At 47.2% G+C, this 141304-nt stretch overlaps 6 protein-coding genes and 1 long non-coding RNA gene across 13 annotated transcripts in view; 2 read left to right on the top strand and 5 right to left on the bottom strand.

The window, feature by feature from the left end:
• Positions 1-52566, bottom strand: part of LOC306806351 (schwannomin-interacting protein 1) — a 64379-nt gene extending 11813 nt beyond the window's left edge. The window contains exons 1-2 of one of the 5 annotated variants that reach the window (XM_079315016.1): positions 52504-52566; positions 23022-23483 (exon numbers count right to left, since the gene is read on the bottom strand). In XM_079315016.1, the coding sequence (XP_079171142.1) occupies positions 23022-23483; positions 52504-52551 (510 nt within the window). In that variant the 5' untranslated portion in view covers positions 52552-52566. Of the gene's footprint in view, positions 1-6703; positions 6858-23021; positions 23577-31967; positions 32461-52503 lie in introns of those variants that run through there. The other 4 variants (XM_079315017.1, XM_079315021.1, XM_079315018.1 and 1 more) reach the window with 4 other exon arrangements.
• A 657-nt stretch (positions 52567-53223) lies between these two features.
• IQCJ (IQ motif containing J) lies at positions 53224-67642 on the bottom strand (the record flags this gene model as incomplete). The annotated part of the gene is made up of 4 exons (XM_079315291.1): positions 67594-67642; positions 55357-55421; positions 54454-54534; positions 53224-53362 (listed from the first exon to the last, which is right to left on the bottom strand). Coding segments are annotated over exons 1-4 (294 nt in total), but the record flags the coding sequence as incomplete, so codon positions are not given.
• Positions 67643-82445: 14803 nt separating this feature from the next.
• Positions 82446-95474, bottom strand: MFSD1 (major facilitator superfamily domain containing 1). 2 transcript variants are annotated; one of them, XM_079314685.1, is made up of 17 exons: positions 95308-95474; positions 94526-94578; positions 93752-93864; positions 93331-93373; positions 92937-93004; positions 92236-92344; positions 90923-91025; positions 90072-90170; positions 89582-89693; positions 89076-89132; positions 88372-88528; positions 87310-87407; positions 85970-86082; positions 85588-85635; positions 85379-85439; positions 82877-82991; positions 82446-82659 (listed from the first exon to the last, which is right to left on the bottom strand). In XM_079314685.1, exons 1-17 carry the CDS (start codon positions 95459-95461, stop codon positions 82600-82602), a joined length of 1563 nt encoding a protein of 520 aa, XP_079170811.1. In that variant the 5' UTR covers positions 95462-95474; the 3' UTR covers positions 82446-82599. The 2 variants fall into 2 exon arrangements, with proteins under 2 accessions (XP_079170811.1, XP_079170812.1); XM_079314686.1 differs by lacking the exons at positions 82446-82659; positions 82877-82991 and adding an exon at positions 83159-83794.
• Positions 95475-108580: 13106 nt separating this feature from the next.
• Positions 108581-111565, bottom strand: LOC306806425. Its single transcript, XR_013775468.1, has 3 exons — positions 111029-111565; positions 110829-110882; positions 108581-108910 (listed from the first exon to the last, which is right to left on the bottom strand). It is a non-coding gene; the product is annotated as an uncharacterized lncRNA (long non-coding RNA).
• A 739-nt stretch (positions 111566-112304) lies between these two features.
• RARRES1 (retinoic acid receptor responder 1) lies at positions 112305-119177 on the top strand. The gene is made up of 6 exons (XM_079315161.1): positions 112305-112562; positions 116475-116537; positions 117136-117310; positions 117827-117963; positions 118309-118371; positions 118606-119177. The coding sequence occupies exons 1-6, from the start codon at positions 112332-112334 to the stop codon at positions 118762-118764; spliced, it is 828 nt and encodes a 275-aa protein (XP_079171287.1). The 5' UTR covers positions 112305-112331; the 3' UTR covers positions 118765-119177.
• A 2125-nt stretch (positions 119178-121302) lies between these two features.
• GFM1 (G elongation factor mitochondrial 1) lies at positions 121303-141030 on the bottom strand. The gene is made up of 18 exons (XM_079315143.1): positions 140872-141030; positions 140140-140292; positions 139746-139878; positions 139173-139377; positions 138381-138497; positions 136594-136744; positions 136154-136308; positions 135358-135442; positions 134654-134791; positions 133481-133582; positions 133321-133377; positions 132909-133046; positions 132174-132256; positions 126679-126841; positions 125819-125963; positions 124089-124249; positions 121901-121954; positions 121303-121681 (listed from the first exon to the last, which is right to left on the bottom strand). Exons 1-18 carry the CDS (start codon positions 140923-140925, stop codon positions 121550-121552), a joined length of 2226 nt encoding a protein of 741 aa, XP_079171269.1. The 5' UTR covers positions 140926-141030; the 3' UTR covers positions 121303-121549.
• LXN (latexin) lies at positions 127367-132868 on the top strand. 2 transcript variants are annotated; one of them, XM_079315163.1, is made up of 6 exons: positions 127367-127546; positions 129160-129222; positions 129643-129817; positions 130311-130447; positions 131369-131431; positions 132774-132868. In XM_079315163.1, the coding sequence occupies exons 1-6, from the start codon at positions 127418-127420 to the stop codon at positions 132819-132821; spliced, it is 615 nt and encodes a 204-aa protein (XP_079171289.1). In that variant the 5' UTR covers positions 127367-127417; the 3' UTR covers positions 132822-132868. The 2 variants fall into 2 exon arrangements, with proteins under 2 accessions (XP_079171289.1, XP_079171288.1); XM_079315162.1 differs by lacking the exon at positions 132774-132868 and adding an exon at positions 131967-132483.
• Positions 141031-141304: the final 274 nt, after the last annotated feature.

Here is a 141304-nt window from a genome sequence, read left to right as displayed (position 1 = left end):
AATCCCAGTGACTGATATCACAATCCCAGTTTCTGATACCACAATCCCAGTGTCTGATATCAAATTCCCAGTGTCTGATATCACAATCCCAGTGTCTGATACCACAATCCCAGTGACTGATATCACAATCCCAGTGTCTGATATCACAAACCCAGTGTCTGATACCACAATCCCAGTGACTGATATCACAATCCCAGTGTCTGATATCAAAGTCCCAGTGTCTGATATCACAATCCCAGTGTCTGATATCACAATCCCAGTGTCTGATACCACAAACCCAGTGACTGATATCACAATCCCAGTGTCTGATATCAAAGTCCCAGTGTCTGATATCACAATCCCAGTGTCTGATATCACAATCCCAGCCTGGCAGTGCTGCCTGCTGGAGTTTTCTCCTTCCTGGGACTTTTCCCAGGGAATTATTCCAGTGAATTCCCAGCTGTGGCTGCAATGGGAATCACCTCATGGAATTTTCACTCCATGTAAAACCCATCAGCAAGGACCCCACAGAGCTGTTCCCTGCCTAAATCAGCTTTTCCAGCTGCAAAAATCCAAAATTTCTTGGGATTAAGCAACAGAGGCACCTAGCCTAACCCTGCTCCCCATCCTGGGGGTGTGGAGAGCCTGGGGATCCCCAAAATTCCATCCCAGCAGGGAGAGGCAGAGCTTGTGCTCAGAGCAGGAATTCCCAAAAGGAATCCTTAGGAAAATGGAATTATGCCACAGTTTCTCCCCCAAACCTGGCACAGCAGTGAGAAAAAAATCCTGATTTTTGGTGCAACACGACTACAGATAAATAGTTTTCCATAATTTTAATTAAAATAAATAAACTAAAACAATTATTACTAAATATATTAATAATTACTATTTTAATATTTAAATATTACTAAAGAATTATTGCTAAAATATTCAACTAAAACAATTTTAATTGTGCTGTGATGTTTAATGTGATGTCATTCCACCCCAAATGCCAATTCCAGGTAAATTCCCAGCTCCAACAACACATCCCAGCATGAATCCACTCTGAATTTTCAGGGCAAAACCAGCAATAGTAAATTTAATTCCATTCTTGTCCCTTGCAACTGTAATTCCCAAGTGAAACAAAGTCATTCTCAGGATATTTCCTTATTTTTAGTTCCCCTCTGCCACTGACTCATCGTGTCCTTTCCTGCTGTTGCTAAATCCATTTCCTCTCCCAGCTGGGGATGGGTCCTGACAGATAAATCCCAAATAAATAAATAAATCCTGTGGAAGGATGTGGTGGCTGGGATTTGTCACCTCAGGATTTGTGACAATCCTGCATCACCCATCAGGGATGTCCCAAAGCCACCCTAAGGAGAGGAAGTGGTACAACCCTAAAAACAGAAATATAAATGAATATATCCTACCCTTGCCAACTAGTTTTTAGGATATTTTTTATCCCCCATCCCAGCTCTCAACTCTCCCCTCCTGGGATGCCCCAGGGGAATTCCCTGAGTTGATCCCACTGAGTCTCCAGGGAAAACCCCACACCCTATTCCAGGGCATGGAAAAAACCCCAAACCCGGCTCAGAAACCCCTGGAACATCTGGGGCACATCTGGGGCCCTCCTCAGAGCCAGGACCTGCTCCTTGGGATGGGAGAAAAAGGGTGGAAAATCCCCATTTCAATCTGGGATATCAAAAGGGAAATGAATTTTGGGATTCTCTCAGCACAGGGACCAAACCCTTTGGTGTTCAACCCCTTCCCCATTGTCCCTCTGCTTGGAACATCCCAAAAAAAAAGGGACCAGAGCCCCAGGAATGCAGATCCCACTCCCTCTCCCCAGCAGGCAGAGGGGGAAGAGCCTGATTTCCTTTTTCCAGCAGAAAGGGAAACCCCAGAGCAGCAAAACCTGGAGCTGGGTGTTAAAATCCTCCCTGAGCCAGGTGAGGAAATAGGGCAGAACAATTTGGGGTTCTTGGAACACACCCCAAGAACAAGAAAGCAGCAAAATTCCCTTTTTCTGGAGTCAGTGAAATCCCCCCAGGGCTGGGCTGGGCTCCAGAGGGGCAGGAATTCCCCTTTTCTGCTGGATCAGCTCCCAGACATCCCAAGGGAGGAGAAGAACCCCCTGAATTCCCAGCAGAGTTCAAGGAGAGCCCTCCAAGCTCCAAAATCATGGGCATGGAGCACCAGGGAAATTCCAGGATCCTGGAATCTCAAATTGCCAGAACTGTCAGGGAGAGAATCCTTACAAGAGGAGTGGGTGGCAGGACAAGGGGAAATGGTTTATCCTGGATGAGATTTTGGGGATTTTGGGATTTTGGGAAGGAATTCCTGGCTGGGATGGAATTCTCAGAGAAACTGTGGCTGCCCCTGGATCCCTGGAGTGTCCAAGGCCAGGCTGATGGGGCTTGGAGGAACCTGGGGTGGGTTTTAAGGCCCCTTCCCATCCAAATTATCCTGTCATTGTGTGTTTCCATCCCACAAAATCTTGTTTTTATGGCAAGTGTTGGAACAAACCTTCCCACCAATCCCTTCCCAGCTCAGGGCACTTGCAAGTCCATAAAATTCAAGTGAAATTCATCCCTCTGGTGATGCTTCCCTGAGCTTGCAGCACACTCCAAGAGCTTTCCCAGCCCTTGGCAGAGAATTTTTTGGGGATCTGTGTCTGATCTGTGTGATTGTCAGGGCTGGGGACGTGGGGCAGTGGCAGCTGTGCCAGCCTGGAGCATTCTCCATGGGCAGGAGGCCAGGCCAGCAGCTTTTCCACACTGGGTTTTCATGGAATTTCAGCTTTTCCCCAAGGCCTGCCCATTGGAGTTCTATTTTGCCACCAGAATTTGCACTGACTTTAATAAAAAAGCTGATTTCTGGCACCTCCAAATTCCTTCCTGAGATCAAACCAAAGAAATCTCACAAAGTCGCCAATTCTTTTAATTGATTAAATGATCACTTTGCATTGCAAGCTTGTGAATTTTATGGATTGATCCTGGGAGGACATCCAGCATTGCCTGGTTCACCCCTGGGGGTTCCAGCCTGATCCAAAGTGGCACCAGCACCTTTCTGACACTGAGTTTACCAAAAACAGCCAAAAAAAAAAAAAATCAATCCCAACACCTGGGCACATCCCACATCCCAGAAAAACCCACCATACTCCCTGCCCCACCTCAGACATGATTTCCAGGCAATAAAATCTCTTTTCTGCTCAGATCTCTTTTTTCTTTTTAATTTTCCTGGCACATGTGGAGCATCTCCCTGGTGCCAGCAGATAGCTCAGCCCTGCCTGCTGCCAGAACATGCAGCCAAATCCTGTTCCCAGGGGCAACTGGGCACTGGGTGCCCCTGAATTCCCTGCTTTTCATCAGAAATTTAAAAATCCACCATTTAGACACATCACCCACTTGTATAAGGATGGTAAAAAACATGGATTAAACCAGGAACAGGCTGAGGAGCCCAGCAGTGCTCCACAGATCTGTCTTTTCCTGCTGAAAATACAGATTTACAAAACAAACTAAAGGCCTGGATGGGGCTGAGGGCCAGCAAAGCCCAGCTGAACCACACAGCAGAATAAAACCTTTACTTCTGGACTAAAGCCTGGATTTGCACGCTGGATTTTTATTCCATGTGGGCTCAGGAGCTCACAAAGCATCACCCAGTGGGCACCAGCCAAGGTTTTTCCTGGTCAGAATGCAGGAGGAATTATGGAGCCCTAAATAAAATGTTTGATACAGGGAAAAAAATTGGAATAAAAAAGAAAAGAAGCAGAATTAAGAGATAAATGCACAGTACAGAGAGTGGCAGCACCCAGCCTGATTCCAGGATGCATCCATGGAAAAGATGGCAGATGCTGCATGGAAAATCCAGCCCAAATTCAAGGAATTCACCTGACTCAGCCACATGCAAAGGCCAGCAGAGCCCAGGGCCACCTGCACTGGCAGCTCAGCTCTGGGGAATTCAGGGATTTGAGCAGGGAATGGAACATGACAGGAATATCCCATTCCCAGCTCCCTCCCTGCCATGGCCTTGCTGGCCCAGCCATGACCTGGGCACGTCAGAATTTTTCTGCTGGAATTCTTCAAAACAACCCCTTTTTTTTTTTTTTTTAAGTTTTGCCAAGTGCTGGCTTGTTCCTCTCTTTGATTTCTTTTTAGTTGCTTTATCAGCTCCCCAAAAAAAAAAAAGGGGCGTGAGGAGGGAGCAGAGCAGATTAAACACTTGCACCCCTTCCCCTGGCAGCCAAAATCCCATAATGGCAGTTTCCAGTGTGATCCCATAGCCCGGGATTGCCATCCACAAAAGGATTAAAACTCTTGGGTTCCTGGGCTTGGGAGGGGGCTGGGGCTGATCTTAATCTCTGCAGTGCCCTAGGAAGGTTTGGAAACAGATTTAAATTAAAAAGATGTTTCCCTGGAGGTTTTTTTCTCTAGGATTTGCGAGGTTTCTGGCTGGTTCCCCTCTAATATTTAGAGGTTTGGAGGAGAGGAATGGAGCCATAAACAAGCAGGCAAAGGCAGCAGCGCTGTCGCAGCAACACCCAGGGATTTTGGCCAGGCTTGTGCTGCAGCATCATCACCATCATCATCACCATCATCATCATCATCATCATCCCACCCCCCGGAGCTGCTCCAGCCGGGAAACAATGCCCAACCTTTAACCCCTGCGTGCCTGAGTGTGCTGGGAAAACATCCGCTGCTCCCAAACAATGGCACCATTTATCCCAGAGCAACAGGCTCGGAGCTGCAGGGAAATCAAAAGGCTGGAGGGGAAAAAAAAAAAAAAGCAAACCATCCACAAAAAAAAAAAACAACACAAAAAAGCGCCCGGTTTTTTTTTTTTCCTAAGAGATTAAAAATGGAAATTTACTCCCAGAATTGCTAGACTGAAAATACTCTGTGAAAAATCATTTCAGCTCCTCTCTGTTTCGTGTCTTTCCCCCCCCCCCCCCCCGTGAATTATTTTGCATCTGAGATGTTTTGCTGGAAAACAAGGCCTGAAGTTGGAATTAAACACGGGAATGGAGGAAGAACAAGGATGGGGAGCTGGTCTGGACCAGGCCCTGCTTGCTGAGGGTCCTGTTCTGGGAATGTTTGGGAATTGGGATTTTCCAAAACACCCTCACTGCACGTAGGCAAAGGCATCTCAGCATCGCCGTGCCAGAGGGACAGATGCTGGTGCATTTAATAATCCACCGGTGCCATCGAGCCCCTAAATGAGCCATCGAGACCCTAAAAGTGCCATCGAGTCCCTAGATAAGCCATTGAGCCCCTAATCGTGCTATGCAATCCTTGAAAGTACCACCGAGTCCCTAATTGTGCCATCGAGCTCCTAATTGTGCCATTGGGCCCCTAATCGTGCCATTGAGCCCCTAATCGTGCCATTGAGCCCCTAATTGTGCCATCGAGACCCTAATCGTGCCATCCAGTCCCTAAAAGAGCCATCGAGCCCCTAAAAGTGCCATCGACGCCCCGTGAGCCGCTCCCCGTGCAGGTGCACCCCCAGCACCCATCCTGTCTCCAGAAGGGAATCAAACCACAAACCAAGCCCAGCTCAGCTCTCCAGCTCCCCCCTACAATAATCCCCAAACACGGGGACCCCCAGGGATGGGATGCACGCTCACAAACAACCCCCCATCCCTGCGGAGCCAGAGCAGAGCCGCAGCCTGTGAATCACCACCCTGCGCTCGCAGAAATGTGGGAAGCGCAGGAAACGCTCTGAAAAACACATCCCCGAAAAACACAGTGAAAAAAACCCATCCCAGCGCTGCGGCGGCTGCGGGGCGGCGATCCCGAGGATCTCCCGGTTCCAGGGAGAGGTTTTATCCCGGCAGGAAGGCCCTGGGATGCGGGATGGGGGCGGTGGGATGGGGGCAGCGCATCCCCGGCCCCGCTGCGCCTCCGAGCATCGCACGGCGAGCACAAAAGCCCCGGGGCTGCTCTGCCTGCCGAGCGCCGGGGGGCTCGGTGTGAACCCCGGGGGGCTCGGTGTGAACCCCGGGATGCTCGGTGTGAACCCCGGGATGCTCGGTGAGAACCCCGGGATGCTCGGTGTGAACTCCGGGATGCTCAGTGGGAATCCCGGGGTGCTCGGTGTGAACCCCTTGATGCTCGGTGTGAACCCCGGGATGCTCAGTGGGAATCCCGGGGTGCTCGGTGTGAACCCCGGGATGCTCGGTGAGAACCCTGGGGTGCTCGGAGCAATTATCGGGGTGGCTCGGAGCAAATCCCGGCGTGCTCAGAGCAATCACCAGGATGCTCGGTGCAAACCTCGGGATGCTCGGTGCGGGCCGATGATGCTCGGAGTGAATCCGGAGATGCTCGGAGCGAACCCCAGGATGCTCGGATTGAATCCGGGGATGCTCGGAGCAATCACCAGGATGCTCGGAGCGAACCCCAGGATGCTCGGATTGAATCCGGGGATGCTCGGTCCGAACCCCCCGATGCTCAGAGCGAACCCCAGGATGCTCAGAGCGAACCCCGCGATGCTCGGTCCGAACCCCCCGATGCTCGGTCCGAACCCCGCGATGCTCGGTCCGAACCCCCCGATGCTCGGTCCGAACCCCCCGATGCTCGGTCCGAACCCCCCGATGCTCGGTCCGAACCCCGCGATGCTCGGTCCGAACCCGAAGCGGCGGCCCCGCGCTGTCGCAGCCCCGGGGGTGGCACAGACAGACCGGGGGTGGCCCGGGACTGCGAGGAGCTGCCCGGGGCTGGGGGCCAGGCCGCGCTCGCCCCCCCCTCACCTGGTAGGAGCAGTTTTCCTGGTGAACCATCTCGCCGCATCATCCGCCCCGCCGGCAGCGCCCGCAGCCGCCGCGGCCCCGGCGGGGGAGGAGGAGGAGGATGAGGATGGGGGGAGGAGGAGGATGGTGAGAAGGCAGCAGCAGCAGCAACAGCGGCGGCAGGAGGAGGAGGAGGAGGAGGAGGGAAGATGGATGCGGCCGCGCTGCTCCGCCTGCGCGGCCCCGGGAGCCGCCTCCTCCCGCTCCGGGCGGGGCCGCGGCGGCCTCACTCCGCTCCAGGAGCGGGGAAAAACCCCTCAACCCCCCCTGGACACCGGGAGAACCCCCTGGACACCGGGAGCAACCCCCTGGACACCGGGAGCATCCCCCAGACCCGGCGATGCTCGGTCCAACCCCACCCGAGCCCCCCGGGAGCCGCCCGGCCGGGGATGGAGCGCGGCCCCGGGGCACCCCAAAACCAGCCAGCCCTAAAAGAACAGCTCCAGCCAGCTTCCCTGTGCCTGCTGCCGCGGGAATCCCGCCCGGGAATCTGCCAGAGGCTCTGCCCTACATTCCCGGCTATTTTTACCTCCCGCAGCCGGCAGGGAGGGAGCGGAGCCCGGACTGGGCACGGGGAAAAGCCCAGGCTGGGTACCAGGCACTGAAGGGTGGGTTCGGCACGGGGAGGAGATGCCCAGGACAGTGGTGGAGTCACATCCCCGGAAAGGTTCAAAAATGAGTGGAGGGAGCTCTTGGGAATGTGCTTCAGTGAGAACTTAGGGGTTTTTCCAACCTCAACACGAACCCCAAAAGCCTCATTTCCAAGAGTCTGGCTCTGCAGGTGAGGACACACAAAATGTCATCATGAATCCTCGTTTTGTATGGACACAGCTCATCCAAGGGACACTAAAACAAGTGGGGTCACACTGGGCTCACACCATGCCCTGGGCAGGGAACAGCAGAAATTCCCTTTCCTTTGGCAAACAGGGATTTATTCTGCCCCTAGGCCCAGCTGTTCAGGGATTCACATGACTGGAATCCAGCAACACTTGCTCAGGGCAGCTCGGATTTGATTCCCCCACACCAGATGTGCCTCTAGGAAAAAAAAAAAAAAAGAAAAAAAAAAGGCCTTTGTAGGATCATCACCCTGGCCCAGCTTTCCCAGCTTCCCACCAGCACAGACAGGCTGGAGCAGCTGTGGGAGGATGGATGGAGAATCCCTGGAGTCCCTGTGCAGCTGGGGCATGGATGGAAAAACCCCCAGACCTTCCTCCCCAGTGCTCTCTCTCCCCTGCAGCAGTAGAGCTTTCAAAAACAAAAAAAAAAAAACAAAAAAAAAAAAAAAAAAAAAAAAAAAAAAAAAAAAAAAAAATACAAGACACTTCATTTAAAAAGAAAAAAATTAATATATTCTGCATAAATTTTTAAAAGAGGGTGAAGTCATCCTTGGTTTTTCCTGAATCTACAGAGAATCCCATTCAAGCAGACATCAAAATAAAAACTCATCTAAATAAACCATCCCCACTCTGCAATTTGCTGCCTAACCTTGGCCTTGTTGGGAGGAGGATCTGTGGCAAGCTAAAAGCAGCTCCATGCATTACATAAACTCCAATTCCATTTATTCTGTGCATCACCAGGAAAACTCCCAATTCCCCCCTTAACTCCAGTGCCAACCACCCCATTCCCAGTGCTGGAGTGGGTCCCCCCAGGAATCAACAGCTTTTCCCTTGGAAAAACAATCCCAGAGAGAGCCAGGGTCACCTGCTGTTCCCAGAAAAAATAGAAATTATCCTGGACCTCTGGATGTGCTGCTGTGCTCCAGCTCCATTTGCATCCCCAGCAGGAAGGAGGTGGGCAGGCAGGTAATGACTAAAGCTGAGAGGGATTAAACTGAGGGAAAGGCTGCTGGCAGAATTCCAGCTGGGTCAGTGGGAGGTGATGCTCTGGGAGGAAGGAGGAGCACAGGCTGGTTTTCCCTGGAGCCACAATCCAGGGGGAAGCTCCTGGGAAAGAAACCCAGGGGTGCCTGCCCTGCCTGGTTTGAATTTATTGATGAGGCATCCCCTAATTGAAGGTGTCTGATTGCACTTGTGAGATTATCCAGACAAATTTTACCAAAGTTTTTTTTTCCCAAAACCAGCTTTGGATTAGGAATGTGCAGCTCAGAAATCCCTGGAGAAATCTCCAGAGGTTCTAAAACAACATTGGGGTGAAACTTTTCCCTTCAAACCTGGGGAAAGAAACCCAGGGGTGCCTGCCCTGCCTGGTTTGAAATTATTAATGAGGCATCCCCTAATTGAAGGTGTCACTTGTACAAGTTTTCCTGAAGCTTTCCCCAAAACCAGTTTTGGATTTAGGAATGTGCAGCTCAGAAATCCCTGGAGAAATCTCCAGAATTCTGACACAACACTGGGCTGAAACCTTTCCCTTCCAACCCCTCCTGTGGCATTGGGAAGATGCTGCTCCTGTCCTGGGGCACCAGGGATGAGCCAGGCCTGATTCCTGCATGTCCACAGGGAATTCAATCCCATGGCACAGGGACACAAAGAGGAAGAAAACTCAGCTTTGCCAGACACTCCAATTCTTCTGGTGAAACAATGGAATTTCCTTAAACACCTGGTATAACAAAATCTGGGGGAAAAGAGAGAATTTCTGCTTCTGTATTTGTATTTTTAGGATTATTTTTTTTCCCCCATTCTTAAACTCCATCCCAAGTCAGGGGTGAGGTGGCAAAGACAAGCAGGGAATTCCCAAGAATTCTGCATTCCCTGGCTGCCCCACTCCAAGGAAATCATTAACAGGGCAGAGGGAGGAGCACAGAGAGGTTATCACCTCTCCCATCCTCATTCCCACCGGGAAAAACACCCTCCAAAGGGATCCCTCCCATCCCAGTGTGGGAGGGAGGGAAGGATCCTGGATTATTGCTCACAGCAAAGCCACATCCCGAGCTTTTTGGCATTTCCCACTGTCCCACACGTTTATTTTTACACTCTGTGCCTGATCCCCACCAGCTGCAAGGGCTCCATCCACAAACCTTTGGAATGGGAATGAAAAAACAGCAGGAGGGAGCCCAGCCATGGAATTCCTGCTGGAATATTTTCCTGCCCACAGGCATTCCCAGAGGGGCCTTATCAGCTGGGGAGGTTTATTTTCCAGGCTGGTGTTGGCCAACCCACTGATACAAAAGCCACACTCAAATAGAGTTTTTTGTTTGGTTTTTTGGTGTTGGTTTTATATATTTTTTTTTTTCAAATCCCAAAATAAATATGCAGCTGGAGCGTGGAGCAGGTGAAAATCAGGGAGGAGTTCAAGACCTGGGGATGTTCTGAAAACTGCAGGATGGTGGGATGGTTTGGTTTGGAAGGAATTTAAATCTTTCCCCTATCCCAGATTGCTCCAAGCCCTGTCCAGCACATTTCCAGGGATCCAGGGGTGACGAATCCTTGGGAAAATCCATTGCAGTGCCTCCTCTCATCCAAGAATTCCCTCCTGATATCCCATCTAACCCTGGCAGTGAATCCCATTCCCTGTGTCCTGTCCCTCCACCCTTGCCCCCAATCCTCCCCCAGCTCTCCTTCAGGCTCTTCAAGGAGCTCTGAGCTCTTTTTGGAGTTTTCCCTTCTCCAGGTGAACATTCCCAGCTCTCCCAGCCTGGAGCAGCTCCAAGAACCCTGTGGGATGATGATCCTGAGGGAAAACACTCAGGGATGCTCCTGCTGGGCTCCCAGAGGCTCCCCAAGCACAGCAAGCTTGGATGGAAGCAGGAATTACATCCAGCATCCCAGGATTTCAGCTCTATTTGCTGATGATTTCCTGGGACTGAGGGATTTAGCTCCTCTTTAAGCCCAGCTAAAGCTTTCCCTGGGTTTAAATCCAGCAAGAAAAATAAAGGAAAAAGCGATTATTTTTAATCAGTTAATACTCGACATCTGCTTGGAAAGGGGAGTATTTGTTTGGATTACATCCATGGATAATGCTCTGCACTCTTCCCTTTTTATTGAAGGAAGATGATGCTCAGGGGTTTTCCCTTTTTTTGGATGCTCCAGGTGGGAATAAACCTCCAACAGGTTAAGAATCCAATATCCTTCCCTTTTCCATGACTTTTTTTACTTCCCTGCAATTTTCTGGAGTCCTTTACAACCTCAAGCACCAGGGATGGATTTGGGATAAAAACACAAAACCAAACCAGGATTTTTCCCTTCCCTAAAAACCTGGAGCAGAAGGAAGCAGCAATTCTCCCCCCTGATTCCTCCCATGTCCAACACTTCACAGGGAATTGCAGGGATTCAATTCAGCCACCCAAGTATTTATAACTCCCCAGTGATATAAAATCCACCAAACATATGGAAAACAAGCAGATTTTTCCATGGAAGCCATCCAGGAAGGCTCAATGGTACCACACAGGCTATTTTTTTTTTGACTTGGACAATTTCTAAAGCAGGATCAGAAATGCTATAAAGGGAATTTTGAGGAGCTCTGATGGTGAGGTCTGAGCCCACCAGCACAGAAAAGCTCCAGCTGCCTCCTTGCAACTTGATTTATTTCTATTGTTAGGAATCAACAGTTCTTCTGGAAATGCAGCATTCCCAGTGTGCAGAATCTATGGAGAACAACACCAGCTCTTCAGCAGGAAAAATCAGTTTTTATCTGAGCATCAATAAATTCACATATTCCTCACTCTGCAGCACAATCTGGGAGAGGATTTGTGGCAAATCCCATCAGCTCCAAATAATTCTTCCCCAAACCCACTGGGAAAGATTCCCAAAATTTCCTTATTGATCCAGAATAAACCAAAATAATTAAAAGTGACCCATAAGTAACACCCTCACCTGATTCTCTGATAACAAATTTAGGAGGAGTTTTTATCAGCCCTGCTCAAATCCAGATTTCCCTGTCCCTCCTTTCCCATTTATTTGGTTCATTTTCATTTTTTCAATATAAATTTGCTTTATTTGAAAAGAATTTTGAAAAATAGAAAATTGTTCCCCCAGCCACATTAAAACAGCAGCAGGGAGAGGAATTAATTGATTTTTCCAGGAGGGGATTCATTAATTAATTAGCCCTGAGTGTGGAGTGTCCAGTGTGCTGCACCTGCATTCAGCCAACAACAAAAATCAAGTTATTAATTATAAATAAAGCACTGAGCCAGAGGGCAAAATCTGGGAATAAATTTGGGATTATCCCACTATCACTTCCAGCCCATCCATCCTTTTCTATTCCCTTTGTGCTTCCTGCTGGGAGCTCTCATTTCTTTATGGCTTTATTTTGTAATTTTAATTGCAAAATTGGTGGCCAAAGCCCAGGCTGAAAAAAAAATAAACACAGCACGCCACAAAGTAGATGTGGAATGAAAAATTGTCTTTTTTTAAACAGAGCCAAACACCAAAAATAGGAATATCCTGAGCCAAGCAGGTGACAGCAGTGGCCTTTAAATGCCTCCTCAAAAAAAGGAGTGACTTTGCAGGGACAAATCTTCCTCTGAGTCATGGTCAGGACAAAAATAGAAGGGGATTTTTCCCTCAGCTCCAAAGGTTGATGCCCATAATTCCAAAATTTTTGGCAGAAATCCACATTTTTTGAGATGCCTCCTTAAAATATGCACCCAAATGTCCCCAAACCCTGCTGGGATCAGGGATTTTGGGAAGGGTGGAGCAAACCCAGGTTGATTTTTTTGGTTGGATAAATGCAGCACACTGGACATGCCACACTCAGGAATTATTAATTAATTAATGAATTAATTAATTACTCCAGGTTTCAATCAGCTCAGCTCCCTCTGCCTGCATGGCCAGCCTGCAATTCCAGGGATTTTGCCACAATTCCATCCAGAAATTGTTTTTTGGCCCCAGCCCAGGAATTTAATGGTTGCTAAGGAGAGGATGTGGGATTTCTGTACCTGCTCCCACCCCAGTGACATCCCATAAAATCCCAGGCTGAATAAATCCCTGCTCTTGCATCAGGATCATTTCCAACTTCCAGCCTTTAAAAAGTGAATGTAAAGATGATTTTTGGAGTTTGTGTGCCAAACCCAGGCTCACTGGGAAAAAGGAATAAAAATGAATCCTCTTCTCTGGAGCTGCCTGGGTCACAGAGGTGATTCCTCTTCAGCTGCCAGCTCCAAAAATTCCCTCAGGGATGAGAAATCCCATTCCTGCCTGCTCTGGAGGGTGCAGAGTCAGGATTTCAAACGAGCAGGAGGCAGGAGAAAGCTAAAAATAACAGGATAAGCAAGGGTGGATCCCAGCTGAGCCTCATTAGTCACAGAGCCAGGGAGCTGCTGGTGCCACAGCAGCACCATATAAGAGCAAGAAAACAACTCTGCTGCCTTAAATCTCCTTTTTTTCCCTCTCCTGTTCTACCTCAGGCATTCTTGTTTTCCTGGAATTTTTCCAGAGGGTGGAGAGGCTGTGTGGTTCATTTTCAGGTGTCTGCTGGAGTGGGGCCAGTTTTGGCAGACAGGCACGTGAGGGGTGGTAGAGGTTGGATTTGGGTTTTTTTTTTTTTTGTATTTACACCATCAGATTGAGCCTTTGAGTCAGGATGGAGTTCTTGGTGGCAGGAAAGGATTCACTGGATCAGCACCAAGGTGCAAGCTGCAGTTTTGTTTTGGGATGGAGCCACAGGACAGCAGGGGGTTAGGAAAGGGAGGGAGCTGAGGTTGGCTCTGGAACCACTGGCACAGCTGGATTTTTAGGGAAAAGCAGAGATGGGAAGGGGGGCACCCAGACCCTGAGGCAGAGGATTTCAACTTGAGGGACAAAATGAATCTCCCTGCTGTGCTGGGGGCACAGGAGAGCTCAGCTGCTCCAAGGAATTCTTGGGGTGTCCAAGGCACAGGGATGCTCTGCTGACTTTCCTTTGGGAAAGTTTATTTTTCAGGAAATCTCATTTCCCCACAGATTTCCCTCCACACCCATTCCTGTAAAAATCAAAATTCCTCCTCTGAAGCTGCAGCTGCTGCTTTGCTGGCACCTCATCCCTGGGATTCCCTGGGAATCAGGGCTACTCCAGTTTGCTTCTGGCTTATTTGATTCAACACAAACCCTCCCAAAAAATTCCATTAACAGAGCAGAGAGTGGATCCTCCAGGCAGAACTGGCTCAGAGCCCCAGAATTCCCAAAGTCAAGACCCCAAAACCCCCAAAGGCTTTCAGAATTCCCAAAAACCTCCAGGATTATCAAGTTTCCCAGAACCCCCAAAGGCTTTCCAGAGTTCCCAAATGTCTCCAGAACTCTGAAAACCTCCAGAGTTCCCAAAACATCCAGAGTTCCCAAAAGCCTCCAGGATTCAAAAAAGCTTCCAGAATTCTCAAAGGTCTCCAGAATTCCAAAAACCTCCAGAATTCCAAAAAGCCTCCAGTGTTCCCAAAGTCTCCCAGAGTTCCCAAAGACCTCCAGAGTTCCCAAAAGCCTCCAGAGCTCCCCTGCCCAGCTGTGGAAACTCCTGGAATTCTTTCTGGAGCTCTCCAGCATCTCTCCTGAGTGGAAACCATTCCAATTCCACATCCCAGTCATTCCAGGATAACAAGGAAGGAGGGGTTGGAAATGGAGAACTGGAGTTATCCCAAACCAGCAGCACAGTTTTTTTGGGATTAACACACATTCCTGCTCCATCCCAGAGGGATGGGATGGGAACAGCCCAGGATCAGCAGTGCCAAACCCATCTTGCAAAATAAATTTATTTCTGTGGAATATGGCCCATGGGGACAGGTGTGAAATGTGGGAAATCCTCATCCCTGGGATTTATGGAGAGCCTGGATTGGGTTTTCTGGGAACAGGAATAATTCCTGCAGGCCCTGAGCAGGGAGAAGGGCTGGCTGAGCTCTGAGCATCTCTTTTGAGCCATTTAAATATTATTAATATCTGGAAATATCAGCCAGTTTGGGCACTGAGGATGGAGCCAAAGGAATTCCAGGAGAACAAGGGGTCAAGGCAGCAGCCAAGGTTTTCAGGAGCACACCCTGATTTTCACCTGCTCTGCCCTTCCCAAAAACAGCCCCTTGGAAAAGCTCCTGGAGGTGTTTTCCAGCTCCCAGGCCAGCCCAAAAGTGGGAATCTTCCTCTCAGGAAAAGGACTCTCGGATCTGTGCAAAAAGCAAAAGTTGCCTTTGTGCTTTTAAGCTAAGCAATAATAGATGAGAAAGCAGCAGAAGGAAGGAAAGGGCAGCTGGAATGTGTCAGGAAAAATGCCAAGAGCTTGGATATTATGGATTCATGCAAATGCAAAAAAACACAGAGAATTCCCTGTGAAAAAAATGATTCCCATAATTATTTCTTTTCTGACCTCCTAAGAACAGCTGATGATCAAACACCTGCCAGGCCAAGGAGAAGAGGATGACCCTGGTCCAAAATGCTGCTATTTCCCCAAATCCCTCTTTAATAAATCCAATCTAGGAATTACACAGAATAAAAAGTTTAGATTCAATTTTTAATAACTCACTAAAAGCATTTGGATTCCCCACGGGCCACACACAGCAGCAGCTTTTGTGTGCATAAAGAAATCCAGCACTTTAATAGAGTTCTCTTTTATTTATTATTTTTTATTTTTTTAACATTGCCTCTACCATGGAGAGGATTAAATCTCAGCCTGGCACTTCTCTTTCCTTGGAAATCCCATTTCCTCTGGGATTTCCAGAGGAAGCAGCAGGGATGGATGGCCCTGGGTGGGATTTTCTCATTAAAGGAGATCCATAGATCACCGAGCTGCACTCCCAGATGGATTTATAAATAAAATCTCCCACTCCTGGTGACACAAACGACTCCACAGGAGAAGATGAGGTGCCCCAAAAAATGAGCTGAGGGCTTGGAAAAGCTGGAAAACCTCCAGGGAAAAAGGGATTATGGAGCACCTCGTGTGAGAGGATAATTGGAAGAGGGAAAATCATTTTGCACTGAATCCATGGGTGCTCTGCTGGAGCAGGATTGATTTCAGAGCCAGAGCTGCAAGTGAGATTTTTTAAAATCTTTTTAGTTCTAACTAAAGACATTGCTACACAAAAGCAGAATTATTTGAGATTGAGGAGCCTGAAAACACAAAATTGTGTTTCTCCTCAGCCCCCTCAGCAGAGTCACTGCCCAGAATGTCCAGCCTGGGAAAACACTGCACTGAGCAGATGATGGCATTATTTCCAACAGCTTCATTTTTATAAAATTAAATTACTACCCACAGGGAGACATTGGGAGAAGCTGGGAAATCACATTTCCTCCCAGTGGGGATTACACCCAACTTTGGTGAATTACACTGGGATTTTATTTATCCTTTCAAGAGGTTTTCTCCTCAAAAATGTCCAATTTTTCCCACCAAATCTGAACTCCCTTAAAGCTCCTTTGGGCTGTAGCACATCCTGAGGAGATGGGGACACACATTTATGTCACTGAAATTGATTTTCCTGATTTTTGTTGCTGTTAGGAGTAGGAGTAATGATACTTTGAGCAATTCCTTCATAGTTTCTACACAAACTTTATAAAATAATCAAGTTTTGCACCTGCTTTTCCAATCACTGAGATCCAAACCACCTTAAATCCAGGCAGAGAGGAAGAAGGAAATAAATCCCAATTCCTGCTGTTCTTATCACAGCTTAGGCAAAAGCTCACAGAAACAAACTCTGCAAGGGTGTGGGGGATATCTGGAGCATTATTTAGAATATTTGAACAAGGCTTTTAATATTTAAACAATATTTAAATCATTTAGAATAATTAGGACATCCCTGAGTGCCTGGAGCCAGGACAATCCTGGCTCCTCAGCAAATCTTCAATGTGGTTGGGGTTGCACTGAATAAAACACTTTTCCTCTGATTTTTAAAATTCCTCTGCCTGTAATTTCTCCCTCCACATGCACCTGGATTTTCCACAATTCCAGGTGTTCCAGACACTCCATCCCACAGGGAGAGCACATCCATCCCATAGGGAAAATCCATCCATGGGGAAAAGAACAGGATTTGCACAGCAAGGGGCAGTTGTGAGAATTAAACCCTCCCTGCCTTGCACTTATCCCACTTAATAAGCAAGGAATATTTGCCTAAGCACATAATTATTATCCTGGGAAATCAAAATTCCTGCTGCCTGCTGCTGTTCCAACCTGAGGGTTCAAGTGGGAATTTGAGGGATTATAGGGAAGGGGTGCAAGGGTCCAGAATCTCCCTATTAAAAAACCAAAAAACACTGTTGTGGGATATTCCAAATTTTGCTTGCCATAAATGCTCATTCCTGTCCTTGGAAATCTTTTGGGTTTCCTACTTGTGATTCCCAAACACCAAAAATACTCATTTATAATAAATGTGCTGCTTTTCCAGAGCCAGATCTCACAACAGTGATCCCTCAGCATCACATTAAAGGGAGATTTCCTGCTGCCTGCATCACCATCAGTGCTAAAACAATCCAACTTTTCCAACTTTTCCTCATCCCACAGGAAACATCCACTCACCAACCGACTGGGCTCCATCACCTGGAGGAATTCACATCCTGGGATGAAGGAGAATCATCCATCCACACTGAATCCATGGGCTCTGGATCCTTGTGTGGGCACTTCCCTTACGGAAAGCCTCAGCAGTGATGGGAATCCAATTTTTCCTCAGTTTTTTTTTAATCCTGGGAGTTTTGCCCGGCCCAGTTTGGGAAGCAGCAATCCCTGCAATGTGTGGAATTCCCAGCAAGCAGCTGGAAAATCCCTGGGGGTGTTTTCCCAAGGGATTGGCACTTGGGCAGGATCAGAAGTGCCCCAGCCAACCTTTGAGCTGGGTGGGAAGTCCCAAAGTCCAGAGCTCTGCTGATCCAGCAGGAGCAGGGATGGATCCTTCCTGCAGCTCATCCCACCTCCAGGACAACACAGAATTGCAGCTTTTTCCAATTCTAAAGGTTTGATTTCCATGCTCAAGCCATTAATAAATGAATTGTCCTGGAGAAGCTCCCTGCCCATGGATTTGCCTCTGGCAGGAGCCTGGGGAGGAGCTGGGATGCAGCAGGGAGGGTCTGAAGGGCTGAGCAATGACAGAAATGTCATTTCCTGCTGGATTTTGGAAAGCAGAAGTTCCCACACTGACAGCTCCTGGCTGGAATTCCTTGCAGACACTGATGCCTGGCTCCATCCCAGGGGAGGGGACCCCAACTCCAGGCACTCAGTCCTTGTTTGAAGGGAGAACCAACTCACTGACACCCCCCAAGCCAAGATTTGCTCCCTGAGTGTTTGGGACAAGGTGGATCAAGGTTTTCCACCCAGCCCACATTCCCAAAAATCCTGCTCCACCAATGCTCCCACATGGTTTGAACAAACAGCTGTTGGCTCCATTTCTCTCCTCCCTCTTGCCATGGTCCATCCATTTCTCCTTCCATCCTGGCTGCTCTGATCCATGAAAATCAGATCCTGCCCATGGCCAAATGCAACATTATTTCAAGATTTTCGCCCATACTTTGAATTAGTTTCAAAGTTTCAGAAACACAGGCAACAAAGAGATATTGACATGGTCCATGCTCAATGCTCAATTCCATCCTCCAGCTCCTGGAATATCCTGGGTTAACCCTAAAGGCATTTCAGGGAATCATTAAGATTGGAAAAGCCCTTTAAGAGCATCAAATCCAAAAATTAATCCACCACTGTTAAACCACGTCCCCAAGTGCCACTTCCACACTTTTTGAACAATTCCAGGAGTTTCCAGCTGTTTTCAAACCTGAAGTTTTCCACCCTCCCAAGGTGAGTTCAGGACTCTGAGTGCTCTTTGCTGCCTTCCAGGGTTGATCTGTGAGCAGCCACAATGGGACAGCTCCAACCCTACCCACCTCTGGACAAAAGGAGCCAGAAGGACACAAATTTAACTTCCTGAAAGATTGGAAATGCAGGAATCCAAGTGCCAGTGTGATTCCTTGGATTCATCACCACAGGGATGGGGTAACAGCATCAATCTGTCTCACAGCACAGGCAGCTACACTCCAGGCATGAAAAAAAAATCAAACAGAGACTCCAGCACATCCTTCCCCATCCAGAAAGCTCCTGCAGAAATCCTGGAAGCTGCAGGGATGAGCTTTTAGCAGCACTGCTAAAATTCCTTCAGCAATTCCATCCCTCCCTGCTCCCAGCCCAGCCTGCCTGAGCCACTTCCCCTCCTGCCAGTGTTTCTTTAATTGACTCCAGAATTTGCAGATATTCTTCCCAGCCAATCCATCCTATTGATTGTAATTATCCTCAGAGAGGCAATGGGAGGAATATTAAAGCCATTAAGGCAGATTTGGATTTGGTTTGAGCCATTAGAGGCACGGCAAGGCTGCTTCCCCTGCTCCTGGGGGCCATAAATCATCCCATGGCACATTTGGTACCACTGTGGATGCAGCCAGGAGTTGAGGAAAGGAGGAAAAATGGAAAAAAAAAAAAAAATGAGAGGGGGTGGCTTCCTGCAGCTGGGTAAGGAGATTGAGCCAAGCATGTCCAAAATGAACTAAGGAAAGAGGTTTCTCCTCTTAGGAAAACTCAGGAGTCACCTGGCACAGCCCAGCAGGTTTGGAAGGACCTCACCCACTCAATCCAGCTCCCAAAACAGAAATTTCACCATTGTGGGGGGAGAAACACAGATGTGACCAAAGGTCCCTCATCATGTAAACCTTTCATTTAATCCAGCATTCCCAACTCCTCCTTGCATTCCAGCCCAAATCCTCCTGGCTGGGAAAACCTCCTAAAACCATGGTAGATGATAATTTCCTTCTCCTGGACTCCAGCATGACCCAGCACACTCAGGGTGGGCTCAGCACAGCCCTGGGGACCAGCTGAGATTCCTGAATCCTGTTGGGATGCTCAGGCAGGGCCAGGAGGAGCCAGGGGAGAGCAGCAGAGCCCCAGGGAGCAGCAGAGCAGCCCCTGGAGGGTCATTCCTGTCCCTTGGGCATGATAAACCCCAGGGAAATCCAGTCCTGACAGCAGAAAAAACTCGATTTTAGTCGTCTCCATAAATCATCTTAATGAAATAATCTCAATAAAACATCTCTCTGGATTTCTGGGAATAGCAACCAGCCTAGCAAACAGCTCCACTCCAAGCTGCTTTCACCTCCCACCCTGACTCCCTACCCCAGCCAAAGCTGAAATTCCCCTTTTCCTGACAGCAAATCCTCTATTTGCTCCCTGGCTGCCTCCTCTCCATGATCCCCATGTTTACAAACACTTGGGTTTCCAGCAGGGCAAGGCAGGGGTTTGTTATAAACACTGAACTGCAGGGAAATGTCAAGGGCAGGGAAAACAAAAATAAAAAGAGGGATTTTCACTTCAGACCGGTTCAGCTTTGAAGTTTTGGGTCCATGCAGCTCTGGGACATGCTGGGTGCTCACAGACACGGCCAGAGAGGGACAGGAGGTGGCCTGGGGACATCAAACACCCTTCCCAGGCAGCCAGGAGGAGAATCTCCCTCCCAACAGCCTTTTGATCCAGGGAAGTGGAAGGAGCAGAGCTGGAACTCCTCTTGCTCTTCCTCATCCCCAGGAGCCAAGGGAAGGGGAATCCTGGAGCAGGACAGCTGGGGAGGTGAGGAAAGTCTTTCCAAGGCCACAAAAACTGGGAAAGTCACAGCTGCAGAGTGGCAAACTCCAAATTCTGGGAGTGATGAGAGCTGGAGCTCAATCCCACCCATGGGAGATGCTCTGTGTGCCCTGGGCTCCTCCAATCCCACATCTGGGTGTCATCCAGGCTCATTCCAGCCCCATCCAGGCTCATTCAGGTTCATTCCAGCCCCATCCCAGCTCCATCCAGGTTCATTCCAGTCCCATCCAGGCTCATCCAACCCCATCCCAGCCCCATCCAGGCTCATTCCAGCCCCATCCAGGCTCCTTCCAGCCCCATCCAGCCCCATCCAGCCCCATCCAGGCTCATCCAGGCTCATTCCAGCCCCATTTAGGTTCATTCCAGCCTCATTCCAGCCCCATCCAGGTTCATTCCAACCCCATCCAGCCCCATTCCAACCCCATCCAGCCCCATCCAGGCTCATTCCAGCCCCATCCAGGCTCATTCCAGCCCCATCCAGGTTCATTCCAGCCCCATCCAGCCCCATTCCAGCCCCATCCAGGCTCATTCCAGCCCCATCCAGGCTCATTCCAGCCCCATCCAGGTTCATTCCAGCCCCATCCAGGCTCCTTCCAGCCCCATCCAGCCCCATTCCAGCCCCATCCAGGTTCATCCAGCCCCATCCAGGTTCATTCCAGCCCCATCCAGGCTCCTTCCAGCCCCAGTTCTGCACAAGTTCCCAGCCCAGCTCTCCCCAGGACAAGTCAGGGCGTGAGGCAGCCTGAATTCCTTCCAGGGCCTCTGTGCCTGTAGGAGGGAATGGGAGGATGGAGGAGGAAAATCCTGGCAGGGGTGGAATTCCTTAGGTGACAGCTCACCTGGTTAAGCTCATGCCTGGAGGCAAAGAGTTTCCAGCAGTGGCAGCAGAGCTGATTTCAGATAATGCTGAAGAAATCAGCTCCCAAACCACAAAAATGAGATTTTTTTTTTTTTTTTTTTTTTTTTTTTTTTTTTTTTTTTTTTGGTGTGTGTGTGGTTTTTTTTTCCTTTTTTCAGGCTGAGTTCCTGCACAAATGACTGTAATTAAAGCTGTTACCTGTCAGTTCCTCAAGGCACTGAGGCTCCAGTGTTCAGGCTTTGGAAAAAAGCATCCCTGCATGGCAGCAGTCCCACTCATCCCTCAGCTTACTCATCCTGCCCAGCACCCACCCAGATTTGTCACCAATTAGTTGTAATTCAAGGATTCAGGGGGAAATCCCCACCTCCCCGAGCTGAGGTGACTTCACAGGAAGTTAGGGCATGGAATGTCTTTTAAACAACACAAAAAATCATGGAAAAAAAAATTCATGTGTGCCAGAGGCAAGGCCACAGGGTAGGGCTGGGGAGGCAGAGAGCATTTCCAGCCATCCAAAGGCTCCTGCAGAGCTTCCAGGAGAGCTTTGGTGGATTCCTTTGGAATTCATAAATTATGGAAGAGCCTCAGCCCTGCCCTGTCACTGCCTGGCTGCACTGCTTGTTCCTCTCACATCACTGCAGCTCAGAAGTTCTGTGCAATTCCCAAATCGCCCTAAATCATGGGATCAGGGCATGATTTACAGGGGTTTGTGTAAAACAGTGCTGGGGATCACTCTGACTGACACCAGGGCCTTGGGAAGGTTCTTTGCTCGGGGAAGGAGAGCACACAGCACCAGCCTGGCACTGCTCCAGCCTGGGAAAAACTGAATATTGGGAAAAGCTGATACTGGGAAAAACTGATATTATTCCTTGGCCTCTCCAAGCTACAGACAGCCTGGTGGTGGCACCTGGACACCAGCCCTGCCACATCCCTGGAGCTGCAGGGAACCAGCCCCAGCAGCCCAAGGATGCTCCAGGAAAGTTGGAGAATCACGGAATGGTTTGGGATGGGACTTAAAGCTCATGTCATTCCCTGCCATGGCAGGGACACCTTCCACTGTCCCAGGGTGACAAACCCTGTCCAGCCTGGCCTTGGGCATGGCCAGGGATCCAGGGACAGCCACAGCTACTCTGGGCACCTGTGCCAGGGCCTCCCCACCCAAAATCCAATCTAAATCCACCACCCTGCAGCTTAAAGCCATTCCCTGTCCCTCCATCCCTTGTCCCCAGTCCCTCTCCAGCTCTCCTGGAGCCCCTTTAGGCCCTGCAAGGGGCTCTGAGCTCTCCCTGGATCCTTCACTTCTCCAGGTGAGCACCCCCAGATCTCCCAGCCTGGCTCCAGAGCAGAGGGAGCATCTCCATGGCCTCCTCTGCACTCTCTCCAGGAGCTCCACATCCTCCTGCTGGATCCACCAGCACCAGCAGCATCCCTGCAGTGGGATCCCAGCACATCCTTCCAGTGGGATCCCAGTACATCCCTGCAGTGGGATCCCAGTACATCCCATCCCAGCAGCATCCCTGCAGTGGGATCCCAGCACATCCTTCCAGTGGGATCCCAGTACATCCCATCCCAGCAGCATCCCTGCAGTGGGATCCCAGCACATCCCAGCACATCCCAGTACATCCCTGCAGTGGGATCCCAGCACATCCTTCCAGTGGGATCCCAGCACATCCCAGCACATCCCAGTACATCCCTGCAGTGGGATCCCAGCACATCCTTCCAGTGGGATCCCAGCACCATCCCAGCACCATCCCAGCACATTGCTCCAGGTGGGATCCCCGCACCATCCCCGCACCATCCCAGCACATCGCTCCAGGTGGGACCCCAGCACCATCCCCGCACCATCCCAGCACATCGCTCCAGGTGGGATCCCCGCACCATCCCCGCACCATCCCAGCACATCGCTCCAGGTGGGACCCCAGCACACCCCACCACCCCAAGCCAGCCCCGCTCCCGCAGCCTGTCCCCACTCACCGAGGCGGCGCTGGCCCGCGGGCTCCGCTGCTGCTCGCGGCACTGCAGCCCGGCCAGGTGCCTCTCCAGGGCTGCCCAGTCCATGGCCGGGGGCTGCGGCTGCCGGGGGGGCCGGGGGTCGCGGGGGGGCCGCGCCCCGTTGCCGCCGCGCCCCGCGGGCCCCGCGTTCTCTCCGCGCCGCCGCCGCGCGGGGTCCGAGCGGGGCGGGGGCCGCGGGCGGGGGCAGCGCCGGGCACGGGCAGCGCCGGGGCCGCAGCGGCGCCCATGGGCGGCGGGGGACGGCGGGGAGCCCCCGTTATCCTCCTCCTCCTCCGAGTCCTCCAGCGCCGCCAGCTCCAGGCTGCCGGGGCACGGCGAGGAGCTGCCCTCCGAGCACGGCGTGGCTTTGCTGGAGTTGGATTCCGAGCTGGAGCGGCTGCTGCCGGCGTCGCTGCCTAAATCCATCCCATCCTCGCGGCGGTCCTGGCGGGGAGACAAGCGCACGGCGGCCGTGTCGGCGGTGCCCGGAGCGCTGCCGCCCGCCGGGCACGGGAAGCGCCGGCCCGGGGCCGCCCCCGCGCTCCGGAGCTGCCGCCGGCCCCGGGCGGAGCGGAGCGGGCGGGGGCGGAGCGGGGCCGGGCTCGGCTGCGCCGCCCGGAGCTGCGGGGAACGCCGGCTGGCGGCGGGGACACCGCTCCGGCGGGCGGAAAACCCCCCTGCTTCTGCTTTGCTTGATTATTTTTTATTATTATATTTTAAAAAATTATTAGTTATTTTTTTTAATTAATATTTTATTTATTTATAATTATTATTGTTATTTATTCTATTATATTCACAATATATATTATTATATAATAAAATGTATAATTATATACTTATTATAATTCAATTCAATTCAATTCTATTCTATTCTATTCTATTCTTCTATTAATAACATATCTATAATTTAATATATAATATATATTATATATATAATTAGATACTTGTTGGAATTCTATTCTATTCTATTCTATTCTATTCTATTCTATTCTATTCTATTCTATTCTATTCTATTCTATTCTATTCTATTCTATTCTTCTATTAATAACATATCTATAATTTAATATATAATATATATTATATATATAATTAGATACTTATTGGAATTCTATTCTATTCTATTCTATTCTATTCTATTCTATTCTATTCTATTCTATTCTATTCTATTCTATTCTATTCTATTCTATTCTATTCTATTCTATTCTATTCTATTCTATTCTATTCTTCTATTAATAACATATCTATAATTTAATATATAATATATATTATATATATAATTAGATACTTATTGGAATTCTATTCTATTCTATTCTATTCTATTCTATTCTATTCTATTCTATTCTATTCTATTCTATTCTATCCTATTCTTCTATTAATAACATATCTATAATTTAATATATAATATATATTATATATATAATTAGATACTTATTGGAATTCTATTCTATTCTATTCTATTCTATTCTATTCTATTCTATTCTATTCTATTCTATTCTATTCTATTCTATTCTATTCTATCCTATTCTTCTCTTAATAACATATACTATAATTTAATATATAATATACATTATATATAAAATTACATACTTATTGGAATTCTATTCCATTCTATTCTATTCTATTCTATTCTATTCTATTCTATTCTATTCTATTCTATTCTATTCTATTCTATTCTATTCTATTCTATTCTATTCTATTCTATTCTATTCTATTCCATTCCATTCCATTCCATTCCATTCTATTTATAATATATACCATCATCTAATAGTATATATAATATATAATATATATAATATATATATAATTATATACTTACTACAATTATATTATATTAGTATATATTAGGATGATAGCTAGTGTTGTTGCAGTAGCTACTATAACTAATCTTTTTTTTTGCTGTTACACAAAAAATACGTTGTTGTTCTTTATTCTTTATTACGATGTCAAGCGATCCCCCCAGCATAAATCCAGGCTGGTGAGAGAATGGATCAAATCAGCCCGGAGGGAAAGGATTTGGGGGTGCTGGTGGGAGAGAATCCTGAGATCTTCCAGGACCTAAAGGGGCTCCAGGAGAGCTGGAGAGGGACTGGGGACAAAGGATGGAGGGACAGGACACAGGGAATGAATTCCCAGGACCTAAAGGGGCTCCAGGAGAGCTGGAGAGGGACTGGGGACAAAGGATGGAGGGACAGGACACAGGGAATGAATTCCCACAGCCAGAGGGCAGGGATGGGTGGGATTTTGGGAACTGGGAATTCCTGGCTGGGATGGAATTCCCAGGGAGCTGTGGCTGCCCCTGGATCCCTGGCAGTGCCCAAGGCCAGGCTGGGTGAGCTTGGAACACCCTGGGGCAGTGGAAGGTGTCCCCATGGCAAGGCTGGGATGGGATTTAAGGCCCTTTCCAACCCAAACCATTGCAGGATTTTATGGTTGGGTTTGGAGGGGGTGGCATTGTCCCTGCGTGGGGATGTGGTGGCTGCAGGGAGTCACAGCGAGTCACATCCTCCCTCCCACGCCCCCAGGGACCACAGGACACCCGCCACAACCCCCTGCTCCCACCCTCTCCCTTTCCTTCCTCCTTTACAAGTAATTTAAAGTAACTCGTTAAGAGTCGCCTATAAATAACTCCGCTAAAAAAAACTAATCTAGTTTCTGTATTCTGGGTCACCCAAGCCAAGTTTAACACACAAATGTTCCCGTTCCCAAATCCACGGCAAGGAGACCTTTTAAGGAGCTGTGGCTGAAATGGGGAGCATCAATCACGTGGATTGGGAATTTCCACACAGGGTTTGGAGATGTGGCAGCACCAGCTGCCCTCTGATCCCTGCAGTCCCAGCCCTGGAGCTCAGACCAGCAACTCTTAATTAGGAGATATTGAAACATTGCATCGGGTTAGGAGCTGATTTTGTGGATTTTGTGTGAGAAACACCCTTGAGGTCACCCAGTGAGAATCAAAACATCTCTGTGTTAACTCTGTCTCCAGCACAAATCCAAAACATCATTCCAGCCTGTCCCAGTCACTGGCAGAGAATTAACTGCACCCCAAAAGCAGCACCGGGGGGGTTAAAGTGCCCTGGTGGGTTTGTCAGGAATTCCAAAGGGATGAGAGGGAGAAGGGAACATCTGCAGCCTGTTAACCCCTGAGCTGCTGCCACACAGCCCGAGGAGAGGAATCCTGTGTCAGGTCTGGCTCCACATCCCCTCCTGGGCAGAGGGGCATCCTGGCAGTCCCAAAAGCCACCAAAATCAAATGGGAAAAACATCAGGAACAGGGCACAGACTGGGGCTGAAAGGTTTTTATGTCCTGGAGTCATTCCCTCTTCTCCCTGTGGGGTGGGAATCACAGACTCACGGTAAGATTTGGGGGAAAGGAACTAAAAACTCATCTTCTGCTGTCCCAGACTGCCCCAAGCCCGGCCTTGGGCACTGCCAGGGATCCGGGGCAGCCACAACTTCTCTGGGAATTCCATCCCAGCCCCTCCCCACCCTTAGAGGGAGGAATTCCTTCCCCACATCCCTGTGGCAGTGGGAAACCAACCCCCCTTGCTCTGGTTAAAAATCCCTCTCCAGCTTTTTCTGTAGGAGACTCTGAGTGCCAGGTACGGCTCCAGGGGGATAAAGGGGTTGGGATCCACAGGGAATATCCCACGGTTTATTTGGGATTAACCTTTCCCTGGGGGTGTCTCCTCCAGGTGCTCAGCCTGGATTATCCCAATTTTCTCTGCTGACCCCAAGGAGCAGCCAAATCCCTCCCTCCTCCCAGCTGATCCCTGCCTCCCTCCCAGGCTGCCTGCTGCCTGAAACTCCAGAAAATCAGGAGCTGCAAAGTGCAGTTTTAAAAATAATCCCAGCAAATGGCAGGAAGGAGCAAAACCCTGGAGATGAATGAGATGGGGAAAAGGTTTCACCACAGGGTTAGGAGGGGGTGGCTTTTGACACAATTTGTGTGCTGCAATTCTTTATTTGGGGCTGCTTTAACGTCACCAGCAGCCTCAGAAGGAATTTTTTTTTGCTGAGCAAAGGAGGAGTCTCACTGCTCCCAGGCTGTGGAAAGTTTGATTTATGGGATCTTCACTGGGGAAGTTTCTTTCCTTCAACACCACAAGTGCTCTGATAATGATTTGTGGAGGACAAGAGTGTTTCCCTCTCCCTGAATTTTCCCAGTGTGCACATCTGGAATGGCATGAAACGAGTGGCAGGCATTTCCCATTCCCAGTTTTCCTATTTTAGTGGGATAAAGCTGTTTCAGCCTTCATCCTTTAAGGTGCCAGACCTTGCAAATCCCTGCCTGCTCCCCTGTCCTCAAACAGATTTGTTTTCTTATAAGGTTTAACACATCATACACATCAATTTTTTCAAGTTTCCTCTTTTTTTTTTTCCCACTGCAGACAGATCCAGTCATTTTTAATCTCACAATAAACCCTCCTCACTTCTAATTATACACAGGGAACATATTTCTGCTCGACCCTGCACATTGCTATTCCAAAGACATTTTGGAATTTTTGGCATTTTTCTCTTTCACAAACCCTTTTTCCAATACCATGGAAAACTTGGGCTTTGTGGGAATTTTCAAGGGTGTGAACACAAACCCTTGGAGATGAAAGAATCTGTTTTACAGCTCTTTTATTCAGTGCAAAGGAGGTTTAATACAAACAAGGCTTGTGGGGTTGGTTCTGAGGCAGAAATATAACACAAAAATAAGATTGCTCTTCTTTTCCTGGTGCTGGTTTAAAAGGCAATGTGCTGATTATCATAAACTATTAAATTGAGTCGATTTTTCTATTTTGGCACTGCTGTAACCCCATTTAAAATGGGTTTCTTGTGTTCTCTCCTGCTAAATTGCAGAAGTTTTTGGGACAGAGAAGGAGGAAAGCAGGGAAGTCACAACCACCCTTAAAACACCATAAATCCCTAAATATGGGAACATTTCTGTTTTTCTGGATCTTTATCCCAACATCCTCAGAGCCAGAGCTCCCAAACTGTGTTTTTCCTTCAAAAATGGGTTTTTTTCCTGAACTGGTTCCCACACATTGTCCCTGCCCAGGTGGGATTTGCCAGAGATAAAAATATCCTGGGGTGAAGCAGGAAAGGGAAGTTTCCTCTGAACACAAAGAATTTCCTCTCCTGAAAGGAAAAGGCTTGAGATCAGGGCACATTTCCTTTTCCTGCTGCCACCCCCCTGTAAGAATTCCTGAGTTTTGTGATTCCATGGGCAGAAAAAAACTCTCAGAGTTCACTGGGAATAGTGGAAGGTGCCCCTGACCAGGGGTTTGCATCTGGATGAGCTTTAAGGTCCTTTTCAACCTAAACTATCCTGGAATTCTATGATTTGGTGATTCTGGGATAAATATTCTGGCAGGGTGGAATATCCCACAGCTTCTCCATACAGGGACAGGGACTATTATCATTATTTTATTTTATTTTATTTTATGTTATTTTATTTTATTTTATTTTATTTTATTTTATTTTATTTTATTTTATTTTATTTTATTTTATTTTATTTTATTTTATTTTATTTTATTTTATTTTATTAAATTTTTATTTTATTTTATTATTTCTTAGCATCCCAAAAATAATTCCTCTTAGGCCATGCTCAGCATTCTCCAAACTGGGATTTGATGCTTGCTGGGATGGCTTCACCTCTGCCAGGGCTTCCCTGACTCCCAGAAATTTTCCCCACATCCCAAAACACCCACCAAGTCCCACATTGTCTCTTTTCCTTTGAAAAATTGGAGATGAAAGAGCTGTTCCTGCCCAGACTCATTGTGCTCTAAATTATTTGCTCTGGGATGAATCATAAAATCATGGGATGGGTTGGAAAGGACCTCAAAGCTCATCCCATTCCCTATCCATGGGCAGGGACATTTTCCCCTATCCCAAATTTCTCCCAATAAAAATGTAAATAAAAGGAATCTCCTTATCTGTCCAACAACCTCTGGAATTCCATGTAATCATCAAGGCCAGGGGAAAGAAAAAAAAAAGCCCTTTAATAAAGTGCTTTGTGGGGAAGGAATGCAAGCAGGGAAATAGCTGGAATATTTCAAATGCATGAATCCACAGAGCCCTGCTGAAGCTCAATATTTGTGTTGCTTCCTCTAAATGCATTAACTCCCAAATTCCAGCCTGTGCAGAGAAGATTTTGCAGCATTTCTGCCCTGAAATTCCTTTGGGCAGAGAGGAATCAACCCCCAAAGGATGTCTCAGATTAATTAAAGATTGTGTTAATCACCTTGGGAGCCTGGGAGGGGCTGGAGTACAGGAAAAACAGGGAGGAGTGAGCTCAGCTCCAGCAGAATCCAGCAGGATTCATCCCACCTGCCTGAAACCAGGAATATTTGGAGGAAAAACCAGAAATCAGGAATTTCTCCCAAGTTTTTGTTTCATCCTGGATGATCCTGCTCGCTGCCTGACTTAGGGCTGAGGATCATAAATTTTCTGGGGCTGTAAATATTTTAAAGTGAATCATTTTTTGTCCAAATCAGCTGGAGGAGAGGTACAGAAAACGGTTTGGAAAAATAAAGTTTGGAAAAATAAAGTTTGGGAAAATAAAGTCTGGAAATTCCTCCCACAGTCCATAATCTCACTTCACCAAGATCCCCCTCCCTGTCAGCACAGACTGAGCCCAGCTCAGGGGTCAAGTCAGGTTACAGATAATTAATCCCAGCCTAGAGCAGCCAAAACCTGCTCAGGGAGTGAACCAGGAGAGGGGAAGGTGCAATTCTGCCTGAAAAAGGAATTCCTGCTTCAAAAGGTGGAATAAAATCCCAGCAATCCCAGGAAATCTGGGATAATTAATCCATAATTTGAAATTCCTTTCCTTAATGATTCTGGGATTCCTTTCCTTAATGATTCTGGGATTCCTTTCCTTAATGATTCTGGGATTCTTTTCCTTAATGATTCTGGGATTCCTTTTTGTTAATGATTCTGGGATTCTTTTTGTTAATGATTCTGGGATTCTTTTTTGTTACTGGTTCTGGGATTCCAAGAGCTGTTTTTGGGGAGGTGGCACTGAGACCCCTGACCCATTTCTGGTGCCCTCCTTGAGCATCTCCCTGCAGTTATTCCCCAAACTTGGGGTGCTGCATCCATGGGGCAGCCCCAAAGTCACGGAATCATGGAATTATTTCAATTGGAAAAGATCTCCAAAACCATCCAACTTGATCCTTATGTTTGTCCCCATCCCAGAGCACTGAGTGCCACATCCAGGAATTCCTTGGACCCTTCAGGGATGGGGACTCCAAACCTCCCTGGACAGCCCCTGTCAGTGTTTAACAACTTTTCCATGAGGGAATTCCTGCTGATGTCCTCCCCTGGCCCAGCCTGAGGCTGTTCCCTCTCCTGTCCCTGTTCCCTGGTGCAGATCCCAAATCCCCCCAGCTTGCAGAGCCAGAATTTCCCCCTGATCCCCCTTTTCTCCAGGCTGATTCCCTTTCCCAGCTGCTCCTCCCAGGATTTGCTGCCTGAGGAGCCCAGAGATCAGGATGCCCTGAGATTCCTCATGTGCCACATCAGGAATGAGGCCACCTGACCCAGGGAAGGATTTTTATACTAATTTCTATTAAAAAAAAAAAAAGAAATGCAACTTAAAAAAAACCAAACCCAAACTCCTCTATGACACACAAATCCAGGGAAAATAAAATCAGTGACTGCAGCAATTGGAGCAGTGAGGAATGAGCTCTGCTCCCTGATGAGGAATTGTGCTCTGCTCACAACAGATGCAGCTCTTGATGTTTGTTTTCTGCATAAATCTACATTTTAGGCTGAAAGCAACTGCTCAGCCTTTGTCTTGCTCTGTTCCATCCCTCACTGCTCTTTTCAGCTCTAGTTTGGGCTTTTCCAGCCCCAAATCCCAGGCAGGGAGGTTTTGGGAATGGAAGAACTTTGCTGCAGGCCTGGGGGCCACAGGGAATATCCTTTTCCCTGAGGGGGAGCTGGAGTTTAACTTTGCCCCAAAATCCAAATCCCTCCCCATCCAGAGTGTCCACAAAACCCAGCCCAAGCAGCAGTTTTAAATTCAGCCTAGATGAGTCTGAAATCCAGGGAATTCCCTGGACACCAATTCCTTCTCTGCCTCCTCCCAGCACCTCCATCCCTGAGCTGGAGATGCTGAGTCACAATCCCAGCCCAACATCCCAAATTCCCATGAAATCCTCAGCTCTGCTGGAATTAAAATTCCTCCTGGAATAATTCCTTATAAAAATCCCCAGCCACTAAATTCCATTTAGGTCACTCCGAGGAATTTGTACTCTGCACTTGACATCCTCTTTGAGGAATAAAAATGTAAAATTCATCAAATAAATCAAATTAAGGTTGAAAAGATTGACTTGAGATGCATTAGGATCCCTCCCAAGGATCCAAGATTTGCTGGTGGAGAAGAATTTATTCTTCTTTGCAGAAGAATAAAATCCATGGATACTTTTGGCTGCTGAGCTCTGAATGGAGCCTGGGGTGCATTTGGGGGTGTGGAGAATGAGCCAAGATATTTTATTATTATTATTATTATTATTATTATTATTATTATTATTATTATTAGCTGTAATACTGTGTTTCACTTAATAGCAATAAATGTCTTAATAAATAAATTTCTAAACACACAACTATAAAGACCTTATTAAAAACAGATAAATAAATAAATAAATAAATAAATAAATAAATATTTTTAAAAACGAATGTCTGAATAAATAAATGTGTTAATAATCAATGTATTTGTGAGCTGCTGAGGTGGGCTCCAGAATCAGAAACCCTGGAGTTCTTCCCATCCTTCAGCTCCTTCCCCAGAGCCCATAAACTCCTCCTCATCCCAAGGAGGCCCAGGAGGGTTTTTTGGGAATTATTTAAAGGATCTGTCCCCCAGATTGTGCCTCACAGAGGGGATTGAGGTAAAAACAGCAGAGAGCAGAGCTCAGGCTGCATTTCCAGGGTACTCACATTCATCTTCCAGTGCTGGCTCCTTCCAGGGCATTTTGGGTGAAATCCCAGGGGTTGGGATTTTGGGATTTTGGGATTTTGGGATCCTGAGTCCTGCTATGGCTGTGCTGCCCCTTTCCTGCTGCTCATTCCTCCAGGATTCGCCCGTGGAGCTCAAAAATCAACTTTAAATTCCTTTGGATCCGAGATTCCAGCTGAACTCTGTGTCCTGCTGACAGAAAAGAATCTCCCAAAATCCAGATGGGTCCTGGAGTCACCCTCGGGATGGAGGGAAATCTCTTCCCAAGGAAAGCAGGATGCTGCTGTCTCCAAAAAATCCTCCTTTTCACCAGCCTCAGCCTTGCCAGGGAAATCCTGTCTGCCTTGAATTATTCATCCCCTTCCCGTGCTGCTCCAGCAGACAATTCCAGGCATTAATATCCCATCACTTTTTGTCCTTTTGGGGTTATTTTTCCCCTCTTCTTCCAAACTCACTCCATCTTGGGGTTGTTTCTCAGCATTCCTGGGATTTCCTGGATTAAATCAGCATCTCCAGCCTCTCTCACTCCCTTCCCAGTGGGAATTAGCCCAGGAACAGCTCTGGGAACAGGGAAATCAGAGCTGGATCCAGCAGTTTTTGGCAGCACTTCCCAGCCTGCCTGGGCATGGAATGCAGGGGAGGCTTCCAGGCCTGCAAGGAAAAAATGTGGGAATTCCAGGGGAAACTGTGGGATTTTCCTTTTGAAGGAATTCTGGTGCAGGAATTCTGAAGGAGTTTTGAAGGCAAGCCCTGGTGGAGTTGAGGGTGGTGGCCAGGCCAGGCTCTGCTCCCCATGGACCCACTGGGATTTGTCCCTGGAATTTTGCAGTTTGTGGCAATCCCAGACCTTCTCCAGCCTCTGGAAATGAAGTGTCCAGAGGATTCTCCTTCCTTCCTCCTGGAGATCACTTGGAATCTTGCCTGCCTGAAACTGGTTAAATCCCAAAATCTGCTTTTTTCCCCACGAAAATCTCCTTTCCATTGGATGTGGGATGAGCTTCCCTCTGCTCCAATTGGAGCTGCAAAAGTTGGAATTGCTGCCCTGTCAGCTGAACTAAATGAAATTCCAGCAGCAGGGAACTCCAGCCAGTGAATTCCCAGCCTCAATTCCTCGAGTTTATTATCCCTAGGATTGTTTTCCATATTTAAGGTGGGTTTGTTGCTCCCCTGGGCTGTGTCTGAGAGGAGAAAGGTGAAGGGTGTCCTGAGACATCCCAGCATGGAATTCCTGTAGCTCCAGATTATCCAAAATAGGAACAGAACAATTCCAATAAAATCCCCTTTTCCCTGGATTTCAGAAAGAAGGAAATATTGGAAATATTTTCCTTATAGATGAGAACATGAAGTTACACTTTGGGATGGGCTGGAGCAGGAGCCAGCTCTGGCATTGGGAACTCTTAGAATTTAGTGGGATTTGAAAATCCCTGATTCCACCTGGGGAAAAAATATCCCTAAATCCAGCACTGCTGGGAGCTGCATCCTGATCTACCTGGAGGAGTGTCAGAGCTGCTTTAAAAACAGACAGAGGGAATAAAATTAACACAAACAAGGCAAACAGCATGTCTGAGAATAGTTTATTGGTAACCAAAAAACCCCATCAAAATAGAAAGGAGTTACCCTGCTAAAGAGGGCTAGAAAAGACAGAGAGAGGGGGAGAAAGATGGGAAGGAGAGAAGAGATTGAGGAAAAGAGGGCAATAAAAAACAAAATAAAAAGGAGTTACCATACTAAAGAGGGCTAGAAAAATAGAGCAAGGGGGAGAAAGATGGGAGGGAGAGAGGAGACAGAGGGAAAAGAAGATGTTAAAAAAATAAAAAGGATGGGATGGGACAATGGGATGGGATATTGGGGTGGGATAACGGGATGGGATAACAGGATGGGATAATGGGATGGGATAATGGGATGGGATAATGGGATGGGATGGGATAATGGGATGGGATACTGGGATGGGATAATGGGATGGGATAACGGGATGGGATACTGGGATGGGATAACGGGATGGGATAATGGGATGGGATAACGGGATGGGATAATGGGATGGGATGGGATAATGGGATGGGATAATGGGATGGGATAATGGGATGGGATACTGGGATGGGATAACAGGATGGGATAATGGGATGGGATACTGGGGTGGGATAATGGGATGGGATAATGGGATGGGATGGGATAATGGGATGGGATGGGATAATGGGATGGGATAATGGGATGGGATACTGGGATGGGATAATGGGATGAGATAATGGGATGGGATGGGATAATGGGATGGGATGGGATAATGGGATGGGATAATGGGATGGGATACTGGGGTGGGATAATGGGATGGGATAATGGGATGGGATAATGGGATGGGATACTGGGATGGGATAATGGGATGGGATAATGGGATGGGATACTGGGGTGGGATAATGGGATGGGATAATGGGATGGGATGGGACAATGGGATGGGATAATGGGATGGGATGGGATAATGGGATGGGATGGGACAATGGGATGGGATACTGGGGTGGGATAATGGGATGGGATAATGGGGTGGGCAGTGCTCTGGGTTGGAGCTGGGTAAGACTGGACGCTGGTGGCTCTGGGAGGGAGCAGGGAAGGGGCAGAAGGGACACAGGGAGGGTGGAGAGACATGAGGGAGAGCTGAGAGGGAGAACTGTGAGAGAGGAGAGTCATGAGAGAGAGCCATGAGGAGAGCTGTGAGAAGAGCTGTGAGGGAAGAGACCCATGAGGGAAAGCCATGAGGGAGGAGAGCCATGATGGAGATCCACGAGGAAGAGCCATGAGGGAGAGCTGTGAAGGAGGAGAGCCGTCAGGGAGAGCCATGAGGGAAAACCGTGAGGGAGAACCATGAGAGAGAGCCATGAGGGAGGAGAGACGTGAAGGAAGAGCGCCATGAGGGAGGTGAGCCATGAGGGAAAGCCATGAGGGAGGAGAGACGTGAAGGAGGAGAGCCATGAGGGAGGTGAGCTATGAGGGAAAGCCATGAGGGAGGAGAGACGTGAAGGAGGAGAGCCATGAGGGAGGTGAGCTATGAGGGAAAGCCATGAGGGAGGAGAGACGTGAAGGAGGAGAGCCATGAGGGAGGTGAGCTATGAGGGAGAACTGTGAGGGAGAACCGTGAGGGAGGAGAGATGTGAAGGAGGAGAGCCATGAGGGAGGAGAGCCATGAGGGAGAACCATGAGGGAGAATTGTGAGGGAGGAGAGACGTGAAGGAGGAGAGCCATGAGGGAGGTGAGCTATGAGGGAAAGCCATGAGGGAGGAGAGACGTGAAGGAGGAGAGCCATGAGGGAGGTGAGCTATGAGGGAGAACTGTGAGGGAGAACCGTGAGGGAGGAGAGATGTGAAGGAGGAGAGCCATGAGGGAGGAGAGCCATGAGGGAGAACCATGAGGGAGAATTGTGAGGGAGGAGAGACGTGAAGGAGGAGAGCCATGAGGGAGGAGAGTTGTGAGGGAGAAGAGTCGTGAGGGAGAACCATGCGAGAGAACCATGAGGGAGAGCCAAGATGGAGGAGAGATGTGAAGGAGAACCATGATGGAGAACCGTGAGGGAGAGCCATTAGGAAGAGCCGTGAGGGAGAACCATGATGGAGAACCGTGAGGGAGAGCCATGAGGGAGCCATGATGGAAAGCCAGGGCGGAAGGGAGACAGGTAGGCCGGGGGCAGGGCAGGGGGACAAAACACAGGTGAAAATGGATAAAACATGAGCACAAAGGGACAAAACATGGGCTAAAGGGACTAAATATGGGCAAAAAGGATAAAACATGGGTTAAAGGGAAAAAATACGGGCAAAAACGGATAAAAACTGGTAAAAGGGATGAAACATGGGCTGGGGCCTAGGCAGGAGAGACAAAACACGAGCAAAAAGGACAAAACATGGGCAAAAGTGATAAAACATGGGCAAAAGTGAAAAAACACGGGTAAAAGGGACAAAACACAGGAAAAAGGGATAAAATACAGGAAAAGGGTACATAAAATTGGTAAAAGGAAAAAACACTGGCAAAAAGGACAAAGTACAGGCAAAAGGGACAAAACATGGGGAAAAAGTGACAAAACATGGGTCAGGGCCAGGGCAAAAGACACAACACTCAAACCCTCCCAAAAGACAAAAACATCAGCTCCCAAAGCTGAAAAGTGAAAAAGCAAAAGGCACAAGATCCCAAATATCAACACCCAAATAATCAGTTCAAAATGCCCTCAGGTTTGTGACACTGTCACTTTTTGTGTCCCTGTCCCTGATCCAGGGCAATGTCCCAGTGCAGTCCTTTGGTAGAGACATTTTCCATCTGATTTCATTGTGTCCCTGCAGAATTCAGTGTCCTTTTCCATCTGATTGCAGGACTCAGAGTCCTTTTCCATTGATTTCAGTGTGTTCCTGCAGGATTCAGTGTCCTTTTCCATCTAATTTCATTGTGTTCCTGCAGAATTCAGTGTCCTTTTCCATCTGATTTCATTGTGTCCCTGCAGGATTCAGTGTCCTCAGTGTCATTTGGGACATGAGCTGTGTCCCTACAGACAAGGCTTCTCCTCCTTGGTGCCTCCTGGATGTGGCATCTCTGATCCACAAAAAGGTAAATTTGCTGCTCACAAGGGTGCTAAAGGGGGCTGTGTGAGCAGAGCTGGGATTGGGCAGATTGGCTCTGGGGACATCCCAGATTTTGGGTTTTCACTGTCATAATCAATTATTTGTCACTTGGGGTCCAGTGCAGGATGAGCTGGATTTTCATGATCCTTGTGGGTCTCTTCCAGCTCAGGATATTCTGTGGTTCCAGAGAAAAAAGAGCTTGGCTTTCCTCAGAGGTGCTCAGCAAAAACCTGAGCAGCAGAGGCTAAAGTTGCATTAAGGAAAATCCCAGATGTTTCTGTTTTGTCCATAAAAATTTGCTTTTCTTCTCTCAGATCTTCCCCCTCCTTCAGCCGCAACCAGTTTGTCTCCAACTCCCTCACAATTAATTAATTAATGAACTGTTCATGATGTGCCACAACTCCAAGCATGGACAATTCCTTGGGTCCCTTAATTCCCCCTTTCCAATATGGGATTAGGATTTTCCCTAATGGGTTTCTGCTAATTCCTGATGAGGTTGGAGCACAAACAAACACATCCCTGATTTCACCTTCCTCTTCCAGTTCCCATCCTGTGAATACATCCCTTGGAAAAGGACAGGAGGAGGGGGAATGGCTTCACAGAGACAGAGGGAGGGGTGGGATATTGGGAAGGAATTTCTCCCTGTGAGGGTGAAATGGATTTTCCCCAAGGATTCCCCATGTCTGGAAGTGTCCAAGGCCAGGTTGGAACACCCTGGGATAGTGGGAGTGTCATAGAAATGTAGAGATCATCCAAGACAGAAAAAAAAAAAAAAAAAAAAAAAAAGGGAATGTTTCTAGCAGTGAGAAAATTGCAGGAAGCTCAAAAATGAGAATTCATTTCCAAGCACCAATCCCTGAAATCTGCCTATGAACTTCTCCTTTCCACAGGCTCTATAGATGGTGGGAAAAGACAGGAAAAATTCCCCTTTTTTCCAGGTCAAACCACAAATAAATCAATCCCAGAGCAATATTCCAACCCTTAGTTCCATTCTGCCTTTGAAATTCCAACTTGTCATAATTCTCTTTTTCAGAATCTCAGCCCCATCGGGGGTTATTCTCTTAAAAAACCTGTTCTGACTTTTAAAATTCCCTTTTTTAATGGACTAAAAGGAGCTGTGAATGTTGCAGCTGCAGCTGTTGGGATGTTCTGCACCCTGACAGGAAATCCAGGCTGACACCTGGAGCAGGAGAATCCCAGGAGAGGTGTCCTCAGTGCCCTCCTTGAGCCTTTCTTTAGATAAATTTGAATTTTTCATGCACCAGCACAGCTGAAAAATGGACACAAAGTACTCCCTGCAACCCTCCCCCAGGAAAAAAATGTTAAAATAAAAATATATTTATTTTCTCTATTTTTTCCCTTTGCAGTTCCTCAAGGATGTGTCAATCCCAGGAAGAACCACAAGGCAAAAAATTTCTTCAAGTTAAAAGGAGGAAAAAAAAAAAAAGTGAGGAATGTTCAAGAGAGAATTTTTCATTTTCAAGGATTAAATTCTGCCCTCAAACAAAAACAAGGAAACTAAATCCCAGAAAAAAGGGAATAAATGCCAGAATTTGGCATTCTAGGTCCATCTGCTGTTGGAAAAATAGAAAGATCATCAAGGTATTTTGGGCTGTAAAATACCTCCAGCAGGGGCAGACTGGGGGAAACCCTCCTGAGCAAAGCTGGAGTGAAAAACAGCCAGAGAGAATGGAGGAAAGTGAAAAAAATGGAGACAAAATTATTAAAAAAGGGAAAAAACCCAAAAAATCCATGGGGGTGGTGGCATAGATGGCAAAAATTGGAGGGAAAAGCCCCAAAAAATGAGATTAAAGGGAAGAAATTGAGCAGAAAGGAAAAAATACTTGGGAAAATCTACATGAGAGCACAGTGAGAGGAAACACAGCAAAAAGGGGAAAATGCACCAGAAAGTCATAAAAACACCACAAAAAGTGGGAAAAGTAGAGCAAAAAGGGGGAAAATACATCAGGAAGTTTAAAAAATACAATTTTAATTTAAAACTGAATTTAATTCCCACCTGGGCAGTGGTGGAGCCTGAGCAGGGGCAGGATCAGCCTCATTCCCTTTCCCTGAATCCCTGCTTGGAAAAAAAAAAAAAAATATTCCAGAGCAAGTGAGGCCATGAATTATTAATTAGCAGGAGAGAATTAAAATTGGAGTGAAACCTTGGATAATTTAAAATAAACCTAAAGCAGAGCTGAGCTGCAGAGGGGGAGGGAAGGCTGTGGAAAAGTTGAGAAGAGCTGCTCCAGAGGGATAAATAATTCACAGGGCTTTTCATTTATTCAGCTTTCTTTACTTTCCTAATGTTCCAGGGAGAGAGGGAAGGGAGGCATGAGTGCATCAGGCAGGAGGGGAGGGAATAGGGAGAGCCCAGAAATCCCTTTCCTGCAATTCCAGCATTTCAGGACACATTTTATTTTACATTAAAAGTGGGATTTTATCCCCATTTATATCCATGAGGTGGCTGAAATCAGCACTTGTTAATTAAATTATTCCTCATGCCTCAGGAATGAGCCCTGGGGATTCCCAAACTCAGCTCCAGGTTCCTGGCTCTGGAATGGAATTCTGGAATTCTCCATTATGGAACAGGAATTTTACATTAAAAGTGGGATTTTATCTCTATTTATATCCACGAGGTGGCTGAAATTGGCCCTTGCTAATTAAATTATTCCTGGAGCCACAGGAACAAGCCCTTGGCATTCCCAAACTCAGCTCCAGGTTCCTGGGACTGGTATGAAATTCTGAAATTCTCCATCATGAAATGATGGAATAGGAATTTTACATTAAAAGTGGGATTTTATCCCCATTTATATCCATGAGGAGGATGAAATCAGCCCTCATTAATTAATTTATTCTTGGAGCCACAGGGATGTTCCTGTCCTGGTCCCTCTGACATGAGCCCTGGGGATTCCCAAACTCAGCTCCAGGTTCCTGGCTCTGGAATGGAATTCTGGAATTCTCCATTATGGAATAGGAATTTTACACCAAAAGTGGGATTTTATCTCTATTTATATCCACGAGGTGGCTGAAATTGGCCCTCATTAATTAATTTATTCCTGGAGCCACAGGGATGAGCCCTTGGCATTCCCAAACTCAGCTCCAGGTTCCTGGCTCTGGTATGAAATTCTGGAATTCTCCATTATGGAATGATAGAATAGGAATTTTACATTAAAAGTGGGATTTTATCTCCATTTATATCAGTAATTGATTTATCCCTGGAGCCCCAGGGCTGTGCCTTTCCCGCTGGCATTTCCTCTGGAATGAACGCGGGATATTTAAACTCCTGCTCCTCATTTCTTCCCCGCCCCGTGTTTATTTCTCAGGCTCCCTAATCAGGAGGAAACAAGTGATTAGCGCTGATGGGAGGCCAATCAAGAGATTATCAGCGAGGACAATCAAATCAGCGCTGGGAGACAAAAAAAAAAAATCCCTCCTGGCAATGAAAATTCCGCTGGGACAAGAGCTGGATTTTGGGCTCTGGCAAAGGGATAGATTTTTAACTTAATTTTTTAAAATTTTACTTTTTTTTTTTTTCAGATTTATTTAATTATTTTAAAAATTTGTCTTGAAATGCCTTTTTAATTTTTTCACTTTTCCTTTTAAAACTATATTTTATTTTCCACCACAGAAATTTTGTTAACTCCTGGTCACAAGAGTAAATTTATCCATGGACACCTGGAGGGTGCTCCAATCCCACACCTGGAGCTGGGTTGGGATAAATAAAAATCAAGGATTTCAAGGCTTCTCTCATCCAGGAAACAGAATTTAAAAATCCAATAGCACCACAAACTCTGGCCAGAATTTGGCATCTCCTGGATCCCAAAATATCAGGTGGCAGCAGCAAATTTAATGAAAAAGTAAATAAATTTTCAGAGCAGCATTGCTAAATGATTTTTTATCACTAGAGTGGGGAGAAAATATTAATTTTCTTTGCTAGTTTCCATTCCCCAACTCCTGTCAGCCAAAATAGTGAGGGCACAGAAAGTTTTCAAGTGAGATCTGGCAGAATTGTGGGAAAATAAATATATTTGAGTTCCAGATTCTGTACCTGATACTGTTCCTGGGAAGAGAATTTGCAGCTGGATTTGCAGCTTCCCATCTTTTCTTGGAATTGTTAATAAAAATCCCATCTCCTGGGGGCAGAGGGAAGGATTGTTGTTTAATGTTTCAAATCTAGAATATTGGAATAATCCCTCATTAATTTCATCAGCTGCCTGGCAGACAACTGAAGGGGGAAGGATTTAAAGGAAGATCCTGATTTAACACCCAACTTCCAGCCCAGAGAAATCACAACCCTGGGAAGAAAATTAATCTGAAAATTAAAGGTAAATGCCAATGGAAATGTCTTAACCTTTCATATAAATATTTTCACTTTTCCTCCCCATTTTTTTCTTGTTTTATCCACCTCCTTTTTTAAAGTAGATCCAGCTATTCAAATTTTCTAGGATATTTGAAATATTCCATCTTCTGTTTAAATTCTCTCATTCCTTTAGAAGCAGGACTGAGTATTACAGGCATTCATTAATATTTCTATTGTAGCTTTTATTATTCATTATGGACAAAAGTCACTGCAGGAAATTGTTGTGTCCCCACCTCTGGTTTTTGGGGACACAAATCTCTTTGGGATTCCTGTTGCTTTGGAAGGAGCAGGGAATGAAGGAATTGGGAAGGAATGCAGGATCCATGCAGGGCCTGATCATGTTGTTATAAACTCATTTATTGAATAAATCTGTGATTAGAGATAAGAGCACCACAGCAAAGAAATATCTGCCCACTAAGGTTAAACTTCAGGCTGCCTCATTTGGGGAAAATCATTGTTTTCCTAAAATAATCCACCCATTAAAGTGGGAAATAGCAGGAATATTTCCTGGAAGAGCCTCCATTGCCCTCTGAGAGTGATTTTTACTGGCAGCCAGGGGAGCAGGGCCCCATAATGGGACAATTTAAATGCATAACAGCCCCAAAAAACTCCTTAAAGGGTGTCCCCACATTCCTTATGTTGACTGTTCCAGAAAATTCTCCTTTAAAGCAGGAGAAAATATTGTCCTGCCTGTCCCAGGCTGGGCCATTACCAGTTCTGTCCTCAAAGACAGGATGGATGGAAAGCAAAACTCAAATTCCCCTTTTCTTCCACAGGGCCCTGTTTAAAACAAACCTAAAAAAACCCCCAAAACTATTTCAGGGACTACATCAACTCCCCCAAAATAAAGAAACAGCCACCTGCAGGGGTGAGGAAAAATGCAAAGTTTGGGACAGCACCTGTGAGAGGAGAAGGAATGGAGTTCAGATTTTGGGAGAAAATGTTCCTGTTTGTCTGACTGCTTGAAGGTCACCCAAAATTGAACAATTTGGGTGTCCAGGCTCTCCTGAACACCAGATTTCAATTCTCCTGATCAGATTCTCCAAAACCAATTCAGTTTTTCCTGATCCAATTGTCCACATTTTCCTTATTTAACCTGTCAGGTTAATTAGGCTCTGGTTTTACTTATTTAATTTTCCCCCAGTTTTTGTGCTGAGGTAACAATTATTTGAGATTTAACAGCACCTTCAGGTATTTGATCACTCCCAATCTTTCCCCACTGGGGTTTTGCTCCTCACAAATTTGGGTACTCAGAAAGTCATGGCTGAAATGCCCAATTTTCTCCTGGAAAATTAAAAAATAGGGCCTGGCTTTGCTCAGCTGCAAGACTTGAGGTAAATTAACTTTCACTTTGGGTTTTGATGGATGTTTAATGAACCCAACATTGTTCAGCTGGAAATCTTGGAGCTATTTTTCATCCCAAAGCTCTCCTGAGCAGTGCCTTTGACAGGTTATTAAGATTTTAGTGTCACTGTGGAAACATTTTCTCAGCTGTGATCAGGGGAGTTCACTGCTCCTTCTCCATCTGCTGATCTCCCAAACCAGCTACATTTAAAAATCCAACTTTATTATTATTATTATTATTTTTTATTTAATAAGCAACAATTTCCAATGCTGGATTCTTCATCCTAATGACCAAGCAAGGCTTTCCCATGGTTTAATTGAGGTGATGAAGGGGAGGAAGTTGAGTTTTCAGTCCCTGGGGAAGGTCAGACTGATAAATCCCCAAATTGTGGAGGCAGGGACTGATCTCCAACATCCCTGTGCCAAGGGATCCAGGATGCAGATGGGAACTGGATATTTGTGTTTTTCATGCTCCCATCCAGGTTTTATGGAACAGAAAACATCTGGATCATGCAATTTTAACTTACTTCATATATGGAAATATTTCTATTAGGATACAGCCACATTTCCCATTTGCATCAAGGTGAATTCCCAAAACTCAGGTAATTTTAAGTGAAATTCCACAGGAATTAAGTTTATCTCCAAGGAATTTATTTAACCAAGGAAACAAAGAACATTTTGGGACACCTTCCCCATCCCTGGGAGTGTCCAAGGCCGGGCTGGACAGAGTTTGGAGCACCCTGGGACAGTTAAAAGTGTCCCAAGGCAGGGGTGGGATGGGATTCCCACTCAAATCATCCTGGAATTGTAGGAAAACACAGGAGGAGCAAAAATTCCAACACACTGGGAATTCACTTTTAGACATGTAAATTCCTGATATGGATAAATCCAGGATATCCAACCCAAACCAGTGCTGGAATTACAAAGACAGCTCACTCCCACTGGTTTGGCTGCTCCATGTCTTTTAATTCAACTTTTTTTAAAAAAATTGATTTATTTAGAGTTTATACTTGCACATTTTTAAAAAAAACCCTCTTGGAAGTGCCCCAGTTTGGGACTAAACCCAGATTTAGCTGAATTAAACCTGCCCCAACCTGATTTGTTCTGTCACACTCAAAGCAAAGCCCTTCTCCAACTTTCCTTCTCTTTATGCTCCTGTTGCTGTAATAAAACATTTACAGAGTATCCCAAAAGAAATTCCACGAATTTTTAGGATCTTTTCCACCCTTGGCATCAACCCTTCCAGCAGACAAAGTTCCACTGTGTGGAAACAAAGGACAGTGGTGCTGTAAAAAGCCAAATAAAGCCCTTCAGTGCTGCTGGAAAATGCATCCATTGAGATCCTGCAGCTCTGCAATTCCTGTCTCATGCAGAGAGGAGTCAGTGACAGCCTCTCATTGCTTTGCCATGATTATCTCATGGTGGGCACAGCCTTTAATAAATGAAATAATTCTTGTTTTTGTGTCAAAGATGAGGCTTTGGAATCAAAGCATGGAAAAGATAAATCCCCCAAACAAGGACAGCTAAAAGGACATTGCCACAGAAGGTCTGAGTTTATGCTCTGAGGGAAATTGAGTGGGAACATTTGGAATTAAAATATCTCCTGTCTGAAAAAAAAAAAAAAGTGAATATTCTTAATTTTCTGGATCATTAAACTCATCCTGGAAAATGATTTAAGGAACTCTGGGATATTTTTACAGCATCCCAGGTTTGGGGATTTCTGATGATGTGATGAGTCAGGCTCAGATTTGCAGGGAATCAATCCCTCCCAAGGATTTCTCCAAGAGGGAGCAAGAATCCTGAGGGAAAGGTCACAATCCAAGCACAAAATGATGCAATTCTCTTTCTTTTGGGATAAGGAACAGCAAAAATCTGTTCCATTAGAAGGGAATGAAGGAATTGCTGCAGATGGACTTCACAAAGAAGTGTTCATCAGGATTAAAGGCATGGAATGGGAATTGGGATGTGGAAAAGCCAGACTGGGATTTGTACCTGCAAATTCCAACTCCTCTGAGCCTCAGTGTTGTCCTGGAGGAGATTTAGGGCTCAGTCAAAGGTTTGGGGCTTTTTTCCCCCCCTGCCCTACAGCCACCCATGGAACTCCACCCCACAAAGAGAATTCAGAATCATTTTGGAAGAAAATCCAGGAAATATTTGGCAGTCAGGAAGAGAAACATCAAAATGTGCCCCAAGTGTGCAGGAAGCCCCAGCAGCATTCCCAGTTCTGGGAGAGACACCAAAGCCACCATTTCATGGAGTCACAGAGCCCCTAAGGTGGGAAAAGACTCCCAAAATCAAGTCCAACCATCAACCCATGTTCCCCACTAAAAAATGTCCTCAAGTGCCACATCCACACATTTTTGGAGCATTTCCAGGAATGGTGAATCCATGAATCCACCACTGCTTGGGCAGCCTGATTTAATTTCTCTACATCCCAAAAATCACAGCTCTGCTCTAAAAACACTGAATTCTCCACAGCACCTCCATATTCCCTTCCCATTCCCTTTGAGGTAGGAAATCTGTTGCTGAAATTTGGCTTCAAGATTTCACCTTTAAGTTTGCATCCTAATTTTGCACAATTAAACACAGGAGAGGAGATAAATCCCCAGCTTGCTGGGAAGCACAGCAGGTTTTTACAGGAGAGGGGGAAACAGCACTGCAGTGTTCATAAATTGCATGAATTCAGCACGGGAAATATTATGACATCTTCATCTAATTTACATAATTTACATAAAAATAAAATTACAGGGGAATATTCAATTCCTGCATGCAAAAACCTTCTCTTCCTTTCCCTCCCTGAGTGAGATTTTTCTTTTGCTTCTCAGCAGATTTTATCCAATATCTGAAATTTCTGGACACTGACATAATCAAATCTAACAATAATTTGATTTTCTTCCGAGCTCCTCAGAGCACCAAAGCAATTTTATTATTCTGAAGATGGTTTGAAAGCATCTTTATTGAAGGCCCATAAATGTCTTTAAAGCTATTTTGGTGCCAATGGATCAAGAATACTCCTGAAATTCCTTGTTATGCCTTGTACCTGAAAAATCCATTTGGAGCAGCTTCTCCTCTATTGAATTCCTGTCTGGAGCAGCTGATTTAAGCAGGTGATAGAGGATGGCAAATGGCCAATTCATTGTGTTATCATTTTATACACTCTGTCCATAAAACCCCCAGGAGAAGGATGGACTGTCTGTCCAGGAGAAATAATCCACTGGCTGAGCTTTATTGGGACAGCAACAGAATTTTAAATACCTTGGAAAAACCAAAGTGTGGCCACTGATTGGAGCAGCACATTCCAAGCTCCACATTCAGAGAGGAATTACTGCAATTAAAGCAGAGCCTTAATTAGGAACTGGGGTTTAAACAAGGTTTTTAAACAAGGAAAAACAAGAGCTGCTAAATTTGCAGATAATGAAGGATTGGTGTGCACACAGAATGGGTTATCAGAACAGGAAAATGTCTGACCTAATAAACCACAGGAAAATTCCACACTTCACCTCTGGCTCTGGTGCTCCCAGCTGGGAACTGCTCAGCTCCCAGCATTTTCCTGCCCTGACCAACAGGAGGAAAAAATATTTAATTGGCAAAGGAGGGCAAAGTAAGGTCAGAATTTCAGGTTACCAGTGATGGAAAATGTAAAGCACAGTCTACAAGTAAGGACACAAAATGGGGTGTGAGGTGATCCTGGCACTGCTCAACAAAATCTTACTGGAAATGGGAAACCCCTCCAAAATTCACTGTAGGACAGAAGAATTTGGGGGAATTTTGGGGTTCATAAAGGCTGATACTTTAAAGGAAAGGAAAAAAGAACAGAAGTAAAAAAAAGGGAGAAGCAAGAGATCAACCAAATAAATCATGGAAGTAAAGAATAATCCAGAATAAACCCCTAATTCCACTGCTGGACTTAAATCTCTTAAAAACCTTTGCTAAAGGATGGCTTTCCAAAAATTATTGGTAGGAGAGATGAGGTTGGGAGAAAATCTGAAGACTGGAATTACTCCAGCATGAGAATTTCCATTAACAAAGGATTTGATCAGGTTTTGTTGAAGACCTGGATAACTCCAATGTGGGAATCTCCATTAAGACAGAATTTAAAATTAAAATTAAAATGGATTTTTTTACTTCCAGTGTGAAATTTTCACTCCCTTGAAGAAATTCACAAAGAAAATAAGGCCTTTTCCTTAAATGCTTGCCTAAAATGTCATTTATGTCCTTCTAATGACCTTTAGCTGACCTTAAGAAGTCATTTCACAGGTGGAAAATTGCCTCCAAAAATTGAGTTATTGAAGCAGAGTCAGAATCTCCCAAAAAGCCAGAACAATTATTATTATTTGCTTAAATTCCAAGCAGTGAAATGACTCAAATCACATTTATTCCCACAAAAATGTACATTTCTGGTGTATTTACTCTGAAAATTCATTTTATGTGCAGAAATCAATGCTGTGCCCTTTGGGAGGAGATAATCTGGATATATTTGGGAAGATTCACTGTTCTATAATAGACCCCATTAAAGTGCTGCTGCCACATTTCAGTGGTGATAGAGCTAATAAAATCATTTAATGGGAACAATTTCCATTGGATTTCCCCTCCATCCCAGTAAGTTTCTATTAAATACATTTTATACATCTAATTCCTCCTGCTCTAATCATGACTTTATTGTCCATTACTGAAATTTCTTACATTTCCCCTTCTTTTTTGGTCCCACAAAAATAGAATTCATTCCAGCCAGTGGAGATAATTCCTCATGGGAAACCTGTGGTTGGAAATCTCTCAATCTCAAATAATTCCATGTCCACCATTCCCAGTCTTTCCTTCCCATTCCAAATCCACTCCCATTTCCTGCACTGCTCCAGCTGTTTGATCTCTGGCATCAGTTTGGGAAGGGTGACAACAAAAAGCTTTGTTATTTTGGATTTACCAAATCCTGGCATTCCAAATAATTCCTAGGAATTATTGATGTGTCCTCTCCCCATCCAAGCCCAGCTCTTGAGTCATCAACACCCAAAACCTCCCCCTGGAAGTTCCTCAGACAAAGGAAATTCTGGATTTTCAGTATGTTGTCACACTGCAGAGAAACCCCCCCCAGAACTTTCTGTGATGGTGCAAATCTGCTCTGCACCCCCCACTTAATTAGACATTGAAGTCTTCATTAATTTTGTTTTCATTTTGGGGCCTGGCTTTGGAAAAGGCAGGCAGTGGAATTTCCCTGCTGTGGGAACAAGGGAGATACTGTAGATGGAATTAGCTTAGAAAGGATTTATAAAGGATCCAGCCAGATTTCCTGAAGTGGGACATAAATAAAACTATTTTTCAGACCTCTCATTGATACCCACCAGAGTCATCTCACCATGAACCTTCACAGAGCTAAACCCACCCCAGAAACCAAAAATCTGTTCTCAAGTAGCTGAAAATTCCCACAGAACCGTCATCAGAAATGTCTTATCAGTGGTTTTATCATCAACCAAGATCATTTCTAGATTGATTTTGCTGCTGCTAAACCACAAGGATTCAAATAGAAATCAATAATCACATCAATACCCAACCTTCAATGCACACAACATAAAAAAGGAGAAATTATTGGTGTTCTGCTCCCACCAGCAGAAAGGATCAAGAGGGTCCTTTTGTATCCCAGCAGTTAAAATCCCACAGGATAATATTTGTAAGGGAGTTAAACTTGGATAATCATTGGGGATGATAATAAACACAAACAAATAAACACAAACTCAACAACTATTTCTCCATTAAAAGCCCATTTAGAAAACAAATTCCATATTAGGCCACAGCACTGTGAATTCCCTGCTCACATTTAGAACTGAGATTATCCAAAGCCAATGGGAGGGATTGAAAACAACATTTTTTTCCATGTTCCCTTCATTCCAAATGTTATCTGACAGCCTCATCAGCTCTCATGTTTCTCCCCAGCCCATCAAATATTTGATTTCTAATTAAGGCCTTTTCATCTCTGTTGGATTTGTCTCCCTCATCTTTAATTATGTTTCCATCTGCGCTGCTCAAGAACAAGATTTGCATTTTTACATTATATAGAAATCACATTGTAAATATTTATCAGATGGTTCCCTCTCTGCTGCTCGTGGGTTTGGGAATTCAGGCTCCCCATGTTAACACCCCACTGCTTGTTGGGATTTCACTGCTTCCCATACATTGATTTTCCCTCTCCCTCCTGCAGGAAAAAACCACTCCTGGGAATGCCCCAGACAGCAGTGGGAAAATGGGATTTTTCTGGGAGATCTAGGAACACACAAAGGCTGCAGAGAGGTTTTGTTGTATTTTAGAACAATCAATACATCCCAGAGAAAAGCCCCAGATTTGAAGGTTCCACATGGGGCAGGAAGGACAAACAAACTGGGGTTTGGGGCAGAGGAATTCAGTCCTGGCTCTTTTCCCCACTGGATATTTCTGTGGCATCAACCGGTGGAGAAAAGCTGGGGAAATAACCATTCCTGCTTGTGTGGTTCCACCTCTAAAAAAACCCCACATTTATTGGTAGAAAGTTGCCTATTGGAGCACTTAGCTCAGGCAAAAAAAAATAAGGGAATTTTACAGAATCAATTCGTGCCATTCTCATGAGCATCCCAATGATTTTTAGGAGGTGCTTTGCCAGGATGGGAGGTGAGGATGACAGGGCTGGGCTGTAGATCCGCGATAAAGGCAGCGAGTCCCGGCCGAGGAGCGGGAGAACCGCGGCGCTGTCCGGGGTGCTGAGCGCCCGAGCCCCGCGGGGACCGCGCTGCTTCCCCGGCATCCCTGCAGGGTGTGAGCTGAGCTTAAACATCCTCCTGGATATGGAACTAAAACCCCTCTGAGCGCCCGAGCCCCGCGGGGACCGCGCTGCTTCCCCGGCATCGCTGCAGGGTGTGAGCTGAGCTTAAACATCCTCCTGGATATGGAACTAAAACCCCTCTGAGCGCCCGAGCCCCGCGGGGACCGCGCTGCTTCCCCGGCATTCCATCAGGGTGTGAGCTGAGCTTAAACATCCTCCTGGATATGGAACTAAAACCCCTCTGAGCGCCCGAGCCCCGCGGGGACCCCATTGCTTCCCTGGCATTCCAGCAGGGTGTGAGCTGAGCTTAAACATCCTCCTGGATATGGAATTAAATCCCCTCTGAGCGCCCGAGCCCCGCGGGGACCGCGCTGCTTCCCCGGCATCGCTGCAGGGTGTGAGCTGAGCTTAAACATCCCCCTGGATATGGAATTAAAACCCCTCTGAGCGTCCGAGCCCCGCGGAGACCGCGCTGCTTCCCTGGCATTCCAGCAGGGTGTGAGCTGAGCTTAAACATCCTCCTGGATATGGAATTAAAACCCCTCTGAGCGTCCGAGCCCCGCGGAGACCGCGCTGCTTCCCCGGCATCCCTGCAGGGTGTGAGCTGAGCTTAAACATCCTCCTGGATATGGAACTAAATCCCCTCTGAGCGCCCGAGCCCCGCGGGGACCGCGCTGCTTCCCCGGCATCGCTGCAGGGTGTGAGCTGAGCTTAAACATCCTCCTGGATATGGAATTAAAACCCCTCTGAGCGCCCGAGCCCCGCGGGGACCGCGCTGCTTCCCCGGCATCCCTGCAGGGTGTGAGCTGAGCTTAAACCTCCTCCTGGATATGGAACTAAAACCCCTCTGAGCGCCCGAGACCCGCGGGGACCCCATTGCTTCCCTGGCATCCCTGCAGGGTGTGAGCTGAGCTTAAACCTCCTCCTGGATATGGAATTAAATCCCCTCTGAGCGCCCGAGCCCCGCGGGGACCGCGCTGCTTCCCCGGCATCCCTGCAGGGTGTGAGCTGAATTTAAACATCCTCCGGACAGGGAACGATTACTAAATCCCCTCTGAGCGCCCGAGCCCCGCACCACATCCCGCAGGGCTCCTGCTCCTGAGCTAACACATCCTCCCGGACATGGAATTCTCCCCGAGACCCTTCCTGGAATGCTGCAGCCAGATCTGCTGTCCCCACTGTAAGAAGGACGTGGAACTGTTGGAGCAAACCCAGAACAGGCCATGAATTGATAAAGGGACTGGAGATTTTCCCTTCTGGAATCAGGCTGGGAAAGCTGAAGTTTTTCAGCCTGGAGAAGGGGTGTTGTGTGCAGAGCTCAGAGCTCCTTCCACAGTCTGAATGAGGATACAAGGAAGATGCAGAGAGCCTTCATTGGGAACTGGAGTGACAGAACAAGGGAATGGCTTCAAGCTGAAGAAGAGGGAATTTGAGGGGTGGAAATGAAGGATGGGGAGGCCCTGGCACAGGTGCCCAGAGAAGCTGTGGCTGCCCCTGGATCCCTGGCAGTGCCCAAGGCCAGGCTGGGATTAACCTGGGACAGTGGGAGGTGTCCCTGCCATGGCAAGGGTAGGATGGGATGAGCTTGAAGGTCCCTTCCAACCCAAACCATTCAGTGATTTTGAAGGAAAAAAGCAGAAACCCATCTAGGAAGGGAAGTTTCAGCGCTTTTCTACACGGTAACAAAAATTAAAACATTTACAAGGAAGAACATTACTTCAAATCTATTATATTTCTGTCTTCTAATCGATTTTTAGCAAAAATAATGGCACAAAAGGAAAACAAAAGCAAACAAACACAACACAGCTCAGGCCTGTGTATTCCTCATCCTATAGTGATCAATAACAGATCTTGTCCAAGAGTTAAACAATTGTTTGTACTTCACACACACACTCTGCTACAAAGCTGCAGAAAAATGAGAATTCTCCGTTTCCCTTCTCATCCCTGAAGCTCTGACATCCCACCCGTTCTGTCAGTTGTCTCCCAGGGGAGCCCCGTGTTCTACCCCACAAACACTCGGGGATGGAGCCATCACTTTCTCCCCACAAGTTCAGAACTCCCAGCTGCCCTTACTGAGCTCCCAACATCCCAAAAGTGTGGTTTTCCAAAAGAGGTTGGTGCTGGAGGAACTCTGCAGCGCCCGGGAGTGTCCCTGTGCAGGGCACGAGGGACCTCTGCTGGAAGCAGATAAACATTTATATCCTCATTTATTGCTCTGATTAAAGGAACCAAACCTTTAATCCATGCAACATCACTGTCTAACTCAATATTCCAGCCCACTTCATCCTCCTGCTCTCCAGCTCCCAACTAAAAACAAAGCAGCACCCTCAGGAATATTTTATTAAATTCTGTCAAGCACCATGTCCCAAAATAAACCAGCTGGAAACAGCTTCACTTTGGGCCTGGATCAACACTTGGATCAACTCTAGAAACCAGAGTCCAATTATCCCCAAAATTCCAAGATCAGAATTTTTAGCCTGAAAAAGCTGTCTTTAATCAGTGCTTTGGACTTGATGGGATTAAAATCACTCCAACTTTGTGACTCAAGGCAGAATTAAATTTATTCAGCTTGAAATACACCACTGATGATTCCCAGATTTTTGTAGAGATTCAGAAGCCACCAAAGCTGTCCTGTGAGTGGCAAGAGTCACTGAGAGTGAGGATCCAACCCAGTTCCCTCCTCAGGAGCAGGGAGACACTTCCTGCACCCCACACCACAGCAAATCCTGCTCCTGGAATTCCTGAATTATTCCATGTACTCCAGTCTGTGATTCCATCAAATCTTATCTTCTGCCACAAAGCTGAAGGCAAGATTTCCAGATTCTATTTATTTATCTATTGACCTAAAATTCCCAATTCAGAGACAGCCACAGAGCTGTTTGTATTCCAAAAATGGGATCTATATTTGGGGTTTATTTGGGATCACCTTAAAAAGAGAAAGCCTTTACCACTGGTCAAGGTGGAATATTTATCCCAAAATCAAATTTAATTTTGATCCCCTAAATCAACTTCCCATAGTCTCTTTTAGCAAATATAAAAATCAACCAACAAAACAACACAAAAAAAAAAAAAATCAACCAAGAAACCACAAGAAACAAACCAACCAAGAAACCACAAGAAACAAACCAACCAAGAAATCACATTTCTCTGCATGAAAAGCACCACAATTTGAATTTTTGGGAACACAAAACCACTTGGGAGCACCTTTTTGCCAGCAAGAACACCTCCAAAATCTGCTGAAATCCAGCTCTGATAACCACAGTCACATCCTGATCAGCCTACAAGAGGAATCTCTGCCTGGAGCTCATTTGAGACACCTACAAAACCCTTTTTAACCCTTTATCAACCCAGTGAACCCACAGCTGAGCTTTCACTAATCCCAAATCCCAGACAGGAAGCCAGCAAAGGAAAAAGGAGGAAATTGCAGGTGGACTCACAGAAGTGCTGCTGTCAGAGAAGGTGCTCATGCTGATGGATCTGCTCATCTTGCCTGAGGCCAGCGACCTTGGGGATGTTGGGGACGTTGGGGATGCTGGGGATGCTGGGGACGTTGGGGATTTTGGGGATTTTGGTGATGTTGGAGATGTTGGGGATTTTGGGGATATTGGGGACATTGGGGATGTTGAGGACGTTGAGGATGTTGGGGACCTTGGGGATGTTGAAGATGTTGGGGATGCTGGGGATGCTGGGGACGTTGGGGATTTTGGGGATTTTGGTGATGTTGGAGATGTTGGGGATTTTGGGGATATTGGGGACATTGGGGATGTTGAGGACGTTGAGGATGTTGGGGACCTTGGGGATGTTGAAGATGTTGGGGATGCTGGTGATGCTGGGGATGTTGGGGATTTTGGAGATATTGGTGATGTTGGGGGTTTTGGTGATGTTGGTGATGTTGGGGATGTTGGGGATTTTGGTGATGTTGGAGATTTTGGTGATGTTGGTGATGTTGGGGATGTTGGGGACATTAGTGATGTTGGGGATTTGGGGGATGTTTGGGATGTTGGGGATTTGGGGGATTTTGGTGATATTGGGGACATTGATGATGTTGGTGATGTTTGGGATGTTTGGGATGTTGAGGATGTTGGTGATGTTTGGGATGTTTGGGATGTTGAGGATGTTGAGGATGTTGAAGGTGTTGAGGATGTTGAAGGTGTTGAGGATGTTGAGGATGTTGAAGATGTTGAGGATTTGGGGGATTTTTGGGATGTTGGATTTTTGGGGCTGTGCTGGTCCCGTAGCTCCGGGGTTGGGGACAGCTGCTGGTGCTGCAGGTGCTCGTGCCATGCTCGGTGGGTGCTGAGGGAACAAAGGATTTCAGTCAAATCCCTGGCTCCAAACATTGGGACTGGGGGTTCCTGCTTTCTGTTTTCCTATCTGGATAAAAATCACCTCTGTAGGATTTGTATAAGGCAGCACTGGGATAATTGAGGATATTTATTAAGGAGAATCAGGGAATTCTGGAGTGGTTTGGGTTGGAAAAGACCTTAAGGACCCTCTGGTTCCAAACTCCTGCCATGTTACTCAGAGTCCAGCCCAATCCCAAAACCTATGGAAGTGCTTTCAGCTGAGGCCATCCAGAACTCAGAATTTGTCCTACATCCTACAATCAAAATAAAAATATCCATTTGTCCACTTAAAGGAATCAACAACCTTCTACATCTTATTTTTATACCACATTTCAGATTATAATTCAGATACAACTGGAATTTGAGAGCCACAGCATATAATGGAATTATGGAATCCCAGAATGGTTTAGGTTGGAAAATGTCATCTCATTCCATCCTCTGCCACGGGCAGGGATGATTTCCACTACCCCAAATTGCTCCAAACCCCATCCAGCCTGGCCTGGAACAATTCCAGCATCCACAACTTCCCTGTAGGATTAGCTCCTTGTAGGATTTTTGAGCAGTTGAAGGTTTATTCACTGGGATGAGCAGTATTTACATATTTATATTTACATATTTATATTTACATCTATTTTAAAGCCAGAGAATAGACTGAGCTTAAATCATAATTACCCTCCTAGAAAGTCGCTGAAAATGGATTCTTTCATGGCTTATATTTGAATCACTAAAAGCTTAAAAGACACTGGGTTTTAATTTGAAACTTCATGTCCTTTTAATATTTTAATATGCATTAATATTTGAATGGCCTGTAAGTGAGGCAGTGTTTGCTGGGTGGAGACAGGGCTGGAGGATCCACGCTGGGAGAAGCTGCAAAAGGAATCCTGGACTCTGATAAATACATGGGGAAGTTATTATTCAAAATTAATTATTCAAAATCAAGACTTCTAAAATAACTGACCTCAGGGAAAACTCCATATCATGTAATGTACAGCAAAAAATACAGCTGCATTCCAAGGCAGAGCCAGCACTTTCCTTACTCACATTTTCACTTTGGACTCCAAGGGCTGGAGGTTGATAGGATATTCCTGGATATTATTTTCTTCATCCATGGAGAGCTGATGGCTACAGGAAAGAAAAAGAAATGAGTTTAACATATTCCAGCCTGACATTGATGTGAATGAATTCCATAATCTGGACAAGAACAAACAAGAGCTGCTGATCAGAAGGTGTTGCTCTCTTTGGAGAAAGTTATCTGAAATTTTGTGTCCAGTTCACAACAAAAAATGGGAATTTGGATCCAGTTTTCCAGTGGGAACCTGCCTGAATCCCTGTTTTAAATCTCCCAGCTGCCACAGCTCCAGGGACAGGCCCAGCCAGCAAAAGAGCTGCTGTAAATAATAATAAAATTAAAAAAAAACCCCAAACCTGACAAATCTAACAGATATTTCTGCTAAATTAACTTCCATCCCCATGGCTGGGAAAGCTGGAGAGAAAAAGGAACAATGGGAATTCTGGCAGCAAATGAGTCACTGCAGCAAAAGCCACGTGGGGGGTGAAGAATAAATTCCTTGTAATAAATGATGGCTGAGGAGTTGCTGCTGGGAACTGATGGCTGGGAGGAAGCAATTTGAAAATACTGGAATATCCAAATCCAGCATCTGGAAATGCTGCCTTGGATGGGATGGATTGAATGCAGCTCTCAGCAGGGAAATTTGGGGGAGCAGACCCCAACCTGTGGAGTTACTTTGAGATTTTTCCTGGGCACTCAAGGATATCATTGTCAGAAATTATCCTCTTGTAACCAAAACCAGGATTGTTTGTGGGAGAAAGGCAAAATCTGGAATATTGTCTATGACAAAGAGGATCCCTCAGCAAAGGTTTCACACCTTGGAAAACACATTTCACTTTCTCATGGGTGAGATATTTTGGAAAAGGCACTTTTACCTTTGGAGTGAGTCTTTGCCATCATTGACCTGTTCCAGGGTATGCTGGAGCCTCCTGAGCTCTTCCTGCAAGGAGAGAGAGAAAAATATTCATTATTTTTATGGGAAGCCCTTGGAGATTCCCTCTCAGCCTCAAGGCAAACTAAGTTTTGAGACAACCCTGAAACTAAACCAATCCCTCAAGTGCCACCTGAGATTTCAAATTTAGAAATCCATAATAATGACAATGAAACTGATAATTTATTGATAATCCAGCAGTTTGAAAGGAAATATCAGAGCTACAAAAATAATACACAGAGTAAAAGAGGGATGTTTTCTTTCCCATCTTGGGTGCCTTTAATTCCAGAGAAGGTCTCAGGCAAAGCTCCAGCCCCTGCTTCTAGAATCTTTATTCTGCAATCAAAACCTATCCAGGCTCTTAATGAAGAGATTTCCAGTCTGCACCAGTTCCTGTTCCAGCAGCACCAGTTTAATGTGGCAGATGTGGAGCTGGGAATCCCCACATCCACCATAATTCCCAGAAAAAAATCCATCCCTGGTGTTCAGCACAGAGGTTTGGCTTTAAAAACTGGAATTTTTTTGAGGCACAGCTCAGCTCAGAGATAAGCACACAACCTTTCCTTCTCCCACATTTTCCCCCTGGCAGTTTTTCCAGCCTCCTCCAGAGCTGGGTACAGTAATATAGAATGTGAAAACAATTTTCAATTGACTTTATCCATAGCTCAGGGTGCCAAAATCTGCCTGACTGCCACAAATCACTCCTGGCGTTTGACATCATTCTCTATTAACCCCGGGGTGAAGACTGAGCAGAGAACAAAAAAGCAAAAGCCAAAATTGCTTGTGAGGTTTTTGCCTTTTCCCAAAGAAACGCGGCTGGGCAGTGCCTGTAAAAGCTGGGACCAAAAGCAGCTCTGGGAGGGGCTGAGAATTTACACCCTTGCGAGGGGGAGGAGGCAGGAAATCGATCCCAATTTCACTTGGGCCTCATTAACCCTGGGATATTGATCGGTGCTGCAGCGGGATTGATGGAGCTGCCCCTGGGGGTGGAGACTGCAGGGACACTGAGGGGACACTGAGGGGACAGGGACAGCCCCACAGCCCCCCCAGAGCCACCCAGAGCCACCCAGCTCCGGGGAATTTAACTGGAAGGGATCCACGCTCCTGCTGGAGCTCAGGAGGAGTTAAAGTTAAATAAATTGTGAAACCTCCTGGGGTTTTCTTTTCCCTCCTTCACCTGGATACAGACATAGACAGGGATGGGGCAGCTCCAGACATGGAGACACTGAAAGAAAAAAAATCCAGGCAATCTTGAGCCCAGAGTCACCCAGCTCCAAGGAATTAAACTGGAAAGGATCCACACTCCTGTTGGAGCCAAGGAGGAGTTCCAGTTAAAACAAATATATTGAGAAATCTCCTGGGGTTTTCTTTTCCCTCCTTCAGCTGGACACAGACACAGACAGGGATTGGGCAGCTCCAGACATGGGGACACTGAGGGAGAAAAAATCCTGGAAAGGTTGAAGCAACCTAAAGTGTTTTTCCCAGTCCTTAACGTGTTCATTCCATTTATCCATTTATTATTTTTCAGCCTGAGCATACCCAGTATCCTGGGGTTTGTTAATTTTATATTTTTTCATGTTTTTATTGCTTTAATTGCACGACACACTTGAGTCTGGATTAGTCTGGAGAGGAATGCAAGGAGATTGAACTCAGGCAAGGTGAATTCCAGCATGGCAGAGAGGGGAAGGCAGGGGCAAATCTCACATGGCAGATCCATTTCTGAATTCCCAGGGGAAAGTGTTTTCCCCAGAAAAAGCAGGAAGTTCTTTTTATAGCTCCTGAGCCTGTTAATTTTAGTGACAACAACAGAGGAGTGTTTGAAAACTGAAAGGAAATCTATTAATCCAATTTTCAGCTTTTCAGCATAGGGGAATGTCTGTGATTCTCACAAAAGAGGGATGAACGAGTTTGGGAATCAGAAGGTAAAAATAACAATTCCATCTATACAAAAAATAATTCTACATTATTTTCTTCCTGGGATTTTAAGAGAAAATCTGAGGAGTCTGGGGAGTGGGGGAGGCTCAGGGGAGCCCTGTGGCTCTGCACAACTCCCTGACAGGAGGGGACAGCCAGGCTGGGACTGGGATCTGCTCCCAGGGAACAGGGACAGGGGGAGATATGGAAAATCAGCAGCAATTTCTCCATGGAAAGGGCAGCCAGGCCTTGGAACTGCCCAGGGAGGTTTGGAGAGCCCATCCCTGGAGGTGTCCAAGGAATTCCTGGTGTAAGGAATTCCAGAGACAGCTGGGGATTAGGCACTGCTTGGATCCTGGAGGACTTTTCCAGGCTCAGTGATCCTTAGATTCTGGACACATGCACAGATCACTGGGGAGAAGAAAATCCCTGCAAAACTTTGCAGGTGAAGCAGCACAGATGGGAAGGAGGAGGCTCCAGAGCAGCTGAGCAGCAAAATCTCCACCCTCAGACACTGAAATCTCCTCTCAGACACTGAAATCTCCTCTCAGATACTGAAATCTCCTCTCAGATACTGAAATCTCCTGTCAGATGCTGAAATCTCCTCTCTCAGACACTGAAATCTCCTGTCAGACACTGAAATCCCCTCTCAGATGTTGAAATCTCCTCTCTCAGACACCACTGATGGCTCCAAAGTTGTTTTTAATTTCAGGTAGGATCTGTTTTCCCAATCCTGGGTCTGTTTCCCAATCCTGGATCTGTTTTCCCAATCCTGGATCTGTTTTCCCAATCCTGGGTCTGTTTTCCCAGACCTAAGCAGGTTTTGAGTGGCAGCTGAAGCAGAAGGGTTTTGAACTGGGATCTTAAATCCCATCCATTCCATCCCCTGCCACGAGCAGGGACACTTCCACAGACTGGGATGTTTCTGCTGATCTGACACAGGGATTGGGGATCCTTAAAATCAAACCAGAGTCAAAAAAACCAAACACAGCACCACAGCATCATTCCCAAGGTTTCTGAGCTCCTGAGTTTTCCCATTCCCATTCCCACAGCTGTGGGAAGTGCTGGGCATTGAGCACAGAGCAGGTTCTGGATGCAGGGCCTTGGGATAAAGGGCATCCCAGGAAAACCTGAAATGCAGAAAAAAAAAGCAGCACAGGAAGCTCTGAGATGGAAACTGGTCCCATTCAGTGTGGGAAAGCCAAGAGCTCCACTTGGTATGAATAATTCACAAACAGCCTCAGACAAATGATCTCAGGTCTAGAAGGAAATGGGAAAACCTCTGGAGGCTGCAGCTCTTTTTATTCCTGCCTGGCTCCTGCTGAATGCTGTTTTCTCTGGGGTTATTTTTTACTCTTTTAAGAAAAAAATCTATATGGATATCTAAACAGTTAGCCTGGATGTTCAGAGAGCACAGCAGACCCCAGAGAAATCCTTCCATTCTGTATTCATCTCTGTTGCTGAATTATTCATTAACAGGGATCACGCAATGGGGGAAAAATTAAAAATTGGCAAATTAGTTTTCATTTGTTGACGTTAATTATTTAGTGTTCTTTCCATTTATTAGAGAAAACACAGAGGGGGATTAGCCTTGTTCTGGCACTCTGAGTTTGCTCCCCAGACAACTCCCCAGTGAGCTTTGCTGTGGCAATGTGGGAAATCCATGGGAATGTGACTCCAGTGCTGAGATGTTGGGGCAGAGCTGGATTTCTGAATTCCAGAGAAACCTTGGGATGTTTTTCAATTTTGGGAACAAAATAGGCAGGTGGGGCTTTATTTCCAGATACCACCCCAGCCATGGCATTAATGGAGATGCTATTAATTAATCTCCCTGAGCTCACCCAACATTCCCATCAACCTCATTCTGATAAAGAAATATCCTGATATTTAATGGGCACTGGAAATGAAATAATCTCTGGAGCAATTTGGTTTGGATTTTGCAGCCTCACTGCCCTGCAGAACAATAGGCAGGAGAAGTAAATCACAAATGCTGGAGGCAGAGTAAAACTGAGCTTTGCTTCCCTGCTCCTGCTCCTCAGCTCACAGGAGCTGCCAGGAGAACTCGTTCAACACCTCATCCAATTCTTCCTTCTAATGTCAGTCCCTGCTCCATCCTGAAGAGCTGGAAAAGCTTTGATTCCTCCCAAGCAGCCACACAACTCCCAACCTCAACTCTGATTTTTCTGGAGTACTCTCCTGCCACTCATTTATATAAATATGTATGAAATAATCACAAAATAATGATTAAAACCCCACCTGGCTTTGTGGGAGTCCCCATTATGACTGAACTATGCCTATTTCAAGTTTTTTGACAAGTTTTTGGGAGATGAAACTGCTGTTGGTGCTGCTCAACTGAGAGCCTGAGAGCAGATGATCCCAGCTGAGCCTTTCCAGGGAAGTTGGATTTTTCAATCACTGAGCCAAAATCCTGGTTTTCTGCAGCAGCTGGTGCTGCTCCACTGAATTTCTTTGCTGGGAATGTGAAGGTGACCCCAGGACCTGCAGCATCCTCAGTTAATTCAGTCAGATGGGGTCAGCTTATAATGAACTGAATTAAACAATAGTGGCTTGATTGGGTTGTTAATTCTGCCCTCCCTGCCTGAGGTGTTTGGTGCCTCTTTACAGTCCCAGTTTTCTCAAACACACATCCCTGGGAGGATTTCAAAGACAAATCCACCAGGACAGGAAATTAAAGGTCTCAGCTCCCAGACATCACAAGATCAGATCAAAAACCAAATCAAATCCCAGTGTTCACAAACAAAACCTGGGATAATGAAAGGAGGCCCTGGGAAGGGGGAGGGGAATTACATCAGCTTTGTTGCTTTTCCAGGACCTTTCTCCAAATTAAACCAGAGAGCTGCATAATTATTCTGAGTAAAAGGACCCTCAAAAATGACAAGAACCCCCCTTCCCTTTCTGCTCTCCCTGCAGTCTCTGCCAGGAAGGAGCCTCTGCTTTGGGTTTCCAGGATCAAAACTGAATTCAAATGTCAGAAAGAGCAACAACAAAACCCTTCCTTTGAAACTCTCCATCTTTCCTCCATGCAAGGGGCAGAAAGGACAGAAACTCATTCCACCAGAGCTTTGAACTTTTCTGCCATCCAAAAGCAATGCAGAGCCCCTGGCTCTCCCATGGCAGTGTTTCACTGATGAAATCTCTTCTTTTCAGGCTGCTTTCAGAACACCTTTAATGTTCCAAGTTCACAGTGACACCAAAGACCTTTCACAGCCGAGCCTGAGAGGGAAACATCCCATTTTTGCAGTTTTGATGCTACAGGAATGTCAGGAACACCCCTGGAACAACACACAAGCACTGCCAGGCTGCACTGAGGTCACAGGAGTGAACTTCATGGAGTGAAAAGCAGCAGAAAAGGTCAAACAGGCACTGGGAGTCCATCCCTGGGGTTGTGTGTGTGTGGAGGGAAGGAAATGTTCTGGAAATGTTACATTGCAGATGCTGCTTTAATGCAACTCTGGCAGCTGCAGCGTTCACAGGAGGGATCTGTCACAATCTGGCTTAAAAAAATACAAATGTTGGTGCTGGGTGCTCTGCTGCTGCCTCTGTCAGGGATTGCTGGGGCTGGTAAAGGTCAAATCACAGGAAAGGCTCTGCAGGGGGATCAGCTCTGGCTGTGGGGAGGAAAGGGCAGCTGGGTGATGGTTTGTGATCTCTGGGAGCCAGGCAAGGCTCAGCTGGAAGTGCTGCAGGATGCTGGGGCTGCTGGGGTGTCTGGGTGGAGTTATTGGTCTGTATTCCTGCCACAGGAGGAATTCCATCCCTCCCATCCCTGTGCTGGGACACAAAGCTGGGATGGGGGAATTTGAAGCACATGGTTCTCCATCCCATGTAAAGCATTAAAACCACCATAAAACACAAGCCCTGAACTTAAGGAGTTTGGTTCAGTGACCTCTTCCTTGCTGGAAAATCCATTTTTATGGACAGAAGAAAGCAGCACAAAACACCAAAGCACCAGGAGTGCAAAGCTGTGCCATCCCAACCCGAGGAACTGCTGAGAGCCAAACTCTCCTGCTGGAGAATCCCAGGATGGTTTGTGCTGGAAGGATCTTGAAACCCACCCAATTCCCCCCAGGGCACCTTCCACTGTCCCAGCTGCTCCCAGCCCTGCCCAGCCTGCCCTTGAACACTTCCAGGGGCCCAGGGGCAGCCACAGCTTCTCTGGGAATTCCACCCCATCCATCCCCACCCTCCCAGGCAGGAATTCCTCCGCAGTATCCCATCCACCAGAACAACTCCATAGAAAGAGGAAAAGCAGCTCAGTTATGAGGATGGTGAACAAAACTAACCCAGCACTGAAGTGTTTCTTCCTTCATCACACAAATAATTAGGAATACACAGGGTTGTGTGCTGCTTTTTAAATAGGATCTGCTGCTGCTTTTGGGAACACAATTCCATGCAATAGTTTATCCTGGGAACTCAGCTCAGTGGGGGTACAGTGTGCCAAGTTGAAATGGGAACCATTTGTTTTCTGTCTGCATTGCAGCAGGAGCTGGCAGGGTTTTTATGGAGCATCCCTGACAGCTCCAACTGTTATTTTTCCCAGTGAAGGCCGTGCCTGTGGAGTTAATGGGAGTGCAGGCAGCAAGGGGTCTCTCAGCCCTGGCATCCTGCTCAGCATCCTCTGCAGGAGCAGACAATAAAACCTGACAAAGCTTTCTGTAATTACTGCTCTGCTTCACAGGAGGTCACCAGACACTCCCCGTGCCACTCTGGTGACAAAGGACACAAACTGAGCACAAACAGGGCTCAGAGCACACGTGGAAAGGGGCCTGGGGAGCCAAGAGGTTTTGTATTTGTGAGGGTGAGCAGAACCAACCTCTGCCTTTCCAAGGAGTCCCACAAGTCCTTGACCCCACCAACACTGATTTCTGGAGAGCGTTTGACATGAGGACATCCTGGGGGCACAAGGAAAGGAAATTCCTGCTCACAAGGGAGGGATTCCCTGAAAATTCAGCCCAGGTGGTGATGGAACTCCAAAGTGCACATTCCTCCTGCCATGGGAGCTCTGGGACAGAAGGAGTCACACAGCTCTGCTCTGATGGAAATAAAGAATCCTGGAATATCCTCAGCTGGAAGGGACCACAGGGATCATCCAGCCCAGCCCAGCCCAGCCCTGCACAGACACCCCAGCAGCCCCACCCTGGCCATCCCTGGGAGTGTCCAAGGCTCCTGGAGCTCGGGCAGGTTTGGGAATGTGCCCAGCACCCTCTGGGAAAGAACCTTCCCCTGATCTCCAGCACCAGAGAGGCAGCAAATCCTGCATCCTTCAACCTCTCCAAATCCCATTTATTACAGAAATATTCCATATGGGATGGCTCCAGGACTTACCCTGTGCCCCAAAATTTCCAGACCAGATCTCTCATCCCCACCCTCTCACTGATGATCCCTGCTTGTCTCCAGCTCTGGGTATTCCCCCTTCCCTTGGGCTCTTCCTTTCCCTTCTAACCTGCATTTTATCCTTCTTGACAAGGAATTCTTCCAGCTCCAAAGCAGTTTTAAAGAATTATTTTATCCCTACTGTATTAATCTCGCTCCTACAGCAGCTTTGCCACTGGACTGGAGCAGGGGATCAATTTTCTGGGAATATTTTGTTTTTATTCCCTTCCCAAGGATCCCTTATCCCTGCCTTGCCCCAACAGATTTTTACATGCAGAACTTTTTCCAGATGGCAGATTTGGTGCAGACAGCAATTTGCATAATTTGAATCTGCTTCCTGGCATGAATTATAGCACAACACACCAGGGGCTTTGATTTCCAGCTCCTCACAGCCAGGGCTGGGCAGTGCCCAGGAACTGCAGGTGACTCTGGAAAACCCTGGCTGAGCCATGGCACAGGGAAGAGCTGAAATCAGAAATATTTCCTCATGGAAATGGTAATTCCCAGGGGAAGGTGCTCCAGGCAGCTCCATTTCACTGGAGGGGGGAGGTCAAGGAGAGCTCCTGGTGACAAAATTGGATTTTCCCAAAGGACAAACACAACTTTGGGGTGTTTCAAGAAGGTTGAAACAGATCCATGGTGAGTGAATCTCTTTTTCCTGACTTTCCAGCCCCAGAAACTGGGCTGAGACCCAGAATCCCCTTTTTGGGGTTCCCAGCACACACATTGATCCCAAATGTCCTGGTCATTTGGGATGCAACAGGAGCCTCCTGCCAAAAATGAATTATTCACATTCCAGAGGTTCCAGTTTTTATCAAACACAAATTTCTGTCCCAAAATACACCCAGGAATAACTGAGAGATGGAAGCAGAAATGTGCTGGCAAACATGGAACACTGTTACAGCCCCAGTCACTAAAAATTTTAAAGTTTCTGTACTAACAAACATTAATCCCCCAAAAACCAGTACATTTAACCTAAAACCATTAAAAAACCCTTCCAAAATTAAATAATGAAATTAAATTATAAATACAGAGTTTAAATAAAACCATATGATATCACATAATAAAAAACTTAAACTGCGCTTGTAAATGGATAATTTAGGTTTGTTTTGTCTAGAATATATTGCAGTTTGAACACTGATTTAATTTTAATTATGCCAAATTTGGGGCTTTATTTTTAGATGTAGGCAGAACTTTGGGATGAGGAGTTTGACATAAATCAGCTGCTGGAATAGTGACCTAAAATAATCCTGAGAGGAGCTGACACAGACACCTTCCCTCATTTAGGCTGAGCCTAAATCCCACCAGCATTCCCAGATTCCTTTGGCATCTCTCCCTTTGCAACATTTTCTGACATTTCCCATCAGGATTCCAATCAATGAGCACCACAACAATGTCACTGTCCAATGGAAAATTCCTGCCAGGCACTGTTGGCCTCATCAGGGAGAGGAGGAAAGGGATGGGATAAAAGTTTGGAATGTTTTGTGCAGAGGGAAAATAAGACAGAAGATGATTTAAAATCACCCTCAAGCTCTGACACCTGGGAAAATGGAACACTCCATACTTCTCATTCAGTTATTAGCACAGAAAAACCACTTTAAATACTTGATAATTGATGGAATTTAAAGGATTACCAGGAAATTAATTCATAAACTACCCTTGTCTGTGTCTTTCTGAAAGCAGCTGCTCCACATTGTTGTAAAAGGCACCAAGTTGAACATTCTCCAACTGCTTTTTAATAAATGTAAATAATATTCCAAAGCAGGGACAAAATGCCAGCAGTTGAGGGGTGGCTGAGCCATCCATGGCATGTAAATGAATTTTCTGCCTGGATATCAGGATGTGGATGTGCAGCCTTCAGGAATTAAATCAGCCCAACTTGCACAGCTTGAAAGGAGCTTCCCAGAGCTCCCAAAAATCCCTTTTATTATTTATGTGGGAAAAGCAGAGGAGCAGCCAGGGGGAAGAACTGCAGGTGACACCAGGATTCAGGGAAAACTGACAGAAAATGCTGGATTTTTGGTAAAACTGAGGACAAATAAATTAATCATGAACAAGGGAAATGCAAAAAACACTTGGAGGGTGTAATTGGATTTACACACAAAAGGAATGGCAGCATTCCTGCAGCTGGGAGAGCAGATCCAGCTTCCTTCAGCAGCAATAATGGAATTATTGAATTTGGGAAGGGCCACAAGGGTGTTCCTAAATCCCACAGAGCTGGGATTTCATCTCCCATTCCTAAGGGATGGGAGCTCCTCTCTGCTTTGCTCCCAACAGCTCAGCTTGGATCATCCAGTGGGGTTATGACCCAGTTAGTGTCAGATTGATTCTCAAATTCCCACTTTTCCCCAGTTCTCCTGTTTCCATTCCCTTGACATCCCTTCAAATGAGGGATTGTCCCAGTCCCATCTCCAGGTCCCACACAGGAGAAGAGCTGAGAATTCCTTTTCCTCATGGATATTTTCCCAGCTCTGCTTTTTCCCCAAATTCACTCTTTAGACCCTCCAAAAGCTCTGACCCTGCTAAATGGAAATGTCCCCACAGCCATATCCTGCTGGAAATATGGGATGAGCAGAGCTGCCCAAACTCCAATTAAACCCCAGCCAAGATCCTTGTTTCAGGAGCCATTTCCATATTTTCTCTGGGTGCTTTTACTCTGTAGTTACACCCTGTGTTTACTCATCCAACCTGTTGTAGAGGAGTGAGCTGGAGCTCAGGTCCAGCCCCTGTTCTCAGGGACAGCACAGAAATCTGGGACAGCACCTGGAGCTGTCCCACTTCTCCTGCCCACCTGAATCCCAGTGCTCCAGGATGCTGCAGTCAGGTTTTCCAGCTGGAAATATGTATATATATTTCCAGTAGGAAATATGGAATATTGACTTTGCTGTGTTTTCCCAGATGGAATCAGGACACTGACAGCCACAAGTCTTTGAAATAGTTACAGGTCCTCCTGAGAGAGGAAAATTTCCCCTCCAGAGAGCTCATCCCAGCCAGTTTGATGTTTATTCCTGTGTTTTCTGTGGCATCCAGGGAAATTGCTGGAAGTACAAACATTCCCTGGCATTTGATCTCTTCCCTGTATTTCAGGTCTGGATGAGCTTTGCATACAAAGCCAGGCTTTAGCCCTTGGGCACATAAACAGTCTCCCCGGTTTTATTGGGATTCCAGCAATCCCCAAACTGCCAGAGCAGGAACCTGCAGGAGCCTCATGACAAAAAATCTGAGTTTTATGAGATTTAAAGCAGGGGAATTATTCAAATGCTGTCTGTGCCTTGGAATACTCAGGGAAAGCAGGGGACAAAAGTATTGGACATAATTCCAGATATTTGACAGTGCAGATTGGGAACATGAAGTGAACCCCAGCACCTACAGCTCAGGAAAATTCTTCTGGATTTTATTTATAAGACTCCTCTAGAGCTTCTCCAACCTTTTGGGAAGCTGAAAAACTTGAACCAGCAAAGGGAATCCAAATAAATTCGGCTCTTGGTAAGGAAGATATTCCTAACAGAGCCTTTTTCTCCCTGTGCAATTTAACAAATGAATTTCCATTGCCTGACAGGTTATCCTGGAAAATAGAGAAGCTCAGATTAATCTTAGTTTGGGAGAAATGAGAATTCAATATTTGCTGATTTCCAGCCACCCACTCAGAGCTGTGTAGGATCCATCAATCCCAACGTGTTCAGCCTCCTCCTCCCGTGAGGAATGGGATGTGCAGGATGGATCCTCACCTGAGGGTCAGCTCCCTGCCCCTGGAATTCCTGAGGAACCATTCCCACTCCCTGCATTGCCTCCAGAGTGTCTCTCCCTGTTTTATTTCCATCCTCTGGTGTTTATATCACTCTCATCCATCACATTCTTTCCCCGGGAATGGGGTTTGGAAAAGCCTCGTGGGAATTCAGTGCCTTAAGAATGAGGTTTGGAAAAGCTTCGTGGGATTTCTGTGCTCTGGGAATGAGGTTTGGAAAATCCTGGGAATGGGGTTTGAAAAAGCCTCGTGGGATGAATTTCTGTGCTCTGGGAATGAGGTTTGGAAAATCCTGAGAAAGGGGTTTGGAAAAGCCTCGTGGGAATTCTGTGCCTTAAGAATGAGGTTTGGAAAATCCCGGGAATGAGGTTTGGAAATTCCCGGGTTTGGAAAAGCGTCGTGGGATGTCTGTGCCCAGTGCAGAGGGGATGGAGTTTGGGGTGGCAGGAACCCTCTGGAAGATGCTCCGGAGGGAATTCCGCTCCAGCGAGCTGGGAAAAGATCCTGGATGCCCAACGCAGCCCTGCTCCAAGCGCTCCGGCAGGAACGCCAAAAATATCCAATCAATCCGGCCCCGAGGAATTATCTCAGCCCTCTGCCCACTGCCAGAGCCCGGATTGGTCCCGCAGCATTCCCGGGATGACTTCATCGGGATCATCGGCAGCTTTTCCGTGCTGACAAACAGCGAGCAGGATCCGCCGGCTGCTCCAGGAGCTGAAATCCCTGCGGAATTCCGAGCCCCGGGAAAGCACAGCCACGTTTTCCCCACCCCCGGTAATCGCACAGTCAAAAGAAAAACGCTGTGAAATCCAAGGAAATTCTGCCGCGGCCACTGCCCGAGAATGGCTGAGAATCCTCAGGTATCTTTTCCAAGCGCTGTTTGGAATTGTTATCACCCGGAGATGATTCCCCAGCCTCAAATCCCCTTAATAAACTTACGGTAATCGCCCCGCGCTCGCTCCAGCCTCCTTCTCCCCGGTAAAAGCGGCGGATCCCAGATTCCCTCGGGAATTCTGCCCGCCTGGCGAGGCACATCCACATCCCGGGGGGATCCCGCACCCCTCCATCCCCTCCCTGAGCCATTCCCGGGGAGCTGCTCAGAGCGAACCCAGCGATTCCATCCCTTACCAGCCGCATGCTGAAGTTCCCCGGGAAAAGGAGCAGGAACGCGGCTGCTCCGGGCAGCAGGAAAACCTCGGGGCTGAGCTCACTCCAAAGGCACCAGGAAAAAACCTCCGAGAGAGGGGAGGGAAAAAAAATGGGAAGAGCCAGAGAGAGAGAGAGAGAGCAGCCCACAGGCAGCGAGATGAGAAACTTGTGGCGCGGCTCCAGCGCAGGATGGATCCGCTGGCATTCCCAGCCCTGGCGGCGGGGGAAACTCGGACTGCGGGTTTGGGGGCGCCTTTGGGGTCCGGAAGGGAGGGGCGGGTGTGTGCAGCACCCCAGAAATACAGCAATCCCATATTCTACCTCCTATAGAATGTTTTCTGTATTTTATTTTCTATAGAATATATTCTATATATTCTATATACTCTATATATTCTATATATTCCATATATTCTATATATTCTATATATTCTATATATACTATATTCTATCTTATGTATTTCACTTTATATACTCTATTTTCTGTGGTTTATATTCTATATTCTATATCTTATTTTCCATGTTCTATATTCTATCTTCTATATTCTATATTCTACATTCTGCCGTCTATATTCTATTTTATAGACTCTGATTTCTATATTTTATTTTATAGATTCTATTTTCTATTTTTTATATCCTACTTCATATGTTCTATCGTCTATATTCTATCCTCTATATTCTATATTCTATATTCTATATTCTATCTTTCTTATATCTTATATATTCTATTTTATAGACCCTTTATTTTCTACATTTTATTTTATAGATTCTATTTTCTGTGTTCTGTTTTCTATTTTATATTTTACATAAATAAACCCAGGTGCTAGCACAAACTCCAAGCAGCTCATTCCATCCTCGATGGGATTTTATCATACACAATTCCAATCCCAAATCTGCATCCAAGTGGCTTCACTGGGGTTTATGATGCTCTTCAGGCACATCAATAAATTCCTTAAGGGGTTTTTCCCCCAGCATTGCCAAAAATCCATTTTCCAGAGGGAATTCCAAGGATGTCAAGTGGTAAAGTGTCAGTGCTCTGAGCCCAAATTTCAAAGATTTCAAAGCAACCAAAATCCAGGAGTTCCTGCATTCCCAGAACTGCCTGGGAACTCCCTTGAAACCAGCTTTAAACCCAGGAATTAGATCAGGAATTAAACCCAAAGGGATGATTTTCCTCACCCTGCCAGTTCTTGGGATGTGAGATTGAGCTGATGTGGGAGCTGCAGGGAGCTCCAGCCAGCCCCACCCCGGTGGAGCTGCAGCAGGCTGGGATGCTGAACCACATCTCCAGGGGATATTCCCACCTGCTGCACTCAGCCATGGATTTGGGGGTTTGGGAGCTCTGGGGGCTGGGACCTTGGGTCTGTCAGGGATGGGGTGGGGGGGTCCAGACAGAGCAGGAGGGGCAGGATGGTCCCTGTGGAGCAGGATGGTCCCTCTGGAGCAGGACGATCCCTCTGGAACAGGATGGTCCCTGTGGAGCAGGATGATCCCTCTGGAGCAGGATGGTCCCTCTGGAGCAGGATGGTCCCTGTGGAGCAGGATGATCCCTCTGGAGCAGGATGGTCCCTGTGGAACAGGATGGTCCCTGTGGAGCAGGATGGTCCCTCTGGAGCAGGATGGTCCCTGTGGAGCAGGATGGTCCCTCTGGAGCAGGATGATCCATGTGGAGCAGGATGATCCCTCTGGAGCAGGATGATCCCTCTGGAGCAGGATGGTCCCTCTGGAGCAGGATGGTCCATGTGGAGTAAGGTGATTCCTCTGGAGCAGGATGATCCCTCTGGAGCAGGATGATCCATGTGGAGCAGGATGGTCCCTCTGGAGCAGGATGATCCCTCTGGAGCAGGATGGTCCCTCTGGAGCAGGATGATCCATATGGAGCAGGATGATCCCTCTGGAGCAGGATGATCCCTCTGGAACAGGATGATCCATGTGGAGCAGGATGATCCATGTGGAGCAGGATGATCCCTCTGGAACAGGATGATCCATGTGGAGTAAGGTGATTCTTCTGGAACAGGATGGTCCCTCTGGAGCAGGACGATCCCTCTGGAACAGGATGATCCCCCTGGAACAAGATGGTCCCTCTGGAACAGGATGGTCCCTCTGGAGCAGGATGGTCCCTCTGGAACAGGATGGTCCCTCTGGAGCAGGATGGTCCCTCTGGAGCAGGATGATCCCTCTGGAGCAGGATGGTCCCTCTGGAACAGGATGGTCCCTCTGGAACAGGATGGTCCCTCTGGAGCAGGATGGTCCCTGTGGAGCAGGATGGTCCCTCTGGAGCAGGATGGTCCCTCTGGAATGGGGTGCTTCATCCCACCCCTGCTGCTCCTCATCATTCCCAGCTCCCAGTCACATCCCACCCTGCTCTCCAGGGCACACAGCTGTTCTGCAGCTCCTCCTGAGCCACATCTGTCTCCTACCAAAGCCAAGGGGGTTTAAGCCAGTCCCTGTGTGTCCTTAGGCCAGGCCTAAGCTCCCCATGCTCCAGGAGCTGTGCTGTGGGTGTTGGGCCCTGGCACCCCCACCAAACCAAGCCCAAGTGCTGAGTGGTTCAAGGCTTTTGACTAAAACTGGGCCTAACAGGGGTCTGGCACTAAAACCTGATTTTCTGACTAAACCCACAGAGGAGCTGGCCCCTGTGAATAAAACATGAATCACTGATGGGGAGCAGCTCCAGGATCTGAGGCTCTGCTCTCCTGGAATGCACAGGCAGAGCTGGGCTGGCTGCCCCTGCTCCAATCCCCTCCTGGGGAATCATGAGTGGGAACACCTGCTGGAACCTCCAGCTCTGCTGATTCCCACCCAGAGCCTCCCCAAATGTCAAGGAACACACCCCCAGGTGAAAAATCCAGGGAACTGCAGCAGGACCTGTGTGTGGAGGTGGGATTTCCTGGGATTTTGGGAAGGAATTTCTGGCTGGGAGGGTGGGGATGGATGGGATGGAATTGCCAGAGAAGCTGTGGCTGCCCTTGGATCCCTGGAAATGTCCAAGGCCAGGCTGGACACTGGGACAGTGGAAATTCCCAAAGGCAGGGGTGGGATGGGATAATGGGATAATGGGATAATGGGATAATGGGATTAAAGGTGGGGATCCCATCTCCAGTTTTTCCATGGGATTGAGGGGGATCCATCCCAACCCCACCTTTCCTGACAGAACACCAGGCAGCAGAGACCCCACCCCAACTTTCCAATTTTTTCCTTGGATTCCTGGTCTGGATGAAAAATGAGATTTCTCCATTTCGTGAACCAGCTAAAAGCAAAAAATTCTTATTAATTATTACTTAGTTTTAAATCACCAATTTACTTTCAAATGATATAATTTCAAGAATTCTAAATGAGTAAGTTATTTTAAAATCAAACCCCATGGAAACAGTTGAAAAATACTGGATTTATCCTTGGAAACACCTGGAGGTGGCTTTGGATGGCTTTTGGAAATTTCCCCTCCAGTCCTGCTGGTTAATTAATAAATCCCAATGTCCCCAAAAGAACTTTCTCTGCTATAAATTCCCTGGAATTCCCAGGAAATGTGGGAGCTGGGCCTGAGGGATGTGCATGGAAAGATTTCCAAGGCAAAACAAGGAAAAACTGATTCAAGTGGAATCTGCAGCATTTGGGGCCCTTAATGAGTTGGTGGAGAAAATTAATTTCCATGTGTAATATATTCAAGGAAATCTGGGAATTTAATTAATCACAGCATTAAAAAAAAAGGGGGGGTGGGATTGGATATAATTAGAAGTAAATATTTTTTAATTATTCTTCTCATTCCATGGGTAATTTAGAGGCATTTCCCTGCACACTGTCCCTGCTTCAGGCTGCAAAATATTTATTTGAATTCCAGTTTTTGAATTAATGATGGATTTTCAATGCTTCTGTTCCAAACCCCAAAAATTTAAGGCACAAACCCCTCTCCCAGTCCCCAGTGGGCAATTATGCAGATTCCCATTAATTTCTCCTCAAATTGGATGCTGTCATTCCATCCCCTTTATTATCCCTAATTAATTACCCCACACTTCTGTTCATTCCCAATTTTATTGTGGATTTTGCTCCATTTAAAGCTTCCCACTGCTTTTATTATTTTTTCCCCCCATTCCAGAGGATTCTCTCTTTGTTGCTCTCTTTGGGTCTTTGTGGTTTTGGTACAAAAAAATGTTAAATAACAAATTAATTCCTATCTCAAAGCACATTTTTGTGGCTTCTTCAACACTTTATATTTTAATTTAAATGAGGTGCTGCTCTCTTTTGGTGCTGCATTTTTGGTACAAAAAAAAAAGTTAAATAACAAATCAATTCCTGTATCTGAGGAAGTTTTGGTGACTTCTTTAACACTTTATATTTTTATTTAATTGAGGTGTTTCTCACCTTGGGTGCTGCATGCACAAAACTACTGATAAATAACTGATTAATTCCTGTATCAAAGGACATGTTGGTGACTTCTTTAGTACTTTATATTTTTATTTAAATGAGGTGCTGTCTCTTTTGGTACTGCATTTTTGGTACAAAATAAACATTAAAAAACAGATTAATTCCTGTATCAAAGCACATTTTCGTGGCTTCTTCAACACTTTTTATTTTCATTTAAATGAGGTGCTGCTCTCCTTTGGTGCTGCATTTTTGGCACCAAAAAAATATGAAACAACAAATCAATTCCTGCATCTAAGGAAATTTTGGTGACTTCTTCAACACTTTATATTTTAATTTAAATGAGATTTTTCTCTGCCTTGGCGCTGCCGTTTCCTCCTTGCTCAGCTCCCATCGGGACACACCTGGGCAAGGTTACGATTTTCCCTTTTTTTTTTTTTTTTTTTTTCTCTCCCAGGGACCTTTTCTCCCTTTGTTGGGAACGGGCTGAGGAGACAATGGAGGGGCTGCAGTTGTAATTTTGGGGCTGGGGGGGTTTTAGGGATTTTTGGGGCTGGGCTGGTTCCTCCGGCGGGATCAGGGATGGATTTGGGGCCGGGGAGAATTGGGAATTCAGCTCGGAGCTCTGTCCTTCGCTGCTCCTCCTGCCCGGTGAGTCTCGCAGGGATTTGGGATCTTCCCAAGCCCTGACCCCACTGGGGGGACCCTCAGGATCTGCTCCTGGGAACCCCAACCCCTGACCCTCACCCCAGAACCCAAATCCCGGATCCCTCACCCCAGAACCCCAACCCTGACCCTCACCCCAGAACCCAAATCCCTGAATCTCACCCCAGAACCCCAATCCCTGACCCTCACCCCAGAACCCCAATCCCGGATCCCTCACCCCAGAACCCAAATCCCTGACCCTCACCCCAGAACCCAAATCCCTGACCCTCACCCCAGAACCCAAATCCCGGATCCCTGACCCCAGAACCCAAATCCCTGACCCTCACCCCAGAACCCCAATCCCTGACCCTCACCCCAGAACCCCAATCCCTGATCTTTTATCCTCTGTTTGGTGATTTAGGGGAAATCCAGGACCCAATCCCTCAATCTCACCCCAGAACCCCAATCCCTGATCTTTTATCCTCTGTTTGGTGATTTAGGGGAAATCCACGACCCAATCCCGGATCCCTGACCCCAGAACCCCAATCCCTGATCTTTTATCCTCTGTTTGGTGCTTTGGGGGAAATCTTGGCACCCCAATCCCTCTCTCCAGAGAGACCCTCACCCTTTTCTTGGGAGAACCCAGGACCCCAATTCCTGATTTCTCACCCTCTGTTTGGTGATTTAGGGAAAATCCAGGACCCCAATCCCTGATCTTTTATCCTCTCTTTGGTGATTTAGGGAAAACACAGGACCCCAATCCCTGACCCCTCACACTCTGCTTGGTGATTTAGGGGAAATCCAGAACCCCAACCCCTGATCTTTTATCCTCTGTTTGATGATTTAGGGGAAATCCACAATCCAATTCCTGATTTTTTTTCCGCTGCTCCAGGGAAACAGGGACCCCAATCCCTGATTTCTCACCCTCTGATCGATGCTTTAGGGGAAACCCTTGCACCCCAGTCCCTGACTCCTCACCCCAGAACCCCAATCCCTGATCTTTTATCCTCTGTTTGGTGATTTAGGGGAAATCCAGGACCCCAATCCCTGACCCCTCTCGGGGGAGCCTCTCCCGGCTCCCCCCCCCAGCACATCACTCAGCACAGGTGAGACCCGAGGAAAACCCCAAAATTCCCTTTCACCTCCAGGAGCCTCCCAGCCCCTGCTGCTTCCTGCTGCTGCTTTGGGGTTTTTAACCCCAAAACTTTAACCCAACCCCCACCCCCCATCCAATCCACCCGGACCTCCCAGTGCTCCCACAGCTGCACCAAGGGAGGATGGCCTGAAGGGTGGGGAAGGGTTTGTGGGATCATTAATGGGATCCTGCTTCCCTTGGTCCTTTGTTTTCCTCATCAGATACATTCTAGTAAAGAACTGTCATTCCTTTCCTCGTAGTTTTGTCCAAAAAACCCATAATTTCAGGGTTTAAACCTGCTAATTTCCTATTATTTTCCATCCCAGGAAGGCTCCTGCTCTTCAAACCAGGAGAAAGGGATTCACCCCAAGGGCTGGGAAGGAGAAAGATCCAATAAATCCCGAGCAATAAATCCCTGGCTGCTCCCAGTGTGAGTGTTGAATTTTTAATAGGGCTGGACTATTTTTTCCCCTTTTAATCTCCCCCTTTTTTACTGCCCCTGCTTTCCACCCCTCTTTTATCCCACTCTCCCCCCCCCCTTTTATTTCTCCCCTTTTCCTTTCCTCCCCTTTTCCCTCCCCTTTTTTTCTCTCCTTTCTCCCCTTCCTTTTATTTCTCCCCCTTCTTTTCTTCTGTTTTTCCCCCCATTTCCCCCTTTTTTCCCCTTTCTCCTCCTTTTTTTCCTTTCTCCCCTTTTTTTTATCCCTTTTTCTTTTCTCCCCCCTTTTTCCTTTCTCTATTTTTTCCTCCCCATTTTCCCACTTTTTTCACTCCCTTCCCTCCTTTTTTATCCCCTTTCCCCCCATTTCCCTCCCAATTTTCCCTCCCTTTCCCCCCAATTTCTGCCTCCTGATCTCTTCCCCACCATTTCTTGTCCCCCATTTTTCCCCTCAATTCCCCCTTTTCTCCTTTTCCTCTCCCTTTTTTTCTCCCCCTTTTTGCTTCCCTTCCTCCTTTTTTTGTCTTTCCCTTTTTCTCTCCCCCATTTCCCCCCCATTTCTCCACTTTTTTCTCCCCCTCATTTTCTCCCCGTTTTTTTCTCCCACCTTCCCTTCTCTTTTATGTCCTTTTTGTCCCTTTTTGTCCCTTTTTGTCCCTTTCTCTCCTTTCCCCAATTCTTTCCCTCATTTCCCCCCAGTTCTTCCCCACTCCCCCTATTTTCCCTTATTTTTCCCCATTGCTCCCTCCCTATTTTTCCTTATTTTAAAGGAAAATTTTATTTTATTTTATTTTATTTTATTTTATTTTATTTTATTTTATTTTAATTTTTTTTATTTTATTTTTTATTCCTTATTTTCCCTCCATTCTTTTCCCCACTTTCCCCCATTTTTTTTCCATTTTTTTTCCCCATTTGGGAGATGCAAGGAGGGGAACCCAAACTGGAGCAGGGATGGGAAATCCATTTCCATCCCAAAAAGGGAACTCAGGTCTCTGGGATCCCCAGACACCCCCGGGAATTTTCCCCCCCCTCTGGATTTTAAAGGTTTTTCAAGCCCCACCCCAGTTTCTGACAGAAGATTGAAAAAATGGAAATGAACAATCCAAGCCAAGCTCTGAGCCCTTGATCAATTGATTAGGGACTCAAACGACCTCAGGTAACCCCTGTGACCTCAGGTAACCCCTGTGACCTTGAAACGACCTTGAGTGACCTTGAAATGACCTTGAAATGACCTCGAGTGACCTGGTCAGAGTCTCAAAAAGTAAAAAATGACCTCAAGTAACCCCAGTGACCTCAAATGACCTTGAATGACCTTGAAATGACCTCAAATGACCTTGAACTGACCCCAAGTGACCTTGAAATTGCCTCAAGTGACCGGTCAGGGCTAAAAAAAATTGAAAGTGACCTCGAGTAACCCCTGTGACCTTGAAATGACCTCAAATGACCTTGAGTGTCTTTGAAATGACCTTCAAGTGACCTCAAGTGATCAGTCAGAGACACAGAAAAATCAAAAGTGACCTCAAGTAACCCCTGTGACCCCAAATGACCTTGGAATGACCTCAAATGACCTTGAATGACCTTGAAATGACCTTGAAGTGACCTAAAGTAACCCCATCCAGGGACTCGAAAAACTCAAGAATCCAAAAGTGACCCCAAGTAACCCCTGTGACCTTGAAATGACCCCAAATGACCTTGAAGTGACCCCAAATGACCTTGAATGTCTTTGAAATGACCTTGAAGTGACCTCAAGTGACTGGTCAGAGACTCAGAAAAATCAAAAGTGACCTCAAGTAACCCCTGTGACCCCAAATGACCTTGGAGTGACCCCGAGTGACCTTGAATGACTTTGAAATGACCTTGAAGTGACCTAAAGTAACCCCAGCCAGGGACTCAAAAAACTCAAGAATCAAAAAATGACCCCAAGTAACCCCTGTGACCTTGAAATGACCCCAAATGACCTTGAAGTGACCCTGAGTGACCATGAAATGACCTCAAGTGACTGGTCAGGGACTAAAAAAAAATTGAAAGTGACCTCAAGTAACCCCTGTGACCTTGAAATGACCCCAAATGACCTTGAATGACTTTGGAATGACCTTGAAGTGACCTCAAATGACTGGTCAGAAACTCAAAAAAATAAAAAATGACCTTAAGTAACCCCTGTGACCTTGAAATGACCTCGAATGACCTTGAAGTGACCTTGAGTGACCTCGAGTGCCCCCCATGTCCTCAGTTCCCTCCTCTGACCCCCCCCATGGCTCCCCTGAATTTAATTCTACAATTAGATACAACTCTAAAGCTCAATAGAACAATAAAATAAAAGATATAAAAGAAATAAAAGTATCAAGAGATTTTGAAAACATTTTGTTTCCCTGGAGGATCTCGGGGATCCTGCAGAACATTCCCCTGGACTCCCAGTTCCCTCCCAGTTCCCTCCCAGTTCCCTCCCAGTTCCCTGCCCCAAAATACACCTGCCAAGGATCCCAGAGCCTGAAACCCTCAAAGGTTTTTTTGGGTTTTTTTTAGAGGATTCCCAGAAGATCAAGAGCCCGAGTTCCAGCAAAGGAAATTTTATTTCAACAATAAAACTTTAATTTATTTTCTTTCTCACTGACACAGGGGTGAAACTCCAAACAGGACGAGATTGGAACAATTCATAAACAATATCATTTTTATTAGTATTTTTAATTTTATTAAACGTCTTAATTTTATACAATTAACATTTGAAAATGATTTATTTTTATTAACATTAATAATATTATTAATATTAACATAACCTCTGAACATTAACAAAAGAAACTTGAAAACCAACCCAAACTCAGCTGCTCCCTGGGAGAACATTTCCCTTCTGCTTTTCCTTCTTCTTCATCTGAAAGGATCAAAAATTGCTGTTAGAATTGGATATTCATTATTAGAATTGTATAATAATTATTTGAAAAGTGTATTCATTATTAGAATTGTATATTAAATGTTACAATTGTGTATTAAGTGTTAGAATGGTATTTTAATTATTATTTATTATTAATTATTATTAGGAGAAGCTGCAGCCTCAAAGAAGAAATAACGGCAATAAATAAATGAATAAATAAATGAATAAATGAATGAATAAATAAATGAAGCCAGCCCTGATATTTCTGCAAATTGCCCCAAATCCTCCCAGCTGGAATTTTGGGAATTTCCCTGGATCAGCCTGGAATTCCTGGCACAGAGAGGATCAGGGCACATCCACCCCCCTGGGGCAGAGCCAACCCCAGGAAATCCTAAAAAAATCCATGTACAGTTAAAAAAACCCACATCCAGTAAAAAAAAAATAAAATCCACATCCAATAAAAAAAACAATAAATCCACATCCAATAAAAAACAAATCCAAATCCAGTAAAAAAAAATCCACACGTCCAGTAAAAAAAAAAAAACAAAAAACCCCAAAACAAAACAAATCCACATCCAGTAAAAAACCAATAAATCCCCATGCAGCAGAGAATTCCCCACCCCAGCTCGATGTCTGCAGTGCTTTATCAGCAGTAATTAATTAAGTAATTAATGAATATCCCAGCAGGAGGAGGGAGAGCAGCAGCCCCCTGCCAGGACAGGTTTATTATTTATTTATTCCTTTGTTAAATTAATCCATTTCCAATCACCACACGCTGCCAGGCACAAATATTGTAATTTATGGGATTATTCCATAATTATCATTATTCCATATTCCAGTGCTCTGCTTCCCCCAGGTGTTCCCAGGTCACATTAATTCCATTTTTTAATTTTTATTTTTCTGCAGAGGGGAATCACAGAATCATGGAATGGTTTGGGGTTTTGGGGCCCATCCCTGTGCAGGGAATTTCCCCATCCCAGGCTGCTCCAAGCCCCATCTTGGATAATTCCAGGGTTGTACAGCCACAGGATTCTGCTTCCCTCAAAATGACATCACCTTAAATAACATCACCTCAAAAAAGTCACCTCAAAAAATATCACTCCAAAAAAATGACTTCAAAAAAATCACCTCAATAATATCACTTCCAAAAAATATCACTTCCAAAAAATCTCCTCAAAAAAAAAAAAAAAATCACTCCAAAAAATATCACTCAAAAAAAATATCACTCCAAAAAAATATCACTCCAAAAAATCACCTCAAAAAAATTTCACTTAAAACACGTCAAAAAATACAACTTCAAAAATTATCACTGGAATTGTTCAAAACACGAGGAAGTGACACCTGAGGCTTTAGTGGGAGATGGAGCTGCTGAGTTGAGAGTTGGACTTGATGACTTCAAAGAACTTTTCCAACTTGAACAATCCTGTCATTCCATAATTCTATAAAACTCTTGCAAGCCCTGGGATCCTGAGCCTGAGGTCAAGGCCTGGCCAGGACCAGACTCCATCCATCCATCCATCATCCATCATCCATCATCCATCCATCATCCATCATCCATCCATCCATCATCCATCATCCATCCATCCATCATCCATCAATCATCCATCCATCATCCATCCATCCATCATCCATCATCCATCCATCCATCATCCATCATCCATCCATCCATCATCCATCAATCATCCATCCATCATCCATCCATCCATCATCCATCATCCTCAAAGGGAATTTCTCAGACAGGGTCAAAGCATTGAATCCAAACTGTGTTTTCTACTAAAGACAGAAAAATGCAGATTATCCCCCAGAAAAGCCACTCTGGGGATGTGAAACGTTCCTGGCTGGAATGAGCTCCTGAATCCTTGCAATAACTGTGTTAATTAGTGCAGTGATGGATGTCAGGAGGATGTGCAGGGTAATCAGCCTCTGCTCCTGGGGGCACTAATTGGGTTAAACTCATGAGCAAACCCTGGGCAAAGGGAGAGCAGGAAATGCAACAGGAAAGGAGAAGGGGAAAAAAAAAATTATTCCGTGCAAAGGGGAAGAATTGGAGTCTGTGGATTGTGCTCTTCATGTGACACCTTTAAAAGGATCAGGGGAGCAGAAATGGCACAGAAATGATGAGTTTGGGAGAACCAGAAGCCCGGGATGGTTTGGAGGGAGCTCAGAGCTCATCCAGCCCCACCTGCCAGGCAGGAAAACCCATCCCAGCCCCTCCCAGGGAAGATTCCCTCCCAAAAATCCCATCCAGCCCTGCTCTGGCACTGCCCCTGCTCCAAACACAGGAGGTGCTCCCTGCTCTGCCTCCTGCTCTTCTGGACATCCCAGAAACAATTCCAGGGCAGGGAGTGCCTGGGCCAGCTCAGCTCTCATCTAAAGAGCCTTTAGCAAAGGGCTGGGTCTGCTTCCCCTCCAGCAGAACAGAGCCTGGAATCCCAAATCCCAGCAGGGAGAGATGTTTCCTGGAGTCAGCTCTAAAATAACCTTGCCATGATGGCCAGTCCATGATGTGTCTGTGCTGGTGCCATCATCCATGCAGATGTTGGCAATGTGGAGCCTGGAATTTCCCCTCCAGCTGTGTCTCCACCATCCCAGACACGTTCCATGAGCTGGGATCTCACCTCCAGTCTCACCACAAACTGCCTGGAGGGATTTGTTTAATCTCAGGTCCTGGGGAGTTTGTTTAGGAGCTGTTCTAAGCAATGCATAGAGTGGAAAATCAAGTTTTGCTCTGGATTTCATCTTCATGAATGGGGGGTCTGGAAGGCAGGATGGGCAATGAGACACCCCAAAAACCTCCTCTGCTCCAACAGATCAAAGCTGATTTGTTCCTACTGCTGCACTATAAAATAAACCCCAAAAGGAAGATCTAAAAATAGCAAATAATGTTAGAAATCCATGTAATGCTCACCTGCAGATGTTCTGGGAATAAAGTCAGATCTTTAACAGAGTCCTGAAGTCTGGAGTTTCCATCAGGAAATTTCCATCAGGATTTAGGAGACACCTGAGATGTTCCTCTGGGTTTGCCCCAGCTCTGAATTGATTATTTGATATTCCCTCCCCATTCCAGCTGCCAGCAGGAATTTGGGATGTGCAGCCCCACCAGGGCTCCCTCCTTGCCATTCCCAGCATTGGGAGCACCTCAACACCTCCATTAATTAAGGGCCAACCTTGATTGGGATCAGTTGAGGAGCAGCCCCTCCTTCACAGATCCACAGCTGCAAAATCAAAATCCCAGGAAGAGCAGCTTGGGCAGGGGAAACACAGCAGGAATTTTTTATTTGTTTCCTGGGAGGACAGAGAGATTCCAGCCCCACATCCCAAAGGGATGAGAAGTTTTCTTCAAAGGTCAGGTCCAGATCCATCAGACAAAGCTCATCCACCAAAACCTCCCCAATGCACTCAGGAACTCTGGAATAATCACAGAACTCGGGATCACTGAGGCTGGAAAAGCCCAAATTGTGCCACACCCAGGAATTCCAGCCCCTCCCATGAGGAAATTCCTCCCGATTCCACCCTGAAGCTCCCCTGGTAAAACCAAACTGAGAACACCAAGGCCTGACCCGAGGGAGGGATTGAGGTGCTTTTCCCAGAGTTTGGACTCTATCCCATGGAGTGAAAGGACTTTAAAAATGCCCCTGCCATGGGCAGGACTCCCCCAGCACCCCAGGGTGCTGCTGCTGTGAATCAGGCACCAAGCCAAGCCCAGCTGCAGCCTGGCAGGATTTTATCCCCATTTTCAACAGTGGCAGTGCTGACCTCTAGTGAGAGATCCCTGGGAAAAGGAGGATTTCTGGGGATAAAATCCCTCCCCAGTTCCCCTCCTCCCAATCTGTGTTAGCTTTGAGGAATTAATGACAAACTGAGTAGTTTCTGGTTCATATAATTATTCAACAAGTTGCAGTTTGTTGAAAATAGTTTTAAGAAGCTGAAGCTTTGCTGTATATAAAATCAACATATTCAAAATTGTTAAAACCCCCCAGTTTTCCTTAGACATCCAAAACCCTGAGTTTACAATTCAGAATTTCATGGGAGAAATCCTACAGGATTTGAGCTCTCTCATTTTGGGATGATCAACACCCTCAGCCAGGGGCACAAAGCAGATTCTGAGGAATTGGGCCCAGTAAATTCCTGATTTGGGGAGATTTTCAGTAAATCCATCACTACCCAGTGACTGCAGCAGGATCAGAGAATGCAGAACTGAAACTCCAGCTCAGGGAAAGAGGAAGTGCAGGGTTGGTTTCATGTTTTTCACACCAGAAATGGGGGAACAGCTCAGGAGCTTCTCCAACCAAAGTGTGTCAGAGTTCAAGAGAAGCAGAAGAGCAAAATTCAATTTAATTCTCTCCCTCCCCAAGGGAAAAAAAATCACCAACCCAGCAGTGGGGGCAGCTTTGCCTTTGGATCCTCAAAGAGAAACTTCCCCCAAACTCTTCACCCTTAGGGAAAAAAAACACAACAACCCCCAAAGGCAACACCAGAACCCTCAAAAGCCACAGGTGACAGTGTCCAACAAACAGGTTTTATTTAAAACCACCCCAAATTCACAATTCTGCAAAGAAATCCCAGTGCTGGTTCTGAGCCCAGAAAGAGCAATAAAACCCAGCAGAGCTCAGGGGGACAGGGACCCCCCAAGTGCTGCTTTGCTTTCCCACATTGTCCTTCAGAACCCACAACTCTCACTCAAAGGTCCTTCAGAAGATCTGAGTTTTCCAGATATCAAAGAAATCTCCACTGCAAAGTCTCTTTTTCAAACCAATTTTGTGAGTTCTGCTTGAATTAAAAACATTGAATTAGGAGTATTCTGGATCAAATGTAAAGGTTTTATTTAACAGATTCCCCTCTCTGCAGCCAAACCCATCCTGAGCTTTTTGAGGATTCTCTGGAGCCATCCCAGGAACCTTCCCCAGCTCCTGGGGCTCCACAACCTCCTTTAAAGCTCAGCTCAGGGATGATTTATTCAATTACCTGGAGGAGAAATTCAACCAAAGCAAAACACCCTCTGCAGGAGCTCTGGGAACTGAAACAATGGGAAAATGAGGAGTTCCACCATGGAATTCAAGGATTTCCCTCTGGAAGCAAAATTCAGTTCTTGCTTTAACTCTTTTTACAGTTTTTAGTCACTAACTGTTAAAAAATAAATCAGTTTTCACATTATTCAGGCTTGGAGAGGTTAGTGCTGTTCCTGAGTGGGATAAATCCCAGGGTGAGAACTTTTTGTACTTCTGGAATTGGAGATTCCTCTGAAATATTCACCTGGGAGCTTCTCCTCACCTTTTTCTCCCAGAAGTGTCCAAGAGGAGAGGCTGGAAAAGCTTCACCTCCATCCAGGCTCATCCCAGATCAATCCTGGCCCAGAAGGGAGCACAGGAGGCAGAGCAGCCACTGAGGTTCCACCAGAGCCACAACTTCCCCCAGGATCTCTGAACTGCCCAGGGAGGAGTTTCAGGCAATATTTGAAATCTAGGATCTAGGCTTGCAGCTAAGCATGGAGCATCTGCAGTGCAGAAATTCAGTGTTTTCCTGCTTTTCCACAGGGCCAAGCTGCTATTTCAGCACACTTCTGTGAGCCAGGGTTGAGAAACAGGAGCAGTAATGAGCTGGGAGCTGCAAAAAAAAATAAAATCAAGACATTCCTCAACTTCTGAGCTGGGCCAGATTTTGATTCCTTTCCTTCATTAGATTTTTAATTATTGAGAGGTTTCTCTCTGAGAGCAAATCCCAGGAATTTCACTCAGAGGTGGAGCTGTTAGAAACAGCAAAAATTCTTTAAACAAACCCCTCATGATTCTGGTTTTTAACTAAGAACCCCTGTGAGTGATACCTGAGCTCCAAGTTTGGACAGGTATTTATTCCTTAAACTAAAGGCATCAGCTTTTGGCAGCAATTTTGCCAAATCATCTTCATTCTGCCTTCTGAGCCTCTCCTGCTCTTCTGCTCTGCAAAAGAAAAGTGCCAAAAGCTGTTTGCCCTGGGATTATTGCTTTTGAATATTTTTGAGTATTTTATAATGTTTTAACAGCCAGGAAATGTTTTGGGGTATCATGTGAGTGACCTTGAGCTGTGCAGGGATCAATAATTGAGTGTAAAGAAAGAGAGAGGCTGATTTCTGCAGGTTCCTTTTATTTCATTCCAAGATTTCAGAAAGAGAAACCTTTTGGTTTTGTAGATTACAACGTGCTCAAGGAGCTCCTGGAACAGCTTTGATATCTATGAAACAAAATTTTCATCCCTTAAAATAAACATCACAATACAAAGAGAATGGAGAAGGCAATAAAAGACTGCTCAGCAGTCTCAGAATTCAGAAATCTCCTACAAAAAAAAAAAAAAAAAAAAAGTCCATTTGAGCACCTGTGTCTCTTTTTCCATTGTGTTGAAAGGAAACAAACCCAAAGCTGGAATTTAAACATTTAAAAAGTGTTTTTGTTTTTTTGCATGAAGACAGTGACAGAAGCAGCAGCAGTGAGCTCTGGGTGAGAACAGAAAAATGATTTTGGATCAGAAAGTTCCACCCTGTGAGCACAGGTGAGAGTCAGGCTTCAGCCCAGGGCTCTGGGGGCAGAGCTCAGGCAGGGCCCTCACCCCAGCAAAAAAAGGGAATTTTGGTGGTGTTAAAACAAAGCAGGAGCTGAGCCCAGGGAATGGATCTTGCAGGGAATGACAAAGCCAAACTCTCCTTGGAGCTGCTGGCAGCTGCTGAAGGCTCCCACCTCAGGATGGGTTTGCTACTCAACTTTCCTTTCTGAAAGAAACAGGGGACAAGAATTACTGCAAACACTGGGCTGGGATACCCCAAACCCCACAGGATCCATGGAATTGTAAAACAGGGGTGATAAAATACCCCAAACCCCACAGGATCCATGGAATTGTAAAACAGGGGTGATAAAATGGGAATGGGATACCCCAAACCCCACAGGATCCATGGAATTGTTACACAGGGGTGATAAAATGGGAATGGGATATCCCAAACCCCACAGGATCCATGGAATTGTAAAACAGGGGTGATAAAATACCCCAAACCCCACAGGATCCATGGAATTGTAAAACAGGGGTGATAAAATACCCCAAACCCCACAGGATCCATGGAATTGTAAAACAGGGGTGATAAAATACCCCAAACCCCACAGGATCCATGGAATTGTTACACAGGGGTGATAAAATGGGAATGGGATATCCCAAATAATCCATGAATTACTCATGGGTGAGGAGCAGCTCTGTCTGGACACAGAATTCTGAGGTTTGGGGTGTTTGGATAAAAAAAAAAAATTGATTAAAAATCTTTTTGGCTCAAGGAGACTCATCACAATTAAGTCAGGTTTTGATTTCCTTGAGTTTTCCTCAAGATTAATGTATGGAAATAATAAAAACCACATTAAACCCCACAAGTCACTGGATATTCTGTTCACAGGTGCCTTGGGATTTTAAATTTAAGTAGCACCGTATGGACACAGTTCAGTTTTACAGGAAAATAAATTCATTTGTAAGAAATCTCTTATTAGAAGTGATTTCCCTGGATCAAACATATTATAAAATATATTCTATAATTCTATACATTTATAAAATTCTATAAATTCCATGTATAAGGTGTGTGATGTACATCTGCAGGTGAGATGTAATTACATATTAAAAAATTAAGAATTCCAACAAAATTAAAGGAAAATTCAATTCCTCCCAGATGTGAGGGAGCTGCTGAGCTGAATTAGCTCAGAACATTCCAAAGGAAAAATTTCCTGTTCTTCTCACAGCAGCAGCTGGAATTCTGCAATTGTGGTTTTAAAAGCTGTGACTTGCCACACATGGATTTATTTTTTCCACATAAAAATGTTAAATTAAGAATAATTAACCAGATTTTAATTGGATGAGCCAACCTGGTCAGTGGCATGGATGAACTTTAAAGTCTCTCCCAACCCAAATTATTCCATGAACAGCCAAAATTTCCTTATTCCAACCATTCCTGCCACCTCAAGTGCTCCTTTCCTTTTTAAGGAAGTGAATCCCATTTTTTTTTTTTTTTTTACAAGTCCTGCCCCATTTTCTTATTAAAAATCAAAACTGGCTGGCACCAGGAGCATTTGTGACAGATCTGACCCCAAATTGTGATTTAGACTCCACCACATTTCAGCTGTGAGGCCACTGGAATGAAGGCAGAGAGGGAAGAGCCAGGAAAGGACACCTGGCTAAAACTGCCTCAAATATTGATGCACAGGAGGCAGGGATGTGAAATCCTCCAAGATTGGGAATAAATCCAACAGAAAGCAAACTGGGAAATGTCCCTAATCCCTGCAGGACATTTCCCAGGCACTGACATTCCCTGCTCTGTACTCACTCTGAAGCAGCTGCTTTCTGCAGTTTTGCCCTTTTCTTTGCAGACCAGTTGAGGTCACCACCTGTAAAACAGCAATGGGAGATTTTTAAAACTGGGATTTTTGTGCTTTTGGGATCAGAACCCCCCCACAGGAGCTCTCAGAGCAGTGAGAAACCAGAATGATTTTACACAAGGAGAAATGGAGGTAAAGAGAAGCTGCAAAGACTCACCTGAGAGGTGATTCACAAAGTACAGCATGACCACAGCTATGAGTGACACTGCAAAGGGAAAGGGACAGTTGTACAATGATTTGACAATAAATGAACAGGTTTAACCCACAGCCAAGATTTTTGTGGTAGTTGTAGCTCAGAGCAGTTTTCTGCTTCTGTGAATTCCCTGTGCTCACAGCACGTGGGAATTCAGAAAGGATTTTAGTTTTAAACTTTTAATTTACTCTTGCAAAGCATTATTTGTCCACTTTCACTGCATTTTTTAAACTGAAACCCTTCACACTTCAAGGCTGTGAGTTCACCCAACCACTGACACCTGTAGAAGAGGAATGATTTCTGTTTCTGCAGTTTGCTGAGGGCACCCCCAGTGTCCCAGACTCACAGCAGACACAGGCACTGAAGAAGACCTCGAGGAACAGGTATCCCCTGGTGTCCAGGATCATGCCAGCTGCAATGGCAATCACTGCCAGGCCCAGGTTCTGGATGGACTGCATGCTGGGACACAGCACCACAGCACTCAGCTCATTTCTCAGCACAATGCATTCTGATTTCCTCACAAAAGCTCCCAGTGGCACTTGAGCTGAAGGGAGATGCACCTTCCCCCCTGTTCCTGTGGTTCCCCCATCCCACAGCAGCCAGGAATTCCTGCCCCAGGCCTGGAGAGGCTGAACAGCAAAGGGCTGGATCTGCTCAGTGCCTCAGCAGTGCCAGGAACCAGGGAATGTTTTGGGGTGGGAAGGACCTTAGAGCTGCCCCACTGTCCCAGCTGCTCCAGCCTGGCCTTGGGCACTGCCAGGGGTCCAGAGCTGCTCTGGGAATTCCATCCCAGCCCCTCCCAGGGAGGAATTCCTTCCCAATGTCCCAGCCAAGTCTCTCCTGCTTTAGTTTAAACCATTGTCCCTTGTCCTGGCACTCCAGCTCCTTGGCCAAGGTCCCTCTCCAGCTCCTGCATTGGAATCCCATCCCAGGCAGGAATTCCATCCCAACATCCCAATACCCCAATATCCCAATACTCCATCCATCCCTTCTCTTTGAGGCTCAGTACATTTGAATCCCACCCCAGCCTCTTCCAGCCAGGAATTCCACCCCTATATCCCAACACCCAAACACCCAAACAGCCCAATAGCCCAACACCCCAACACCCCAAAAAACACCCCAACACCCCAGTACCCCAACACCCCAACACCCAAAAAAACACCCCAACACCCCAGTACCCAAACACCCAAACACCCCAACACCCCAGTATCCCAACACCCCAAAAAACACCCCAAAAAACACCCAAACACCCCAGTACCCAAACACCCCAGTACCCAAACACCCCAACACCCCAGTACCCCAACACCCCAGTACCCCAAACACCCAAACACCCCAGTACCCCAACACCCCAGTACCCCAACACCCCAGTACCCCAACACCCCAGTACCCCAACACCCCAGTACCCCAATACCCCAGTACCCCAACACCCCAGTACCCAAACACCCCAGTACCCCAACACCCCAGTAACCAAACACCCCAGTAACCAAACACCCCAGTAACCAAACACCCCAGTATCCAAACACCCCAGTACCCCAACACCCCAGTACCCCAACACCCCAGTACCCAAACACCCCAGTACCCAAACACCCCAGTACCCAACACCCCAGTACCCCAACACCCCAGTAGCCCCAGCCCTGCCCAGCCCCCCTGGCTGTGTCCCCCCTGCCCTGCCCCTGCCATACTCACAAGCCATAGGCAGTTCCCAGCTGGTGCTCAGGGACAACAAAGGCCACCATGGGCCACAGGGCACAGGCCAGCAGGGAATAGGCCACACCCAGCAGGCACTGGGGACAGGGACACACACAGGGTCACAGCACAGCCACCCAGCCAAAACACAAATAAATGCAGATACTCATTCCTGGAAACTCAGTTTCTCTGCTGCCACCCCCAAAAAACCACTGCTCTTAACATGAGGATGTGGAGAAAGATTCCAAAATTGAATAATAAAACTGGAATTGCAAGTGTGCAGTTGGAATTGAAATGTGTCATCACATGGTAGAAAAGTTAGAATTTCAGGTTTTAGAATATACTAAATAAGATACTCTAAACATATATAAATAGATAAAATTATGCATATATATAAAAATATAAACAATATATAGACAAAATATCAATATACAAATAAAATAATATATAATAATATAAAAATATATATATCAAAATGAAGTTTTTAGGGATGAAGTTTCTTTATCTTCCTCTTCCTAAGTCTAAGTAGTATTTTTATAATTAGATACAGAATTCCACAGGTGATTAGTTAGCAGAGGTTCCCATGGCTCTCCAGGGTCCCAGATATTTGGAATTTGGTTCCCATGGCTCTCCAGGGTCCCAGATATTTGGAATTTGGTTCCCATGGCTCTCCAGGGTCCCAGATATTTGATATTTGGTTCCCATGACTCTCCAGGGTCCCAGATATTTGATATTTGGTTCCCATGGCTCTCCAGGGTCCCAGATATTTGATATTTGGTTCCCATGGCTCTCCAGGGTCCCAGATATTTGATATTTGGTTCCCATGGCTCTCCAGGGTCCCAGATATTTGATATTTGGTTCCCATGGCTCTCCAGGGTCCCAGATATTTGGTATTTGGTTCCCATGGCTCTCCAGGGTCCCAGATATTTGATATTTGGTTCCCATGGCTCTCCAGGGTCCCAGATATTTGATATTTGGTTCCCATGGCTCTCCAGGGTCCCAGATATTTGGAATTTGGTTCCCATGGCTCTCCAGGGTCCCAGATATTTGGAATTTGGTTACCATGGCTATCCAGGGGTTCCAGAAGGTGAAGGCCAGCAGGATGTGTGATCCCAGTGTGGTGAGCACAGCACACAGCACCCAGATGATGTTCTTGCCCACTTTATCCACCAGGAGTCCAAACACAGGGGACATGGGGGCTGAGATGATGTACACAATGCTGCACCAGAGGGAAATCCAACATTCAGCACCCCCAGAGTCCTCTGGGAACTCTGGGGGCAGAGGAAATAAAAACAATCCCCAGAAAATCCCAATAATTCACAATTCCCAGAAGGTTTCAAGCAGTGACAGAGCCCAGCAAGTTTGTTCTTGTGGGGTTTTATTGCTTTGGCCACATCCTAAATTCATCCTCAAAATGCCAAAACTGAGCTCCTTTAGTGTTGTTCATAAACTGCTTTTATCACTCAGAAAAGAATCACTAAATACTAAAATAAAACTAAAACACTAAAATAAAACTAAAACACTAAAATAAAACTAAACACTAAAATAAAACCAAACACTAAAATAAAACCCTTTCAGAGTTTTTTCCTTCCAGTGTGAACATCTGCTTTCAATAACAAACACATCCACATTTCCCAGTTATTCCTTGGGTTATGTGAAATTATTTCTTCACTCAAATGCAGCTCACAGGAGATCCCACCTGCCCAGAGCCTAAAAATAGATCCTGAAACCTGGCAGTGTTCCTTATTAAATTAATCACAAGGTACCTGTTAATTGCACTGGCTTCTTGAGGGGAAAATCTGAATTTTTCAATAAAGAAAACCCTGAGGGAAGGAAAAAAAAAACCTATTTAGGAAAATGCAGAGTTGAAAGACATTAAATCAAAATTAAGTTAGACAAAGACATGGGAATCTCATTAAAAAAATAAATCAATAGAGCCTTGACATAAATATCTCATATATTTAATTTAGGAGTTTATAATCAGACTCTACAGGGTTTAATTTAAATAATTCAAGTTAAACTTTGGGGAAAACATGAAAAGTCCATAAGGAACATTTAACCCAAATCATGAGATATTGGGTTGTAAATACAGAAGGAATCCTACAGGACACCTGCACCCAGTTTTAACCAGAAAATCCAACATTCTTCATGCTCCTGAGTTCTGACAACTCAGAGTGGCAATTCCCATGAAAAATGGGAAGTTTGGAATCATTTTGGTGAAAAGTTTGGCCAAATTCCAAGGGAATTGCTGGAAAAGTGAAGGGACACTTACTTGCCCAGGCCAATGAAAGGGAAAACTGCAGCATAGTAACAGACACAGATGACAAAGATGAGCCACAGGGACAAGGAGAAATCCTTCACATCTGTCAGCTTGATCACTTCTCCTGCAGGGGGGAGACACAGCAATCAGCCAGGATAAAATCTGGGATTTATTCCCATGGAGAACATCCCAAATCTCTGCTCACAGATCAAACCAGGCTGGGATTCCACTGCAGCTCAGATAGTTTAATTTTATTAAAATTAAATGTAATAGAATTTTAAATTAATTTTCATGCAGTAGTTTGTTTTTAATTGGTTTGAGTTCTCCCACATGGAAAACTCAACTTCTCCCACACTGAGAGGGAAGAGCTCCCCTGGTTGTGCTAAATTTACCATTTTCCTAAAGGAAATCAAGAAACCACAGAACAACAGCACAAATTGGTGCAGACTTTAATTGTTATAAATAAAGCAGGTGACAGTGCTCCTGCCCCAGCCCCACTCACCTGTTTTCCCCTGCTCCTTGCAGAGCAGTTTCTCTGCTCTCCTGTCCAGGTAAGCCAGGATTAAAGCACAGCTCAGTGAGAACACACAAGTGACTCCACCTGAAGAAGGCAACACCACATGTTCAGCTGACAATTCCAGCAGTAATTTGGTTTTTCAGCCCAAAAATTGTTTTTTTTTTTTTTTTGTTGGACATGTGAAAGTATCCCAAGTTTACCACCAGCTTTAAGGCTCAGAAGCTGCACAGCTCAAAGGTTCAGGTGTAAAACTGAAGCCTGGCAAGTGGCACACAAACATGTACATGAATTTATTTTATTTAAAACATCACCACCACTCCCCCTCAGCACAGCCCAGCTCCTCATCTGCACCTTGCAGGAACAGAAACAAAGCTGAATTTATTCCCAACACCAAAATCTCCACAGCCATGGCTCTGAGGGAACACACCCCAAAATTGTTCAAATTTCACTCTCACAGTCACATAACCACAGGCAAGCTTTGACCCTCCTCAGAAAAAATTTCAACCCTGTCCTTTGCTTAGAGGATGTGAAATATTTCATCTCCACAAGAAACAAACTTGAATTGGGCAACCCTAAAAATGCCACAGCATTTCAGAAAGAAAATGAGAATGTGATACAAAAAGTGTTGGAATTGCTCCTCCTAGACTCAACCAGTGATAAATAAATGCTCCAAAGTGGCTAATAAATGTTCTCTAATGATGAATAAATGCTCTAAAGTGGTGAATAAATGGTCTAAAGTGACTAATAAATGTTCTTAAATGGCTGATAAATGTTTTTAAGTGGTTAATAAATCATGAACACACACACAGGTGACACCAAGCCAAAACATCACTGACCTATGAGCAGAGCCAGGCCGAGGGTGCTGGGACCAGCAGAGCCCAGGAGATCCTGAACTCTGGAGTAGATCCATCCCATAATGTTCATGTTCACTGTGCTCCCCTAGGCACAACAGAGCCATGTGAAGAACCCAGCATTTCCCAGCCCCAGGAATTCAGCAGCAACATCAGGCAGGAGTGTTGGTTATTCAAATGTTACCCAGGGAACTTAAACCAGCAGGGAAAAGGATCCAAATTTGGGAACAAATTAATCACTGAAAATCATTAATCAGAAAAATAACATCACTAATTGGAATTTCATAGAAGTCTGGAAGAGTTCTCACTTCTGAGCAGTGAATAAACCCACGTGCAGGAGCTCATAAACTGAGCTGAATTCAATCTGTTTGATCAAACAGGACTCCCAGGTATTTAATTGATACTGAATCTATTTGATCAAACAGGATTCCCAGACATTTGTTTGCTGTTGAATCTGTTTGATCAAACAGAATTCCCAGCTGTTTAATGATATTGAATCTGTTTAATCAAATATGATTCCCAGATATTTGTTTTTGAATCTGTTTGATCAAACAGAATTCCCAGCTGTTTGATTGATATTTAATCTGTTTGATCCAGCAGGATTCCCAGCTATTTAATGATACTAAATCTATTTGATCCAGCAGGATTCCCAGCTGTTTAACTGATATTAAATCTATTTGATCCAGCAGTGTGATTGATATTAAATCTATTTGATCAAACAGGATTCCAAGCTACTTAATGATACTAAATCTATTTGATGCAGCAGTGTGATTGATATTGAATCTGTTTGATCAAACAGGATTCCCAGCTGTTTAATGATATTGAGTCTGTTTGATCCAGCAGGATTCCCAGCTATTTAACTGATATTAAATCTATTTGATCCAGCTGTTTAGTGATATTGAATCAGTTTGATCCAGCTGTTTAGTGATATTGAATCAGTTTGATCCAGCAGGATTCCCAGCTGTTTAATGATATTGAGTCTGTTTGATCCAGCAGGATTCCCAGCTGTTTAACTGATATTAAATCTATTTGATCCAGCTGTTTAGTGATATTGAATCTGTTTGATCCAGCTGTTTAGTGATATTGAATCTGTTTGATCCAGCTGTTTAGTGATATTGAATCTGTTTGATCCAGCAGGATTCCCAGCTGTTGGACTGAGAAGGATCCAAGGCTGCAGACTGGTGAACAGCCCCAGCTCCAGCAGGGAAGCAGCTGCCTGATTAAACCACCCCAGAGGAGCCTGACAATGAGGAGCAGAGCTCCCTCCCCATCCCAGCTGGGCACTGGTGCCAACTCACAATTCTGGCCATGCTGAGCTGCAATCCAAACACCAGGTTCAGCTCCTTGCCCTTGAACCAGCTCACTGCATAGGTGTTCTGGGCCACAGCCAAGGACTCACCACCAATCCTGGAGATAAAACAACATCCCAAATGCAGCAGGCAAAGAGCAAGAGCAGAATTTCAGAGAAATCTGGCTGTGGACAGGCAGATTGAATACATATTTATATATGCAAGGCAACAGAAAGGAAAGATTCAAAAATGGAACAGCAGCGATTGAAGATTTGGTGGTGTCACAGTTTTTGATTCAGCAACATCTGCAAAATCCTGGTTTCTGTTTTCTAATTTACAAAAAGAAAAGAAATTGAGATATTGCATTAACACCTGAAAAATCCTGGTTTTTGTTTTCTAATTTACAAAAATAAAAGAAATTGAGATATTGCATTAACACCTGAAAAATCCTGGTTTCTGTTTTCTAATTTACAAAAAGAAAAGAAATGGAGATATTGCATTAACACCTGCAAAATCCTGGGTTTTGTTTTCTAAGTTACACAAGGAAAAGAAGTGATCTTGCATTCCTCAGTTTCACTTCAGAGATCTCAGAATACAGCAGTTTTGGCTCCAAGTGGCAGCATTTTTCTATGGAGTTTCCTGGGGTTAGTTTTTGTAGTTTTCTAGATGGCCTTACCTCCAAGAGCACAACTGTGCCCTTCCAGACTCACCCAAATATGAACCTGCCCACTTCCATCAGCCAGAAGATGTTGAACAGAGCTCCCAGAGCAAACACCACCTGCCAAGAGTGAAGGGAAATGAGAATTGTGCATTTCAGGGGTGGAACAGAGCAGGACTGACTGGAAAAACAGGAATAAAAATGCTTTTCCCTCCCCAGAAACACTTCACATCCAATTCCTGCTCTCTCTCACCTGGGACTGTGTCATCCTCAACCAATTTCACACCAAACACATAAAAAATGTGGATCTTTCCCACAGTTCCAGTCCCATTCCAAGGTTCCCTTTCCCAATACAACCCAGGGTTCTCCCATTCCATTTTCAGCTGTCTGAAGTGAAACACAAACTGCAGACCCAGAGCACCCCTCACTCCCTGCCCTGCACTCACCTGCCCAACACACACAAAGATGCTGAATATGATAGTGCCCAGCCTGGAAAGAAAATAAAATCAATTCTTGCATAAACAGAATTATTTTTTTTTCCTCCTACAAAACAATTTTAGACCTGCACTATGGGGTTTTTATTATTACAGGGATATTATTATTCTAGGGAAACAAAGGCAGGGGATGGGCAATTAAAAGATCTCCTTTAAATTGTGCAGCTCAACAATTCCCACAGAAAGCAAAGTGGTGTTCCTGAAATAAATTTATTTAAATTGTAAAGGAAAGGAAGCTTTAAAAAATCTTAAACTGCACAAGGAAAAAATACTGAAAAAGGTGATTATAACCTTGAAGGACTTTATAATATAAAATCTAAAGCTCACCTGCAGGTTGAGCTCATCATTCCTTGCACACAAACATGGAACTCACCTGATTCCAAACACTCTGTCTATCAGGAAACCTCCAAAGAAGCACAGCACCACGTTGGGCCAGGAGTACCAGGCATAGAGAGCCATGAATTGGGCTGTGTTCACCTTCATGTCCTATACATCACAGGAGAATTATAAAAAGTGATTATTCCTGAGCTAATTGGAGGGACACAGAAGTAGTATTCAGGAAGAACTGTGTAAAAACAAGTGCATTTTCTGTAATTCATGGGATTGGGTTGGGTGGGAAGAACTTAAATTCCATTTTTATTCCAAGCCCAAGAACTGGGCTATGTTCACCTTCATGTCCTACACAGCACAGGGGAATTGTAAAAAGTGATTATTCCTGAGCTAACTGCAGAGACACTAAATAAGTACCCAGGAAGAACTGAGCAGAAACAATTTGCTGTAAATCACAGAATTCCTAGATGGCTTGGGATGGAAAAGACTTAAAGCCCATTTTTTTCCCCTGGGCTGTGTTCACCTTCATGTCCTACACAGCAGATGTGGAATTGTACAAAGTGATTATTCCTGAGTATTCAGGAAGAATTGAGTAAAAACAAGTGCATTTTCTCTAATTCACAGAATTCCTAGATGGGTTGGGTGGGAAGGATTTAAAACCCATTTTGTTCCAAGGTCCCTCTCCCAATGAACCCCTCAGGGATGCAGGGGCAGCCTGTGCCAGGCTCTGCCACCCCCAGGGAACAATTCCTACAATTCCTGCCCATGTCCCATCTCCCCCGGCCAGAAAAGGTCACTGCTGTGGTTTCCAACTCACCCGCTGCACCTGGGTCTGCAGAGCGGCGGGGTTGTCGTAGCAGAAGTAGCTGCCTGCAGGGAGAAGGGGAGGCCTCGGGGCTGAGCCGGGGAACCCTCGGGGCTGAGCCGGGGCTGTGCCGGGGAACCCTCGGGGCTGTGCCGGGGAACCCTCGGGGCTGAGCCGGGGAACCCTCGGGGCTGAGCCGGGGAACCCTCGGGGCTGTGCCGGGGAACCCTCGGGGCTGAGCCGGGGAACCCTCGGGGCTGTGCCGGGGCTGAGCCCTCGGGGCTGAGCCGGGGAACCCTCGGGGCTGAGCCGGGGCTGAGCCCTCGGGGCTGTGCCGGGGAACCCTCGGGGCTGTGCCGGGGAACCCTCGGGGCTGTGCCGGGGAACCCTCGGGGCTGTGCCGGGGCTGTGCCGGGGCTGAGCCCTCGGGGCTGAGCCGGGGAACCCTCGGGGCTGAGCCGGGGCTGAGCCCTCGGGGCTGTGCCGGGGCTGAGCCCTCGGGGCTGTGCCGGGGAACCCTCGGGGCTGAGCCCTCGGGGCTGTGCCGGGGAACCCTCGGGGCTGAGCCGGGGAACCCTCGGGGCTGTGCCGGGGAACCCTCGGGGCTGAGCCGGGGAACCCTCGGGGCTGAGCCGGGGAACCCTCGGGGCTGTGCCGGGGAACCCTCGGGGCTGAGCCGGGGCTGAGCCCTCGGGGCTGTGCCGGGGCTGAGCCCTCGGGGCTGTGCCGGGGAACCCTCGGGGCTTTGCCTGACCCCCCCCCCGCACTCCCCACCCCGCGGCCCCGGCGCGCACCGAACCCCAGGAAGCACATCAGAGCCAGCACGAGCAGGCGGTGCGGGAGGCGCCGCGGGTCGCAGGCGGCGGCCAGAGCGCGGGGAGGGCCCGGGGAGCCGCCGCCGCCATCGCCGCCCTCAGCGCCGAGCAGAGCGCGCTGCTCGTCCGCCATCGCGCCCGCCTCACGTGAGGGGAGTCACGTGATCGCCGAGTCACGTGGCGGGCACGCCCGTCGCGTGACCCCCCCCCCCCGTTGCCATGGCAGCGCCGGGCTGCGGGCTGGGAAATGGGAACGTGAATTAAATATAAAATATGTAAATATAAGTGTCAATGTCAGTGTAAGTGTAAAAAGTGTAAGTGTAAATGTCACTGTAAGTGTAAATGTAATTTTAAGTAAAATGTAAGGGTAAGTATAAATGTAAGTGTAAGTAAGTGTAAATGTCAGTGTAAATGTAAGTGTAAAAATGTAAGTATAAATAAGTGAAGTGTAAATGTAAACGTAAAAGTGTAATTGTAAGTGTATATGTAAGTGTAAATCTAAATGTAAATGTAAATATAAATGTACGTGTAAATAAGTGTGAAAATGTAAGTGTAAGTGCAAATGTAAGTGTAAATGTGAGTGCGTCAATGTAATTGCAAGTAAGTATAAATGTAAGTGAAAATGTAATTTTAAGTAAAATGTAAGTGTAAGTATAAATGTAAGTGTAAATGTACGTGTAAATGTAACTTTAAAAATGTGAGTATGAATGTAAGTGAAGTGTAAATGTAAGTGTATATGTAATTGTAAATCTAAGTGTAAATGTAAATAATGTAAATGTACGTGTAAATAAGTGTAAAAAATGTAAGTGCAAATGTAATTTTAAGTAAAATGTAAGTACAAATGTAAATGCAAGTGTAAATGAAGTTTGAGGCTGCACCCAGCTGTTTTTATAAATATTGTTATTGTAATTGTTGTTATCCTGCTGTTACAACTACACGTTATATTATTGGCTTTATGCAAATATTCCAATGAATGCTGGATGTAGAACGAGTTCAGCTATTTACAAAACTTACAAAAGCAGTGTGATATATATATATATATATATATATATATATATATATATATATATATTTAGACTATGATGTGGGGATGTAAAAATCTGTTTTTTTTCCTGTCAAAATCTCCCGTCTCCCATCAAATTTCACCTTCTTGCACCAAAAATTACCTGGATCCTTTGTGCCCATCAATTGCTTTCCGATTCTTTTTGAATAAAACATGCTCTTCATGAGGCAAAACCACTCGTGATTCAAGCCAAAGGATTTATTTACCTTCCCAAGCTGAGTTTTGCCATGAATTTGAAAAGGAACCACAGAAGAAAGTCAAAACAAGTTGTGAAAAATGCGGGTACCGTGTTGTTCACATCAAACGCTCCATTTCACTCGATCCTCGTCTTTTCTTCCAAGGAAACGCTGGCACAGAATGAGCCATTGCACTGGGGTGGTGTTGATTTCTTGAAATGTGAGACTCGGTTCATAAAATAAAATAAAAAACAAGGCTCGGGTTACGCGGCTCCCTTGGAAAAGCAGCCGCGCAGCGAACTGGAGACTGGCAAACTCGAGGTTTCAGTGACAAATTCCGGGGGTTTTGTAAAAAAAATCAAGGATTTCAGTGACAAATTCCGGGGGTTTTGTAAAAAAATCAAGGATTTCAGTGACAAATTCCAGGGGTTTTGTAAAAAAAATCAAGGATTTCAGTGACAAATTCCGGGGGTTTTGTAAAAAATCAAGGATTTCAGTGACAAATTCCAGGGGTTTTGTAAAAAAAATCAAGGATTTCAGTGACAAATTCCAGGGGTTTTGTAAAAAAATCAAGGATTTCAGTGACAAATTCAAGGGGTTTTGTAAAAATCTTAAGGGATTCTGTGACAAAATCGAGTAACAAAATCGAGGGTTTCAGTGACAAATTCAAGGATTTCAGTGACAATCTCCAGGGGTTTCATAAAAAACTCGATTATTTCAGTGACAAATTCAAGGACTGCAGTGACAAACTCAAGGATTTCTGTGACCAGTTCCAGGATTTCTGTTCCAAACTCCAGGGGTTTTGTAAAAAACTCAAGGATTTCTGTTACAAATTCCAGGATTTCTGTTCCAAACTCCAGGGGTTTTGTAAAAAACTCAAGGATTTCTGTTACAAATTCCAGGATTTCTGTTCCAAACTCCAGGGGTTTTGTAAAAAACTCAAGGATTTCTGTTACAAATTCCAGGGTTCCAGTGAAGCTCCAAGGTTTCATTGCCACTTGAGGGAGCTCAAAGATAATTGACCTTGCAGAGCCACCTCCAGTTCCCTAATCCCAGGGAGATAATTTCTATCCACAGATAAAACTGATAATTTTGGAAAGCAAAGCTAAAACAAGCCTGGGGTTGTGTTTATCCTACTCTGTGGAACACCAGGCTCTTTTATCAGACACTAAGAAATTACAGCCATGCATCCAGAGTATTTAACAGGACAGAAAGACAATTTTCCACTTGCTAATTCCCAATATTCACCTTTCTCCCCAGTCACTTCCAGCTTGGCTGTGACCTTGAAGCTGTGGCTGTGAGTTCAGCCTCCATGGAGTGTTTATATCCCAAATAAATGCACTGGATTGCTCTTCAACTCAGCCTTTAGGATGTTTATTACAGATGCAGTTGCTGCCTGCCCATCAATCAGAGCACTCAAAGTGCCATATGATCCCAAATGTTGCATTTAACAGCAGCAAATGGAGCAAAAAGCTGTGTGCAGCTTTTATAGGGGCCATAAAATCCTTGTGCCTGTGGCCTCCTTGCACTGCCCAGGAAACACTCCAGGAAACAAGGAGCAGCTCCAGGGTTCAGCTCCTCACAGTCATTGCTGTCTTTGGGAAGATGCTTCAAAACTGCAACAAAGCAAGAGCTGTAATTCACATTATTCAAATATTCACATGATCTCAATGTATTTCACACGAGTAAATTATTCACATGATCAATTATTCCCATGATCTCAATATATTTCACATGAATAAATTATTCACATGATCTCAATATATTTCACATGATCAATTTATTCACATGATCTCAATATATTTCACATGAATAAATTATTCACATGATCTCAATGTATTTCACATTATCTCAGTGTATTCCACATTAAATTAGCTCCACCATCACTACCCCATTATCCACTTTCTGATGGAAAAATCTCCTTTTTCCCCTAAAGGATGAAGGATCTGTCACACACAGGCTCAAACAGTTTTTAACCACTCCATGTGCTGAGGAATGGCTGGTTACAAACCTCTCTGTCTCACTCAAATGCTCTTGGGTGTTTTTGCACCATCCCAAGGCAAGTTTGGTTTCTTCAAAGTGCTGGGAAGAGGCTGAGGAAGCTTTTCAGCCCCATAAATCTGCCTGAGAGCAAAGATCCTACAGAGCCTGGTGTTCCACAGAGTAGGATAAACACAACCCCAGGCTTGTTTTAGCTTTGCTTCCCAAAGTTATCAGATTTATCTGTGGATAGAAATTGTCTCCCTGGAATTGGGGAACTGGAGGTGGCTCTGCAAGGTCAATTAGCTTTGAGCTCCCTCAAATGGCAATGAATTTGTAGGTAACACTTGACTTTCCCTCTGTGCCTGTTTTCCTCAGGATACACAAACTCCTGGTGGATCTTACCAGTGCTAAGTTTTAAAAATCCTCAAGTGATTTGGTGGAAATACTGAACAGCAGCAGCCTGAGAGGCACTGAAGCAAAGCATTTTCTGGTTCATCTTTGAAAAGTTGCATTCTCAAAACATTTAAACTTCTTAAAACTCTCCTGCTTCTTCCAGCAGGATGGGCATGAGGGATTTCAGAGGTCAGCCCTGGAATTTCTGCAGGAAGCTCTGATCCTGCAGCAGATGCTGGAGGTTGGTGCCATGCAGCTTCTGCTCCCCTCCCTGGCTGAGGGCCAGGAGAGCTCATTGTCACTCACTGTCACCAGGCTCCTCACCCTCTGCAGAGGGACAGAGGGGTGGCAGAGGGAACTGCTTCCCTCTGACCCATGCCAGGGCTGCAGTGTCCCCCTGGTGTCCTGTGCACAGGAATGTTGGGATTTGGGACCTGCTCCCAGCCTGTTGGGCACCCCAAGGATCCAGCAGCACCTCCCAGTGCCCTCCCTCTGCTCCTCTGTCCCCAACATCTCCTGCCCTGAGCATTTTCTGCACACCCAGCAGCTCCTCCTCTGGCATTTCCTCTGCCCTGGAGTGGCTGAACTTTGCTGGAGACCTTCCAAGACCTGGCTGAGGTGGGGTGGATTTCTTTCCTTCTCTCTGTTGCAGCCTAAAGAACTTTCCAAGCAAACAACTTGATTCAGTGGCCCTGTTGTTCCCTGTGCTGGAATTCCTTTGCTGATACACCTGATCCCTCACTTGCAAATTAATTCCTCCCCTCTGTGGAATTCCTTCTCACCAGCTCTCCCATGCCTTGGATCTGAGGAAATTCAATTAAATTCTAGCCCTGTAGTTGACATGGTTCTGCTTAATATTCTCATTGGGTTGAAATAATTTAAAACAAAATGAAAAATCAGAATTATTCCAATAATCCTGAGTCATCTCCACATATCCAGCTTTATGTCAGAGTATGAGGCTTTGCTTCATAACCCAAGAAAGTGATACCATGGAGGAAAAAAATTACAAAAAAACTCTAATTTTGAGGAAAAGAGAAAAGGCAGGGAAAGGGGGAGCATAATCATTTCCTTATAGGCAAAGAATTAGAAACAAGCTGGAGAGGAGAAAACCATTTCACCAACTGATAATTCAAATTAGAGGACAAGAAATTCTACCTAAGCATTTGTTCAAGTAAGGAGCTGAGAGGGAGATGAAATGCAAACTTCCTTTTTACTTCCTTCAAATAGTGAATGAGAAATTATTCTGCACAGAAAAAAAAAAATCACTTGTGATCTAATTCTGAAAATATATTGTTTCCTTTAGAAGCATCTTGCTCAACACCTGATGTCACAGTTTCAGATTACAATTCTTTGCATTTTTATATCCCTGAGCTCCCCACCTGGTGGTTTCCAAGTGCAAACAATTTCCTCAATATTATTCATGGCCTGAGAGCAGGAAATGAGTGGGCTCACCTTGTTCCCCATAAATGACAAGTGAATAAATACAAGTCCTACAGGTGAAGAACTGAAATATTCCCCTCACCTTTCCTGGTACCACAGCCAGCTCATCCCCACTCAGGAAATGTGAAAGGAATTATTCCTAGCCAAGGTTTCAAGGAAAGGTCATTCCAGTTTTCTTGGCTTAGAAAATTATGTCTTTTTTTGGGAACCTCCAGGACTCACCTTCTTGCCACAAAAGGAAAAATTGTGCTGTGCTTTCATCAGCTGAGTCAGAGCTGGGCCTGGGCTTCACATGGTCCTTGAAAAAGAAGAAAAGAACAGAATTCTTTGGTTGGAGCAGGAGGAAATGAATAAAGCAAGTTTTAGTGGGAATTGTGCTGTGCTTGGAGCAGCTTTCCCTCATAACTTGGTTTATTCCTGTATTTTCCTCTTCCATGTAGGCAAATCTTGAGTTCCATCACAAAGAATGGATCCCAGAGACATGGGAAGGCCATGTGGGATTTACCTCTCCCTGCTTCCACTGGGAACATATTCCCAATTTTATTAATATTTAAATGACTAATTGCACATACAAACCCATTTCTGCTTGGATGGGGAAGGAAATCCTGGCCATGGACATCTCCTGTGGAATCTGCTTTGGTTACACCCAGAGGAGCTGAAACACTTCTGAACTACAAGTTCTTTTTAGAAACATCCCAAAATGCCTAAAGTTGGAAAAGACCTCCAGGAGCATCAGTCCAGCTCTTAATCCAGCTAAAAACTAAACCTCATCCTCAGGATTTTTAAACTCTTCCAGGGATGGGGACTCTACCACTCCCTGCATGGTAATCTGGAGATGAAGTCAGATTAGAAGAAACTGAAGAGAAACTAAATGAAGTTGTTTTGGTTTGTTGGTTTTTTTTTCTCTCTTATCTGGAAAGCAAATACAATTTTTTTTTTTTCCCTGAAAATTTGAGATCCACAACCACAAAGCACTCATAGAAAACACAGCTCCAAATTGAAATATCTGACATCTGACAAGAAGTGCCAAGGGCAGGGCTCTGGAAAGTGATAAGGAATGGAAAATGAGGAGAGCAAACTGAACTGAGGAAAGGGAAGAGATAAAAGCCCTGCTTTGGGGAGCCATGCCAAGGAAGAACATCCCATCCTGCAGCTGGAGTGTTTGCTTCCTTGTTTGAGTTTGCTGGCAAACCATGAGCTCCCACTCCAACAAGAAGAGCTGTGGGACAGGCTTGGCTGCAGGTCCCCAGCTGAATTCCCTGCTCCAGTTCCCATGGAGCTGCTGGGGAACACTCCTCACTCCCTGGGGAATGCAGCCCAGCTCTGGCCAAGCCTGGCAGCCACTGGGCTCTTGTACTTGGCTTCTCTGATTTGATCCCCACCAAAAAGAGGAGAAACAGCTGAGGAGGGATTTTAGAGCTCCTTCACATGGGATCAGAGCCAGCAGATGCACTGCAGATAAAGAGTGGGACAGGCACATCTGAGCTCTGCTCTGGGGCTGCTGGGGAGGAGGGCTGGCACCAGCACCAAAATTCAGATCACAGCTCTGACAGTCAGGGGTAAACCTGCATCCTCAGGAGTCCAAACCCTTCTTTTCCAAAGTCACTTCATCAAAGTCAGGCCACAAATTGGTCATAGTTCATCAGCTTTGTGTAATTTGTTTGTCTAGAATTCACATGTTGGAGTTTTCCTTTTAAGGCTGCCTGTGCCTTCCCTGCTGAGCATTCCTGTCCCAACATCATTGCAGCTTCTGCTCCACACATTCCCAGCCCATTTTCCTGCACTTTCTGCTCACCAAGCAAAACCAGAGCTTTTTATAAGCTTCTTACCCTGACACCTGAAAGAGCAGTGCTGCTGTCAGCACATTCCCAGCCTTTCTTCCCTGGGAATATTTCCCAGAGCCAGCCTCACACCCTGCTTGTCCCATAGGAAAAGTGATTTCCTTGCAAAGCTGAAGGGATTTTCAGGCAGTTCCACCCAGCAGAAAGTGCCTGATAGTGGCTGTGGATGGTGTCCAGCAACCTTCCCCAAACACAGAGTGCATCCAGGAAATGGGGAAAAAACCACACATCCCATAGGAGTGGGTAAATCACTGCTCCCCACACACACCTTCAAGGAAATGAGGAAAAAGAAATGGGTTCCACAAGCATAACTGGGGGTTTGTCCTACAGCCACAGCATCCCAGTCCCAGTGGATGCAGTGCCTGGCTCAATCCCAGTTTGGGGCTGGAGAAAAGCACCAGCAAAGAGTTTTGCTGAGGCAGCAGCCTGGGCTGGGTCTGTCAGAAAACCTTTGTGCTGTTGCAATGTTTCCCTGGTTGCTTTGTGCACTCTGCAAACAGATTTGGCACCCAGGCATTGTTCCCCTGGGATCCTCCTGCAGGATTTATTCACCTGCCACAACCATCCTGCATTTCTCTGAGCTGGCAGCAAATGCTGGCCCTGAAGGGACAATTTACTGTTGGTTCTGTTGTCTCAGGATAAGCCACAAAGCCAGTGATGGTTATAAAAGTGCCACTCCCAAAATGTCCCACTGCCAGGGCTTGGGGATGCTCCTGCTGCTTGTTCCCATCACCTCTCAGCTAAAGGATCAGCAAGAAAAACCAGGGATAAAATGTCTGAAATTCTGTTCTGATCAACAGCTGGGAAGGTGTTTTAATCCCCAGACACTGCTGGCCCCATAACCAGGTTCTCTTTGGGTTGGAATTCTGGGATGGTTTGGGATGGAAAGACTTTAAATCCCATCCAGTGCCTCCCCTGCCATGGCAGGGACACCTCCCACTGTCCCAGCTGCTCCAGCCTGGCCTGGGACACTGCCAGGGATCCACAGCTGCTCTGGGAATTCCATCCCAGCCAGAAATTCCTTCCCAATATCCCAGTTAATCTCTCCTCCTTTAGTTCAAACCATTCCCCTTGTCCTGGCACTCCAGCTCCTTGTCCAGGTCCCTCTCCAGCTCTTCCTGACTCCTTTCAGGTCTTGCAAAGCCTCCATTAAATCTCCCCAGATCTTTCTCTTCTCCAGGCTGGACACACTGCAGAAAAATGCAAAAACATCCAACAACTTCTTCAATTCTGCATTTTTAGTTAATTAAACAGATTGATCAGGGACACCCAAATTGCTTTTCCAGCAAGACAGACCTGAATCAGACTCTCCTAAATTCCTGACCCTTCCTTGCTTTGGAAAGGAAACACAGCAAAGGGAAAGATGGAAACTGCAAAAATAAAAGAAGGAAGAATTACACACAGGTGTGTGTAATTGTGACTCTGCCCCTGGGAATTCCAGGCCTTTCCTCTTCCAATCATGTGAAATATTAATATCACTCCCCTCCATTTAAATTTATACCTAAACCAAATTTACTCTGCTGCCTCTCAAACCCTGCAACCACTACAAATATGGAAAGTTGATCATTAGATTGAAGAAAGCTGGGAAAAATAATTCATTCAAAATAAATCTCTGACCTTTTGAGCTGCTCAAATCAGTGTAATTCCTCCAGCAGCACCTTCTGAATGCACCAGGAGAGGATCCTGGGCCCTGATGAGGTCTCCTTGTGCCAGTCCAAGGCTGTCACTGGAATACAGGAGGTTTTTATGGTAACAATTCCCTCAGAACAGAATCCCACTGGAATACAGGAGATTTTGATTGTAATCATTCCCTCAGGAACAGAATCCCACTGCAATACAGGGGTTTTTAATGATAACAATTCCCTCAGAACAGAATCCCACTGGAACACAGGAGATTTTATGATAACAATTCCCTCAGAACAGAATCCCACTGGAATACAGGAGATTTTATGATAACAATTCCCTCAGAACAGAATCCCACTGGAATACAGGAGATTTTATGATAACAATTCCCTCAGGATCAGCTCCCACTGGAACACAGGAGATTTTATGATAACAATTCCCTCAGAACAGAATCCCACTGGAACACAGGAGATTTTATGATAACAATTCCCTCAGAACAGAATCCCACTGGAACACAGGAGATTTTCCCTGTTGTTAGCAATTCCCTCAGAACAGAATCCCACTGGAATACAGGAGATTTTCCCTGTTGTTAGCAATTCCCTCAGAACAGAATCCCACTGGAATACAGGAATTTCTCCCTGTTGTTAGCAATTCCCTCAGAACAGAATCCCACTGGAATACAGGAATTTCTCCCTGTTGTTAGCAATTCCCTCAGAACAGAATCCCACTGGAATACAGGAATTTCTCCCTGTTGTTAGCAATTCCCTCAGAACAGAATCCCACTGGAATACAGGAATTTCTCCCTGTTGTTAGCAATTCCCTCAGAACAGAATCCCACTGGAATACAGGAATTTCTCCCTGTTGTTAGCAATTCCCTCAGAACAGAATCCCACTGGAATACAGGAATTTCTCCCTGTTGTTAGCAATTCCCTCAGAACAGAATCCCACTGGAATACAGGAATTTCTCCCTGTTGTTAGCAATTCCCTCAGAACAGAATCCCACTGGAATACAGGAATTTCTCCCTGTTGTTAGCAATTCCCTCAGGATCAGGCTCGTGGATCTGGCTGGAGCACAGCCAGAGGATTTAGCAGGGAAGGAAAAGGTGATGGGAGCATTTCCTGTGATTGTGCTTTAAATACCCTCAGCACTCACTCCCCTGCCATTGTTCTCCTCTGGGATCAAGGGCAGCCAGGATTAGGGAAAAAAGGAAACCAAAATGTCAATACAGGTTGGAGCTTTCTGCAGGGAAGCTGCAATGGCTTACACAGAAAAAAAGGGAAAGTTCTCCCTTTTTCCTTGTTGTAAGAATTTCCTTAAAACTTTCTGTATTGGTTTGGACAATTAAAAATCCTTTCAGAGGGAAAGGTGGATGATATCAGGGATTCAGCCATAAAAATCACTTGAATCATGGGTTACACCTCTCTCACTATACATATATATTTATTTATAATTTATATACATGTGGCACTGTGTTGTTTGTGAACACATCACAAATCTAAAGATATCTATACTTTATAAAAATTATAGCACCAGGCTCTTAACTGGCAGCAAATTATTTAATCTGGGATAATTTCATTCATTCATTTCATTCCCACTAATACCTGGGAGAATAAAATTCTACAACTCTGAAGGCATTTTTTTCATTGGAAAAAAAAAAAAATTAAATAAACCCAGCCAAATTCCTCCCTGGGAGGGGCTGGGCTGGAATTCCCAGAGCAGCTGGGACAGTGGGAGGTGTCCCTGGCCATGGAATGAGAGATTGGAGGTTTCTTCCAACCCATCCAATCTGGAATTCCATGGTTCTGTGAACATCTGAAGCTACCAAAGGTTCCTTTTCCAAGCTAGAACCATAATTTAGATATTAAATAGACATTTAGACATGAAACTTTTTCCTGTTCCTCCTAAAACCTGAACATTAGAGTCATCCCAGCACTGGAGATCCATTTTCCCAGTAGAAATCCCAGCACTGGAGATCCAGAGAGGGAATCCCTCTCTGGGATGGGAGTGAGGATGAGGTGACCCCAACTCCCTCCCCTGTCCCAGGGATGAAAGTGGAAGAGTTTTCACCTTGTACCCTCCAGGAGAATCCAGGCTGGGCATGGCTGTGCCCCTCTCCTGCTCTTCAGGAGCTGCTCCTGGGGCTCCAAATGTCTGCAAGTGCCTTGGGCTGAGCTCACAGCTCTGTCCTTGGAGCTGGGACAGGATAAACACAGCTCAGGCACTGCACTACCCATGAAAAGCACCACACTGAACTTTGGAAAAGCTGGTGTTCCATCAGATTTTTAAAGCCAAATGTTCAGTTGGATTCCCCCCTCCTCCTGCTGGTTAAAGCCTTGGAGAAATAAACAGAGGTGCTGATACATTTCAGGAGGAAACAAGGCCACGCCTGTCACACCGTGACTAATCCAGGGGAAAAAGATCATTTTCTCACAACTTCTGGGAACACACAGTGATGCAAAAAAGAGCAAAGGAGCAGTTCTTGCTGATCACAACCAAGAAAAGGAGATTATTGTGAGATAATTCACTGACCAATGAGAGAACCAAACCATTTATCAATATAGAAATGAGATTTTATATACGTTAATTACTTAAAGAACTGGACATGGCTGCTCTGATGTTTTAATTCCATGTCCATCTAATACTCAGAATAAAAAACAATCCTAGTTATTTTTAAGTCCAGGGGATGCCTACAAGAACCAGACATGAACTTTGAAATACAAACAGATCACAATGTGGATTTTGATTTGTTCTTTGAAACAACTGTAGGAGTTACTGAATATTAACCTGCCTTTCCTGCTGTCAGGGTGCTCAGTCTGCCTCAATCACCTGGTTACTGGAAACCCTGCAGAAGAGTAAAATTGAAAACCTGCAAATTGTCATCACACATTTCACAGGGTGAGCTGAAAATTGGGAAATAGAATCCCAGAATCATTAAAGCTGGAAAAGATCTCCAACATCATCAAGCTCTATTAATAACTCCACGAGTAATTTTATGTACTGACATAAATCCAGGCTGTAAGTGTGCAACTTTGAGCAAACCTTTAAAACTACTAAGTACAAAATTCAAGTGTGAAAATAAAATGCTGCATTTAAGTTCATTCATCTCCCTGCAACACAAATTCTTCATAGAACAGAATTAACAATAAATTCTGTTTTCCACTCTAAATATCACCCCCAGCTACTCAAGGAAGGTGTCAGTGAGGAGCATTCTTGTGTTTTGTCTCAGAGATGTTGAAAATGGTGAAATAAATGCTGTTGGGATCACTTTGGAGGTGTGCCCAGAGCAGTGGCACTGCAGGGCTGTCCCCAGAGGGATTTCTGTCCTCAGAGCTCAGCATCCCCAGCTCCTGCAAAAGGGCACAGAGGGGGATGCAGTCAGCAGGACATGGAAATTTGCTTCCTCTCTGAGGGGCCACTGTCACCTGGCAGAGAGGGGTGCCTGGGAGACAATGCTGAGGAATTTTGGTGAGAAACCCTCTCCTGTCCTCACTTGATTTCAAACATCCCTGAGCCATCACCCCCTGGCTGTGCAAATATTTAATGTCTTCTCCAAACATTGTGCAACCAAACACCTTCCAAGTTATTGTGCTGTTGCAACCCTCATTTCCCAGGAACAGGCACTGAATCTTTTTAATTTAATTACAGAATCAGTGTCAAAAAGTCACCTTTACAAGGGGGGGTTTTTATTGCTTTCAGGTAAGTAAATGTTAGCCTCAAACAAATGAAAGTTTTGTGGGGTGAGGGGTTGTGTCTCCACATCCATGATCTGCCTCAGAGGTTTCATTTCACATTCCCATCTTTTAGGGATGTGCCCAAACATCTCTGGAGAGGCAGAACTGCTGCAAGAGCTGTCCAACAACCAGCTGAGCTCCCCTGTGACAGCCATCAAGCACTGCAAAAAGCAAATATTGCCCTCCCAGCTCAGCTCCAAAGGGCTGCTTTAATTGCTGTTTGTTTAGAAACAGGCCTGAGCATGATCCCACATGCATTTGTTACAGTTTCACGAGGTGATTCCAGGTAATTAACAGGGATTATTTACTGCCCCTGTTTATTCCAGGCTCTGGGTGTGAGGATCTTCCTGGGATTTGTTTGCTGGGAAGGTTTCTCTGTTCCATAGCAGCTCCAGAATGAAAAGGAAAGGATCCAAAAGGAGTTTGCCAAATGTTCTGTGTCTCTGTCCAACGACAGAATCCCAGTGATCCTCTGCAGTGATTGACTCCCTGTTTATAATCCATGTCCTTTCACTTTCCTGGGATTAGATCATGGCAGACTGATTTCAATTTCCTTGCAAAACAACATTTGGGGAAGTGCAGTCAGAGGATCCTGTAAATGCTCACATGCTTGGGAGTTTCTGTGCTTCCCTGTTTCACTGGGTTCACAAGGGGTTAGTTCTGCCTGGGAATGTCTGACACTGCAAAAACATTGATTTGATACAGTAAAAGTAAGTACAAATATTTCTTTAAAAAAAAAAATCCTATCCATGATTTAGAAAGAATCAGGAGCCTTCAAACCCAAATTTTCATGGAAAAAGTGAGCCACTTTAAATCAATACTCATATTTTATTCCTATAGGTAAGGTCAGCCCAGCAATGCATTAAAAGGTGAGCCATCCTTGGTTTACCCAGCAAAATATTTGGAGACTAATTAAAAAGAAATTCTTGGGATTGAGAATAAATCCCAAATCAGTTAAAATCAAGCAACAGAACTTGTTCTTAATTACAGCAAGATGGTGAAGTTAAAAGTGGAAAAGTTGCACAACCAAATGAAGTGAATTTTGTCCAAATTCTCTGTATTAAATTACAGCCAGCTGGTAATGATTGTGAGCCAGTGAGGTCTGGTGCATACAGGGGATATAGAAATCACCTCCAAATATGAAACTAATTAGGAATAATTGGCCTCTAAACAAGCACTTGATGTATGAAAAAGGAAAATGCAAACCTCAGAATGATTTTTAGAGCCACTGGCTGAACCAATCCTCGTTTCCAGTTCCAAAGGGTCCAAGTCAGCTGTGACACAAGGGTGGTGCAAATCACACCGAGGAGTTTCCCAGAATGTCCTGGCTCCTGAAGGGGAACAGAGAAGGGGAGAGGGACAGAAGCTCTGAGGTGGAACTGACACCAGCAGGGTCCTCTTGGGGTGGAGCAAATTATGTGGGATGAGAGGGGAAAATACTGGAAAGGACAAAAGCTCCCTGCACCACATTCCAATTCACCAGAAAATACAGAATAATGGGATTAGGGAATGGTTTGGGTTGGAAAGGACCTTAAACCCCTCCAGCCCCACTCCTGCCAGGGCAGGGACACCTCCCACTGCCCCAGGCTGCTCCAGTCCCAGTGTCCAACTGGACACTGCCAGGGATCCAGGGACAGCCTGGGAATTCCATCCCAGCCCCTCCCAGCCAGGAATCCCTTCCCAATGTCCCACCCATCCCTGCTCTCTGGCAGTGAGAAGCCATTCCCTGTGTCCTGTCCCCCCATCCCTTGTCAATAGTTCCCCCTTATTCTTTATTGTAGCCCCTTCAAACGAGGTCATCCCAAAGCCTCTCCAGGCTGAGCAATCCCAGTTGTCCAGCCTCTCCTCCCAGCAGCTGCTCCATCCCTCTGACCGTGCTGGTGCCTGCAGTGGCTGCATCCCTTCAGGTCAGCTCATTCAGCTCTGACACTGCAGAGCTCCACCTCACCCTCACCAAGCAACCTCGGCTCTTGGAAGATGCACTTCCAGCTTTTAAGGGTCTAAAACTCTCAGAGCTTAAAATAAATACATTTCCTAAATGTTGTGGAAGCACAAAACCTCCTGCTTGTGCACATTTACAAACATCTCCCGGCCTTGACCTGGATCTGTTCAGCAGCTGAGCTTTTGGGTTTTTTCCAAGTCAAATTGTTTTGTAAATTCAGATCAACAGCAAATTCCAGCAGCGAAATGCAGGGACCTGTCCTGGGATGGTCCTGCTTTGTCGCCGGGGTTCAGAGCCCTGGTCACACCGATTCTGGGTTATTCCCAGCCTCCTGCTCGCCCTCGGGAGGAAGGACACTGCCCTGGGGCTGGGACAGCAGGAAAAGGAGGAGAACGCCAGGGAAAGGAAATGAATCCGAAGTCAGGGATGGGGGCAGCGCTCAGGGCTCGGCTTTTGGTGACAAAGCCGCGTTTAGAGGCTTTCACCTCTTTTTAAGAAACTCCCCCATCCAAGGCACCGAAGCTGAGAGTGAGAAATCCCTGCTCAGGGTGGGTTTCACCCCTTCCCCGAGCAGCAGAGAGTGAATCCCCTGCTCAGGGTGGGTTTCACTCCTTCCCGAGCAGCAGAGAGTGAAATCCCTGCTCAGGGTGGGTTTCACCCCTTCCCGAGCAGCAGAGAGTGTGAAATCCCTGCTCAGGGTGGGTTTCACTCCTTCCCCGAGCAGCAGAGTGTGAGAAATCCCTGCTCAGGGTGGGTTTCACTCCTTCCCGAGCAGCAGAGAGTGAGAAATCCCTGCTCAGGGTGGGTTTCACCCCTTCCCCGAGCAGCAGAGAGTGTGAATCCCCTGCTCAGGGTGGGTTTCACTCCTTCCCGAGCAGCAGAGTGTGAATCCCCTGCTCAGGGTGGGTTTCACTCCTTCCCCAGCAGCAGAGAGTGTGAAATCCCTGCTCAGGGTGGGTTTCACTCCTTCTCCGAGCAGCAGAAGCTGCTTCCTCCCAGCCCACCCCACCCTGCCCACACCCAAATTCCCTCCCCGGCCATCCCTGCTCGCCTTTCCAAGGATCTCACGGACTCATCCCAGAGCCAGGGAAGGGCAGGAGGGGACAGCAGGGGACAGCAGGGGACAGCAGGGCACAGCTGGCACTGCCCAACCCCCCCGTGCCAGCACAGGGCAATCAGCCTGGGCATTTCAGTAGGAAAGAGACATCAGCGCTGTCACCACGAGAAAATGTTAGCTTCTTCCTGAAAAATATTGGAGACAAACCTGACACGTGTCTCAGTAAGGAGAAAATGATTTTTCAGCTAACCTTGACACCAAGCAGGGACACCTTCCACTTGCTCCAAGCCCCCTCCAGCCCAGCCTGTGTGAAATGTGAATGTAGAGATACAAACTGTTAATTACAGAGTCTATTTCAGGAGGGAAAAAAAAAAAAAAAAAAAAAAAAATCAACAAATTCAGGGAAATTAGCTGGGTGGTATAAAAAACTAATAAAGAATGGTATTATACCTTTGCTGTAATAATTCATTCCCTCACTTAGGAATGCCTCTGAAATACTGAATTTTCAGTTCTGTGAAAAAGCATTCCAGTAATAAAAAGAGACTTAAAGCTCCACAGGAGACAGTTTGAGTCCTTAACCAGAGTTTTGATTTCGCTTTGATTTACTTCTCTGAGGTCCCAGCCCAGAAACCTGCCCCAATACTCATGCAGAGCACAAAAACAGATTCCCAGCTGCACACACAAACCTCTGTCTGCTTGGAAGTCAATAGAGCAGGTCATTAAAAATCAACTTTTTTAACACAGGAAGTGCTGCAGCCTTTTACATTTTACCACATTCAGTCTCTCCAAAAGAGATGCTTCCAGGAGGAGCAAGGCAACAAGCCCACATATCCCAAAAATCATTTTAAGGGAATCTGGCTGCTTTCTCTGTTGATTTTCTTCATGTTACTAAGACATGATTGTACTGGTTCCAAAAACTTCACTGAGATTTATTCCAGAGGTGAATGCTTCTTCTGCATTATATTTGGGATATTTTAGCTGTGTCCCAGGCAGAGGCTCTGGGGTTTGGGAGGTGTTGAGTTGTGGTAACTCTGAGAAGGAGCTAACTGTGTTTTTCCAACCATTACCTGTGTTTGCTGTGGTCTGTGTCAGGATTACACATCTGGCTCCAGCTGCAGACAAATCCTGTCACCCTCAATGTCCCTGGTTCCCCTCAGATCCCCCAGTTCTGCTCGAGTTCCAGCAGCTTTCAAGTCCCTCTGGCTCCCACCCCACTCGAGTATCCCCAGTCCCCCTTGAGCCCCCCTCAAACTCCTCTGCTCCCTTCGATTCTCCTTAAAACCCCTCCAAAGTCCCCCGGGCTGCATGTCGAGTCCTCAGTCCCCCCCAAATCCTCCTGGTTCCTCTCAAACCCCGGTTCCCATCAAGTGCCCCTGGCTCCTCTCAGTTCCTGACACCCCTCAAAAGCCTCAAACCCCCTCGGCTCCCCTCAATACCTGGGTCCCTCTCAAGTCCCCCCAGCATTTTCAAGCCTCCGGGTCCCCATAACGTCCTGGCTCCCCCTCATCCCCCCGGTCCCCCTCATCCCCCCCGGCTCCCCTCAGTCCCCCCGGCTCCCCTCATCCCCCCGGTTCCCCTCATCCCCCGGCCGCGGGGGCTCGGGGCTGGGAGGGCTGAGCTGAGGGCAGGGAGTCGCTCCGGGCCGGGCCGGGCGCTGCCAGCGGGCGGAGGGCGGGCGGGAGCGGCGGGCCGGGCCCCGCTATTTGTAGGGCGGCGGGGCCGAGCCCGCCCCAGTGCCGCCGCTGCCCGCACCATGCCGGGGCTCCGTGCCCTGCCGGGGCTCCGTGCCCTGCCGGGGCTGCGCTCCTCGCTGCCCGCCCTGCTGCTGCTGCTGCTGGCGTTCCCCCGCGGCTGCCCCGCGCTGCAGCCCGGCAGCCGCTCGGCCGCGGCGGCGGCGCGGGTGGCCCTGCAGTACCGCAACTTCCAGGCGGGATCCCCCGGCGGGCTCAGGGCGCTCGGGCACGTCCTCAAGGCTACGCTGAAGGTAAGCGGGGAGCCGGCGGGGTGTGAAGGGACGCTGGGAAGGTGTAATTAACAGTAATTATCACATTAGTGGTGTTATATGGAGCTGAGTTTAGAGCGTTCCCACGCGGGGCTCTCCGGGCGCCTGCCGGCGGCCGTCGGAGCCGCTGCCCCATCCTCGGGGACAGCCGGGATCACTGTCCCTATTCCCTCAGGGACACCTGGATCTCCTCGGGACCATGGCTGTCCTCAGGGACCTCTGTCCCCCCTCCCTCAGGGACCCTGGATCTCCTCAGGGACCATGGCTGTCCTCAGGGACCGCTGTCCCTATTCCCTCAGGGACCCTGGATCTCCTCAGGAACCATGGCTGTCCCCCCTCCTTTAGGGACCCTGGATCTCCTCAGGAACCATGGCTGTCCCCCCTCCTTTAGGGACCCTGGCTCTCCTCAGGAACCATGGCTGTCCCCCCTCCTTTAGGGACCCTGGATCTCCTCAGGAACCATGGCTGTCCCCCCTCCTTTAGGGACACCCGGCTCCCCTCAGGCACCGCTGTCCTCTGCCCCTCCTCAGGAGCTGCTGCCCCGCAATCCCTTCTTCATACCACGAACTTAATCTAAAGATGATGCAGTTCCCATCAGAAAATAAATATACCTTAATCTTCCACAAATCCCATGGAATTGAGGGGACAGGAGTCCCAGAGAGGAGTCTGCCCATCACGGGGATGCCTGAGGTGGTGCTCGGGTTCAGCCCTTCTCCTCCTCCAGGTTTGGGGTTTTCTTACATCTTATTCAATTTTTCTGAAAGTACAGGATCAGGCAAACACTTCTGGGGAATGTTTGTCCCGGGCTGTAGATCCTGGAAGGAAAACATCACCTTCCTGCAGAGCCGAGGGATGGGATTGAAACCCTGCCCTGTGTGTGCTGCTGGGCAGCCCTGAGAGCAAGGATTGATTGTTCTGAATTCCCAAAACAAATTCTGGATTTTCCTGGGCAGCTCCTGAGAGCAAGGATTGATTGTTCTGAATTCCCAAAACAAATTCTGGATTTTCCTGGGCAGCTCCTGAGAGCAAGGATTGATTGTTCTGAATTCCCAAAACAAATTCTGGATTTTCCTGGGCAGCTCCTGAGAGCAAGGGCTGCTCATTCTGAATTTCCAGAACAAATTCTGGATTTTCCTGGGCAGCTCCTGAGAGCAAGGGATGCTTTTTCTGAATTCCCAGTTTGAGGTGCCAAAGGCAGCACTGGATTCCACTGGATCCTTTCCAGGATCTGGAGATCTTCCACCACTTCTCCTGTGCAACTCCTAAAAATGAGTCAGAGGGTGCAGTGTTAAATCTTCCCCTTTCAAAAAAAGATATTCCAAACCAAGAAATACCTAGAGTGCATCAATTAATGCAGCCCTTGTGTTACAGAGATCCCTGGTTGTTGAGCATGGAAATGCTCCTGGGATATTCAAGTTTTCCTGTGAAATTCAAGTTTTCTTACAAACACCTAGGACAGAAATCCTCTGTGTTATTTTACACTCTCCAAAACTGCTCCTTCTGTATTTCCTGGGCACTTTGCATATGTCTACATGTAAATATTTCCATATATAAACACCTGTTCCTGGCTGAAGAATAAGTGAATATTTGTGGGGAGAGAAAAAGGGGTTTTCCACCCTCTCTCAGCCACCTGTCTCCTGATACAGGAAGGAAAATATTTGGCTCATTATAGAGAAGTGAAATTGCTCCTTATTTCCTCAGTGCTGGGTGCTGTGAGCTCCCTGGAACTACTCTCTGCAGATCATTTCCCTTCTGTTTTTGCACAATCTGTGAAAACAAGAGGAGAAATGCACCAAAAGTGGGCACTTCCTTCTTTCCTGTCCTCCCCTGGAAAAAAATGAAAAGAATTTCCTGGAAGGAATTTGCTGTATTACATGAAGGCAAGGGCAGAAATGTTTGGATTGGGTTTTTTTTTTAAGGTTTGTCTGGTTTTAAATTATTTTTGAAAGTGGGCTATTTTCCTATTACTCTAATACTGGATCTCATCAAATCAGGATAATTTTTTGGTAGAGTTTAATAATGATTTAATATTAATTTGATTAGCCCAAGAGCTGGTGAAACTGGTAATTGGAAACAGGACTGGGGAAGTCTCTTAGATGGGAAAGATCTTTCAAGTTCAGGTAAAATGAGACTTTCTTTCCTGGCAATAAAACACCAAACCTGGAATAATCCTTACCTTGCTGTTGGATGCAGATGATTTTTGTTGTTCCTTTTTTTTTCCTTGACTGAGGATCTTCTAGGAAACAGCAGCTCCTGGAGGTGTCCTGCACTTTAAAATGCACTTTTGATAATTAAACATTGATTTGTGGCAGCTGAAGATCCCAGAATTTAAAGGGAAGATTTTGGGAGCAGTTTCCCATCCCAAGCTGTCATGGAAATCCTAATTTAGGAGTAGGGAGGTGAAGGGGAAAGGGAAAAACCAGATGACCTTGTGCAACATGGCTTAAATTGGACTGGAAAAATGCCATTTTTAAATTTCCACATGGACATTGGCACACAAACAGTGCAACACCACAGCTCTGCTCCCTAATATTGGAAGTCAATAAAAAATGTTCTGTTGATTTCCAACAGGTGGGAAAGGCAGAACCCATGGCAGGAGCAGCTCTGACTCCTTTTCCCTTTCTGTGCCTTGGGGAGTGAGGGAAGTGCAAACTGATTTAAACTGATTTAAACTGATTCCCTGAGGACCTGAAATTGCTGTTTCTGACTAAAAATCTGTCAGGAAAGTTGCAGTAATTTGGAGCCCAGCAGTAAAAGAATCCAGTGACCCAGATATCGAGTGGAAAAATGAATTACTCACTTGTTTTCTTCTCTTTTTTGGACACTTTTATCTTTGGCTGCTTCCCTGGGGGTTGCCAGACATCCCTGAGCTCTGCTCAGCTCACACTCTGGGATTGGGTAACAGCATTTTGGGATGAGAGTGGGGAAAAAACAGTGCAAATAAGAATTTTCCTTCAGGACTACAAAGAGTTTTGTACAATTATTCAGTGCCCAGCAGAGCTTCTCCCTTGTCCCTGGTGAGCTCAGGAAGCCTCAGGTGTTCATAGCAGAATAAATCTTTGTTTTGGCATCATTTGAAAGCTGTGCAGGCAGCAGCAGGAGGGTGGTGACACCTCCTGGCAGTACTGTGAGGGAATATCTGCTCCAAAAGCCCCAGAAACACAAAATTCTGTGCTCTTCTAAAAGTCCTGCTGGCTACTGCAGCTTCTCTCACCTGCAGGACTGATGATGTACAGGAGTCCCTGTGAAAATCCCCAAATTTAATCAGATTAAGGGTGTTGTAAACCACAGCAGTAGCACCTCTTGGGTGGCTTTACAGCCTTGAGAATCTTTGACTTAAATGTGGTTATTGCACAAGGTGAGACCCTTTAAACTGAATTTCATTGCACTCACTCCTCCTTTGGTGATCCTGCATTTCACAAAGTGACTTTTCACTACTCTGCCCATGTCCCCTTTGAGGCAATACACAAAAAGGGCAGAGGGGAGGAGGAGGATGCAGAGAAGAAAGAAATTATTAAAAAGTCTGAGCTCATCCTTTGTTTCCTGCACCTCCTTCATGGTGAGATTTGGCTCCACACTGGATTTGCCTCATCCTAAAGCTCCAGGAGGGGATTTTATAAAAATAGAGGGACTAAAGCAATTTTTTACCTGCATTTTCCAGGCAGGCAGGTGCTGGGCTGAGGATCTGCTGTGGGTATGAAACTCCACTCACCTTATACCATTGAAAACTTCCTGGAAAAAAAGTGTGCTGGGAACAGGAGGGCTCAGGGTTAGATAAATAACACACAAAGGTTTGTTTTGAGTCCTGAAATCAGCCAGAATTGTAACTAAAACCCAAGAAAAACTGTAATTTTGGCTCTAATTCCAGTGCTGGCTCCATCTTCTCTCTTCCAGAACATCCCAGAGGTTGGCCACAAGTATTACCTGCAGTTCAGCACTGAGGACTACAGGACTGGGGTGAGTTCCTGCTCTTCTCCTCACCTGGGCATTGAATCAGCTCCTCAGCAGCTCCAAAAATGGGACATTTGTGTCCTGAATGGATCTGCCACAATGGAAAGACCTTTCTGCTCCCCATTCTCCTGCTCCCCACAGCCCAAACTCCAGTCAGGAGTTGGCAGCTCCCTGTTCTTTCCACTCCCACCCCTCTCCACTCCCCCTGTCCCAGCTGTCAGCAGCATTTCACTGTGCTCTTCCTTCACACACATTTTGTGGAATTCAAATGATTTTCAGAACTTACTGTGAAGCCTTAAGATTATTTTTGTTTCAAGGTTGGCACAATGAAGGTCCCTGTTATCAATTAATGTTGTTTCTTGAGCTCTCACATGTTTCCAGGATGACTTAGAGCATTGTCATGTCCTGAAAGCAGGACAAGCATTAATTAAAACCATCTGTTAAATCCCTCTAGCTTTGTGGTTTTAACCTCTTTCCTGGAAAAAGAGAAAAATAAAATCCTTCTTGACAATTTCCTAACCCCTGAACAGCTTCATGCAAAGAGTGAGTTGCTGGTAAATAAAACCTTGATTAGAAATAACAGTTTGAAACTCTCCCTTGACAGGAAGATGCTGGGAACTGCCTGGCTACAGTGCTGTATCCAAAGAAAAAGTCTCCTCCTGTTGTCACCATCAGGTGCTCCCACACCAAAGACCAGAAGGAGATCCAGGAAGAGGACAACAGACTTTACCAAAGGATCAGACACCAAAACAAGCCAATAACTGGAAACAACATTCCAGGTATTCCAAATTCCATTTGATCTCCAGGGCATGAAGGACACAGCATTTGCAAACTCCCTGCTGCCAGAGCATCCCAGCTGCCCAGGGATTTTGGGAGCACAGAGCCCCTCTGGGTTCCCAGAGGCACTCAGCACATCTGGGAGGGTGGTTTGGGTTTAAAAGCAGCTCCACACCACTTCCAAGGGCAGTCAGTGCAGATTCCTCCAGGAATGGGTGCCCAAACCCACACACATTCACTGAGAATGGCCAACACAATTCTTCCATCCTGGAAAAATCCCATCTTTTCTCCCAGCTAGGTAAGGACTCCATTGTTGTGGGGTTTTGAGTGTCTCCCCTCCTCATGGGGCTGCCTCTGTCCCACTTCCCTGGAGCTGCAGGCTCAGCATCATTCCCCTCCCTCCTCCCTGTGACATGTCAGAGGGAAGAGCCCCATCCAGGCAAAACTCTCTGAGCTTCATCATTTCTCTGCTGCCCAGCCAGAATTAATATTATTTTCTCTTTCTCCTTGCCTTGCAGACAGCTATGGCAACATTGAGCCTGCCCTGGAGCCAGTGTGGGCTCTGGCTGTGGCTGGCAGCAGCTTCATCATGTGGGAAAAGTCCACGGAGACCTTGGGATACTTCCTGGCCCAAGTGAAGTCTGTGAGGCAGTGGGTGAGTGGGGCAGGGGCAGCAGAGCCCTGCTCTGGGGGGCACTGCCCACCCCCAGGGCTGCTCCTCAGCTAGCAGCACTCTCTGCAGGAGAGGGGCAGATAATTGTCAGGTTTAATTGGGTTAAATTCAGTTCATTAGCACCTGGCTGCAGAGCCACACAGCTCTTGGTGTCCTCAGACATTCCATGCAGGAAATGCTCCCAATTCCATCCTTCCACAGTCAAACCCCTTCTCACTGCAGCCACAGGGCCCTGCTCACCTCCCTCCCTCCCTCAGCTCCAGTAAATCACAGCAGGAATTTCAACACTAACTAATAATTCCTTTCTGTTTTTTTACACCTGCCCAGATCAGGAAAGATGATTTGGTTGAGTTTGACTGCACTGTTCTACTGCATGAAATGCCAACCCAGGTAAGTGCAGGTGAAGAGCCCTCCTGGCAGCAGTGACCTGCTCCAGGTGATAAATGTGTCCATCCCTTCTGCAGGAAATCAGTGCAGGTGAAGAGCCCTCCTGGCAGCAGCAGTGACCTGCTCCAGGTGATAAATGTGTCCATCCCTTCTGCAGGAAATCAGTGCAGGTGAAGAGCCCTCCTGGCAGCAGCAGTGACCTGCTCCAGGTGATAAATGTGTCCATCCCTTCTGCAGGAAATCGTCTCCTGCCACATGCGGCTGACGTGGCTCCCGGGGCGCCCCCTGAAGGTCAAACACGCCTGTGCAGCCCAGAGCCAGGGCGGGGAGGAGGGATCGGGGGCGGAGGCTGGATCGGCTGCTGTGCCTGCGGCTGAAAAAGGAGCAGTTCTTTAAGTGAAATCCTCGGTTTTGTGGATATGGATGCGGTCAGTAAATCCTCGTGCTGCCAGTCCTGGAGCTGGGATCATCCTTCCGTGCAAGTCAGTGGCTGGGAGTGGTTTCACTGATCTGCTCTGTGCCAAAATTCATTCCTGTCACTTCTTCAACTGCAAGATTCAAGTTCTGCAGCTCTGCCTCAACCCTCTGCTACTCCATATATACACAGATGAACATACAGCAGTTGATTTGGTGTCACTGATTAACTGTTACTTACGAGTTTGTAAACAAAATTAATATATTTGGATAAAAATCGTGAGCAAAGTGTTAATCTGTCACTAGGAAAGATCTGCCTGCTAATTTTTTGTCATGTTTTGGGCTAGAATCCTGCTGATTTTTAACTCACATCTCCAATAAACCAAATGCCATCACTCAGGGTCGAGGCTGGGTTTTCTTTCTGCTGCTGTGGAGCCCAAATTTCCAAATTTTTGTCACCTGAAGCCCAGACACACCTGCAGAGCCAGGGGGGCTCCCTGAGGGTGAATCCCCATGTTTGGGAACAGCTGCTGTGTTATTCCTGTCCCTCCACACTCATGGCTTTGTCCTTGGCCACCAGATTCCCCAGCTGGCTTCCAGCAGCTCCATCACTGTCCCACCTCTGCTCACTGGGATTGTGCCAGACTGGCCCAAACTCACCTTTTCCCCCTGAGCCAGCTTGGTGGCAGGATAAATAAATAAATCCTTCCCAAGAACACCAAGTGCAGAGGAACAGGCTCTGGGGTGGCTGCTGTTTAACTTGGGGTGGTTTTCACAATCCTTGAGCTGTAATTGGAAACAACAACTCAAGGATTTCACACAGCAGCTTTCCCTGGATGTTTTTAGGCTGGGTGATGTCACCTTCCCAAATTCCAGCATTTTACACAAGTCTGATTTCCTGACTGAAGCTTTTCCCTCAGCACCCAATAAACTCAGGGCAGCAGCATTCCCCACCCTCCTGCTGGGAGAACATTTCTCAGCACCAGAAAAACTCCAACATTCCTTAAAGAAGCTGGTGATTAAATTTTTTTTTAAATTAAGCCAAGAAAATAGGATGGATTTGGCACTTGGGTGTTTTGCTTTTGCCTTACCTTCTTTTTGCCACCTGCTCTGCAGGGCTGGAATAGAGGATCAGGCACTTCCCAGGCACCAGGCTGCTGGAACTGGCTGCTCACAAACTCACCAGGAACTTCTGGATAAGTAACAAAGCTGTTGGAATTCTAGAGGCAAAGTCTCCCTCAGCTGCTTTTAGGCCAAGGTTTCAGCCTAAAACCTCAAATCATACAGCAAAATTCTTGGGGTTTGTTTCTTTTCCAGGTTTGTGGAGAATCAGTGCATCTAGCAGAACTCATCAGCCAGGAATTGACCTCACAACTGCTCTAAACATAACATAAATCCCATAAATATAAATATAAACATAAACTCCAGAAATATACAAACCTAAGAGATACAAGTATCAACCCCAGAAACACAAATATAAACTCCAGAAATACAAATAAAATCATACCCACCCTGTTTCTTGTCCTGTGTTCACACTGCTTTTATCAGACATCTCCAAATTTTGGGAAAAGAGCTACATTTGCTTGTTTTAGCAAACTTCCAAATGTCTGAGAACCTGCAGGGCTTTTCTGGAAATGAATTCCAGCTGAGCATTCCCAAAAACAAAGCCATGGAGGAATCATGGATTTGTCTCAGGGCAGCACCACATGGACACCCCACACCCCTCCTGGGATCCCTGGGCAGCTCCAGACCCTGAAAAATCCTTTCCCAAGGTTTCCAGAAATCATTTTCTATCCTCTGGCTGCTCCAGTTGTTCCTGTCTGGGAAGCAGCAGCCTCAGTGCAGTGCCAGGAATGTCACTGGGTTTGAACTGAACTTCCCTCCCTGTTTACTGCAATCTGCAAAAACACTTTTCAGCTGAGTAGGGCAGGAAGGAGGGAAGAAAATTCAACGTGGACATTCTGGGAATAATTAAAAGTACAGAATTATGGGAGTATCTTCTCACCTAATCCCTTTGTTTTGTCTCTGCTTGGAGTCAGCAAAGTCAAGTGATTCCTGACTGAACATCAGCTGCAGCTCAGCCTCTGGTTTGTGAGATTCTGGGAAAAGGATCTTTGGATTTCTGACACTCTCAGGACTGTGAGATTCTGGGAAAAGGAATCTTTAGTTTGGATTTGTAAGCAAGAGCCAAAAGCCAAGTCCATGAATCCACAGCCCAAGCCCATTAAAGCCCATCCCCAAGCCACACAGTAATTCCATGTTGTTCCAGCTTTGGGAAGAGACAACTCAGCTCCATCCTTGTGCCACCAGTGAAAATGGATTTGGTGACAAGCACTGAGTGATGGCCTTGCCCAGTGGCTTGTGACTTTAGGGGATCCTGTCCCATTTCCAAAGGATTTGGAGAGAAAATTCCATCTGTTCCCTGGAGGGAAGCTCCAGTGATGCCCCACTCTCCACACCTGTCCAGCAGCTCTTACCTCAGTCTCCTGCTTTAACATTTCCAAATAAAGATGTATCAAGTAAAAAATAAAATTCCTTTAATATACCAATTAAGACAAATCTCAAGCACATCATCAGCTGTGTTTTAACACCTTTGTTACAGAGCATTTACACATGAGCAATCCCTGCTGATCCCCTGGTGCTGCTGCCAGCAGCCAGGGGAGAGGTTTGATGCTAAAATTCCCAGTCCAAATCCCACCTTACCCAGGCAGCCTGGGCTGCTCCCATGGCTTGGAGAACCTGGGACAAACTGTTCAGAGGAATCCCATCAGTTCTTGGCTTTGCCCTTTTTGGCTGGAAGTCTCCCTGTTGCTTCCAGGTATTTGTTGATGATTTCCTCCTGAGTGCTGGCTGAACAGGGGTGGTATTTGGAGTATTCCATGGTGTATTCCCCTTTTCCCTGCAGAGTTAGGAAAACAAAGTGAGGATGGGCCATGGAGTAACAACACCCAATCCCACCCACACAAAACTCAGGTGTGGAAGAATTGTTTGGCCAGAATTGCACAGCTCTGGTTTATTTGATCTCATTCCCTGCTGCAGCTGCCAGGGGTTGGATGATCCAAGGAGCCCAAATTTACAGAATTCAACACATTTTAGCAAAAGGACCAGGAGGACTCACCTCTGTGCAAGACCTCAGCTCAGTGGCATATCCAAACATGTCATTCAGTGGCACCTAAAATCCAAACACATTTGCTCATGATGAGGTTTTTTCCATCACTTTTGGGCTATCAGCTAATTAATCCCAATTATGACATAAAGACTCAGTGCTGTCTGTAAACAGCTCTGATTTAATGGCCTGCTGTTGTAAGGTATCTATTATTTTAATTAATTTATATTTGCAGTGTGTTTTCAAAAATCTGAGAGTTTGAGTGCACCAGGAACTGGGGTATCCTAAATTCAGTGATGAGCCAACCAGCAAGGTTTGGGGTATCTCCAGATTCCTCCAAGGATAAGCTCTCCATTGCTCTTGGTTACTTTTTCTGCCTGGCTGAGGCAAAGAAACTCCTGGACTGGGATTTTTTCTTTTTTTTTTTTTTTTTTTAATTGTTGGAACCTGCTCTGGACTGAAAAACCAGAGGAGCACGGGGAGATCACACCTGTGACCCACCAGGCCTGGCCTGTGACATTTCCCAAGGCCAAAAAAACTAAAACCAGCCTGAGTGAGCTGGGCTGTGACCCACAGAAGGGACTCTCCTGAATTTGTCATCTCTTCAGAGCAGAGAGAGGTTTTTCTGTTTAGCCTTGTTCATTCTTGTGCTGGGAATTGCTTTCCCTGTTAAATAAACAGGTTTTTTTCCACTTCTCTCTGAGAAAATATTTCCCCGAAGTGCTGGGGGAGTGCTTGAATCTGTTTTTTCTAAAGTGACCCCATTCTGAGGTTTCCACCCAAATTTGCCCTAAAGCAGGACATAACCCAGGGGAAGGACAGTGAGGAGCAGTGAGTGGGGTTGATGTGGCCAGAAATGTGGATTCTGTCCCCATCTGTTAAACCAGTGGGGCAGTGCCCCTGATCTCCTGGCACATATTCTCTGCTAATGGGCATCTTTAAACCAGCTGGGCAATCATCTTGATCTTCCCACAGCCCATCCTCCCTCCAGGAGATATCTCCTGTTCATGGGTCAGGTGTTAAAAACTAGGGTGGGGCAATCATCTTTACCTTTCCCATGACCCACCCTTCATCCAGGAGATATCACCTGTTAATGGGCCATTGTTAAAAACTGGGTGTGGCAGTGAATCTTATCCCTGTGTGAGATATCTCCTGTTAATGGGCCATTGTTTAAAACTGGGTGTGGCAGTGAATCTTATCACTGTGGGAGATATCTCCTGTTAATGGGCCATTGTTAAAAACTGGGTGTGGCAGTGAATCTTATCCCTGTGTGAGATATCTCCTGTTAATGGGCCATTGTTTAAAACTGGGTGTGGCAGTGAATCTTATCCCTGTGGGAGATCTCCTGTTAATGGGCCATTGTTTAAACCAGCTGGGGCAATCATCTTTATCTTCCCACAGCCCATCCTCCCTCCAGGAGATATCTCCTGTTAATGGGTCAGGTGTTAAAAACTAGGGTGGGGCAATCAGCTTTACCTTTCCCATGACCCACCCTTCATCCAGGAGGTATCACCTGCTAATGGGCCATTGTTAAAAAACTGGGTGTGGCAGTGAATCTTATCACTGTGGGAGATCTCCTGTTAATGGGCCATTGTTTAAACCAGCTGGGCAATCATCTTTATCTTCCCACAGCCCATCCTCCCTCCAGGAGGTATCTCCTGTTCATGGCCAGTGAGTCCCAGTGCATGGCTGATAAAATTCCATCATCCCACTGGGAGATGCTCCAGCCAGGGCAGGAGCCAAGCCTTTCCTACTCAGATAAAAACTGAGATTTGGACACCAAGGCACCTTCTTCCCACTGGATTCCAGAGGAAAGCCAGACCCTTCCAAATCATCCCTGGACCCTCAGAGGAAACTGCACCTTCTCCAGGAGCACTGCTCCAGCTGAGCCACATCTGCCCCTGCAGGAGGATGCAGCACCATGGAATGGGACTGTGCCACCACCCTGACTGACTGACTGTGCCAGCTTGGATTCTGACTCTGGCAGGGTTTGGGATTGTTCTTTGTGATACTGCATTTCTATTTTAATTTACTAGTAAAGAACTGTTATTCCTAATTCCCATATCTTTGCCTGAGAGCCCCTTAATTTCAAAATTACAATAATTTGGAGGTAGGGGGTTTCCATTCTCCATTTCAAAGAGAACTCCTGCCTGTACTGGCAGACACCTGCCCTTCCCACAGGAGAAGCAGTGGCACAGACCTCAGCATAGAGAGTGAAGTATCCCTCGGCGCCGTCCTGGCCCGTGATGAGCCCGCGGCGCCGGTTGATGCCGGCGATGACGGCGCCCTGGAACTCGCTGGGGGCCATCACCTCTACGGCCATGACGGGCTCCAGGATGCGCACGGCAGCGTTCTCCATGGCTGGGGGAGCAGAGCCAGCATCAGAGCCAGCCCGGGGCAGGCAGGCTGCCCCACGGCCAGCAGAACAGGGTGTGGCACAGTGCAGGCTGGGAGGAGCAGATGGGTGTGACAGACAGGAACATGATGGGAAAGATTGGAACCACACTGGGATTTCACCCACTGAGTTGCAGCCTCAGCTGCAGGAGCTGTTGGTCACCCTGAACTTCTAACCAATTCTAAGTGCTTGCCCAGGAACATTGTGTGGGGTTGATGTGGCCAGAAATGTGGATTCTGTCCCCATGTGTTGAAGCCAGCTGGGGCAGTGCCCCTGATCTCCTGCCATATATTATCTGCTAATGGGCCAGCTTTAAACCAGCTGGGGCAATCATCTTTATCTTCCCACAGCCCATCCTCCCTCCAGGAGATATCTCCTGTTCATGGCCAGTGAGTCCCAGTGCATGGCTGATAAAATTCCATCATCCCACTGGGAGATGCTCCAGCCAGGGGAGGAGCCAAGCCTTTCCTACCCAGAGAAAAACTGAGAGTTTGGACACCAAGGCACCTTCTTTCCACTGGATTTCAGAGGAAAACCAGACCCTTCCAAATCATCCCTGGAGCTTCAGAGGAAACTGCCCCTTCTCCAGGAGCACTGCTCCAGCTGAGCCACATCTGCCCCTGCAGGAGGATGCAGCACCATGGAATGGGACTGTGCCACCACCCTGACTGACTGACTGTGCCAGCTTGGATTCTGACTCTGGCAGGGTTGGGATTGTTCTGTGTAATACTGCATTTCTATTTTAATTTTCCTAGTGAAGAACTATTATTCTTAATTCCCATATTCTTGCCTGAGAGCCTCTTAATTTCAAAATCATAATAATAATTTGGAGGGAGAGGGTTTCCATTCTCCATTTCAAAGATAAGCTCCTGCCTTTATTGGCAGACACCTGTCCTTCAAAGCAGGACAAACATTTAGAAAGGTATTTCAGGTAAAGTTGAGAACAATAAAAAAGTTTTTGTCACATGGATCAGAGTGCTGTGTCTCTGTCTCAGACCTGGCACCAGTTGATGTTACAATGGTTTATGGTTAATGCCAGGGAAAAACCATGATCAACACATGGAGCCATCATCACAGAATCATTAAGGGTGGAAATGACTTCCAGGATCATCAAGACCAACCTTTGGCTGATGGCACTGTGCTCACTAAACCCTACTGTGAAATACCACATCCAGACATTATCTCAGGGATTGTGACCCCACCACTTCCAAGGCAGCCCCTTCCATGTTTAACTTCTCCTCCAGTGAAGGAATTTTTCCAAAAAAGGGCTCAGTTTGACCAAATGTGCTCCTGTAAGGATGAAGCTGGTGGTGGTGCTATACTGAATTTTAGGAAAAAAGGATTTCCTTCATACAGCCACAGGAATTATTGTGCCTCCCTCGGGAACTCTAGAAACTCTTGTACATGTTCTGCTCCATAAAAATGGGTAAGCTCTGGGGGAACAGGGAAAGGAAGGGAAGGGTTGATGGGGGGATGGATGGGTGGGTGGATGCAGAGATAGCAGGCAGGAGAAGCCCCCCAAGGAGGAGCTGTACCTTGTTTCAGGGCCCCCTCTCCTGCCCTGATGAAGGAGATCTCGTTGGAGTCCACCATGTGGTGCGCCCCGTCCTGCAGCACGAAGCGCACGCCCGAGATGCGGTGCCCTGACACCAGGCCCTTCTCACAGGCATCTCTGAAGCCCTGAAACACACCCAGGGTCACCTCCAGCCTGATTTTACAAACAAAAATCACAGAACAAGGAACAATCCTGGCCTCAGGATTTGCCTGTTTAAGGGATTCCATGGCCAAACCCCAAAAGAATGCTCAGTGTGGAAAGAGCTCTTGCCTAGAGAACAAGATTCCTTTAAGAATATGGTTTTTTTAGGATTTGGCAAAAATCTTGAAGTGTTGCATCATGGAGAAAGTGAAGGTATTATTACAGGTTATTACAGGAATTCCAAGATGTTGGTAGGTTAATTAAAGCTGTGTGTGATAAATTATACAGCGAGGCAGTCACAGAGGAGATAAAGAAAGGGAATTTGGGAACTGAGGCAGGAAATGCAGTCTAATTACAGTTTCCTCCATAACTGGCCTCAGAGAAGTCGCACAAGTTACATATTTTGGGGTTGGGAGGAGAACTGTGGGGCCACAAGCAGAAGAAGCCAGGAAAAAGCAGCTTGAGGAGGAGGCTCTGATAAGGGAACAGAACCAGCACACACCACCAAAGAAACAGCAGCTCCTGAATTAACTGGAAACCCCAGGAATGCAAGACATGGAATAAAACCACCCAGCTGTGATCCTGCTGCCACTGGAGCTACAGGAGAAGCCTCCTTTATGGGGCAAGGCAGGCACAAATGGGTGGCACTGCAGGAGAACAGGAATCAGGATTTTCTGTGTCACAGAGAAAGGTCTGTACCTTTTCCACAGCGGGCACAAACTGCTTGGGAATATTTGTGCCAATGGTTCTGTCCTCAAACTCCAGTTTGGTGAAGTTCTCTGGCTCCAGGGGCTCCAGCACTCCGATCACTTTGCCGTACTGGCCGGCTCCTCCCGACTGCTTCTTGTGGGTGAACTCAAACCTGAACCCCAAACACCACGTTACTGCTGACACAAGCCACAGCTTTCCATGGAAAACAGCCCCATTCTGCATTTCAGACAACCACAGAAACCCGTTCTGCATTTCAGACAACCACAGGCTGGCTTGGGTTGGAAGGGAATTTCAATTTACAATTCCAAGGGCAGGGACACTTCCAGGCATAGGGCAGCCACAAATCCCCTGGAAAACCTGTGCCACGGCCCGCCCACCCTCCGGGGAAGGATTTATTACCAATATAACCTATATATCAACAGAATATCTATCTATATGATATAACCCAGCGCTGCTCCCAGCGAGGGAGGGACGCGCTGCCCGTCCCGGCTCGGATCCCGCCCCGCCGCTCCGGCCCCGCCCGGGCGCTTCCTGCGGGAGGAGGAAGCGGCTCCGGGCCCACGGAGCTGCCCCGGCCACGGAGCTGCCCCCGAGCCGCCTGCCGGCCACGGAGCTGCCCCCGAGCCGCCTCCCGGCCACGGAGCTGCCCCCGAGCCGCCTCCCGGCCACGGAGCTGCCCCCGAGCCGCCTCCCGGCCACGGAGCTGCCCCCGAGCCGCCTCCCGGCCATGGAGCTGCCCCCGAGCCACTTCCCCGCTGCCCGGGCCGCGGCCGTGGCCATGGGATACCTGCGGTACCTGCGGGGCGGCCCCGGCCGCGGGCTGCAGCTGCGGGAGCTGCGGAGCGCCCGGCGCCAGGTGAGCGGCACCGGCACCGGAACGGGACCGGGACCCAGCACAGAACTGGGACCGGGACTCAGCACGGGAACCGGGACCCAGCACAGAACTGGGACCGGGACTCAGCACGGGAACCGGGACCCAGCACAGAACTGGGACCGGGACTCAGCACGGGAACGGGGATGGGAACCGGGGACTGGGACGGGAACCAGGACCCAGCACGGAACCGGGACCTGGGTCCTTCCCACGGAGAGGGCAGAGCGCAGGGAGCTGCACTGAGTTTGGAGTGTCCCCTCTGGGACACCCCAGACCCACCCGGGGGCTCCAGGGGACCCCGCCTGGGCTGGGTGATGTCCCAAGGTCCTTCCGTGTCCCTTTGGGGGTGCTGGCAGGAGCGCGGTGTCACCAGGGCGGGTCAGCGCTGCCAGACACACCCCGTGTGTGTCACCTGGTGACAGCGGGGCAGAGCGAGCCCTGCCCGGGCACGGCACCGGCACCGGGCCGGGAGGAGCCTCCCGGACAGGAGCAGCGGGCTGGGTGCTCCTGGGGGGGCCAGGACACAGCTCAGCCTGCCCTGGCTCTGCAGGGACAGCTGGCACTGCAGGGACACCTGGCACTGCAGGGACACAGCAACCTCCCTCCCCAAAACAGGGGCACAGCAAACATGGCTCTGCAGGGACACAGCAACCTCCCTCCCCAAAACAGGGGCACAGCAAACATGGCACTGCAGGGACAGCTGGCACTGCAGGGACACAGCAAACCCCCTCCCCAAAACAGGGACACAGCAAACATGGCACTGCAGGGACAGCTGGCACTGCAGGGACACAGCAAACCCCCTCCCCAAAACAGGGACACAGCAAACATGGCACTGCAAGGACACCTGGCACTGCAGGGACACAGCAACCTCCCTCCCCAAAACAGGGGCACAGCAAACATGGCACTGCAGGGACACCTGGCACTGCAGGGACAGCTAGCACTGCAGGGACACAGCAAACCCCCTCCCCAAAACAGGGGCACAGCAAACAGGGCACTGCAGGGACAGCTAGCACTGCAGGGACACAGCAAACCCCCTCCCCAAAACAGGGGCACAGCAAACATGGCACTGCAGGGACAGCTGGCACTGCAGGGACACAGCAAACCCCCTCCCCAAAACAGGGACACAGCAAACATGGCACTGCAGGGACAGCTGGCACTGCAGGGACACAGCAAACCCCCTCCCCAAACAGGGGCACAGCAAACATGGCACTGCAGGGACACAGCAAACCCCCTCCCCAAAACAAGGGCACAGCAAACCCAACTGCTCCCTTCTGTATAGCCAGAAAAATACAGAGCATGATCCAATTCATAATAACCTGCAAAATGGAATTAATAGAAGAAATGCTGGAGGCTTTCAGGTGAGTGTTTAACCAAGCAGCAAATTCAGGGATAGAATCACTCAAGAGCCCAAAATTGGCAATTTGGGGGTCCAAGGATAGAGGTGAGGGTGGAGAGGCCCTGGCACAGAATGCCCATCTCTGGAAATGTCCCAGGCCAGGCTAGATGGGGTTTGGAGCAGCCTGGGTTAGTGGAAGATGTCCCTGCAGCCATTCAACATTTACAAAAAATAAATGTTACTAATATTTTCTCTTTTTTAGGACATTGATAATGTTGGGCACAAGTACTACCTGGAGCTGGAGCTGGAAGATGTGCTGGACAAAGTGAGTCAGACTGCTTTAATTCCACACTGTGGACACAGCACTTCATACTTGAATCATGCTCCTGATTTTTCTGTACTGCCAGTCAGACCCAAAAAAGCTGAATTTTAACCCAAAGGAACCCACTGAGCACGTGGTACCTTGCACTACACCTGCAGACAGTGCTGCAGGGATGACAAGGACATCTCAACAGCACAAGGGACATTCTGCACCCCAACCACTGCCCCTTCCATCACTGCAGAAAGCAAATCCCACCCTTAAACATTCACAGGAATGCCAGGAGCTTAAATAATCATAAATCTCTCCAGGGCCAGACTCGGAGAAAACAGCAACTACATAAAAATCCCATTTTCAGAAGAGCAGATTACCCTGTTCCACACATATTCCATCAGATAATAATGCACATCATTAACTCTGCCACAGGACAGGACTGTGAACTGCACTGCTGAGGTTCTCTATCCCCTGGGCAGCCAAAGCTCTGCCCCAGATGTGCAGCTCACAGTGCAAGGAGAGCTCAGGAGCACAGAGGAAGCAGACAAGGAGTTCTACACTCGGATCAGGAGCCTGGAAAAGGAGCTGGTGGCTGAGAACATCCCAGGTACAACCCAGGGCTCCCCTGCTGCCTCCCTTTCCCTCTCTGGGGCTCTGCAATCACAGCCACTGCCTTTATTCCTGATTCTGAGTGTTCTGGAAAAGCAGCTGGCACTGGCAGCTCTTCCTGCTGCCTCTGTGTCCTGGCACTGCACACCCAGCACCCCAAATGTGCAACCAGGGGCTGCTCTCACCTCACAGCAAGCCCTGCCTTCCAGACCTGGAATTTGTATTAAAAGAAAAAAGTGGAGGAGAACACCCTGGCAGTGTCCCAGGCCAGGCTGGATGGAGCTTGGAGCAGCCTGGGACAGTGGAAAGTGTCCCTGCCCATGGCAGGGGTGGCACTGGATGGGATTTAAAGTCATTTCCACCCCAAACCATCCCAGGATTGTGTGAAGTGGGAGGAAAATTCTTTGATGTGATTTAGCCCAAGGCCAGTGTGAGGTGATAATGTTCTGTTAAGGGCTCTCTCTAACATCCAGTGTTTATTTTGGTTGCAGACAGCCATGGGAACATTCCCCCAGAGCTGGAGCCCATCCACCTGCTGGCCTGGGCAGCCTCTGGCTATGTCATCTGGCAGAATTCCACTGAAAACACCAAGTTCCACCTTGCCCAAGTGAAACACGTGAAGCAAGTGGTGAGTTCCCAGCAGGAACAGAATCCCAGACTGGTTTGGGCTGGATCCCATTTCCCCCCTGCATGGGCAGGGACACCTTCCACAGCCCAGGCTGCTCCAGGACCCTCCAACCTGTTGCCACAAACAGTTGTGACAAGGAGAATTCATTAAATTAACAGAATTCTACAGATCCTCCCAGTTTTGCTGTGTTCTATTAGAGAAATTCTGAGTTATAAATAAACCTACAGTGATCATCAGCTTCAAATTCAAGGCAATTTTCCATAGAAACCAGGAAAAAGCAGCAGGATTTAGGGTTTAGAAAACCAAAAGCACCCAAAGTTTTGCCCCTCTGGACACCCAGTGAATTCCCAGGAAGTTCTGGGTCTGAAGGACAGACAGGAATTCCTTGTGGGAGCAGGATTTGTGAGTGTTTTGCTCCCTCTGATGGTGTTTTAGAGAATTCACAGCTGCTGCAGCAAGAATTTAAGGATTTTCAACCCCTCTCTAACAAATTTAAGGATAAAGGAGACAAATAACTATTAGCTAACCCAGCTGCCATCTCTCCTGGGTAATTTTGTCCCTCACTGTAAGGTCTCTGATCCTCTTGACAGTTTTATTTGGGATTGTTTGGGTTAAACTGACATTTTCTAGAATGAGGTGTTCCCATCCCAAAGAATTCCTGACAGATCTGGTCTCTGTAAGGCAGGAATTAAAAGTTTAAAGCTTTACATTCAGTGTCTCCAGTGCAGTTTTGGAGTGCACAGAAATTCACACCTGGAGCTGTAGTTTTGTTACAGTGCCTGAACTCTACTTGCTTCATTTGTGACCCTGATTTATGTGAAATCCATCAGGGAATTTTTGTGACAACCACAGAGAACTGAATCACTTTTTTCTGAGATGGGAGAATCCCCAAATCCATCCCTTTTTATCCTGTCTTTCCAGAAAAGAAGTGATGAAGACCTTCAGTTTGACTATGTGGTTCTACTCCATGAAATGGTGTCCCAGGTAAAACATTTTATTCCTAAAAAATCCTTTTTTGGGTGTTTGAAGCAGCTCAGACACAGATCTGATCCTGCAGGGTGAGCTCAGGGTCCCCATCCCTGCCTGTCTCAGCATCCCAGGAACAGCAGCAGCAATTCCCAGCTGGTTTGGGGCTTTCCTGGGAATGGCTGAGGTGCAAAACTGGTCCCTGACAGCTGTCCCTTGGCAGATCCCAGTGCCAGAGTGGGCAGGGCTGAAGGGAAGGGAAATCCTGGATGCCTCCATGGCCCAGCACAGAGACCTCAGCAATCCCAGTAACAGCATTTACATCCTGGGCTACTCTCCAGCACAATTTGGGGATCTGAGCAGGTGTTTTCATAGGAAAACCCCAGAAAACTGGGAAGAGAAGCTGTTGATTGGAACAATCCAGGATTTCCCTGCCAGTGCCAGCTCTGCTGCTGCTGCTCCCCACCTCTCCCTTGGGTTTCATTCCCAGTTTTCATGAAGGGAGCTGCAGGCTGGTGGAGGGGGTTGTTCATGAGCTCTGTGTGTCCCACAGGAGGTGCTGCCCTGGCAGGTGACCCTGCTGTGGCACCCCCAGCGTGGGGCCAGGGTGTCCCAGTGCCAGGGGCCAGCACCAGGGGACACCTGAGCAGCCCAGAGCTGCCAGGAGGAGATGGCAGTGAGGATCCACCACGGTGCAAGACATGCAATGAAACTTTGCTGGGTGTTTGTGAGCACCCCAAAGAACTTCCCCAATACTCACGGCACAGGGGCAGAGATGTTCTCCCTGAAGGCAACTTTGGGCTTCCCCATGGTGCAAGGACAACCATATTCCCTCTCCATTCTCTGCAGGAATAAAGCACAGTGATTAGGGTGATTCCACTGGGAATTATTTACTGACTTGATCAGGATTCATCACTTTTTTGGTTGGGGGTTGGATTGATTTTGGGAGCTTTTCGTTGTTATTTTTTAAATTAATAAATTTTTCCACATCAAGACCTGCAGCTTCAGATGGAGGAAAAGGGAACAGCATTAATTGTGTTATTAAAATTCAAGTTTTTCCAAGACAAAAATCACTTTTTCTTCATTCTGTCAGTATTTAAGATACATCTTTTGTGTCAAGATTAAAATATAGACACCAACTGGAATGAAATAAATACCTGTAATTACTCCTTTCTCCCTACACCACCTTTTATTAGGGAATGATACATTTAAAACCACAAAAACAGAGGATTTTTCTGTAGGAATTAATTATAATTAGGCATTATAAATTATTATAAGCAAAGGCTGCTAGAGTAAAGTGTAGTGTTTAATACTTTAATACTAATTTGGTTTGAACCAAATCCTAAAAATTTCCTTTTAGAAGCCTTCAGAATGGCACCACTGGAGAGAAAGAACCTTCAAAAGTTAATTTAAAAAAATCAGCTTTTCCCAAAGCAGCAGGAACAGGGAGGGGAAGAGGAGATGGGAAAAGCAGAGTCCATGGGACCCAAATTACCTGGGCATAGATTTCCAGGTGCAGCTCCCCCATCCCAGAGACAATGGTCTCCTTGCTCTCCTCATCAAAGTGGATCCTGAAGGTGGGATCCTCCCTGGTGAAACGACCCAGGCCTTTGGAAAACTTATCCAGGTCATTCTGAAACACAAGGCAACATTTATTCAACATCCAGGAGTCATTCCAAGAAAAAAGCCTCAAGTTTTCCCACCCACTGCTGAGCATTTCTGCTCTTTGGGGTTATTTAGTGGATTTTATAACTCTTTCTTTCAAGTTCATGTTTCTGGCTGAGTGACAGCATCCAGCTCAGCCCTGGGTTATCCCAGGGGTAAAATCTTGGATATTTGGGATAAAACACTTCCAAAGAGTGCTTAGAGTGTCCCATAAAATCAGCTCAGGGGGAGGAGGCTCCTACCTTGTTGGAAGGCTTCATAGCCACAGAAATGACAGGATCAGGGATGTGGATGGACTCCTGTGCCAAGGAAAAGGGGATGATTACCAATTCCAGCAAAATCCTGGATTGACCCACTGGTGAGTCAGTGCCTGAGGCAGGCAGGGCAGGGCAGGGGGCTCACCATGGAGATGTCAGTGCTGGTTTTATCTGTGAAGGTGTCCCCACTGGCACAGTCAATCCCAAACAGGGCACAGATGTCTCCTGCATAAACTTCACTGACATCCTGAGGGGAGGAGAACCCCTGGTCAGAGAACTCTGGGCTAACAGGAGCTGTGGCTGCCCCTGCAAGTGTCCAAGGCCAGGCCTGGATCACCCTGGCACAGCCACTGGATGATCCTTGAGGTCCCTTCCATCCCAAACCATCCCAGGATCAATTGTGTCTTTCCTTCCCATCCACACTCCACTGGATTAGAGAAGATCCATAAACACTGTGTTTTAAAGCTTGGCACTGAGCTCCTTTAAAAACCCCAGCCTGGATACAAACTCCTGCCAATCTCCCTTTTTATTCAAAGGGCAAAAGGCAGAGCTCAGCTTGGATTAATCCAGGATCAAATAAGAAGCAAAGGTGTTAAGAAGCAAACACCATCCTGTGCTTCAGGTAGGGCTGACCCACCCAGGATTACCCAGGGGCAGGAGTGACCCCAGCCAGGGGCACCCAGGGGCAGGAGTGACCCCAGCCAGGGGCACCCAGGGGCAGGAGTGACCCCAGCCAGGGGCAGGAATGACCCCAGCCAGGGGCACCCAGGGGCAGGAGTGACCCCAGCCAGGGGCCACCCAGGGGCACTGCTGACCCCCAGCCAGGGGCACCCAGGGGCACCCAGGGGCACTGCTGACCCCCAGCCAGGGGCACCCAGGGTCAGGAATGACCCAGCCAGGGTTACCAGGGGCACTGCTGACCCCAGCCAGGGTTACCAGGGGCACTGCTGACCCCCAGCCAGGGTTACCAGGGGCACTGCTGACCCCCAGCCAGGGTTACCAGGGGCACTGCTGACCCCCAGCCAGGGTTACCAGGGGCACTGCTGACCCCCAGCCAGGGTTACCAGGGGCACTGCTGACCCCCAGCCAGGGTTACCAGGGGCACTGCTGACCCCCAGCCAGGGTTACCAGGGGCAGCAATGACCCAGTCAGGGTTACCAGGGGCACTGCTGACCCCCAGCCAGGGTTACCAGGGGCACTGCTGACCCCCAGCCAGGGTTACCAGGGGCACTGCTGACCCCCAGCCAGGGTTACCAGGGGCACTGCTGACCCCCAGCCAGGGCTCAGCAGAGCTGCCCAAGCCCAGGGCTGCCCTCACCTCCATGTTGTCCGAGTGCATCCGCACCAGTCTCTGCACCCTGACCTTCTTCCCCGTGCGGGTGTTGTAGATGTAATCTGACTTCTTCAGCATCCCCTGGTACACCCTGACATAGGTTAACTGCCCAAACCTGCCAGCCTGCAAGCAAAATGTACCAAAATCTCATCACTCTGGGAACCAGCACCAGCTCCAAGCATCAGCTGCAAATGGAAATGGTGTTATTTTTTTTTTACTTGGCTCTGTGATGGAATGTGGCAATTTTCTGAATCAGTTTTTCACTGCCAAACATCCCCAACAGAGACACACATTGCCATGGAATTACCAGTCATTTTCCACATTCCAAACAAATCCTGAAGTATTCTCTAAATAGCAATTTATTTGCTTAAATTTCTGCACTTTTTCCTCTCTGACTCTCTCACATCCCATTGTTTCCAAACACAGGATTTTCCCCTGAAAATATTTCAATTAAGCCAACAACCCCCCAGATGTTCAAGGTTTAACCAAGAAAACCAGGACCCACCCTAAAGTTCCAAATTGGCTGTGTTTGTGCATTTTATGGTTGAAGCCTTTAAAAAAAAATTAAATTGAAGTAAAATACAAACTGATTTTCAGTATAAAGTGATTTCAGAGTCTGCTGTAGGTGAGTTTTGGCAGCACCACCTGGACTGTCTCCATGAGCTGTGGGAAGGGGCAGAGTGACTCACCTCCAGTTTGAAGGCAAGGCCAATAAAAGGCTGGGAATCATCACGAGCTGAGTTCAACAGGAACTTGGTCTGGTCCTGAGAATCCCTTAAAGGCAGAGATCAGAGGGAGGAGAAGTTAGGAACCAACACAGGAGTCTCCTCTAAACATTTCCAGGCTCTGCTCTTGGGGTTCACATGTCTGGGTGGGCTCTGCTCCCAGGGAACAGCAGGAGAGGGAACAGCCTCAGGCTGAGCCAGGAAAGGTCAGGTTGGAATCAGGAGGAATTTCCCCATGAGAAAATGGTGTGAGGTCTTGGAAGGGGCTGCCCAGGGAGGTTTGGTGTGCTCATCCCTGGAGGTGTCCAGGGAATTCCTTGTGGCACTCAGGGCTGGGTGACAAAGGAGGACTGGGCAGAGCTTGGATTCAATGATCCTGGAGCTCTTTTGCAGCCTCAGGGATTCTGGGATTCATGTCCAGAAGAATAAAACACTATTCACACACTTGGATGTGCTCTCTCCTCTAGGCAAGCCTGGCTTTAAGGGCTGCCATCAGTTCTAAAGAATTGTCTGGCAATCATTGTCCAAATGTAACATGGAGTGAGTAAAATCCCAGTTCAGAGAGTAACCCTGAATGAGAGAGGAGCTTTGGGACTTTGTGCCAAATTCTGGTGGCACTGTTTGATGTCAATGGTAAAGGATTGTGGATCTTGTTAGGAATGATTCCTGCTCTGAAACTATTCCATGGAATCTCAGACTGGTTTGGGTCTGGTGCAGTTCCATGGGCAGGGTCACTCCTGCTGCTGCTAGGTGCACTCACCCCTGGTTGAGGAGAGCATAGTTCTCCACCTCAGAAGGATTGGGAAGGTATTCCAGGACAGCATCCAGCAGTGGCTGCACCCCTTTGTTCTTCAGAGCACTCCCCACGAGGACAGGGGTGAAGGATTTCTGCAGTGTTGCCCTTCGGATGGCCAGCTGAAAAATACCCCTGGGAGTTCCTGCTGCAGCACAGCCCACTTCATTCCCTGGGGCTTTCCTGGGCTTCTCCACTCCTGCAGCAAAGAGCTGCCCCCACAGTCCCCTGGACACCCCCAACACAAGGGTTTCCCATAAAACCAGAATTCTTTCCAATGCAAAGTAAAACCAGATGGGGAACTGGAGTTCAGCTGAGGTGACACAACTCCAGCAAACGGAATTCCTGATCCATTTATTGAGGGGACAAGGCCAGAGGTGAGGGAACAGGCAGCACAAGGAGGGTACCTTTAACTGTGCAGCTGTGGGAATCTTCTCCTCCAGGAAGAGCTCCCCCAGCAGCTCGTCAGCGTTGGCCACGCACTCGATGAGCTCCCGGCGCCGCTCCGCAGCCTCGGCCCGCAGCTCGGCTGGGATCTCCTCCAGCCTCAGGGTCTGCCTGCAGGGGGGACAGAGAGGGTCTGCAGGGGAGAGAGGGACTGCAGGAGGGGGGGACAGAGAGGGACTGCAGGGGAGAGAGGGACTGCAGGAGGGGGGAGACAGAGAGGGTCTGCAGGGGAGAGAGGGACTGCAGGAGGGGGGGACAGAGAGGGACTGCAGGAGGGGGAGACAGAGAGGGTCTGCAGGGGAGAGAGGGACTGCAGGAGGGGGGGGACAGAGAGGGACTGCAGGGGAGAGAGGGACTGCAGGAGGGGGAGACAGAGAGGGTCTGCAGGGGAGAGAGGGACTGCAGGAGGGGGAGACAGAGAGGGTCTGCAGGGGAGAGAGGGACTGCAGGAGGGGGAGACAGAGAGGGTCTGCAGGGGAGAGAGGGACTGCAGGAGGGGGGGGACAGAGAGGGTCTGCAGGGGAGAGAGGGACTGCAGGAGGGGGAGACAGAGAGGGTCTGCAGGGGAGAGAGGGACTGCAGGAGGGGGAGACAGAGAGGGTCTGCAGGGGAGAGAGGGACTGCAGGAGGGGGAGACAGAGAGGGTCTGCAGGGGAGAGAGGGACTGCAGGAGGGGGAGACAGAGAGGGTCTGCAGGGGAGAGAGGGACTGCAGGAGGGGGGGGACAGAGAGGGACTGCAGGAGGGGGGGGGGACAGAGAGGGACTGCAGGAGGGGGGGGGACAGAGAGGGACTGCAGGGCAGAGAGGGACTGCAGGAGGGGGGGGACAGAGAGGGACTGCAGGAGGGGGGGACAGAGAGGGTCTGCAGGAGGGGGGGAGACAGAGAGGGACTGCAGGGGAGAGAGGGACTGCAGGAGGGGGGGGACAGAGAGGGACTGCAGGGGAGAGAGGGACTGCAGGAGGGGGGGGACAGAGAGGGTCTGCAGGAGGGGGAGACAGAGAGGGACTGCAGGGGAGAGAGGGACTGCAGGAGGGGGGAGACAGAGAGGGTCTGCAGGGGAGAGAGGGACTGCAGGAGGGGGGGAGACTGCCTGCAGGAGGGGGGGAGACAGAGAGGGTCTGCAGGGGAGAGAGGGAGACAGAGAGGGACTGCAGGGGAGAGAGGGACTGCAGGAGGGGGGAGACAGAGAGGGTCTGCAGGGGAGAGACTGACTGACTGACTGCCTGCAGGACAGGGACACAGACTGCCTGCAGTAACAGAGAGTGCCTGCAGGAGAGAGCCACAGTGACTGCCAGGAGTCCCACAGCACCACCCTGCTGAGAACAGCCTCCCCTTCACCTGCATCCTGGGAAAAAACCCCTGTGAACATCAGCATGTTGTCTCTGCTGTGGGGGAGTCCTGGAGTCCTTCCCACTCCAGGGATCAGGAAAACTTCCAACAGCCTCACCCACAGCTTGTCTCCATCCCAGGGAGCCACACACACTGCAGGATCCCATCATGGAACAGGTGGGGAGTGTGGCCACCACCCCTTCACAGCAGCCAAGTCCTGCTGCAGCCACCCCCACCCAGTGCAGGACCCTCAGCCCCAGCACAAGCCCATTCCCAGATTTCCAGAAGAGCTGGGTTTCATCACTGAAGAGGAACTGCAGGAATTTCTCCTGCAAAGAGCAGTTCCAGCTAGAAAAGAAGCAATTTCCAGGACTTACCCAGTTTCAGTTAGAAAAGAAACAATTTCCAGGACTTACCCAAGTTCCCCATCAAAATAGATTGCTTTTTCTTCAATGAGATCTATAATTCCTTTAAAGTTTCCCTCCAGCCCAATTGGAATCTGAACAAAAGCTGCATTGTGTTTCAGCTTGGATCTGAAAAAGGGGAAAACAGGAATTACTGTAGAAAAAAGTTATTTCTATGTGTGTGCCCCAGATTGTCTTTGAGCAACATCTCCCTCCTACCAAATCCCTGTGTCTTGTCCTTTGGATGTGCCCAAATCTGCCAATATGGATAAAAACCACCCAGCTGTGGTTCAGAGCTTTGTATCCCACCTTTTGTATCCCAGCAGGCCCAGGGAGCAACTCCCATGGGAAAGGCAGCAGGGGAAACCAGTTTGAGATTGATTGCTTGATTAAGGGAGTAGCTTCTCCCTTAATGAGTATTAATGAGTTTATCTCATGGATCAAATTAGGCAGGGAGCAATCAGGACCTCCAGGAATCCAAACCAGCCCATGTCACCTCCCTGCTGGAATTCCAGCAGCACCAGGATCTAGGGAAAGCCAAGAGGCTGCTCTCAAAGCTGGTCCTGATACAGTTCCATCAATAAAATAAACATCAAAGCCCAGCCCTTGGTCACTGCAAGTCTGGGCTGACACCAATATTTGGGGGGTTTTGGTACAATGGGGATTTGTCCTGGGTCAGATCAAGATTCAGTTTCTCATCAGGAATTCTCCAAACTGCAGCTCCCAAGAGAAGCCTTTCCAATATTGCTCCTAATGACCTGACATGGGAATAGAATTTCAGGAATTGTTGTAAATGCCAAAAACCTGAGCTGCTGCACTGCCCTGGCCGGGTTGGAGCCCATCCTGTCCAGTTTGTTGATGAAGGTGAGGAAGGGGACGTTGTAACGTTTCATCTGCCTGTTGACAGTGATGGTCTGGCACTGGACACCTCCCACAGCACAGAGAACCAGGATGGCTCCATCCAGCACCCTCAGAGACCTCTCCACTTCAATGGTGAAGTCCACATGGCCTGCATAACAAATACAAATGATGAATGCATTGGAGAGGAGCAACAGCCAAGAGAATCACACTGAGTCCCATCAGCTCAAGTGATGGAGCACGGAATCATGGAATGGTTTGGGAAGGGACCTTAGACCCCATCCCACCCCTGCCATGGGCAGGGACACCTCCCACCATCCCAGGGTGCTCCCAGCCCCAGTGTCCAGCCTGGCCTTGGACACTGCAGTGTGTTCCCTTCCCAATATCCCATCTAACCCTCTGTCAGTGTGAACCCCTCCCTCCATGTTCTGTCCCAGCCAGGGACACAGAATGCCCCCCATGCCCTGCAGCCATGAGAACAGCACTCCCAGGGGTCCCCCTGCCCTGCCCTGACCTGACCTGGTGTGTCAATGATGTTGATGTTGGTGTCCTTCCACATGGTGTAGGTGGCTGCAGACTGGATGGTGATGCCCCGCTGTCGCTCCAGCTCCATGGAATCCATGACAGCTCCAACTCCATCCTTACCTTTCACCTTAGGAGGAAAAAAAAAAAAAAATCAGTTCAAGTTCTGCTAAGAATTCATATCCCATCTCTGGATGGGGCTTGGAGCAACATGATCTACGGAAGGTTGCTCCAGCCATGGCAGGGGTGAGATGGATAAACTTTAATTCTCTTTCCACCCAAACTATTCCATGATTCTGCAAATCCATGGAAAAGCAATGCTTATGGGCTGAGCATCATCCCTGCTGCAGAGAGGCAAGGCAGCAGCTGGAGGTGCAGAGTCCCTGCTGACCTCGTGCATCTGAGCGATCCTGCCCGTGTAGAACAGGATCCGCTCGGTCAGCGTGGTCTTGCCCGAGTCGATGTGAGCCGAGATGCCGATGTTCCTGATCCTCTCGTTGGGGAGGATTCCCGAGGAGCAGCGCCGGCAGGAGGTCAGCAGGAGCTGCAAGGACAAGGGCACTGGGTCAGCCAGGAATGGATCCCACACCAGGAATGAATGCGACAAGGGGAAACGGCCTCGGATGGGGCAGGGAAGGATCAACTTGGACACCAGGAGGGATTTCCCCATGGAAACGGTGCTCAGGCTTTGGAAGGGGCTGCTCAGGGAGTTTGGAGGTGTCCGAGGAATTCCTGGACGTGGCACTCAGGGACAAGGTGGGGATCGGGCACGGCTTGGCCCCGATGGTCTTGGAGAGCTTTTCCAAGGTGGTTTATCCTGGCATTCACAGTGCCCATGGCTAAGCTGCCAAACCGCTTCCCTACGGCGTCCTGTCAGTCTGTGGCGACCCGCTCACCTCAGTCCGAGCCAACTCTCAGGGTCAGCCCGGGGCTCCCAGCACAGCCCGCGCCCCTCCAGGCCCGGCCCGCTGCTCGCTCCGGTTTCCCTGTCCCCATCCATGTGACCGCTCGCTCCCGCAGCTGCTGCGGCCCGCCCGGGGCTGTCCCTCCGCCCGCCATCGCTCCCGGTCCCTGCCCTCCCTCAGCGCCGTCCCCTCGGGCGGGGCGGTGCCGCCGCCGGTACCTGGATGTGCCGCGGGCGGCGCGGGGCCAGCCCGGCCCGTAACACGCTGAGCATGGCCCCGGCTGCGGCTGCGGCTGCGGCTGCGGCCCCGCTCCGGCCCCGCTCCGGCCCCGGGTCACTCCCGCCTCTTCCGGGGCCCCGCGCAGGCGCCGCGGCCCCGCCCGGCCCCTCACGGAGCGGAGACACCGGGCAGGAGCCCCGGGGAAGGAATGAGGGACGGGAGACTCTCACCGAGCCCATCCCGGCCCCTCATGGAGCGGAGACACCGGGCAGGAGCCCCGGGGAAGGAATGAGGGACGGGAGACTCACCGAGCCCATCCCGGCCCCTCACGGAACGGAGACACCGGGCGGGAGCCCCGGGGAAGGAATGAGGGACGGGAGACTCACCGAGCCCATCCCGGCCCCTCACGGAGCGGAGACACCGGGCGGGAGC

The sequence above is a fragment of the Erithacus rubecula genome (genome assembly GCF_903797595.1).
Source record: "Erithacus rubecula genome assembly, chromosome: 11".
NCBI lineage: Eukaryota > Metazoa > Chordata > Aves > Passeriformes > Muscicapidae > Erithacus > Erithacus rubecula.
Note: the sequence above shows the minus strand (reverse complement) of the source record. Positions and strands in the feature narration are given on the sequence as shown.

Excerpts from the sequence above, each read along its gene's own strand:
- MFSD1 (XM_079314685.1), bottom strand. The coding sequence starts at position 95,461 with ATGGCGGACGAGCAGCGCGCTCTGCTCGGCGCTGAGGGCGGCGATGGC. Across the intron at positions 93,374-93,751 it reads GACAGAGTGTTTGGAATCAG|GCTGGGCACTATCATATTCA; the intron begins GTGAGTTCCATG and ends TTTTCTTTCCAG. Across the intron at positions 91,026-92,235 it reads AGCTCAGCATGGCCAGAATT|GGGAGCACAGTGAACATGAA; the intron begins GTGAGTTGGCAC and ends TGTTGTGCCTAG.
- RARRES1 (XM_079315161.1), top strand. The coding sequence starts at position 112,332 with ATGCCGGGGCTCCGTGCCCTGCCGGGGCTCCGTGCCCTGCCGGGGCTG. Across the intron at positions 116,538-117,135 it reads CTGAGGACTACAGGACTGGG|GAAGATGCTGGGAACTGCCT; the intron begins GTGAGTTCCTGC and ends CTCCCTTGACAG. Across the intron at positions 118,372-118,605 it reads TGCATGAAATGCCAACCCAG|GAAATCGTCTCCTGCCACAT; the intron begins GTAAGTGCAGGT and ends TCCCTTCTGCAG.
- LXN (XM_079315162.1), top strand. The coding sequence starts at position 127,418 with ATGGAGCTGCCCCCGAGCCACTTCCCCGCTGCCCGGGCCGCGGCCGTG. Across the intron at positions 129,818-130,310 it reads GGTGGCTGAGAACATCCCAG|ACAGCCATGGGAACATTCCC; the intron begins GTACAACCCAGG and ends TTTTGGTTGCAG. Across the intron at positions 131,432-131,966 it reads TCCATGAAATGGTGTCCCAG|GAGGTGCTGCCCTGGCAGGT; the intron begins GTAAAACATTTT and ends TGTGTCCCACAG.
- GFM1 (XM_079315143.1), bottom strand. The coding sequence starts at position 140,925 with ATGCTCAGCGTGTTACGGGCCGGGCTGGCCCCGCGCCGCCCGCGGCAC. Across the intron at positions 139,378-139,745 it reads CAACATCATTGACACACCAG|GCCATGTGGACTTCACCATT; the intron begins GTCAGGTCAGGG and ends TTTGTTATGCAG. Across the intron at positions 124,250-125,818 it reads AGAGGGGGCCCTGAAACAAG|CCATGGAGAACGCTGCCGTG; the intron begins GTACAGCTCCTC and ends CTGCTCCCCCAG.